General features: G+C 39.5%; 5 protein-coding genes, 1 long non-coding RNA gene and 1 pseudogene across 6 annotated transcripts; 3 read left to right on the top strand and 4 right to left on the bottom strand.

Annotated features, from left to right (window-relative positions):
• The first annotated feature begins 2,941 nt into the window (after nt 1–2,941).
• On the top strand, nt 2,942–7,425 carry LOC122649526 (cation/H(+) antiporter 20-like). The gene is made up of 3 exons (XM_043842711.1): nt 2,942–3,206; nt 3,289–4,320; nt 6,061–7,425. The coding sequence occupies exons 1-3, from the start codon at nt 3,027–3,029 to the stop codon at nt 7,423–7,425; spliced, it is 2,577 nt and encodes an 858-aa protein (XP_043698646.1). The 5' UTR covers nt 2,942–3,026.
• Nucleotides 7,426–11,006: 3,581 nt separating this feature from the next.
• On the bottom strand, nt 11,007–11,881 carry LOC122649524 (annotated as a pseudogene).
• A 13,143-nt stretch (nt 11,882–25,024) lies between these two features.
• Nucleotides 25,025–55,061, bottom strand: LOC122652232 (ADP-ribosylation factor GTPase-activating protein AGD7-like). The gene is made up of 3 exons (XM_043845918.1): nt 54,122–55,061; nt 35,028–35,105; nt 25,025–25,794 (listed from the first exon to the last, which is right to left on the bottom strand). Exons 1-3 carry the CDS (start codon nt 54,902–54,904, stop codon nt 25,294–25,296), a joined length of 1,362 nt encoding a protein of 453 aa, XP_043701853.1. The 5' UTR covers nt 54,905–55,061; the 3' UTR covers nt 25,025–25,293.
• LOC122652233 lies at nt 35,146–46,056 on the top strand. Its single transcript, XR_006331571.1, has 3 exons — nt 35,146–35,217; nt 44,264–44,265; nt 45,997–46,056. It is a non-coding gene; the product is annotated as an uncharacterized LOC122652233 (long non-coding RNA).
• Nucleotides 55,062–57,021: 1,960 nt separating the features above from the next.
• On the bottom strand, nt 57,022–97,508 carry LOC122649521 (E3 ubiquitin-protein ligase SHPRH-like). The gene is made up of 8 exons (XM_043842706.1): nt 97,477–97,508; nt 95,980–96,805; nt 95,153–95,362; nt 93,184–93,245; nt 91,573–92,077; nt 83,240–83,440; nt 57,649–57,912; nt 57,022–57,064 (listed from the first exon to the last, which is right to left on the bottom strand). Exons 2-8 carry the CDS (start codon nt 96,801–96,803, stop codon nt 57,022–57,024), a joined length of 2,109 nt encoding a protein of 702 aa, XP_043698641.1. The 5' UTR covers nt 96,804–96,805; nt 97,477–97,508.
• An 11,140-nt stretch (nt 97,509–108,648) lies between these two features.
• On the top strand, nt 108,649–116,717 carry LOC122649611 (probable RNA-binding protein EIF1AD). Its single transcript, XM_043842838.1, has 4 exons — nt 108,649–108,851; nt 111,406–111,481; nt 113,385–113,511; nt 116,353–116,717. The coding sequence occupies exons 1-4, from the start codon at nt 108,738–108,740 to the stop codon at nt 116,534–116,536; spliced, it is 501 nt and encodes a 166-aa protein (XP_043698773.1). The 5' UTR covers nt 108,649–108,737; the 3' UTR covers nt 116,537–116,717.
• A 3,141-nt stretch (nt 116,718–119,858) lies between these two features.
• Nucleotides 119,859–122,717, bottom strand: LOC122649513 (putative disease resistance RPP13-like protein 1). The gene has a single exon (XM_043842697.1). The coding sequence runs from the start codon at nt 122,715–122,717 to the stop codon at nt 119,859–119,861; it is 2,859 nt and encodes a 952-aa protein (XP_043698632.1).
• Between the last annotated feature and the right edge of the window lie 17,327 nt (nt 122,718–140,044).

The raw sequence follows: 140,044 nt of genomic DNA, 5'->3' as shown, positions 1-140,044 counted from the left end.
CTGATCTTGCATTTTCCGTGTTACTTGCTTTTGGGTTTAAGTATGATTTTAAGTAGGTGGAATGCAAATAGCCCACCAATATTCCAAAAAAAAAAAAAAAAAAGGTTCCACTAATAATTAATAAGTAGCATTTCCTTCGAAAGCAGCATTTGTCCAAATTTTTTTATTATTTTTATTAAAAAATAATAAAATTGTGACTAAATGTGGGAGGAAACAAAATGAAAAAAATGTGCCAACCTATGTTACAAAGCAAACGTGAGATGAAACTAGTACAGAAATAGAAGTCTTTCGGATTGGTTTTTGACTCATTCCTCTTAAATTAACTTTGCACTTTACAATGAATCCACTTTTGTGGGTTTGTATTTTAAAAATTTCCGGGTGTAACCAAGGAAGGTTATGGAAATTTTTTTTTTTTTTTTTGGGTGAATAGGTTATGGACTTTTCGAAGTTAAGTTAGATATTTGAATTAAGAAAAACCAAAAAAAACATATTTTATTATTTCTTGATTTAGTATTTATTAGGAATTGCATCGCATGATCCGCACTAGAGAGAATTTTAATCCAAAAAGTACAAGAAAAAGAGTCCGTTTAATCACTTTTCAAAGTTTATCAAATTTAATCACTTTTCAAACATGTTTATGTGTTCACATGGCAAAATGACACATTTATCCCTATGTTTAGTTACAACTCGAATATAAATTAGGGGCAATATGTTTGTAAAACCCCAAATGCCTAGAATATAGGATCGAGCTTCTCTCGAGAGAGTCCAACGCCCATGGGGCATCCAAAGGTTGGGCTGTGCCACACACATCCTAATGGTCCAATCTTGAAATCAGTCAAGATCAATCTGGATCTTAATTCCAGGTTTTTGAACATTGAGGCCATGCAAGTGTGGTCTTTGTACTCCAAATAGAGAAATTGTTTTTTGAACCATTGAAATTCCACTAATACCCTCAAGGTAGGGATTTGAAAATCAAATTGAATCGATCGATTCGAGCTGATTGATTAATCCAAATGAGACCAATCCCAACTGAATTGACAGTGTTAAGTATCTACAAACCAATCAACTGAGACTGATCTAGATCCCAATTGGAGGAAGATTCTCTTAACAATCAACAAAGCATACCGATAAATGATATCATATATTGCAGGACAACAAGATCATTTCATGTGAAGCAAAAGGATGGAAAATTATCACCTCCAGTTTGCTGACCGGCCCAGTTCCCCAGTTCCTCTAATAGGGGGATGGTGGACCCCACCCGGGCAGGGTGTTTGGGCATGGGTAAAGAGGTCATTTCAGCCCCCTTTTGTTAGAGGAACTGGGGAACTGGGCCGGTCAGCAAACTAGAGGTGATAAAGATCCGCAAAAGGATAGACACAAGGTCCAAACATTACCCTGTCCCGAGGGCTTAAAGAAAATTTTCAGGAAACGTGTCAGCAATCCAACACTCCGACCTACCGTCCGTCCACTTGACCGGAGTGCGTAATAAAGATGCCGGTGACCTCCTTATTTTTATAAACTCCTTTGACTTTATTTTTTTTCGGTTTTTTTTTCCTAATAAATAATTCTCTTTATCTGTCCAACACGTGTCTCATTATTTCCACTTTAGATGAAAAGGTGCGGTGGAAAAAAAGAGGATCCAGATCCTCTACGGTGCGCTGCTTGAAACGGTCTGACGGCACAGACTGAGCTGCACGTGTAAAAACCGCCTTATCCCTACCCAAATGCCTTGTCCGAGCGGGGTAAGGCGGTCATTGTGCGCACGGCCCAATCTGAACCGCACATGCCGCTATGGGTAGCTGCGCCGTAGACGATCTGAATTGGAAGAAAGAATCTAAATCATTAGCATTGACTCTGAATAAAAAGAAGTCCATCCCCTGGTGGTGATGCAGTGGCACACCATCATATATATCCTCCTCCCCCAGATGTAACCCACATTGTATCTTGAGGAGAATGCCCTTTTTGACACCAGTATGAACAGATTCGATCCTCTCTTTGTCGAGCGCCCGACAGACGAGGCAGTCTTAGGGGTGTCAATAAAGCCGGCTGGCCCGAACCCGCCCGAACCCGCCCGAGCGGCCGGCCCGACACGATTTTTTGACCCGAGGGCGGGTTTGGGTTTAGTTATAGTCCGACCCTGGCGGTCGGGTCGGGTCGGGTTTAGATCCTCAGGCCTGCCCGCCCGACCCGACCCCTCGTATTAATTATAGGTATATAATATTACATATATATATATATATATATATATATATATATATATATTATACTTAATATAAGTATTTTCTTGACAAAAAAAAAAGAAGAGAATTGTACATAGATAACTACTAGCTTTGTCATCATCATGAAGTGGGAACCATAAAAAGAGTAGATCATCTACTATTTTGATCGGACCATAAAAAGAGTCACCATGATTGTTATTTAGTTGTAGCCCTATAAGCTTCCGGGCCTATTAAGGGGACATCGTTACAATTGTAGAGAGAGAGTTTATACACACGCCATTTTTTTCAACATATTTATTAGCTGTCCCATAGGTTGAGATCCTATGTTACAAAAACATGTTCTAATGAGACACGTGGACGGTGCCATAAATCGGACCAACCGAGCCCGCCGACCCACCGGGTGGTCGGGTCGGGTCGTGGTCGGGTTAAGGCCTCTAGGGTCGGGTCGGGTTTAGGCAGGCCCGCCCAACCCGACCCATTGACACCCCTAAGTGCTGCCCGGACACGGTGCTGCACAAAATGACCACCTTAACCCTATTCGGGTAAGGCATTTGGGCAGGGATAAGGCAGACATTACGTGCAATACCGTGTCTGGGCAACTCAGCAATAGAAGATCCAAATTGGGTATGAACACGTGCATCCTGTGTTTCCTTCTTTTTCACTGTCACGATATCTCTCCCAATTAGACCAGGACACCACCTTCCTCCTTCATCTCCTCCACCTTCACCTTTAAAAGCACCACCTCCACCACCACCCACCCACCCATCACAGCTTAGAGAATTTCTCATTCTCTTGAAACTAACAACCATGACGTTCAATTTGACCTCTGTGAAAACCTCATCAAATGGAGTATGGCAAGGCGATAATCCTCTCGACTACGCCTTCCCACTCCTCATCATCCAAATCACTCTGGTTCTCGTCGTTGGCCGCTCCTTAGCTTTCCTCTTCAAACCTCTCCGACAACCCAACGTCATTGCAGAGATTGTCGTATGTTCTCCTCACCCATCTCTCTCTCTCTCTCTCTCTGTAGTGTATTCAATTTATTTGATAAAATCTTTGTGTGTTGCAGGGAGGAATCTTGTTGGGACCGTCAGCTCTTGGTCGGAACAAAACTTACCTACATAGAATCTTTCCTTCATGGAGTACACCTATACTTGAATCCGTAGCAAGCATCGGACTTTTATTTTTTCTATTCCTCGTTGGTCTCGAGCTTGATTTAAAATCAATACGAAGAAGTGGGAGAAGAGCTTTCGGAATCGCCGCCGCCGGAATCACCTTACCATTCATATCCGGTATTGGAGTTGCTTATATTCTTCGTACAACCGTCCAAGGAGCGAAAGAAGCTGGTTACCCTCAATTCCTTGTCTTCATGGGTGTGTCTCTGTCCATCACTGCCTTCCCTGTTCTAGCCCGCATTTTAGCCGAACTTAAACTTCTCACCACCCAAGTGGGAGAGACTGCCATGGCTGCGGCGGCGTTTAATGACTTGGCGGCCTGGGTTTTATTAGCTTTGGCCGTGGCTCTGGCAGGGAACGGAAGTAGTGGTGAAGCACATAAGAGGAGTCCAGTGGTGTGTGTTTGGGTGCTCTTGTCTGGGGTTGCCTTTGTGGTGTTCATGTTGATGGTGATCCGACCGGTGATGACGTGGGTAGGTAGGCGGTGTTCGCCGGAGATAGATGCCGGCGACGAAGTGTATATTTTCTTGACATTAGGAGGTGTTCTTGTGTGTGGGTTCATGACGGATCTGATAGGGATACACTCTATATTTGGGGCGTTTGTGTTTGGGTTGACGATACCTAAAGAAGGTGAGTTTGCGAGGAGGTTAATAGAGAGGATAGAGGATTTCGTGTCGGGGCTTTTGCTTCCGCTCTACTTTGCTTCCAGTGGGCTTAAGACTGACGTGACGAAGATGCATGGAGCAGAGGCTTGGGGTTTACTGGTTCTCGTCATTGCCACTGCTTGTGCTGGGAAGATTCTGGGTACCTTCTTTGCTGCCATGATCAATAGGATACCAGCTAGGGAATCGTTGACGCTTGGTGTGCTTATGAACACTAAAGGCTTGGTGGAGCTTATTGTTCTTAATATTGGCAAGGAGAAGAAGGTTAGTACACTATTCATTCTCTCCAAATCTTGTTTGTTTTTTTGTGCAATGCCATGTTTATGTTGCTCCCACGTAGAGGGAGAAATTGGAAAGCTCTCAAATGTTCTTTTTGTAGAAAGAGAGATAATTGAGATATTAGGCATCCTTTCTTCTTAACGAGTAAGAGGATCCAGTCCAACAAAAACAGGGGTGTCTGGGTCATCTTTTAGGCAAGCTGCACCTATGAAATGACCAAGACCCCCTGTTTCGGTTGGGTTAGATCCTCCGACTTCCACCACGGGTTCCCGCCGTGATTGGAGGAGAGCAAAGTCCACCAAATCCTATTTACCGAATTCAGATCTTAACCAAATAATTATCACCTCCAATACCCGGACACCTCCAATTCCTCTAATAGAGGGAATGGACCCCACCTTGGGTAGTGTTTTTGGATAAGGGTAGGACGATAATTTCTATCCCATGTGAGGAATTGAAGAGAGCAGCGAATTGGAGGGGATAACAATTCGATCTTAATCACTAGAGTCAATCACCCACCATCCATAGGTGTGATCCCATATCTCAGATCACATCTCATAGATGATAGGAGATCGACTTTGTGGTTCAATGTCATTGGAGAGGATCCGGACTCAATCTCTTTCTCCCTTAATCTCATTATTTTTTTTGTTAACTGTTTTTATTATTTTTTTTCTCAGTCGTATCATTCATTTCGTTCGTGAAGTCAATTTAAAACAAAACACCTCTCTCTCTCTCTCTCTCTCTCTCTCTCTCTCTCTCTCTCTGTGATATCTCTGTAACCCATTAAGAAAACAGGAAGATCTGAGTTCAGAATGGCAGTTCCCTGAAACTTCTGGATTGTTTGTTCCACTTTTTTCAACTTTTCCTTGGACGAAATACTATGAAGCTCCTGTTTTTTGGTTGTCTAACTTATCGTGTAATCTCTGTAAAGTCTCTGACTTCATCATAGCCTCCTCATGGTTCTTTTCTGAATCTCCAGTTTTGTTTGCTTGCGTTTGCCGACTTGCAGTTTCGTGGATTTTGGGACCCACCTTCCCCTGCAGCTTTCACTTCTGTTCTCACAACTATTTTTTTTTATCTTTATAATAAAATCTAAAAAGATATTTATGAACCCAAAGGGAAAATAAATTATTCCATTTTCTTGGTTGCGAGCCTTGTAGTAAGAACATTCCTGTTATAAGTGTAACAATAAAAATTTTTCCCTACATTTGGGGATGGGTTGGATTATTAACAATATGTAAGGATAAGAAAAAATTTTCAAAATAATTTGAAAGTGACTTGTCATTATTAAAAATTATATATTTTTGAAATAGAAGTGGATTTAATGTGAGTGGCCAGGAGGATCATGGATGGTACTTGTACAAGAACATGATCTGATCTCTATCCTTTCTTGTTTTTTTTTTTTACCACTAACCTTGATTACAACAACAACTTCCCTTTTATGAAAGTTTTTTGTCTCCTTTTTTTTGTAACAAACTTACCCTAATAGAATAAAGATTCTTTAACCTGCTCAGCCAATGGAAGAGAATATATTATTTCACTTCTTGGACAAGAGATTATTCATTGGTTTCAAGATGTATTCTAGACTCAGAATCTATTTCAATAATGTATACCACATAGAGTCTCTTATTTGTGTTTAATTTAATTTATTTGTTTATTAATTATAATTGTTGAGTATCTTAATTCCTAATCCAATTAACCCTTTTTTCCAAAATTTTCATTTCTCAGGTTCTCAACGACGAGATATTTGCAATCCTAGTACTAATGGCACTCTTCACCACATTCGTGACGACTCCAATTGTGATAGCTCTCTACAAACCAGCTCGCGAAGCTATACTCCCAACCCAACGCAAGCTTCAACGCGAATCCCCTTCCAACCCCAAAGACGAGCTACGCATCCTTGCTTGCGTCCATGGCCCTGGCAACGTTCCATCACTCATCAACCTCATCGAGTCGACTCGTGGCAACAACAAATCCCCACTCAAGCTTTATATCATGCACCTGGTGGAACTCACCGAACGCACCTCCTCAATCATTATGGCTCAACGCGCCCTCAGGAATGGCTTCCCTTTCATCGATCGCCTCCACAAAGGAGACTCTCATGACGGCGGCATCACCGTGGCCTTCGAGGCTTACGGTCAACTCGGCCGTGTCCTAGTCCGGACCGTGACGGCCATATCTGCATTACATACCATGCATGAGGATGTCTGCCACGTGGTGGAAGAGAAGAAGGTGAGTATGGTGATCCTTCCTTTCCACAAGCATGGGAGAGGTGATGGTTCTTGTGAGATGGACAATGTGGGCCATAGCTGGAGGATGGTCAACCAGAGAATCCTCAAGGAGTCTCCCTGCTCTGTGGCTGTGCTGGTGGATCGTGGCCTTGGTGGTGGTGCTGGGCCCAAGCGGAATACACCTTCAGCCAGTGCCACCGTGGCACAAGGGATCTGCATCGTTTTCTTTGGTGGCCCCGACGATCGTGAGGCCTTGGAGTTGGGAGGAAGAATGGCGGAGCATCCAGGGGTGAGGGTCACAGTGATCCGATTCATGGAAGAGCAAGGGGCGCCGCCGCCCAACGGAAACATTATTATGCTGCAGCCGACTCCGGAAAAGTGCTCGGAGAAGAACTACAGCTTCTCGACCGCCGTGATGGATAGAGAGTCGGAAAAGGAGTTGGATGAAATGGCTGTGGCGGAGTTCCGGAGGAGGTGGGAAGGGATGGCGGAGTACACAGAGAAGATGGCGAGCAATAATAATAATATAGTGGAAGGGGTGGTGGCGATCGGGAGGAGTGGACAGTACGAATTGATCGTAGTAGGGAAGGGTAGGTTTCCGTCGACGATGGTGGCGGATCTGGCGGAGAGATCGGCGGAGCACCCGGAGTTGGGTCCAATCGGTGATGTGCTGGCGTCGTCGAGTCATGGGGTGGTGTCGTCGGTGCTGGTTATACAGCAACACGACGTGGTCCACGCCAACGAAACTCCTGTCTGCAAGATCGTCGACGGTGGTGATTACGTCACAAACACAGCCAATTCCTCCACTACTGCTAATGCTAACGGCGGCGCAAACATCATCACTGCGGTGGATTCTGTGTGAAGTGGAAGATTGCACCCATGAAGCTGGCTGTTTATCCCTTCTTCATTCATCAACAGATGAGAAATTAAAATAGAGGAGAAGAACGTATATAGAATTATAGATACGTACTATATAGTCTATGGTACCGTATGTATGTATATAGCGTGTTTCGCTACTTTTGTATGTATAGAGAGTTTTCGGTTTCCCTCCGGCGTGAACTCATCTTTTCTTCTCTCCAAAGTCCATTATTCTCTTCTTCATCGATCTTTAATCACTAGTAGGAATAGTTCAAATCAGATCCTCTACGGTTCGCTGCCCGTAAGGGCATGTGTGGCTCAGGCAAAGTGTCGCGTTGAATGTTCGCCTTATCCCTGTTCGAGTAAGGCGTTCTCTGCCCGGCCCAATTCCCAGTCTCTCTAACAAGGGAAGTGGACCCCACCCGGACAGAGTGTTCCAAAAGGGGTAGGATGGTCATTGTGCCCTCCATGTTAGGGGATTGGGGAAGAAAGCAATTCCATTATATAGATTAGGAAGGTTGTTTTGGCTTCTAATTAAACGTTAATTTATCGAGTATCATATTGAGTGGGCAAATCCAAACCCATAATAGAAAGATGATATATAGCATGCATTTACGGCATTTCACATTCATCAACCTCTCCCTCCTCTTTCTTTGTTTGTGTGCTAGGATTAGGGGTGTCAACCGGTCGGGTTCGGTCAGTCTCGGTCGGGCCTAGACGGGCCTCATCAATTTTATAGGCTGCACCGTGTCCGACCGTTTAGGTGTTCGGGCTTGCATTGGGCGGACATGCTACTGTTTAATTTTGGTCGGTCGGTGTTCGGTCTTTAATCGGGACAGCCTTATTCAAGGTAAACGGGTCTTAAATGGGCCTCGATCGGGCTAATGGCCTATTTAACTCTAAACGGACACTAAACGGTGTGAAAAGTAATATCAGTCCCATTTCCCATGTCCACAAATTATAACGTCCCATGTCCCATGTCCTATTTTAAAAAAAAAAAGATAACAAAATATAAAAGTAATGTAGGAAAGTCTCATGTCCCATTTCCTATGTCCCATGTCCACAAACTATAACGTCAAAAGTAACAAAATATAAACCATGTGGTGTAGCATATGATGGATCACAGATATAGGCAGTGTAGCATTTAGAACCATGTGGGAGAGAGTCAGAGAGATGAAGATAAAAACTAAAAAGTGAAAGAACTAGAATACTAGATGACAAAACGATCTAATAGAATAATAGATTTTTTATAAAAATTAACAGAGTCATGATTAGTTTATTACCTTTCCCGTTCTTTCTTCTTCTTCTTCTTCTTCTTCTTCTTTTCTCCTTTTGCCGTGTGACTCTGTGAGATTCCAAGACTGAAATTTTGACTTTGCAAGACTGAATAGAAAAAAGGAAAAAAGAAGTGCAATTTTGCCGTGTGACTGTGTGAGACTCAAAGACTGAAATTTTGATTTTGTGAGATTGAATAGAAAAAAAAAAAAAGAGGTGGAATTTGGAAGGTTAGTTAGGGTTAATGGTTTTTTTTTTGGTAAATAATTAGGGTTAATGGTTAGTCATTTAGGAGGGTTAGGTTACCTGGGTTGTTACTTGTTAGGGAGTTGGAAGTTGGAACGTGTTTACATTTGGGAATTTTCTCTGGGGTTGGGGGTAGAATAGGTAATAATAATCGGGCTTAGGGGGTCGGGTTTAAACGGGGCAAAGGGGGTCGGGCTCGGTCGGGCCTTTAAACGGGCGGGTCGGTCGGGCACCCGACGGTGTTACTTCTAGCACCGAGAACGACCGTTTATAAACGGGTCGGGCTGAAGCCCGACACGTTTATTAATCGGGTCAGGCCGGTTCGGTCTTTAAACGGCCGGGTGGGGTCGGGTCTGCCGGTGCGGGCCTGGCATTGACACCCCTAGCTAGGATCCGGATCCTCTACAGCGTGCTGCTCGTAGCGGTCTGTGCAGTGCAGATTGAGCTGCGCACGCAAAGACCTCCTTACCCCTGTCCAAACGCCTTGCCTGAGCGGGGGTAAGGCGGTCATTGCACGCGTGGCCCAGTCTATGCAACATAGGCTGCTACAGGCAGCTGCGCCATAGACAATCTGCATTGATATATATACTCACCAGTTCAATTGTATATATGGCGAGTCATGTATTTTGTAATTTTCTTTGTATTCTTAACAATACAAAACTATTAAAAAAAAAATTTTGGTGTTCATAACTTTTCTTTTTCGAAATTTCAACAGTCCAGTCCTAATTTTGGGGTGTATCTACCATTCAGCTTATAGTAAATTTTATGTGATTTTATCTTTACTTTATTAATTTAACTATAAGCAAAGTGTTCCCACATTGCTAGCATAAGAAGGAATCTATATGTTACCATCAATTAGTGGTCTGAAAAAGGTATCAATCCCTGTGGATCTCATATTTTTAAATTAGATTAAAAAAAATAATATATGTGTGGAGTCTTCACTTTTTTTGTGAGAAGGCATGAAAAAAAAACTGCACACAGGCAATGTGCGGATCTTTTCCCCTTAATTAATTATTTTATTCCAATGTTTTTTCTTTAGTTAGACTTTAGTTCTATGGAAATATATTGATCTAATTGAAACCTTCTTTCATTTCCTTTTGTAACTTTATCAAAGCGAACTTAATTATGGATATGATTTTGTGTACTGGTTATATTCTTACCAGATGCTCGTAAATAATTTATAAAATGTAACTTGTAGGTCTTCATCTTGAAGCATGTCACATTTTACTTATATTCATTGTTGATCACATGTTTTTTTTTTTTTTTCCTTCTTCTTTTTTGATGTGCTAGTGGTACATATAATATTGTATTTTCTCGCAATAGTATTTATACGTTTTATTCGATTTTTATCATAATTAGTCCCACATATGTTGTGGTTATTCATTAATTATTATTTATACCTTCTTATAATATGTCTTGTAAATTCTTATAAAAATGGTTGTAATATTATTTATACATGCACTTTTTGTACATATATTTGTAAGGGCAAAGGTTCTTTGAACCTTTGGAATACCCTACACCTACTCATATGAGATAAAAATAAATAAATAAAGGGTTTTTTATAATTACCACCCTAAAATCTTTACTATCTATTATTACCCTCCCAAAAATTTTCAAACAACTGTTACCCCCCTCTGATGCATATTAACCACTAACTGACCCCCACCGTTACATTTTCATTACAGTGGGGGTTAGTCGTGACAGTGTGCCGTTGTCACGAATTTTTTAAGACCAAAATGCCCTTTTAGGGTGGTAATTGTAAAAAAAAAAAAAAAAAAAAAAACCATCACCGATTCACCGTCCTTCTCCTTCTTCTTCTTCCTCCTCTGCAATCCCAAACAGAGAGGTTAAAAGGGCATCTCTCTCCTCTACTCTTCTCTCTTCCCTCATCCTCCTCTGTTCCATTTCACTTCATTTCAAGTTTCAAACCTTCATAGTCTTTACTGATAAAACTAATCAAAATCGAGTCCAAAAACAAAATTGCTTAAAAAGGCATCTCTAATATATCCATTTCCAAATCAATGGCGACAGGGTGAGACGAACTATAGCAAGAAGGAGCCTTTGTCACTCTTGCTCTAACAACCTCCTCTCTTGAGCCCTCCTCTCCATTTTCTCCCTCCATTGTATCTCCATCCTCTGCTGCTGATTAAAGAACTCTTGCAACATCTCCTGAATGCTCCCACCATTAATCCTCACTGATCTCTCCGAGGTCCTCGGCTGCTGCGGATGCTTCTCCTTATAGCTTTCCTCTTTCGGCGGTTTCCACTCCTCGTAAGTCGCTCTTCTTCGCTTTCATCTTCATCCTCTTCATCGTCCTCTGAGAAATCATTAGAAGATCGATCTCCCCCACTCAGCTTCTTCACCTTCTTCTTCGCCTGCACATTCCCAACCTCTGATTCCAATAACAATCTCTGCATATTCTTCTCCCTTTCAACGAAAACCGCATGTAGCTCCTCAAAGAACGGACATTGCCGTCCATTGTCTGGATCAGATGTCTCTTTCCCCTACATAAAAAATTAACCCAAAAAAATAAAAGGCAGTTTTTTTCAACCCAAAAAATCAATCCCAAAAAAAAGGTGGCAAATTTCGATCTGTGTTTTTCAAGAAATGATCAGATTTGGAATCACCTTGTATCGATTAACGAGATTCTTCCACTTGCACTTGCACTGATTAGGGCTTCTTCTGTAGCATCTCTTCTTCATCTTTACTGCAACGCTCTCCCACAGCGTCTTGTTTCGCTGTAATGCTGAAATCCCTCTCTAATTCGGCTCGATCGCGATAAAATCTTTCGTCTCTTGATGGCTCCATTGAGGAATTCTATCGTCCTTCTTGAGTGAAACGCTCGTCGATTGCATCTCGCTGGTGGATGGTTGCACTTGCAGCGGCAAAGATGAGATCATGTTCAGTCGACCTAAGCCTTCGTTCTCTCCGCTTCCCATCATCTTCTTTCTCTCTCTCAGGTTTGGGGTTGCAGAGGAGGAAGGAGGAGGAGGAGAAGGACGGTGATGGGTTTTTTTTTTTTTTTTTTTTTTTTTTTACAATTACCACCCCAAAGGGTATTTTGGTCCTAGAAAATTCGTGACAATGGCACACTGTCACAACTAACCCCCCACCGTTACGGAAATGTAACGATGGGGGTTAGTCGTGACAGTGTGCCATTGTCACGAATTTTCTAAGACCAAAATGCCCTTTTGGGGTGGTAATTGTAAAAAAAAAAAAAAAAAAAAAAAAAAAACCCATCACCGTCCTTCTCCTCCTTCTTCCTCCTCTGCAACCCCAAACCTGAGAGAGAGAAAGAAGATGATATTGTAACGGTGGGGGTCAGTTAGTGGTTAGTACTCATCAGAGGGAGGTAACAGTTATTTGAAAGTTTTTGGAAGGGGTAATAATAGATAATAAAAATTTTGGGATGGTAATAGTAAAAAACCCATAAATAAATAAAAAGTAGGTTAGAAGATACCCTTTTAAAATAGCTGGACTAGGGTGAATCGCCCTCTTTTTTCAGTTTCATTTTGAAAATTTTCTAGGACTCAATTATTTTATTTTATTTTATATTTTTGGTAAAATAGGACTCAAAGTTAGCTACATGCAATGAAGGGCATGGTATTATATTGATGAAGTTTGGATCCAACTAACTTGCACATGAGAAATATTGCCACCTATACTAAAAGTAATATGGTTGTTCACCCAAAAGACACAGTATATCTATTTTTTATTTTTATTGTTCCTAGTTTTATTCTAATTTACATAAATTAAAACATTCAAATGATAATTGCATACAAAAGAGTTCACTCTATTAGATTTCTTGTAGGCTTAATAAAATTATCTTGTGTATTGGTGTGGGTCTATGGGTATAAATCCGATTTGGGACCATTTTAAGGTTAATGGGGATATTCTAGTCCTTTCGGAATAGCCCCTATTTGTTGAATGGATGAACTGACTTCCTCAACGCAAACGTGTTCAATAATAAACACATGTGATTAAATGACTCATCTTACAAAACTTATAGCATTAATTTGCCTTATGCATGTTAGAAAGCTTACCAATGGCATAACTTTTCAAAGCAAACATACAATTCAAATATAATATTGCTTACCCTTGCAAATTAAAAGTTATTACTGTTTTACAGTTTAAATTTTTACTTTTTCGGTATTGATTTATTTACTCACCTATCAATTACACAAGTAACTGAACCGATTTGATTATATTTTAAAAATTGTCTAGACTCATTGAGTTTATAGAGATTCTGGTAAAAAACACCAAATCTTATTTGATTCGGACGATTCATGACCAAGTCTTATTATAATATTTATTTATTTCAATATATTTGTAAGGGCAATGGTTCTCTGAGTTGTTGGGATACCCTACAGCTCCTCATAAAGAATTCTTGTGAAGGGCGCAGAGTACACTAGAGGTTCAAAGATACTTTTCCCCATTTGTAATATGAGACGAAAATATATTAAAAAACGGCCAGATGATCCCCTTAAAAAAATAGCTCAACGATGGCAAATCCCCCTTTTTTTTTATTTTTGAAAATTTGTTTGGACTCAAAGTTAGCTACATGCATGGCATTTCTGTTAGGGTTAGGGTTTTAAGCACAAGGTTGCTTAAAGCATTACACCCTGAGTATCTAGTTTTGGAATACCCAGACTGCTGCCTCCAGCTAGTATATATATAGAAAAACTAGGGTTTATGTCAGATGGGCTAATTACTAGATTGCCCCTCACAGCCTGGGCATTAATACAAGTAGGATTATATGAGAACATATAAATGGATATTACATAAATACCCTTACAATCTCCTCCTATGTTCTACATATATCCATTACACATGTATAGGAACCATTGTTCAATCAGAATTGAATCAATATAAATTGAATATCAATAATCCAATAAATCAAATAAGAAATAAGTAGACTTCAAGAAATAAAACTAGGGTTTTAGATCAAAACTAAACCCAACAATAAATCCAAGTTCCACATGCAAGTGGCTAAACCAAAAGAAATAATCAAAAGAAAAAGTCCTTGCAATCCATGTGACTTTACTCATCAAGTAAGTCATCCTCATCGAGATCCGATTCAACCGTTCTCCTCCATCTTCGCCATTCTCTGTAATTTGTCAAATATGAATTTCATAAGATATTATGAATTCAATCATTTGCACAATAGTATCTAGTTCAACAATAAGAACTTAGTACATTTCATATATGGTTGAAGGTAAATCAAAAACAATAAGCATCATCATCAAGTTTCTTTACAAGAACTCGATCCTATATAGTCTCTATCATAAGGACCATACCATGTTTCCATTTGGAATATCGTATTCGTCATATCAGTCATAGATTTATGTTGTATCATCAAATTTGGAATGGTACACCATACTATGAAAGACATGTCATCAAATTTGGAATGACATAAAGACTAGCACAATATCATTGAAACATATCAGACATTTTTCATATTCCTTTGTGGAATAACAAAGTAAGGAGACTTCACATGAAAATTTGCTACACCATCAAGTTTGGAATGGTTTCACAAACCCCCATACTTAGTAACCTAACTAAGTTATCTCGAAACATGTAAATCTGTCCCGAATGCTTACAAGGCTAGATGAGATTCGAATAATTCAAAATAATATTGGGTTAGGTTAAGACTGACTAAATGGTCTTTAACCCCATCTCCCCGTAGTTTTGAATGTTCGATCTTTGTTCAATCCCTTTGTAAGGGCATCGCCGTATTATCCTTCGATCTCACATCAATCAAAGTGATAATCCCTTGTTCTGTTCTATAATTCAAGCATGGCCTGTTTCAGCCTGATGTGTCTCCTCTTACCATTAAAGAGTGAGTTATTCACAATCGTCTTTGTTGCTTGATTATCACAGGAATATAGATATAGAGTTTAACTTAAAACTCCTCAATGGAATATCCATGATCGGATCCTTTATCCACTCGCTTCATCTCCCGAGAGCTAGAGCATAAAGTTTCGATTCCATAGATGACAGAGCAATACTAGTCTGTCTTTTGGATTTCCATGCTACAATGCTCCTCCTAGTGTAAATACATAACCACTTGGTGGATCTGCTGTCTCCCAAATCTGAGCACCAAGATGCATCGAATATCCTTCCAAAGTTGGAGGATGTCCATTATAACATAAAGCATAACCTTGAGTACCCTTAAGGTATCTCATCAGCCTCGATAGGGCATTCCAATGCTCTTTTCCAGGATTACTAGTGAAACGACTCAAGCATGCCTACCGTAAAGGCTATGTCCGCCTAGTGCAACTCATTGCATACATGAGACTACCAATCGGTTTAGAATAATCTAACGATTCACGGTGTCACCTGTGTTAGGTTTCAACCGTTTATTGTAGTCATAGGGTGTCTCAATCGATTTACAATCACTCGTATCTCCAACTAGAAAGTAGCTTCTCAATGTAATGAGTCCGATTAAGGGTGATCCCTTGCTCACTGAAGCTTACTCTCATTCCAAGAATGGTGTCTACCACACCAAGATCTTTCATGTTGAATTCTTTGGACAAGGTTTCTTTAATGTCACTCACTACAAAGAGATCGAACCTAGAATCAACATGTCGTCTACATACAAGCAAATAATCGCAACCTTGTTTGACTCGGACAAAAAATAAAGGCACTTATCCGAGTTCTTGGTTTGAAAACCAAAGCTCTTCTTGTCTTGTCAAACTTCTCATGCCACAATTTAGGTGCTTGTTTAAGACCATAGAGAGATTTGTTTAATTTACAAACTCTTTTTCGAACCTTCCATGACAAACCCTTCAGGTTGGTTCATGTAGATTTCTTCTTAGGTCTCCATTAAGGAAAGCCGTTTTACATCCATTTGATGCACAACATAGTGCTCAATAGATGCTATGGCAAGAAGAATCCTTATTGTTGCCAAATGGCGGACCGGGAGTAGATGTCAAAATAATCTATCCCTCTCACTGTTTATAGCCCTTAGCTACTAATCGTGCTTTATACCTGGCTATAGACCCATCCGGATTAAGTTTCTTCTTCAGTACCCACTTACACCCTATTGTCTTGGCCCCTCTAGGCGATCAACAAGGTGCCAGGTCTCATTCTGCATTAAAGAGCTCATTTCCTCATCAATGGCTTCTTTCCATAACAGGAGTCCCTAGATCTCATCGCTTCCTTATAGGTGGATGGATCAGCCTCTAAATGGTAGGTCACAAAATCCTCACCAAAATTCTTGGGTACTCGATCTCTAGTAGATACTCTTCTAGATTCGATTCAAGGAGCATTGTGGGAGTAGTGTCGAAATAATTGGTTCGATTCCAAAGGTGATTCTGTAACCACTTCTCAAACCAGGCAAGGTCGAGGCCTTTATCTCTAAGGAATTTATCCTCAAAGAATATAGCATCCCTAGATTCTATCACCACATTGGTTGATAGATCCAAAAACCGGTCTGCGACAGTCTTACGCACAACCAAGATATACACAAGTGTTTGTTCTAGTTCCCACCTTAGGTCTCCTAGGGTCTTGTATCCTAACATAAGCTACACATCCCAAACCTTAAGAGTGTCATATCTACGGGATGATTATGTCATAGTTCATAAGGTGTAGAAGTCGGTTTTGAATGTGGTAGTCTATTTAGAATGTGATTTGCAATCAACATCGCTTCTCCCCAATAGCAAGAGGGCATACCATGTCAATAACATGGAGTTTAACATCTCTCGTTAACGTCCCGTTCTTTCTTTCACTATGCCATTTGATTGAGGTGAGTAAGGAGCGATAGTTTCAAGGATTATGCTGCAGAGGCACGAGAATTCCTTGAACTCTGTCAATTTGTATTCTCCTCCCCTATCACTTCTAAATCTTTTAATTTTCAAGTTCAACTGATTTTCTACCCTATTCTTGAAAATTTTAAATTTTTCAAAAGCTTCATCTTTAGATTTTAACAGAGGTATAAATGACAATATCTAGAAAAATCGTCTATAAATGTTATCAAATACTTCCGACCTCCTCTAGTTGTGTAGCTTTTAAAGTCACAAATGTCGAATGTATAAGTTCAAGAAGTTGAGTGCTCCTAGAAACCGGTCCGAACGATTTTCTAGTTATTTTAGTTTGAGCACACACTTCACATCGTTAAATCTAATTGAAGTGTCTAATGGTAAATTATGAGTTTTAGCTAGTTTGAGCATTTTCCTATAGTTCACATGTCCTAACCTACAATGTAGTATTTTGGGATCAAGTAAATTATGGTTAACCTGGTTTATTGTCTCATTAGCTAAACTCAACCTAAACATACCATTCAAATTATAAGCACATCCAAAATAAAAGGAGTTAACGAGACAATGTTACTCTACCACTACTAAAAGTAATAGACATGCCAAGATCAAACAAAATTCCAATGGAAATTAAATTCTTTTCAAAACCAGAAAGATTTTAACATTTTTCAAAGTTAATATTTTACCCGATGATAGAACCAGGTTCGCTCCCTTGTTGAGCCACTTCCACGACGTCTCCATTTGCAACAGGTCCTCGCTACTTGAACAACATCGGTGAGCGGTCCTTGCTATTGCAAACATGACAAGTCGCTCCAGAGTCTAACCACCAATCAAGATGTCTTGGCCAACCCCTTACCCTTGCCAATCATGGCAACAAAGTTAGTAGGCTCGATCTTGTCCACCAAAGATGTGAACTTCCTTCGTGGTGTGTCGTTGTTCCTTTCTTAGGACCCCTACACTCGGATGCATAGTGACCCCACTTTCCACAGTTGCGACACTTGCCCCTCTTTTTAAAATTAGTCTTTTTGGCCTCCAACTGTTGGGGTTCTTTCTTAGGTGGCTTGGACTACCTAGGATATTTCTTGGGTTGTGAAACCAAATTGGCAGATGCCGTTGTTGTTTCACCATCTCCAAGTTATTCCCGCTCTGTTCTCATCTTCGATTCTAATGAACCGTTTGAGATCATCCAGCCCCACTTGTGTTTTCTTCTGTGCATCTCGGTTTTAAAGGAATGCCGGGTAGAGGGTAACTTAAAGATAATTGCACCCACTAAGAATGCATCAACAACGGGGATGTTTTCTTGGTTCAATTTTGTTCTCAAGTTCTCAAAGTCTATTACTTGTGGAAGTATCTCCTTATCTTCTTGAAACTTGAAGTCCATAAACTTGTCAACCAAGTGAGTTTTTGATAGGTCCTCCTCCTTTTTGAATTGGGCTTCTAGGTTTTCCCAAATCTCTTTTGCGTCTCATATTTACTATAGGTCTCTGCCGACCTCTCGACAGTGCGTTCAATAGGTAGTCTTTGCAAAAGTCTTCGTCACTTATCCATTGGGCTTGATTAGGTCCGTACAATCGAAAAAAAGTATTTACTACGATGTAGAAAATATTAAGGTACTTCATCCAAACGAGTCTTCCTTTTCCAAGAACCGAACTCGAGAGCCACTAAAACTTTCCAATTTGATCATCTCAATTGGAACAGTGTTTCTCCATATTAAGTGATTTGTTTATATGCCCAAACAAAAGTTCAAATAAAAAAATAAATGCTCAAGGAACAGTCACACAGAGATGGAGAACCCGGATTTAGATGACGGAGAAAAAGATCGCGGAGTTGCGGTGGTGTCGACGCTCACAACGTGCACACTAATGTTGGTCGACACAAGTGTTGATCATCGATGATGCCGTACGGTTATAATAACCGAAGCAAAAAGCTGTACTCTCCCTTTGTACGATTGTGATAACCGAAGTCAAAGAATTGCACTTTCCCTTCTTGGCTCCTTTTTTTTTTTTTGGTAACAATCGAGTGCTTTGTGAAAAGCATTCGGAAACATTCATCCAAAGTCTCCTTGTCCCTTTCTCCTTTCCTTTTTTTTTTTTTTTTTTTTTAATAATTAATCAAATCAAGGAGAGAAGTGGACTGTGAATGAAATTAATGAACTTTGAATAATGACAAAACTCTTTCGAGAGCAATCAATGCTTTCCCACCTTTTGGTTTTTTTTTTTTTTATTAAAATAAAATCAATCGATCAAAAGTTTTGAGAATACAAAACTCTTATTACCTTCTCGCAGTCCGATTTTCAAAGCACAGGCTAAGAAAACACAAATCGATCAAACCCGCATGATCAAATGCACGATCATAACAATGAATCTGAGACCAAATCGATCATCTGTCACTTGTGAATGATAAATCAAAGCCGAAGTCGATCACGCAAATCGATCAACAAACCAAAAGTGAGATGTACTAACGTTGATCTCTCAAAATAAAAACGATCAATCACCAAAGCCAAATGTTGATCCGAAATCCAAAGTCGATCTAGATCATAGAGAAATAAAAATCATAATGCTTTAAGATTGTTAGGGCTAGGGTTTTAAGCACAAGGTTGCTTAAAGCATTACACCCTGAGTATCTAGTTTTGGAATACCCAGACTGCTGCCTCCAGCTAGTATATATATAGAAAAACTAGGGTTTAGGTCAGATGGGCTAATTACTAGATTGCCCCTCACAGCCTGGGCATTAATACAAGTAGGATTATATGAGAACATATAAATGGATATTACATAAATACCCTTACAATTTCATATTGATAAAGTTTGGGTCCACCTAACTTGCACATGACAGATATATATTGTCACCATGTTGAAAAACAATATGATCCTTCATCCATAATATATATAATATATCAAATTCTTGTTGTCTGAGGGAGTCATCCCACTTACTTTGTCAAATAATCACATTCTTTGTCGGATCGAAATAGATTAGGGCAAAGGCACTCACATCAACTACCTAGCCTACTGTGATATATAGTGTTAGTTGGTCTTTCAAAGATGTAAAATATTGATTCTCACACAATAATAAAAATGCAATGAAGATGAAGAGAAGGTAATCACTCTTAAAATAAATAAATGAAGGTGGAGACTTTCCTCTAAAATAGTATTAGTTGGTCTTTCAAAGATGCAAAAGATTGATTCTCACAAAGCAATAATAAAAATGCAATGAAGATGAAGAGAAAGTAATTACACTTAAAAAAAAAAAAAAAAGGTGAAGATGAGGACAAGAGGAGTCCATTTTAAAAATTAAAAATAAAGGAAAAATAATGACATGAGTGCTAAAATAAATGTCCTCTCACATAGTGTCTCTCCTATCTCATCATATATATTTTGAACACTATAATGTATACCCCTTGAAAGAGATCTCTCTCTCTCTCTCACTCATATTTGTTTTTGGTAACAACTCTCTCTCTCTCTCTCATTTACAAGGCTTACATATAGATTCCTTTCCCTAAAAATAAAATAAACTTAAAATGAAGGAAAAAGTAACCTTCCTTCTCTTTCTAAGTGGCTGGTTATGATTGGTTGCACAACCATTAATTTAAGATCACCGGTAAGTCCACTAAACAATTTCTTACCAAAAAAAAGAAGTTCACTAAACAATTCCTAGGTATCTTTATATTGTGTTTTTTTTTTTTTTTTTTTGGTGAAAAGAGAATTCATTGAAGGATTGAATGTGTACAGTCTAAGGCTTTAGATTTACAAAGATCATGAAATCATGGAGTGAAATTTGGCCAAACTGTCACACACATAATAGATAGGGCCTTCCTAGCCAGGGCATCTGACACACCATTCATAGCCCGTGGAATACATTGAAAAGAAATAGAACCAAAAGAAGAGGATAGTCTCCTAATATTTGAAATTACAACAGATATTTCACAAGGTGGAATTCGGTTCTGGTCATGGATATAACTGATCACCTCCTTGCAATCCGATTCCACTTGAAGTCGAGTGAAACTAGCAGCCACAGCTTCTACAAGAACACTTCGAATTGTAATAGCTTCACCTTGAATCGCCGATCTAAAGTGAAGAGGAGATGAAATTGCCTTCACCTGATAACCCCTAGGATCTGTGAAAATGAAACCTACACCACCTTTTGAAGTTCTTTTTTCTAGTGCTGCATCACAATTAATTTTATAGTAACCAACCAGAGGAGCTGTCCAATTGGGAACATCAGGTGCACTAGGCACAGAAGATACTCGAGTACTAGAAGGTGCAGATGCTAATATATAGCCTCCAGTAGATGCAGCATGGAACTCAAGAAAGGCTCACTCAGCCACTGTGATCACCTCTTGCGGGGTCCAATTTTTTGTGTTGAATACATAATTGTTCCTTGCTCTCCAACGATACCAACATAAGAAAAAAGCATGAGATAGTGATTCACGTGCGATTTTCAGATGTCTTTATATTGCATCGTATAGAACAAATGTCATGTATTAATACAAAGACTTTATTTCTAAATTATGTTAGAGATTTACTATTAATAAATGGGAAAGGTCAATTCAATTATTCAACGTCATCCCTAAGGATATGGAGAGACGGTTCGTGGTGTGGCAACTCAATAAAGAAATCCAGGGTGGTCTCCAGATTTAAGAATTAAGACCAGTCCAAGAACCTTCCCTTCAATTAATACTAATGATAATGATGTAACTAATTAAAAAAATATAGTAATTAAAAACTGAAAAACTCAACTACATCCCTTAGATTATTGTAGAGGAAATAGTTGGAAAATCAGGTTTTCTGGCTCGACTTGTCTTTGAAAATCTAATGATTCAGCTTGGTCAAACCTAGTTAAGGTGAGCTAGTTTGTTTATTTATTTATTTAATTTTTTTTTTAAGATACAATAAATATATATAAATTAATAAAAATATAAAAATACAAAAAAAAATCAGAAAAAAAAAGAGAAAATCACATATCAATGAATTTTGAGCTTATACCATTGCAAACATGTTCAATAATATAAGCACATGGGATTAAATGACTCATTTTACACATAACTTGCCTCTTCCAAGTTAGAAAGCTTGCCAATGTCATAGTTATACCTATTCAAAGCAAATATATAATTCATATACAAAATTGTCTGCCCTTGCAAGTTAAATTTTATTTACTGTTTTACGGGTTAAATGTTTACTGTTATATTTATTGATTTATTTACTCACTTGTCAAACTCAGTTATGCAAGTAACTAAACCGAATTGATTGTATTTTAAAAATTGGCTAGACTCACCAAGTTTATAGTGACTCGGGTAAAAAGACCAACTCTTATTATTTTTTACCACGACCAAGTGCATATGATTCTAGACCATGTTTACCAAAATTTTGACTCTCACCCAAGTCAAAATCTGGTTGTCCAATTATGAGAGAAAGTTTCACCAATCATGATGTGATGATTGGATTCCAGGTTTATCATTAATTCTCATCCTCTATTGTTAATGGTCTAAAATACCCTTCTTCAATCAAGTTATAGGGTCTGATAGAGTGGATGAAAAAATACTCTTCACCATGGGCGGAGAGAAACTAGGTCCAGAAGTATATATAAAGAAACATTTTACTATCTAAAAGTGACTATTCTCCTTAATGATAGTGGATTTTCTCTTAAAAAATATGAAGAAGAAAAAATCCCCAATAAAATCTCTTCAATAGACACACACCTAGTTTTGTCACATGAAAGAGTGACATTATAAATATGACCATTTAATACCTAGGGAATGGCCTGAATATGACAAGTCAAATTTAACCTTAAATTCAATCATTTACCCTACCACCTAACATCATTTCCGCCCATGTATGTCCATGCAGTTCTCAACTATAGTCCTGTGCAACTTCTTGTTAATCCCAAAATTTTCAACTTTGGATATAATGCAGCAATGGTTGCATCACAAATATTGATTATTCCAATTATTGATTGGTCTATTATTCGCAAAAGGTCTGGTGCATGAAGGGCCTCAATTTGCTACATTCCGACTGTTATGAGTTTGAGTTGATTCTTTGTTTACCCGCTTCACAAACTCAAGTTAGTCTAAAGTTTGACATAAGAACAGGGGACCTTGGGGTTTTTTTTTGGCTTTACCATATGAGAGATCTGTGATCATCACTGTAATCTCTTCATTACTTTCACCCCTTATTAAGCAAGATTTAAAATAAAAAAAAAATATTTTCCACTATTCCAAGTCACATCCAAACATTGAAACCCATGAGTAAAAAACACTCTCTCTTCATCTTGGGCGAAGAAAAACTCGATTCAAAAATATTTGGAAAAATTTCACGAATACCCCTATAAATATCTAATATATCACGGACATGTCAAATTTTGGCAAAATATCACAGACACCCCCTACTTTATGATTTTACTTCAACTTAGTCCACTCTGCAGTGACTGTTAACTCTTTTTAAATGGCAAAATTACCCTTACCACAGTGTAAACTCCCCATAATGCCCTTAAGGTAAAATCCCAAATATGGACCATTTCACTTGGACCAAACCGATCAAACCAAAACAAAAAACAAAACAAAACCCTATTTTCCCATTTTCAAAAGCAAGAGATCCTCCATCGTGAATCTGGGCTGCTATCAACACTCCCTTTGCCAAGGCCATACGGAGAGGGAGATGTACCACAGTGGCGACCGGAACGGCGGTGGCGATTGGACCAGGAGGAGGAGGGTCAAAGAATGTAGGGAAAGAGATGAGATTCAGAGGGAAACGGAAGAGACCGTGGGGGGAGATTTGCAACGGAGATCAAAATCCCATGGAAGAAGACAAGTGTGTGGTTGGGGGTTTTCCCCCCACTTTTTATTCTTTTCCATATTATGTATTGATTATTGTATAAGCTTTGCGATCTGGAGGTAGGTGGTGGTGGTTTGGGGGGAGGATTGGATCTAGATTGGAGTTGTGGTCTGCTGAACTGTTGTATCTTACCCATCTTTTTTATTGTACAAAAGAACATAGAAAATTCTAATTCAATGAATGAGAAAGAGAAATTGCAATCTCTACTTGGCATCTTCACCCTCCCCCTCTCTCACTCTTTCTTCTCTTGTATATTATTGTTTGTAAAATTCTGATGCAACGACTTGAGAAGAACAACGATGAATAATTTTCTTTTCTGGTTTTGGTAAGGGAGATTTGAGTGTCTTTTTGTGATGGGTTCAGATTCCTTGCTCGAGCTGCTATTTTTTCATCTGTAGGAAACAAGAACAGAAGACCAGAGTCATAAATAGCTTTTCAGGATTGTGCAAGGTAAACTGGAGGGCACCATTAACAAACGATTTGAGCCAAAACCCAGAACCAGATGCCTGAGAAGAAGAAGAGGTTTCTCGCCTTAGGTTTGGCAGAACGATTTCCTTTCTCTTGAACGGCAAGTGAGAAGAAGAGGGTTTTGTTTTTGAAACCGAGCTGACCTTGGTCGGTTTGTTTAACTAATGGGGTTATGGGGTTAAAATAGACATTTTAACTTTAGGTGTTAACTGTGGGAAGGTTGATATTTTGCCAAAGTTTAGCGTGATATATTGTGTCCGTGAAATTTTCTCAAAATATTTTAGTTAGACAACATTTTATTATTATTTTTTTCCACTTCTCGTTGGAATGAGAAGAAAACTGTGCGGTGGGGGGGGGGGGGGCTTCATCTCTCTCTGCCACAGTTGGCATGTATTGTGATTTCATAAACAGCACAAAGTGAATATGGAGAATTCTAGGGAGGGTTCAACATGTACGCCTTTCAGGCCTTCACCAAACAACTGGTCCAAGTCAAAGTCCCGCTCAACTCCACAATGAACAGGATTGTAAGGGCTGTTTCACTTGGGATGATATGCCCATACCCAACAAAATATTACTAGTAGAACATTTGCTCACAAAGTGCTGGGAGCAACAAAACATGTTGCTGTAGTACCACAACCTACTCACTATGGTACAAGGAGGGATTCAAGAATTGGAATCTGCCAATTTGTATCGGCTGATACACATGCCAATTCTCAGGTTTAGGGTACATTTTAGCCGATTCTGTCCGATTCCTAACCAACCCAACCCAATTCCAATCCGATCCAGATTGATATCGGCCTCAACCGATCCAGATCCATATTCCACTCTTGAGTAAATGACAACACTAGAACCCAAAGGCCCTCCATGGGTGGTGGGGAGGCTGTACAGATGGCAATGCCACAAAGGGGTCATTGGCACAAAATCAGAGGTTTGCTCATCTCTCTCTCTCCCTCTCTCCCTCTCTCCCTCCCCAATTTTCTTTTTGCCCTTTTTCAGGTGGAAAATTGATCTGAAACAGGTCAAAGAGAATAAACAACAGGCACACATATATTTGCTTAGGTTTTGGATCAAATCACTAAACATTGAACAAGTATCTAGAATTAGAGTTTTAGAAAAACCTTAAACAACAAATGTTTCCCAGGCAGCAAAATGTAGATATTTATATTGGGAAGTAACCCCAATGTGAAAAGCCAGTTTTTAGCTAAATTAAACACACAAACCTTTACTTCTCCCCCATCAAGGAAATTTTTTTTAAAAAAAAATGTAGAACACAACTGCAATAACAATTAACAACTAGACTTACAGGAAACCACCCTGTGTCCATGTTGCATCAGATTTTCCATTGTGACCCAGGCTGCTCTTATTGGATGAACTATGGTAGAAATTTTCATAACCATCATCTTTAGGATCATCCCACCCTGCCCAGCTATCCCCATTCTGGGATGCTGATCCCTTCCCAAATTCTTCCTTTTGATTGTCTTTACTGTCCCATTCATCCCAAGAGGTAGAACTGACAGAACTAAACTGCCTACCAGATGAAGAGTGCCCACCTTCAGAAGAGTTCCACCCTTTGCTCTCATGCCCGAAATCCTGATAGTACCCATTTCTCTCACTCTCATTCCGTTGCCAGTTATCAGCCTCCCCGCTCGAGCCTTCTTTTGTGTATTCCTCAACCTTTTGGGAAGCCATTGCCATGACACCTCTCATAATCCCCCAAGTCTTTTGCCCTAACTCGGTTGTTTTTGTCGTCACTACATTAACTGTCTCATTTACCTTGGAATCATAACCACCATCTCTCACCTGTAAAAAGGGTGTAGTTCAAATACAAAATAATTCATAGGGTAGTTGATCATTGAAAACAGGTTCTGATCATATAACAAAATCTTCAAAAGTACATATAATTATTGACGCAAAGACAAATTCATGTATCTCGGCACTAACTCTGCTCACAATAAAACAACATAGGAATTTTTTAATCATGATGTATTTTGCAACCAAAACTCAAAAGCAAGTGAAAGGGTGAAACCAAGTGTCAACAAAAACCAAACCAAGGGCACAAAATATCAAACATAAAATGTTCAAGCCATATATAGAAAGCATAAAATGATTTCAGGACATGATTACAAGGCAAACTTGATATGAAAACATCCAAGCGCTCCTTGACATCAGGTAACTTGAGCAAATAGAGACCAAGCATCTAATCTTCACAATATCCAAGAGGTCTAAAATTAAAGTGAGATTCATACACTGTAAATACAAGACCAACATAGTAAAGACTAACAAACCCAGAACCTGGAACCAGTACCTGCAAATAGAAGAGAGAGAGAGAGAACAAACGTGAGAGAGGATGTGCTGAACATGATAGGATCAGTCTACCGATTGTGGGCTGCCTATGATGATTTTTCATTAGCAAATAGCAAATAAGGAGTAACCTTGTACAAAAGGTAGACTTGACAAGGAAACTAAATGTATCCTAACAAGGAAACTAAGACTAACAACTAACTAACAATTAAACACAAGACCAAACAGTAACACTAACACACGCCACGATAGGGACACTCCCCCTATTGTGGTTAATGACAAACAAACCCTGCGGATATCTTAACAAACACCAGAGACATTATCAGTTCTTTTATGAATGCCTAGTCTATTATTTACCATTTTGGCTGATGTTCTGAGTAAGCTTTTTGAAAGAGCCTCATCTCGAGGAGTGGTAGAGGCACAAAATATTGGAAGAGAGCATGTGGAGGTGGCATGTGCGCTAAGAGTTGGACAAAATCAATACATTGTCCAGAAACCTGGATAACAGTAATGAAATCCAAGTTCAGAACTGAATGTTTAGAACACCAAGGCAAACAACTCGTACTTGGCCTGAATGGATTATCGAAGATCTGCCCCTGTTACTCATCTTCATGAGAACAAGAGAAATAGGAGAAGGAAATCAAAAGCAGAAACAAAAAGAGACACAGAAGAGAACAAGAGAAAGAGAGAGATTATCTAGGCAAAACCTAGGTTATCACATGATCAACTCGCTGCTCTCCAATCCAAAAAGGGCGTACAAACTGCGGGGTCTGGGGAGGTTCATAATGTACACAGCCTTACCCCTGCTTTCGTAAAGAGGCTGTTTCCAGACTTGAACCCGTGACCACTTGGTCAAATGAAGCAACCTTACCGTTGCACCAAGGCCCGTCCTCTGCTCTCCAATCCAAACTTAATTCAATCTAAAAAATGTTTCCATGTTTGGAATACAACCCTACATATCAGAAACTGCGAGAACCCATTTTAATTGACTTACACATTAAAATAACCAATTTACCCTTATGCTAACTAAAGACTGGAATAACTGACCGGGTACCACTGTGTTGAATTATGTACACTAGAATACCATGGGGGTATTCTGGTCTTTGGGGGTTTGTTTTTATGTGTAGCCGACCAAGGTTCAAGAACTCGTCTCGAGTACAGGTTTTGACCTGGCCAAAAAGCGAGTTGGGCCGAGATCTCGGCGAGTTGGGGTAATTTTTATTTTTTGAACTCGATGGCTGGTTTCGGTGGGTTTTAGACCTAGTTTGGTCATGAAAGTTGGTATACAGCCTATTTTGGGCCATTTTAACACAATGGCACTATCAGATTTTGAAAAATAATTGAAGTACAGATAGGAGTTTAACTTAGTGGGAAACTAGCACAGACACTTATTTATGCCTAATATCATTTAAGTAAATGTTTTTATATTTCATTTACTTAAGATATTATTCATAAATAAGCAAATACCCCCTATTTGAATCCAATAAAAATAGTTAAAAATCAAATTCCAAAATGATAAAAAGTCAACCCCAGTTCAAGAACAAAAACTGGATTTTCGACAGTAGGTGCAATTTTCAACTTTCTAATACTAGGGTTTTTCTCAAATCTAAAAATTCCATAAATCTTAATATGGTAAAACATTGCTAGAAACCAAAAGTGCGGTATAATATTCATTTGTTTTGATGTCCAAAAAAAATGAGATTTTGACAGCATTCATGCACACCAACTTAAGTTTGGCCTGTACATAACTCCTTCAAAAAGCTTCTATCCAAACTAGGAGGAAGAGTTCTATTCAGATAAGATTCTATTCAGACAAGATTCTAAACATAGCGAAACCCTTAGATTTTAAAAAATCACACCCAAAATGGTAGTTTGACTTCGGACGCTAGGTTGGTAATCTATGTTGTATATATACATTGATGACTGATATGGCCTATTCCACACAATCTTTAGTATTAGAACACATATAATTTAAGTAAAATCACTAAGCATTAGGAATGAAAAGACCAAATTATAAACCATTTCATAAATCATAGATCATTGTTTGTTACAAAGAGTCAAATATTTCAGAGTCAGCAATACAAGCAACATGTCACCCCTATGCCCATCTTAGAGTCCTAGACTCCTTGTATTGAAACAAGTGTTGGGATGGATCAAATCCACTAGCAAGTTGCCGCTACCGAACCAAGTTAGCCTCCAACTACATCACATAAGTTGGCCATGTCATAGTATGGCAGAAGAATCACTTGAAGTCATCCACAGAAGACATATAAATGGAATCATCAACATATTGGACGTATCTTAACCTATGGTATGGATCTTTAAACTGTGCAAAAATCAAGCAAGAGCTACTACTACTGTATGTGCATGTGGAACTGGAACCGGCATGTATGGCTAGGGGGCCAAGACCCCAAGATGTCGCCCACAAAACCTGACCCAAAGGGTGACTGACCCTCATACTCATAAACAAAGGGTAAATGATGAAGAGTTAACCTACCCAAACTGACCATACCTAGTACAGTGACTATAGGCAAAACCGGTGCTCTTAGTGCCATATCCATACGATGGTGCATGCAACTACTCCCCATACATACCATTCTACTCCATACTCATGCCTTCGAGAGTGTCAGTCAAGCTCCTGACACTAATGTCCATGGACTCCATGCTATCCTCCTCGGGTGGTGGTATTGATCGGCGATGCAAACCTTTCGAGTACCCTGAACATGTGGGGGCACGTGCATTGTGGACCTCGTCCTACGTGGCATGAGTAAACTGATTCTCACTTGTGAAGTGCACCGGCTCCTGCTCCAACTGGCACTAGCACCTCTCGCACATCCCCCATCACCATCATCATCCCTAAGGGCCTCAAGCCAACAATCCTCACTACCAAACATGGACCTTAGGCCAACCATCTTCTCCTAAAAGCTCCACAATGCAATTTAGTTAGTGGCAAATCAAATAATGTCAAGCCTCACCATATCACCTTTGCAATTCTCCCTCAATAAAAAAGAGCATCCCAGTGCACAAGGCTCCTGCCATTGTAGGGTCTGGGAGGGGCAAATGTATGCAGCCTTACCCCCTGTTTCACAAGAGAGGTTGATTCCAAGTTTTGAACTTGCATTGCAATAGTGCAACTTTAACTGTTGCGCCAAGACTACACTTCTCCCTCAATAACTGTAACAAAAAAAAATCCATGGTAACAGACAAATGTAGTCACCTGTCTGGCCCACTGGACTACAACGCTAATAGTGATCTCTTCCCCATATCCTTAAGCATGAGGTCAATGCAATTGGCTGCATGTGGTGTCCAAATGAGGTGTATCCTGCTGCTGCACTGGTTCATCAATCTCTTCCCTCCCTTCTTAAAGTTTCTTTCGTTGTCCATTACCCCTTAGACAATGTTCTGGGGCCCTACCTCCTCCATAACTTCCTTCAACAACTTGTCTATATACATTGCATCCTTTTTGTCCTTGGATGCATCCACTGACTTTAGGAAGACAAGTCTTCCCATCACATTAGACCACAAAGTTGATGGTGGACTGTCTAGTAGGTCCAATCCAACCATCACACATCATAGTAACTTCATAGGTCTCCCCGCTTTTAATGTGTTGATGTACTCATCTAGTTCCTTTAATGTGTCAAAGACTTGAACGACATGGTCGATTGTGGATTCTTACATCCACCATTTTCTAAAGGAATAATCAAGCTCTTGGCTCGACATAGTTTGTTCTGTTCCATCAGTTAATAATTCGGCAGATACTGATGCAGACAATCTTTGCCCAAGAAAGGGGTTGTGAACTGAGATTGTCATGGACCTAATATTCGTTTGTGGGATTTAATTGTATGCTTTTGCCATTTCATATTGTGGTTGGGGAATGGCCTTTTCCCTATTAGGGGGTGTACCACTCACTGTATTCTTTTCTATAACCAATAATATCAGCTATTAATTATAAAAAGAATACAACTCTACCTTGACAAAAGCAAACTTTAAAAACCGAACTTGGAACTTCTTGATGAACCCAAAAATAAACCAGACAACTTAATACATTGGGTTCGCTTATGAGCCCACCCCAATTAATACACGGCTCAACAATTGAAAAGAATGGCAGAACTGTAAATATTTAGAGTTGCAAGGGGAATGGTAGGGTCGTTAATAACCAAATAGAGGAGGGTCACTTGATGGCTAAGGTAAAGACACGAGGGGAATTAGTATTTATTATATAGGGATAAACTTGGAAGTGAATAACAAGAAAGGGCAAGAGGTAATAAAAGTGAGAAGGAGGGGTATTTTGGAAAGTGAGGAAATGAAGTTAGAACTAGCATATCGTGGGGGAGGGGAAGTTATCTTCTAAAAAGAGAAAAAGGATAAGACAAAATTAATTATGACTAAAGGACAAAATAGAGTTAAAAGAGAACAGGAGGCTATTGAAGGAAAATAAAATGATAAAGTAGAGTAACAAAATCATGGGGAAGGAGACTATCGGCTTCAACCTCTAAACTCAAACCAGAAGCGGAAATATTAGATGGGTTTCGATGCTGAAAGTCAACCAAATCGAGTTGGATACTTGGATGAATTCGACATTCAAGAGGTAGGTTGCTGGTTTATTAATCTAATGGATCCAGTGCACTACCGAAGATTTCAGCAATCTGAAAATCTAAGAAAGAACCTGCAATAAGGGTTTAATGTCAAGAACAAATCAGAAAGATGAGGGGGGGAAAAGAAGGAAAGTGGAGTTGGTTCAGCCAAGTGGGTGGCTGACAGTAAACGCCAAACAGAATACGAGAGAGAGAAAAGGTGGGAGGGAGGATCGCACAATCCTCATAGGCTTCAACCAAAAAACCAATTTCATTTCATCATTCAACTCTACTCCCAAGATGGGAATTACAAGCATGTATAAAGAGACATAAAAGACTCCTAAAATTAAAAAGTAACTTTTAACTAGGAAACTGGAAAATAAATCTAATCTCCTACGTAACCTACCGAATTAAAAGTTAACATGATTATCCCAATAAAAGAACTAACTTTATAAAATCCTACTAGACTCAAAAAAATCAATTGGACCTGGTTCATCTCTGTCTGGATTCCCAAACAGGTTCGGACCGATCCATGGAAGCACTCTTGCATCAGTTTCCCTTCCCCCACCCCCCAGCCCCCCAAGACCAAAAGCGAAAAGGGGGAAAAAAAGGAAACAGAAAAGATAATGGGGTCTAATCCAACTTAGAATCCGACCCAATTTCATGCAAATCACAAATTTAACCTTTCAGCGCCAATAGAAATAAAATCAAGAACATTAATCAATAAATGTGGGCTCTGACTTAGCCAACCCACAAAAACATTAATGCCTCCCAACTAAGAAAACATGTGGATGCATTACATGGGCCCCACTGATGCACTTCCTTGGACCAAGCCAAACTTGTTTGAGAGCCCTGACCAACAACCGGGTCCAAAGTTAGTTCTGGTTCGGTAGGATATTAGTAATTTATTTATTTATTTACATCTATATTGTAATCTTTTATATTACTTTGAGTAGGCTAGGTAGTGGTAGAGTTCCCTGCCATTTTAATCTTAAGAGTTTGATTCCATTCCATTTTAATCTTAAGAGGTTGATTCCATTATAGCCCCCATCATGGGAGTAGATTGAAAAGAATACATTGAGTTGTTTTTGGTTGAAGCCTGCGTGGCTGCTTGTGCAATCTCCCTCTCCTTTCTATCTCTCTCTCTTTTATTCCCTCTTTACCCCCCTCTCCCTACAATTTGTTTTATTTCTTTTGAGTTTCTGAACTTCCTCAGACTATTACATCGTAACTAGGTAGATTTAGGGAGACTCAATATCTCTATTTCCTTCCTATTTCTTCTCCAAATTGTGGACTTGGGACTCCTTATCCAAGGCGAAGCTAGCCCTAGATTTTGGGTTGCTGGAACCATTCTGGATGATCATCTGAAATCCCATCGTGACCTGCAAATATCGTTCTTTCCAAACTTCAGAAACTGGTTTAATTAAATGCTCATCGGTTGGGAGTTCTTCTAGCTTGGGTTTGATAGGGTTAACAAGTACGAACCTGTTCTTAAATTCCTGTGAGATTTGGAGTCTTGATTGTGAGACTGGATCGAGTATATGGAATTCCACTGTTGCTGGTTGTGTTATGAGGTTGAAGACAACTCCCCTATCAACTTATTTAAACCACTTATTTCCCAATTGCCGTATATACCCTTTAGTTTCTAATTTATTCCACTCCTTTACTTCTTATTTATAATTCCAAAATTACCCCACATCTAATCATTTAATTCCAATTGAGTCCATTATTCCATGTCTCCTCTCTTATGGTCTTGAATTTCAAATTAATTACAAAATTAGCCATTGTTCTTTGTAATTGGATTTTTTCTCCTGGGCGGACCCGTAGTGACCCGGTTTAGGATTTCCAAACACCGGAATTACCATCACCCACGGCTTAGAAAGACATCCCACATGGACCCCACACTATCTATGAAATGCCAAATGAGGATCTGACTTTGAAAACCATTGCTCTATACCAAATTTGTAAAACTTTAAAGGCTGGAATCGATTCCTACCAGTTGCACTACTACTGTCCAAAACTGAAAGATCAGATTCACACCCATCAAAAGAAAAGATGGCTGAACCCTACGATACCTGTATAAGTAATACTGCCAGACATGTCATACCACAGGAAGTAGAATGTGTTTAATCTCCAAAACCATACCATTCTTTTTCCCTAGAAATTTCTTGGATAGCCTGAATTCTTATTTGGAGACAAACAACATAACTGTTACATGTCTATTTCTTTTTAACCTTGCACACTGTAGATTTTTGTAATAATACAGAACTAGGTAATGTAGTCCTAGATAGGTAGGAGACCTACTAGGAGCCAGATAACAGGATCAATAGCAAAAAGGGTTGCTGGTTCGAATGGACAGCACTAGGTTTTAGGTTAATTCTAGGGTTTTGGATGGGAATTTGGGAATGGGTCTTATATAGGTTTAATATGCAGGTCTAGGGGGTTATTATGGGATAAAAATAATTGGATTTGGTTAAGTTCGAAAATCTGCAGAATTAGGGTTAGGGTTTCGGGTTTTAGGTTTAAGGATCTAGGCTGAAAACTAGGGTTTAGATGGTCAGATGGGACTCAAATTGGGATCGAGTGTAGGAGGGAGAGGGAGGGATGTTTGCTGGAAGTTTGACACAGATCTGATGGTTGGAAGGTGAATGCTTGGGGATCAAGCTAAAATTCGAAGGAATAGTTGCAGGTTTAATGGAGGGAATGGAAGGCTGGCTGTAGTGATATAATTGGGTCGATGGGAAAGGACGGATTAGGTTAGAGGATGAAGAGGGGAAGGATATATGCAGGAAACTAAAATTACTTACTGGTTTGATCTCCTTCAAAGGCAGCAGTAGCAGCTTGAAGAAACTCGATTGAAGAAGAAGAAGAACCTCCCGGTACTGGACAGACGCAAAGAGTCATGAGAGTCCACTCACCCTTCACCTTGAGATCCACAAGGCAACACTCAACAGAGCAGGGCAGCAGCAATGGCAGCAAACAAAAGCTTTTCATTAATCAAATTCGTGTTCAAGGATTTGCCCCCTTACAACCTTATATAAAAGACTCAAAAATAGACTTCTACTCTAAAAAAGAAAGGCCTAACCCTATCCCTAACCTATTAGGTAACTTAAACTGACTAGGAAACTAAAATACTAAAGGAAATAGACTCAAAACATGGCTGGACTTATAGAGTCCTAATCCAACCCAACTTATATCATATGACCACTTAAGTTGTCACATGACCACTTAACCAAGTCACATGATCACTTAAATTGAACCAATTGGATGCAACCAATTTGAACCGGTTCAATTAAAAAACATAAAAATAAACTAAGTATTGGGCTAATCCCGTATGCAACCTATATACCCCTAGTTTAGGCTCATTAAAGTGGCCTATTACATAGAAAACCCTTGGGATCAAAAGCCTAACATTTATATATTCCAATCCTAGACTTATTCCTAATAAAAGAAGCCCAGTTTGGTGATAATTCTGCATCACTAGGCTTCTTAATGCCATGTTTTTTAATACATAGCACGTATACCAACATCGTTATGTTTCTATTTACGTCTGCATAATAAATATATCTACAAATTGTACATAATTGTTTTGTAAATATGTCAACATGCTTATAGCCCATTAGCATGTACACATTGGCCAAATTCTTGCATCCAAAGATTTAAAAATCGAATAAATCCAACTCCTAGACACATAGCTACAACCTATAGCAGCAATAAGTCTTCTATACTCAATGGTGGATAGAAACAAACAAAAACATGCGAGGATGGCAGCTAATCGTTTTCCTAAATTAATTGCAACTTTCTCCAACCAAAACCAATCAAACTTGTACAGAACTAAACAACAGGTGCTCACCTAGACACCAGTGACAAGTATGTAATAAGGATGGACTTTTTAACAACCTTGGAAAAGCTATAATCATAAATGATCATCACTAGCTTCTTTACTGCATTACAGATTGAATATAGGGTCAATGTTGAAGCTCAGACTGGACCAAGACCCAGGATAGAGGTTCATGCAATTTCAGAGACATCAATTATTCTTTTCGGCATAGTCACTAACTACATAGTTAGAAGGCATTTAAGGGTGCAGTGATTCTGGAGAAAAATAATATGACCTACCAAAGTGACAACGAAAAATGAAATGAAAAAGTCAAAAACCTTCGAAGTGAGCTCTTTTGTGCCAGCTTGAACCACATTAGCAGCAGATGCCGCAACCAGGGATAGCCTACCAAGACCCTACGACCAAAAAAAAAAAGACAAGAAATAAACTACAGAAAAATAGTTATTAAAGGAAACATTCAAACAAATCCTAGTGGACTAAAAGCCAATGTACCAAAGCAGTAAACATGTAGAAGGAAATAGAAAGATAATCATCATCTATGACAAACACTGCAGTTCCTGCAAGAAGTATCAAACCCTATTCCTGAAAACAAAGAGCAATGTGACATTAATTATCAAATCAACAAACTCAAGCATAAGTAAGTATGGATCCTTATAGGCGTCACTACGCCTAGTGAAGTGGATTGCTTCACTATGACTTATTTGCCCATACTTTTTATTCAAGTTGTCCAATATATTGACATGTTAATATTGGAATTTCAGAAACCCTCCCCGCAATCTAACACCATGAAACTAATCATCTTCTTCGTCTCCAGCAATATTGAAATTACAGAATTACCTATATACTGACAATTCAAGCAGATCAAGTACGTTCTGCCATGAGTCCCCATGGCCCCAAAAACAAGAGAGAGAAGAGAGGAGGGTTTATGCAGATCCACCCATCTGGCTTGATCTTCTCCCTTCCAGCTCATACCTCATAACCCAGTAGTCCACCTTCCTCTTCTCAGTTGATGTATCCGTGGGGAACTGAAAATGGTATGCCTGATGTAGACAGAGAGAAAGAAATTAAACTGATCCTTAAATAGAAGGGAAAATCAATTTGGGTTCTCTTTAATGGAGATTTCAAGACGTGGGTTTAATGGGTGTGGCTCTGTTGAAGGAATTCTGAAGGGGGTTTTAACTTTTAATGGGTTTGGTCCCACACAAGAGATCATGACAAATACAATCCTCTCCTTCCCCCACCTCTCTACTGTTGTCCCTCAATTTCTGTGTCCCTGTCCCAAACTCGCTACCAATGCTTGTTTCCTGCTAGGATATGCTGCTGGTTCTTTCTTCTCCAATTCTCCTTCATCCTCTTCTTCGTTCTCCTCTTCCTATTGCTCCTGCAAATTGAAATCGGACTGCATTTACGGGTACCAGTAGTTGTAAAAGTGAAACAACGAAAAAAAACCCCAAAGTAGTTCAACTTTACAATGTTGAATTGGATATGGATTAGAAATTCGAGATCAATATTGTCGCATCTACTGCCTCCCTCTTCTTCCTGATCCACTGGTTGGGGTAATTTCTTGTCCGTCACTTTCTCCCAGATTCCTATCGTGCTGCTTCTTAAAAAATATCTTGATTTCCTTCGCTAGCTAGCACAGAGCGTCTCTTCTACAGGGGCACATGGTTTTTCAAAGACTGCACCAGGTTCCCTCACTGCAAATGAAGATTCTGATTCGCTTCATGGGTGTTCCTGCAGGGAATAGATCTCTTCCCCCCACTCGAGCATTTCTTTGTTAGCTCATCTATAAAGCCATTCATCAATGTTCATTGTAAAATTTTTACCGGCAGCAGTTGATCGACATATTTGAGTTCCCAATCAAGCTCATCTTATCCCCTTTCATGCTTGCTTAGGATGTTTCCGATTTCGCTTCTCATGGAATAACTGAAATCTTGACCCAAAAAGGGAGTTTCGAAGGTAGCCAGGGAGGGGGTTGTTGCAGGAGTCGAAGCAGGGGGAGGGAAGGAGGGGGAGATAGAGAAAGAGAGAGGGAACCAGTGTAGGGTTTGATACCGTTTATTTGATTGTGAAATTACTATTCTAATCTTCAATATGTTGACTAACATGAATGAAATCATGGGCAAAAACGTTATACTGAAGCAATCGACTCCACTCTTCATAGTCCTGTGAAAGATTACCCAATAAATATTCATTCAGACATCATCTTCATCAGCCGTAGAAGCATGTTACAATCTTTAACAAGCACGTTAAATGCCTGGCTTGTTTTATCCCAACAGAACCTACAGAGAATGAATGAGGAAGTTCAACATATGTAACAGAAGAAATGTTGGATTTAACGTTCTTAGTTTTTCCTAATATCTCTCTCCAAATTCGACAAGTTAGAACAAATTATTGCACTACAACTAGCAAATGGAAATAGATTATTTATCTTTCAGTTTTACAACTTGGTATCAGAGGTCAATGAGTGTAATTTGCTAATGTAATACACATGTACAATGAGTTCATCAACTTATAAGAAAACACTCGAGGCTCTCTTTGGTATCATTTCTATTTGGGAAATTTATGTCTACCACCCTGTGTTTTCAAACAATTACGTCTACCACCCCTGGGATTTCCTCTATTTCATAAAGCTCCCCTGCATTTTGAAAGATTCCTACAAACATACCCCTACCATTAGATGAGAACAGTTAAGTGATGATGTCATTGCCCAAATATTAACTAAATACCCATAATACCCTTAATGAAGGTGCTTTTACATATTTACTCCCATTTGTTTGAAACACCATCGTCTCAAAAGGGAAAGCCGAACACTGAGCTCGCCATCCCCATCGCCGAACACAGAGATCTTCTCTCTCTCTCTCTCTCTCTCTCTCTCTCCCCGTCTTTGTGGTGTGTTGTAGAGGAGATTGAAGGAGAGACGGTAAAGAACGATCTCTACATAACGGTGCCCACATATTTACCATGGCTGTTTGGACGAATATATCAGACCAAAGGGGGATTTCATAAAATGGGAATGAATTATTTCAGAGTAGTTGAGATTCGAGACCTTTGCACATGCTTTTGCTACAAACGGGAAAGGTTTATCCATCCTGAATTAATCCATTATGTATTCAGATTTTTTCCTCAAAAGTTTACTTACAATTAAATACTCAAAGGTTTGATTTATCACACCACAGTCCCTGAAATGGTTGGTTCAGGTTTAGGGTTAGGTTTTTGGCATTTGAATCGATGATTAGCATTAGAGTTTGATAAAGTATCTGAAATTGGATTTCATATACGAACTAACCTTTCGATCTCCAACCTCTTGCGTTCTAATTTCTACTGCACACGTTCCATAATTACCAATTCGTCATTTTCTTGTTTCTCTTCATTTGCTTCTCCCACCACCAACCCCTCAGATTCAAATCCTTTCATTGACGATTACCTGGTCGAAGCCTTCTGTTGTATGCTCTGGTTGTTGTTGTTTTTGTTGTCATTGTCGTTGTGGTTTCTAGATTTGGATGATTTTTGAACTGAAGATTGAGAGTAAGGTCCAGAGTTGGAGTTGATCTCCAACAATCACTGTATTTATAAGGAAGGGATGGACAGAACAAAGAAGAAAGGAGAAGAGAAAAAATAGAAGAAGAGAGGAAGTCCTTAGAGATCCCTGCAACGTCCGCCAGAGCAGCAGGTGGTAGTTGGCACAATAATGAAAGGTCGTTGTAACAAGGGAAGGGTGGGGTGGGTTTATTAATATATAAGAAAGGGCAAAATTGTCATTCCCTTCCAAAACTAACAGAGTTAGTACTTGGGGGTATGGGCGTAATTTTTTGAAATCCTAGGGGTGGTAGACATAAATTTCCCTTTCTAGTTTTGTTTTTCTGACACAAAAATGTTTTTTCTGGTGTTTGGTATCATTTATGGACCCTAATTCTATTTAAACAACAACAACAAACTCAGCCTTATCCCAACATAATGGGGTCGGCTACATGGATCCAAACAAAATAAAGTAGGGGAACTGAGGCCAAACACAAAAGGGGAATGAAGAGATGGGAAAAGGAGGATGGGAAATGAGATGAGGAATGAAAAATGGAAAACAAAAGGCAGAATGAAACTTAGAGAAAAGAGGCACAATAATGCAAGAGTCGACCTTGGACCAAGGAAACCAGTGAGAGATCGATTGCAGCAGGATCGATACAATGAAAAGAACAAATTAAAACTCCAACTCTTTTTTTTTTTATTGCTACCTTTTGTTACATATGAAGAACATAAAAAGGATAAGAAGAAGAAAGGCATATAGAGATGATAGAAGAGAAGGGGGGTAGGGGAATGGCTCTCTCAGCCTGGGTTTCTCACCCACAGCTATCCCAGCTGTTGAAACATGGAAATTCTCCCATAATCGATGGCAAGCTTGGCCACAAATTCTATTCTCCAATTCTGTTTCTATTGCAAGAGGGGCTGCCCATTTAATGGAATAGGTCAGCTTACAAATTTAGAAACTTAAGAAATAGTAACTTCTAAAAGAAATAGCAACTACTAAAAATAGAAACCTAATGAAAATAGAAACTAGGCTTTATAGTTCAAGTCAACATGCAAGGAACAAAATGAGAAACTAGTAAATATAGTAACTACTAAAAAGAAAGAAACAAAATTAGAAACTAATAGATACCTAGACTTAAATAACTAAGAAACTATTACCAAAAAAAAAATGGTGGATTGTATCTGCTTGAAGATGGTTCTCCTCCTCCACCAACACCACCATCTCCACTTCATCAAAATTCATTAGTCTCTTCTAAACTTCAACAATGGCATAATCGATTAGGTCACCTTCCTTTAGGAACTTTATCCTATTTATTTTCAGCATTAGTTAAGCACTGTAATAAGCATGAATTTTTTTGTGACGCTTGTGTTCTGGTCAAATAGACTCGTTCAACTTATTCTATTTCTAATAAAAGAAGTATTTCTACTTTTGATATGGTTCATACTGATGTGTGGGGTCCTTGTCGGAAACCTTCTCTTTCTGGCCATCGTTGGTTTGTTTCTTTTATTGATTGTCACTCTAGGAGTACATGGGTGTATTTGATGCATAATGAAAGTGATGTTTTCATGTTTTCAGCATTTTCACAAGTTGGTTCAGACCCAATTCAATGTCACACTCAAAATTTTGAGGAGTGACAATGGCAAAGAGTATATGGAAGGTCAGTTCAAAAAATACCTTGCTGCCCATGGGATACTTCACGTCTTCACCAGACCAGTTGTGTTGATACACCTGCACATAATGGAGTGGCTGAAAGAAAAAATCGTCACCTCTTAGAGGTTGCCCGGGCTCTTAGGTTTGCTCGTAATGTTCCCCCCCCCCCAATATTGAGAGGGGGGGATGTTGTTCTTACTGCAGCTTACCTAATTAATAGGATGCCTACCCGAGTTCTTGATTCGCATACCCGTGCTGACCTTTTACATGGATCCTCCGCATTTGTAATTCCCCCAAAAGTTTTTGGCTGTATTTGTTATGTTCAGGATACTCGGTCCCCTGGTAAACTTGAGCCTCGTGGTCTTCGCTGCATTTTCTTGGGTTATTCTCCCTCCCAGAAGGGTTATAAACCCCCACCCGTCGTACGATAGTGAGTATGGATGTTATCTTTCATGAAACCCTTTCCTATTATCCCACTACACCTCTTCAGGGGGAGAATTCCAGCGAAGATGTATTGCCTCTTGGGGCCCCTCTTGAGGCTCCGGTGTATAACCAGACTTATAACCAGCCTGAACCTACTCCTCTTGTTCCTCACATACCATCTACCAGAGAGGATCCCACACAGGGGGAGACCTTGGATACTGGTAATGATGTTGTTCCTGTTCAGGGGGAGCTCACTCCAGTTCAAAAAACCATTGGAGAATTTCTGAGGAGAATAATGACTCCAATCTCAAAACATATTGGAGAGGATGTTCCAAATACAAGCAGCTTCCATCCACTGCAGCACCAGTACCCATTCAGTTGCCGACTCTGGATCTGAATCATCCTCCCACTCAAGGTAAAATTCTTCCCCCAAGTTACCTATTGCTCTTCGCAAAGGTACTAGGACTTTTACTCAGCATCCTATATCTCATGTTGTCTCACATAATTCCCCCTCTCCACCCTTTCGTGCTTTTGTTTCTTCTCTTTCTTCTGTTCGTATTCCCCAAAATTGGCAGGAAGCTCTTACAAATGGAGAGTAGAAGGCAGCAATGATGGAAGAAATGAGAGCCTTGCAAAAAAAATGATACATGGGATCTTGTGGTTCTTCCTCCAGGGAAAAGACCAGGTAGATGTAAATGGGTGTTTGTGGTGAAACATAAGGTTGATGGCACTGTGGATCGATATAAGGCACGATTGGTGACAAAGGGGTTCACTCAGACATATGGGATTGACTACCGAGAGACCTTTGCACCTGTTGCTAAACTAACCACTATCAGAGTGCTACTATCTTGTGCAATAAATCAGGGGTGGAATTTACAACAGTTGGATGTGAAGAATGCCTTCCTCCATGGAGAGCTTGAAGAGGAAGGTATATATGGACATTCCACCTGGGTTCTCATGTAACAAAACCAGCGGCAAGGTTTGTAAGTTGAATCGTGTTTTATATGGGCTAAAGCAATCACCTCATGCTTGGTTTGGAAGATTTGATAAGGCTATGGTTTCTGTGGGATATAAGCAAAGTAATGCCGACCATACTCTATTTATAAAAAGGAATGGTGAGAAAATAACCATTCTCATAGTCTAAGTTGATGATATTGTGGTGACTGGGAATGATGATGATGAGACCAATAAATTAAAGACTTTCCTTGGCTGTGAGTTTGAAATAAAGGATCTGGGAAAGCTAAAGTACTTTCTAGCGATAGAGGTTGCTCACTCTTCAAAGGGCGTCTTTCTTTCTCAAAGGAAGTATATCCTAAATCTATTATCTGAGACTGGGTTGTTAGGGTGTCACCCTTCGGATACACCTACGAAGTCTACTACAACACTCAAGGAAAAAGAGGATGAACCGCTTGACAAAGGTCGCTACCAGCGGCTGGTAGGAAAACTTATTTACCTCTTTCATACACGGCCAAACATAGCCATTGTCGTGAGTTTGGTAAGTCAGTTCATGCATGATCCTTATTCCTCTCATATGGATGTTGTTCTTCGTATTCTCCGGTATTTGAAGTCAGCGCCGGGAAAAGGAATTCTTTTAACTCCTCATGGCCATCTACGAGTTAAAGTGTATACTGATGCTGATTGGGCTGGATCTTCTTTTAGAAAGTCCATATCTAGTTATTGCTCCTTTGTAGGCGGAAATCTTATCACTTGGCGTAGCAAAAAACAAAACGTAGTGGCAAGGTCTAGAGCTAAAGCAGAGTTTCGTGCTATGGCACAAGGCATTTGTGAGCTATTATGGCTTAGAATTTTATTACAAGATCTTGGTGTTCCTACCCGTCTCCCTATGATGTTGTATTGTGACAACAAGGCTGCCATTAGCATTACTCACAATCCGGTTCAATATGATCGTACCAAGCATGTGGAGGTTGATAGACACTTTATCAAAGAGAAGCTGGAAGAAGGACTGATATGTGTTCCTTTTGTGAAGTTTGTTGATCAATTGGTTGATGTGTTCACTAAAGGGCTAAGTGGGAAAGTCTTTCATCCTCTTTTTAGTCAAGTTGGGCATGTTTGATATTTATGCTCCAACTTGAGGGGGAGTGTTAAAATATTGTATTAAGTGAACCGTGGGGGTATTTTTGTCTTTTTTGTTTTTTTCTACTATAACCGACTCTAATTAAATAGAGTCGGCTATGTGGGAGCAATTCTGTAATTTCTCTCTCCCTTCTTCTATTATAAATAAAGGGGCTTGGATGTTCATTAACACATCCAAGCATTGAGCTCTAATTCTCTCCTGTTAACAAGTATGTTATATAATTATATAAAATAAAAAGGAAGGCTTTTGTTATATATATATATATATATATTATAACACTATTATAAAGTAGGAATAATATAATACAACAACAACTCATCCTTATCCCAAATTAATAGGGTCGGCTACATGGATCCAAGCAAACAAAGTAGGTAAAACTGAGGTCTAGACAAAATAGGGGAATGCAGAGATGGGAAATGAGATGAGAAGTGAAAAATGGAAAGTGACAGATGAACAATAGAAAACAAAAAGAAAAGTGATAGATAAAAGTAAGAGGAAAGAGGCACAGCCCAGAAAGTCAGGAGAATCTGATGTAGATCCCACGACTGACCAGAAAAAGAAGAACCAAGGCCCATCGAACCATCTCCAGATGGACCAGATTGAGCCAGCCCAACAGATCTTCTAGAAGGGCCAAGAAAAAGAGGCCCAAACACTGTTAACGTGAACAATGTCACAAGCCACATTTGCCTTGTGAAGGGATATTTTTTAGAAGATTTTGTGGGCCCATCAAGTGGAGAAAGATTTTATCCTAATGCTGCCATAGTTTAGGTTCTATTTTCAGTTTTAGAAAGTATATTAGGTAGCTTCTAATTTCAGTTTGTTTCTATTTTAGTGACCTTCTTTGTTTTGTTCTAGAAGGCTGGATTATAAAGCCTTAGTAGCTTCTAATTTTTAGTACCTTCTATTTTAGTCAGGATTTAGTAGTTTCGATTTTCCTACTTTCTACTTTAGATTAGTTTCTATTTTATTGTAAGCTTGCCTAAGCTATTAATAGACATCACATTATAATGAAGGAACAGATTTGAGAATAGAATTTTCAGCCTATTAGCCATCAAATTATGGCAGATCCTCCTCGTTTCAACAGCTGAGATAGCTGTGGGTGAGAGACCCAGGCTGAGAGAGCCATCCCCCCTACCCCCTTCTTCTATCTTCTCTTTTCTCCTCTTTTATTACCCTGCCTGAGCTCCTTTAGTGCTGCTACCACTGATCTGTGACTGCAACAATTGCTGCTGCTTTCCCTTAGATCAACACAGGTGCTGAGAAGATCAATTGAAGACTGCTACTATTCTTCAGCATATACAGAACTATTGCTGTTGCTGCTGCACCCATTCGAGTGAGGCTGCTGTTGTTCCTGAGACTTGATTCCTGCTACAACATCAAGCCTGTGAACCTCCACTCTTCTAAACCTGCAGAGCTTTGGAACATCATCTCACACCATCATTCCCTCCATTCAATCCCCACTTCTACCTCATTCCATTGGCTGGAATTCTCCAAGAACACAAACCTTCTATTTTCATCCCACCTCCATAGCTTCACTTCCCTCAATCAGAGCTTCACCAAAATTGCAGCAAAGCCTCCCTTCAATAGGCTCTACACTCGATCCTACTTGGAGTCCAAGGGCAGTGCTGATTTTGCAATTTTTCTCCAAACCTTCTAATTTGGGGTTATCTTCATATCTCAACTTCTAGCCATCGGAATTGGCTAATAGTTGGAGTGCAGACCCTCTCCAACCTCATCTCCACTCTATATGAGTTTGGAGACTTTTTACAAGCTGGTTTGGCTTAATTTCCTAAACCTCCTAATTCTGCCTTTGTTTCTAATTTGATGTTCTGCCGCAACCTATCATCGATCCTACGGTAGAGTGGTTCTTAGCTGAACCTCTTCTACATTAGAATCTCAACTAAATGGGGCCTGCTACATGGATCCTTGCCCTCCAATAGGCTCTATCCGAGGTCATACAAGGTACAAGACCTATACTATGCATATCCTTCCTCACAACTTCTCCTATGGTCATTTTCGGCTTGCCCCATCTCTTTTCGCTACTTCAATCGAGATAATATCACTCCTCCTTACTGGGGCGTCTCTAGGCCTCCATTGAACATGACCATACCACCTCAAACAACCCTCTCTGAGCTTGTAATTGATCGGAGCAACTCCCAAGTCAGCTCTAATACGATCATTCCTTACTTTATCCTTCCTTGTTTTCCGCACATCCATCTTAACATCCTCATCTCTAATACATATACATAATATAGTATGGGGAAGAAAATCGTTGGAGGGGGAATCCCGTCACCTAGGAGTGTCAACCTGTCGGGCTCGGTCAGGCCTAACCAGGCTCCACCAATCTCAAGCCCTACACTGTGACCGACCGTTTAGCTATCGGGCCAGGCCTGGCCGGGCTCTGTTGGCCTCAGGCTATAATCAAGCTACTAGAATCGGGCCTTAACCGGGCTGTGGGCATGTTTACCACTAAACGGACCTTAACCGGGCTCTAAACGGTGCAGCCACAGATTCATCGAAATGCTTTTATTTTTCATGCAGATTTGTTTGCTTAACGAAGCAAGGAAACAAAACTATATTAATCTAAAATATTTTAGAACAGCAGCTTACAGAATCAAACAATCTTCAACATGATTCAAGTGATCTACTGATCTGAAACTCAATTGCTATACCCTTGGTATTTAGTAAAAAAAAAATACATTAGAGTAATTAATGTAATAACAAACCTTTCTTATAAAGTGAGATTTGTCAAAATGGACAGTCATTGTGAGATGGAGGGAGTTTTTTTTTTTCTTCCTAAGAACTTCTCATTGAAATGATTTATCTACATCTTCTCCGATTGGTATTTTTGAGATGGTTTTTCTTCGTGTAAGACCCGATTGCTATACCCCTTTCCTTTTGAAATTGTTGATCTGGATTTGATGATGTGTCATGTGATGGGGTTGGAACTAAATATTCAACAGCAGCAGCAATTGTTCTTATGCATCTGCAATAGCTCTTCCATATGACTGCAATATCAATGGTGAATTGCATCTCATCTCTATTTACATCGATTACTGAATATCAAGGGACAGCACACGTACTTCACGTGAATCCTATCCTATCCTAACTGATTCTCATTCATTTTGGGGTTTCAGATGACTTGAATGTTTAGATTTATGGTGTAAAGGCAGAAATCAAATGGTAATTACAAACTATAGAGTGCATATTCAGAACCACACGTTTAAAGGGCCAGGTAGGTCGGGCTGTAACCGAGCGGGCTAGGTCGGGTCTGGAATCAGTCAGTCTGGTCAGGCGCCCGACGGGCTAGGACCCCACACTGAGACCGCCTGATTATTAAACGTGTTGGGCTTAACCAAGCAAGCTCGGTCGGTCCTGCCGGTCCAGGCATGGAATTAACACCCCTACCTCACCCACCAATTAAAATTATTTACACATAGGTAGTTACCAAACGGTTTTCATTCTATACTCTATCATAGTATTATATCTAATGGTTACCAAATGGATTCCATAAATGATTTTTTTTTACATAGGCCAGAAAAAAAAAACATAAATGAAACTAAAGAGAGCCTCAACTAAGCCAAATAATTCATAGGCCATTATATCTCTCATTTATTCATAAATACACCAGACGTTTGGAAAACAATCAGTGGTTCATATTCACTGCTAAACTTCCATGTTAATATCCACCAAACACGAGATTTGTCAGAACCCTTATCCAGTTTAATTCATGCTAATAACCCTTACCCAGTTTAATTCTTCCTAACTTTTATTTTCATAATATTTGCAATTTAATTTTCCCTTTTTATCCAGGACACAATCAAATGTATACTTATTGAAATGTAACTCCATGTTACACAAGAGAGAGAGAGAGAGAGAGAGAGAGAGAGAGAGAGAGAGATTGATTTTGTGTTAAGCAACTAACAGTCAAAAGTACCACTAAATTTGACTAGACTCGAGTCCTATTACAAACCAAAAAGTTAAGCCCCAAAAGCAAAAATATCCTGTGGGGCCCAAATAAGAGGAACCAAAAATAAACAAGATCAAAACCCAAATGCCCCAGATAACTTAATGTAGAAAACCTAGGACCTGTAACCAGTAACTTGAGAGAGAAGAAAAGATGAGGAAGAGGAGAGAACTGTTAAACTTATCAGTCTGCCTCATAATGCTTGTATTTATAATCTCAAATTACAATAGAAAGGGGAACTCCTAATCAGATTAGGAATTCCTAATCATGATAGGATTCCAAGTTACAATAGGAAAAGAACTAGAACTAACAACTCAAACTGAAACTAAGACTAACAACTCACAGTAGAATTAGGACTTGACATAATTAGAAACTAGGATTCCAACTAGGACTAGGAAAATAGAAGATACAAATATCAACCAAATCACTGTTCACGTGAACAGTGTCACATGAACAGTACTTCAACACTCCCCTTCAAGCTGGATTATACAAATAAGAAAAGAAAGAAGATCCAGCTTGAACTAAAAGGAAAAAAAAGAACTCCATAATAATGCAAACACTCCCCCTCAAGTTGGCGCATACAAGGTATCAATGCCCAACTTGAACAAAATGAGAAGAAACTAAGTTGCAGCAGAATCCAGCTTGACAGATGAATGTAGCTCCCAAATAAACCTTCAAGAACTTGAAATAATTGATCTTCAAAACCTGGACAGACATGATCAACAAACCGGGACTAGAATTTCTTCCAAAAAAAGGCAGCTTTTAACGATCTTCAATAGCTAACCAGTGATGAATCTCAGATTGTCATATTGACATAAAATTTTGAAGTTAAATAACTAGAGCAACAAGTAGCGGAAACGAGCTAAATTAGGCAGAGGAAAAACACCGTATCCCAACTGAAAGTCCTCAAATAGGCAACAACCAAATATCTTCAATACCCTTCAATGCTTCAATCTCCCCCTTACGGCAAACTCAACCCAATAACGAAGGATACCCAATGGCAATGGTGGAGAAAACTGATCTTCTATGTTTTGCACCAATGTTCCTGCAAGTTTTGCGTTCTGCAATGTCTGCAGGTGTATTGTACATAATCCCCCCCTCACGTGTAGTAGTACACGTGGACAAATAACGGAGATTATGTCAGAGATAGTGCAAAAGTATAAACTTCCAGAATTCTCCAAAGGTGCTATGGGTATGAAAAAAGGAAGGAATGGCAAAATTGTAATTTACTAGAAGTTTCCAAAGGCGTTACGGGTAAATACCAAAGGTATGGGATATGAAGGGAATTAGAATTATTGAAAGAGAACGGTGTTGAAAAAAAAGGATGGCATGGCTGTAAGTTGGTGGAAATTCACTTTTAAATATAATCCAAGCCAAAGGGCAAACTGGTAATAAACCAGAATTTTCAAGGGTCAATTGGGTAGATAAATAGGGGAATGGCAGAATTGTAATTTAAATGAAATCCATACATATATATATATATATGCATAAGCAAGGCCAAATTTAAGCGAGGAGTGGCAATCTGGTAATAAACCAGAATTTGCAAGGGGTCAATTTGGTAGTTAAAGAGGCAATGGAACATGATGGAAAAGAATTTAATTCCCTAGTAAAAAGGATAAACTAGGAATGGAATGTAAAAAATGGATTAAAGATAATAAGAGATAAAGATAAGGGTATTATTGGAACTCAAAATCTAAGGTTTTAAGAAACCAACTTACTAAGGTTGTCTTCAACCTTACGACAAAGAAGCCAGGGAAAGCTCGGCAGCTGAAACAAGGGGAGAAGAGGAATCAGCAGAAGTGGCAACTCCTCATGGTTCATGATCTCCTAGAACTAGCAGCACCATCTCCAACCTCAAGCCAAAAAACCACCCGAAAAAACGATGGCAGCACACCATAGAAACCCAATCTCACGATAGATCTGCAACTCCATTGACCAAACCTTTGAATCAAGAAGGAACATCTTCACAAACCAGTAACAGGGTAATCGATTCAGCAAACCCTAGTAGCAACTCTACACCAACAAGTTGCTACTGAATAATCAACATCAGCAGCAAATCGATTCAACCAGCAAAGAGAACCTGTTGACAGTCACGCCACCAGCAGGAAACCCCTATACCCCCCCCCCCATTGACTTAAGAGAAAAGGGGAAACAAAGAGGCGGAAACCAAAGGACCCCATTGATGAAGGTTGTCTTCAAACTTCGAACCAGCAGCCAACGGATCTGGTTCAGATATGGTAGATCGAAATGGATCGAGATGCAGCAGGTCTTCAAGTAACCTGGAATTTCAGCAAAGAAGGCCGTAGGCAGAACAGATCTTCAAAAAACAAGAGAAAGCCGTGTTGAGTCAAATAAATCTTCGGCAGTAGAACAGACACTGCTGCCAGAAAACCTCTGAACCTTAGGGCAGCAGCAGAAAATCATTACAGCCAAGGATCCTCTTCAACCTTGCAATTCCAGCATACAATGACTGCGGAAAATTAAAAAAAAATCGATAAAGATTAAATGAGCAGGAAACCCTAGTTCTTCTTTTCTTTTTATGAACTAGGGTTTCTCCATAAATTGGAGAACTTTGAAACGACTCTCAAAACTGCAAACTAGAAAAGAATCAATCATTGGTTACAACAGCTCAGATACCATGTAGAAAACCTAGAGCCTGTAACCAGTAACTTGAGAGAGAAGAAAAGATGAGGAAGAGGAGAGAACTGTTAAACTTATCAGTCTCCCTCATAATGCTTGTATTTATAATCTCAAATTACAATAGAAAGGGGAACTCCTTATCAGATTAGGAATTCCTAATCATGATAGGATTCCAAGTTACAATAGGAAAAGAACTAGAACTAACAACTCAAACTGAAACTAAAACTAACAACTCACAGTAGAATTAGGACTTGACATAATTAGAAACTAGGACTCCAACTAGGACTAGGAAAATAGAAGATACACATATCAACCAAATCACTGTTCACGTGAATAGTATCACATGAACAGTACTTCAACACTCCCCCTCAAGTTGGATTATACAAATAAGTAAAGAAAGAAGATCCAGCTTGAACTAAAAGGAAAAAAAAGACCTCCATAATAATGCAAACACTTGACTTTCCACCACAGTTGTATTTTCTTCAATTCTACGTAAGGCCGAGGAATACATCCATGCGATCCCAACCATAATCAAATCCTATCCATGGTTCCTGCTCTGCCTCAAATAGCAAGTCTAGCTGCATTTATGCACATTGGTACTCTACCGCAAGAAAGACGACATCAATCATCTTCCATTCTGATTACCAGAATTCTAATTGGCGTCCAATTCATCCACTCACAATTTCATCCTTACGTGTCTGATAGAAAGTTTGTTTTACTAGGCAAACAAAAACAACAACAACAAACTCAGCCTTATCCCAACTTAACGAGGTTGGCTACATGGATCCAAACAAAACAAAGTAGGGAAAATTGCGGTCTAAACAAGAACAAAAGGAATGAAGAGATGAGAAAAGAGGTATAGGGAATGAGATGAGAAACGAAAAATGGAAAATGACACATGAAAGATAGAGAATAAATAGAAACATAAAAGATGAAAAATGAAAGTAAGAGGAAAAAGGCACAGCCCAACAAGTCAGGATAATCTCAGCTAAATGGGGTCTGCTACATGGATCCTTGCCCTCCAATAGGCCCTATCCGAGGTCATACTTGGAACAAGACCTAAACTATGCATGCCCTTCCTCACAACTTCTCCTATGGTCATTTTAGGCCTGCCCCTAGTTCTTTTAGCTCCTTTAATCGGAATCATATCACTCTTCCTTATTGGGGCGTCCTAGGCCTCCATTGAATATGACCATACCACCTTAAAAGACTCTCATAACTTGTCATTGATTGGGGCAACTCCAAAGTCAGCTCTAATACGTTCATTACGTACTTTGTCTTTCCTAGTTTTTCCGCACATCCATCTTAACATTCTCATCTCTGCTACACATAGCTTCCCAATATGACACTTCTTAATTGCCCAACATTCTGCCCATACAACATAGCCAGACGTACAATAATCCTATAGAACTGCTTTAAAGGAATACGTCGGTAACATAGCACTCCAGACGCACCTCTCCACTTCATCCAACAACAACAACAACAACCATAACCTTATTCCAACTAAATGGGTGTAGCCGACCCTAAGAGGTTGTGACAGTAATAAAAAGAGTAAAAGGAAGTGAAAAGATAAAATAAAGTTACTAAAGGAAAAAGTCTAAGCAGTAGTCAAAGCAACACCCCATGAACATCCCCCTACAAGGGGTCGGCTACACGGGTCCTTGTCCTCCAAACAACTCTATCAGTGGTCATACTAGGGTCGAGCCCTGCTAACTGCATATCCTTTCTTACCACTTCTTCAATAGTCATTTTAAGCCTGCCCCTACCTCTTTTAGCTCCTTCAAACTGAATCTGGTCACTCCTCCTTACTAGTGCATCCATGAGTCTCCGTTGGACATGATCATACCACCTCCAGCGGTTCTCACGAAGCTTATCATAGATTGATGCAACTCCCAATTCGGTTCTAATATAATCATTCCTTATTTTATCCCTCCTGGTCTTGCCACACATCCTCATCTCCGCTACACTCATCTTATCTATATTACTCTTCTTAGCGGCCCAACATTCCGCCCCATATATCATCGCTGGTCTTATTACTGTCCTGTAGAATTTCCCCTTAAGCTTAATAGGCATGTGTTTATCACATAAAACTCCTGATGCACCTCTCCACTTCATCCATCCTACTTAAATTCTATGGGAAACATCATCCTCTATATCACCCTCTTTGTTAATGGTTGACCCCAGGTATCTAAAGTATTCACTTGGCGGTATCTCTTGCTCCTCAAGTTTCACCACTCCATCACTTCTCCTGGTTTGACTGAAGTTACACCATATATTTTGTCTTTATTCCGCTTAACTTAAAACCTCTTGATTCCAAGCATGATCTCCATAACTCTAGTTTCGTGTTAATCCCTTCCACTGTCTCGTCTATCAAAACAATATCATCAGCGAAAAGCATACACCAACGGACCTCCTCTTGGATATGCCTGGTTAAATCATCCATGATGACTGCAAACAACCAACTTCATCCATCCCACTTTAATTCTTTGTGAAACACCATCCTCTATGTCACCTTCTTTATTTATGATTGACCATAGATATCTAAAATGGTCGTTTTGCGGGATCTCTCTTTCCTCCAATCGCACCATGTCAGTATCCATCATAGTGTGACTAAAATTACACATCATTTATTTCATCTTCGTTCTACTACTCTTAAAGCCTCTTGCTTCCAAGGTTGATCTCCATAGCTCTAACTTAGCGCTTATCCCTTCTTTTGTCTCATCCACTAAAACGATATCATCGGCGAAGAGCATACACCACGGGACCTCATCTTAAATGTTCTTGGTTAGGTCCTCCATGATAAGCGCAAAAAAGATAAGGGTTTAAGGTTGATCCCTGATGTAACCCAATCGTAATTGGGAATTCCTTGCCCTGACTTCCCACAAATCTCACACTAATCATCACACCCTCATACATATCTTTAATTACATCCACATATTCACTCGACACCCCTTTCTTTGCTAAAACATGCCGGATTAAATCTCTAAGGACTCGGTCAAGGCTTTTTCCAGGTCAATAAAGACCATATGGAGGTCCTTCTTGCTATCTCTATATCTTTCTATTAGCCTCCTCAATAAGTAGATAGCTTCTGTCATGGATCTACCTAATATAAAGCCAAATTGGTTCACCGAGATATGAGTCTCTCTTCTCAAACGGGCTTCAATAACCTTCTCCCAAAGTTTCATAGTGCGACTCATTAGCTTTATGCTTCTATAGTTATTGCAGCTTTGGATATCTCCTTTATTTTTATAGATCGGGACTACAATGCTTCTCCACCATTCATCTGGCATCTTCCTTGTGTCCATAATCCTGTTGAACAAATTGGTTAGCCAATAGACCCCACAACTTCCTAGAATTTTCCACACTTCTATTGGGATCTCATATGGGCCTGGTATCTTGCCTGCTTTCATCTTTCTTAAGGCTTCTTTAACTTCCACCACGCAATCCTCTCTTACATATCTATGACGTGTGGTGTCTTGATGAGTAATGTAATCGTCCGGATCATTATTACTCACCCTTTCTCCTTTTAGTAGGCTACAAATATATTCTTCACATTGTCCTCATCTTTTACCAACAGTCTTCCATCATCACCCTTAATACCTCACTTGATCGAAGTCTCTACTCTTCCTTTCACTCATCTGAGCTATCTTATATATAACTTTTTTTCTTCTTTTATGTTTAAGTTGATATACAGAGCCTCATATTTCTTTGCCCTAGCCATCCCCACAATCTTCCTGGCTTCATTTCTAGCATCAATATATCTCTTTTTATCCTCTATTCCTCTGTTTTATTAGTCCTTTGCCATGTCTTAAAACAATCTTTCTTGATCTTGATGGCTGTTTAAACCTCCTCGTCCCACCACAAAGTCTCCCTCAGGGCCTGACGACTACCCTTCGCTTCCCCTAGCACAACTTTGGCAACCGTCTTAATACAAGTCATCATCTCATTCCAAATCGCATTGGTGTCTCCCCCTCAAAGTCCCACTTTCCTTGTTTGACCACGTTATCAGTAAATGTCCTTAGGGACTCCCCTTTTAATCTTCATCACCTTATCTTAAGGTACATAAGTTCCCTCCTTTTACGCTTTTGTGCCCTAAGGCATAAATCCATGACCAACAGTGTATGTTGGGTGGTTAAGTTCTCCGAAGGGATAACCTTACAGTCCTTACACACCAATTTGTATGCCCTTCTTGTTAGGAAGAAATCTATTTGGTTGGTATGGTTCCCACTTTTATAGGTAACTAAATGCTCCTCTCTTTTTTCAAAGAGAGTGTTCACAATGGGAAGATCATACGCTACTGCATCATCTAGAATTAAGGTCCCCTCCCCATTCCTCTCTCCAATCCCTTAATTGTCATGAACACCTTCATATCCTCTACAATCTCTCCCAACATGTCCGTTCAGGTCACCTCCAATAATAATCGATTCATCCTGGCCAAAATCCTGCATTAAATCATCTATATGTTCCCAAAACTGACGCTTATTAATTTCATCCAATCCTACTTGGGGTGCATAAGCGCAAACAATATTAATAACCTCTTTCTCTAAAACCAGTTTGATGGATATAATCTTGTCTCCCAGTCTTTTGACCTCTATTACATCATTCTTTAGATCTTTGTCCACAATTATGCCCACTTCGCTTCTATTGCTATGTTCTCCCGGATAACAGAGTTTGAAGTCATCCAACACATTAGCTATGTTTTACTAGGCAATACCTGAAAAGGACTCACACTAGTATTTGACATTCAAAGGGAATGCGGTAACTCACAGAGCTGAATATAAAATACATGGAATCGTTGCTATACTGCTTCATCTGTATCAATCTTATTTTCAACCTCTTAAAGCTAGCAATCAACAGCCAGAAACAACTTTGCCCCAACAGGCACCAGCTCGCTCAACAGCAGACAATTACATTTTCAAAAGCTTTTTTTTTTTTTCAAAAGCATTCAAGAACCCAAAATACAAAATAACAAATAAAAAATAAAAGAACATACATTAAATTCCCCGCCATAGGGAATGAGATCAACCTGTTTTTAAGATACAGATGAAACCAAAAAAAAACTTCTTTAACGGCAGACGAGCAAGAGCAGGACATGGGAAAAAGAAAATCTTACCTGAGAAACAACAGATAGAACATCCCCTTCTGAATTACTCCTACTTGGTGGAGGCGTCGATCCAAAACCTACGTACTTCCCCCCTTGCGAAGGTGGAATCCCTTCAGGGCGAGATTCGTTCTCCGTCTTCTTCCTCTCGAAAAAGCTCTCTTTGTTCGCAGCCGATGCCTCCAACTGTGACCTTGTGTAAATATCCTGAGACGACCTCGATCTCGCTGGCATTCCACCACCTCTCCCACCCCTAAAATCCCCAACGCTTTGATTCCGCCTCATATCCGAGCTAAACCCATCATCATTCTCCCAACTATCCCAACCTCCCATGCTCCCAGAATTAGCATCCCTGCCTCCAACACCTCCACTCTGCGGCAACGGTGGCTTCTTCTTCCCGATCCCCACCGCTTCTTTAACCACCGGGGGATTCCGCCATGGGCGACCTTCAGCAAGAGCCTGAATTCTGTCTCGATATATACTGGCAGCCTGTGTGTTATACTTAGTGACGATATCGGTCTCCTTTTGGATCCCGTATTGGGCGAGAAACGAATTGAGTTGCTCATTACCACCGGCCTCCATCTTCTTCAGCTGGATCTCGGACCAGGAGTCCATGGTCACCGATCGGACGAAGCTGATGTGAACGCCGAGGCCACGGTGCTTGCCGGAACATTCAAGACACATGAAGATGCCATAAGATACCGATGCCCACTGAGGGTTCTTCTGAGAGCAGTCGACGCAGATCTTGTTGCCTGACTGCGCTTGCATATCTCGGAGACGTCGAGAGGCAGCCATTGATGACCGATCCAATCGATCTGGATCGGATTCGAAGAACAACAAATCGAGGATCTACGGATGAATCAAATATCTAACATGAAAACAACGGGATATCGAAAAGGCATTACAGATAAATATATGGGTAAAATTCTCTCTCCACTTCTGTGTTTATCTGTTTATCTGTTTATCGAAGTATTAATCTCTCGATAGAAGAAAGAGGGGGAGAGAGAGAGAGAGAAGCCCTTCTTTCTCGGAAGGCCTCCAAATTGCAGATCGCACCCATATCAATGGAAATTGACGCTTTTTCTGTTCGGAAAATAATTATATTGACTATAAATTCCGAATATATCCCCGGTGATATTTTTTTTCGTGATGATTAATTTGATTCCATAGAGAATTAAAATCATAATTTGGTGGTATTTTCGGAAAATAATTTTTACATCTTTAAGGGATTAGCGGGATTCATTCTCGAGTGACTTCCTCGTCACTACTCGTCGGTGGATTTTTTTATTTTTTATTTTTTTTCTTGGCTCCGGCTTTTTCAACACTGAACCTTTTTTGAAAACCATCGAATCTACAAATAGCAATTGCAATGTACAACTCGTAAAGATATTAGAACATACAACTCCTTCAGCTAAATGCATACTATACTACTTCCCATTTCCAATTCCTATACATGATACATTGTAATACACTTTCTACCCCAAAAAAATAAAAAATACATTGTAATACACAGTTGGGGTGACCTTGAAGTTGTGTTTGGTTGGATAGAAATGGATTAATAAAGAACATATATATATTAATCTTGAAAAGAAAAAAAAAAAATGCATAAAAAACTAAAGAGAGATAGAGAGAAGAGGGGGGAATTGAGAGAGGGGTTCCCCATTGTTTAATGGCTCGCAAGCTTTTCGTCAAATTTGTGAGTGATCCACGCAAGGCAACAAAAGAAAGGATGTGATCAAAAAAAAGTTAAGAGAGTGCTCAAATTTGCGAAGGGCCTTTCGGATTTTTCGCTCTAACTCGTCAGATTTTTTAGTTCATGTTTGTGTCCGGCTAGGGCTTGTGTATTTTATGTTCTATTTTGCGAATTTAAGGCAAAGAAGGAACATAATCAATGACAAGAGGAGGGCTAACTTCCTCCAACTGTTGGGTTTATATTTCGTTGAAAATTGATTTCTTGCTTATGAGGGTTTCATGAAGGTTGTCTTGGGTGAGAATTCTACGATGTTTATGTCTCAGAAAAAGGCATGGTCAGGTTTGTTGCTCATGCCGCACAAAAATACTAGCGGGTCGATTACAAATCCTATAAATGGTAAGTGTAGCAAATGGTAGTGTTGCGAAGGGGAATGTTGTTGCTTTCCTAGAGGGGCCACCGCCACTAGTTGGATTGATGAGTGATAATGGTCGAAAGTAGGGGTGTCAATTGATCTGGTTCTGGGCTATCGGTTCGGATCCTTGGTGGTTCCAACTCTAAGGTATCAAGACCACAACTAGACCAATAAGCTTACTGGAGACCCATGACCGTTAACTAATGAGTGGTCCGGTTCCGGTTCCTAATCAATTATAAACATTATTGAGCCCAAAACAAGGACAATGAGAGTTTCTTAGGAAAACAGGAGCTTCATCATACATAGATATAGTCGTGTAAAGCCCAAAATAAAGGCATTGAGGCATATATATAAATAAGGAGACAGTTTAAGAATTAATGATTTCCATTTCAAACTCAATTCATATACAGATGACTTAAAGAACAATAAAAGAGCATCACTTAAAAGTCTCAAGCAATGTAATACTATTAATAGGTTAGGGTTTAATGCCTTTTAGGGTTTAAAATTTATAATTTTCCATTTGATTTGTTAACATGTCATCTGTTTCCAACTGTTCTGGTGCTACCGGGTCCTTAATGGGCTATCGGTTATGGAGCCGTTGGGAGACTCGGACCAAAACCAGCCCAGACCAATAGTATATCACTAAGACCAGATCCGTGCCAATAAGCTATTGGGTGGTCCGTTTCCGATTCAGTCCGTTCAGATTTTGGTCCTAAATTGACACCCCTAGAGGCCTAGACAAAAGGCATTGGATGACCACTTTGCCAGTGGTAAAGGCATGGAGGTCTGTTGACGGTTTCTTTTTCTTCATCTCTTCTCAGAACTCTCTTTATCCCATCTCCTTGCCTCTCTCTGATCGTAAATTTTCATGTTGAATAAAGCAATTTTCTTACCAAAAGATTGAGAAATGTTTAGGGTCGGCATGAGAAAATTGCTATGCTTTTTAGATAAATTTAAAATTTGGAAGAAGATTCTTCCATCAATCCGGTGAACACCAAACGCCAAGGATAATTGGGAAGGAAGGAAAACCTTACAGAGTGTATGTATACGGTTTTCTTTTATTTCCTATCTAACCAAACACAACCTAAATGTGTGAATTTAGAACCAAAATGGTTTGTTGAATCAAATGGAACCGTTTAAAACTTTAAAGTTTAAACATGATTCGGTAAAATAAAATAATAGTTTGTTTTCAGTTTTTAGTTTTTTTTTTTATAGAAAAAAAGGTATATATTTATACAATTTACGTTACAGGTACAATTCCAATTTATAGTGATCCCCTCCCTTTGCCCCAGGAATTAAATGTGATGCACAATCAAAAGTGCATCCATCCACACTAATCTAGCACTCTCCTTCACAGCAGTTGAAAGCCACCTTGCTAGTTATTAGTTTTAGGGGAAAATTAGTAATTAGGGAAAAGGAAGCAACACTAAAAACCTCCGTACCTCATATGGGTCTCTTACAACTTCAACCCACCACCTATGGACATCAAAAGGACTTGCTCTAAGAAATCGCAGAAGTCCATATAAATCATCGAATCTTCGCTGTATTGGTGTTCCAGTAATACACCAGACATGCTTAGCATGCAATCGCAATGCCATTTCTGTTGCAGCAGCAGCATTACTTTCCACCATTTGAGCTTCATCCAAACAAATCCTCCACCAGAGTATTCTAGTGAGCAAAGTTGGAATGACCGGATACCTATAAAACAAAATGGGCAATCTTTAAGGTTACACAATTTATATTAAACATGAAGGAAAGTCTGCTTCAAAGAACTCAATATCTGCGGGAGGCCCACAGAGTGTCTAATACGATAAACAATGAAAGCAAGACATTTACACGCTTAACATCATTCACAGTGATTCCGTGATTGGACTACAAATTATATCAGAATTATCCTGTGTTCGTTTATTCCCTTGGAAGATGTGTAAGAACGGAAAGCCTGAAAGGTGAGGGAAATAAAAAGTGAGTGAAGGATATCCTTCACAATGTTTTTTTTTGGGTGAATAAAAAAATTCATTACCAAAAAGGAAAGAAAGAAAAACAACCCTCAAATAGGAGGGAGAAGAACCAAAAAAAAAAAAAAAAAAAGCCTAAGACTCAAACAAGGGAGTCCGAGGCTCGAAGAGAAATGGAGGAAAGACCCTAGGATACAACAATAAGCCTATTCCTTGGGGTGTCAATACAAATAAAGGGAACAGCCGAACTAAGTTTGGCTTTAATTTCAAAAGAAATGGAATCCCAAATCTGTTGATGAGATCAAGATTTGGTGGTCCATTTCCGGATATTGCGTTCCATCCAAATATGATTGATGACTGCACAAAAAACCAACTTTCCAACCACGTCACAGAGGGTAGAGCTGCCAAAAGTCATATCAACCCAAATTTCCTTCACAATGTTGTTTGGTTGCACATGGAGAGAACTTTCCGTGTCTTTCTTTTGTAGTTTCTCCCACTCTTCAGTTGGAATCTTTTGGCTTTCTTAAAGGATGACTTTTCCTTTCCCTGAAAAGAAGCCCAAACATACGTTCTAAAATTTTTGGGAATGGCTTCCCTGTCGCAATTTTCCAGAGAAAGCAACCAAATACAGCATTAAGAAAATCTGTTTCAAAGAACTCAATATCTGCAGGAGGCCCACTGAGTGTTTTATTAAGACTAAAGGCAAGACTTCTCAACATCAATAACAGAATAACAGTTTGGTTATCGGAAAATAAGGCTTCAATGATTGGACTAGGAAACAGCTGGACTCCACTTATCATCAAGAATTTGTGACATGATGGATTGAAGCATTTGAGACTTTCTAGAAGCAAATTTTCCTTGGCAGTCCTAATTGGATCAAGATTACTTTTTTTTTTTTTTTTTTTTATAGGTAAGATTACTTATTTGATTGCTCTGTACTCTAATCTTGAAGGCACTTTACAAAAGAAATCCCAACATTTACGAAGATTATTTTGACAAAAGCTAATACAATCCACAGTGAAGATTAGAGCCAGTTTTGATGTTACATGGGTTGGGCTCATCAGTTTTGTCGTTCTATTCATAGCCAATAGGCCCAAAATAGGTTTAAATATGTGCGATTAATGGGGGGGGGGGGGGTTATACAAATTTTTCTTTTACTTTTTTAATTTTAGGTGTCTTAAGTGAGGCCCAGAAGTAATTGATTTTAGATAAGGTTGGGTTCTGATAAGGTTCTTAAAAGGGTCCCAGTTGGTAGATAAGGTACAAGTATTAAAGAATGACAAATTAGATTCTTACTTGAGTTAGGAAATTAGCTTGTCCATCTAGATGCAGCTTGGACACAAAATTTTCAGTGGAATAAAATTTAGATTTTCTTTGAAGAGGTTTTGCTCTGTGACATCTAGAACCAGCAGTGACTTGATTTGGTGGCTACGGCAGCTACTCTCATTGTTTCTCTTTTCTAGTCCATTTTTTCTGTTCTCTTTCCTCTGGCTTTTGAAATCTGAAATTGTTATTTCTGATATTCAATTGCTTCTGAACTTCAATTTACAATTGACACAGGGTCAATGTACTGGCCCAATAAGGGTTTGAAAATTGTCAAGAACCCTAGGGTTTTGAACTGCAGTACCAAAAAGCAGAAGAATATCCCTGAAGGGGAAGAATAAGGGAAACATCCCCAACAAAATAAAAATTTCTCCAATAAAAATCTTATTACAACCTGCAATAAGATGATATATATGAGACCTGGCACACTTCCTTCCCCTCCTCTTTTGCCTCTTTTGACCTTCCAGGCATCTCCAACCACTCCCCCATCTCCGTTTTTGTCCTCCCTGTTCGAGATTGGGAAAATTATGACTTGTGTCTAATGTGACACAGGCCCTCTTTATTATAATATGGAGGAGAACATTCTGGAATGAATACAAGACCAAATTACCCCTATAAAACAATAAGACAATTCTACTCTTGTACCCATTCACAACACTCCCCCCCCCCCTCTCAAGTTGGAGCATAGATATCACACATGCCCAACTTGGAAACGATAGAATGAAAAATCCTACTACTAAGTCCCTTAGTAAATACATCAGCCAACTGATCATAAGGGACAAAGGGAGCACAAATGAGACCAGACTTCAGCTTCTCCTTGATGAAGTGACGGCCAATCTCCACATGTTTAGTCCTATCATGCTGAACTGGATTATGGATAATGCTGATGGCGGATTGACTATCGCAGTAGAGCATTATAGGAAGAGTAACAGGGACAGCCAGATCAAGCAGAAGCCCACGGATCCATAAAAACTCACAAATGCCATGTGCCATAGCACAAAATTTTGCTTCAGCACTTGAACAAGCCACAACAGCCTGCTTTTTACGTCTCTAAGTAGCCAGATTACCACCCACAAAGGTGCCATAACCTGTGGTAGACTGACAATCATCAGGAGCGCCAGCCCAATCAGCATCAGTAAAAGCCTCAACTCTAAGATGACGATGCAGAAAGAAAAGGATACCACAGCCTGGAGCAGACTTCAAGCAACGGAGAATACGATGAACTGCTTCCATAAGTGTGCAATATGGATCGTGCATATACTGACTGACTAAGCTGACCGCATAAGCATGTTAGGACAAGTATGAGCAAGGTAAATCAACCGGCCAACCAAGCGCTCATAACTTCCCTTATCCACAGGCTCCCCTTCTTTGCACAGGATATGAACATTTGCACCGATAGGAATGTCAGCCGGTTTGCAGCCCAAAAGTCCTGTCTCAGACAGAAGGTCAAGAGTGTACTTCCTTTGAGACAAGAAGACACATCGAGTAGATCTAGCCCCCTCAATGCCAAGTGTGGAAATCCTTCAATGTGGCTTATGAACAATGTGCCCACAGCCTCTTTATTTATAACTAAATGAGGAACATTCCAGAATGGATGCAAATGACAATAATACCCCTAGGACAGAATTACCCTTGTACCCATTACATTACAACACTCCCCCTCAAGTTGGTGCATATATATCAACCATGCCCAACTTGCTAACTACAGAAGAAAAAGACTTAGAACAAAGACTTTTAGTAAGAACATCAACCAGTTGATCACTAGACTGAACCAATGGGACACACACAACTCCTTTCTCCAGCTTCTCTTTATTGAAGTGCCTATCAACCTCCACATGCTTGGTACGGTCATGTTGAACAGGGTTTTGTGCCATACTAATGGCAGATTTACTGTCACAGTAGAGATGTAGGGGTAGAGTTATTGGAAGGTGTAAATCCTATAGAAGGCCTTGTAACCACAGTAACTCACAAACTCCATGTGCCATGCCTCGGAATTCAGCTTCAGCACTTGATCAAGCAACAACAGACTGCTTTTTGCTCCGCCAAGTGACTAAGTTACCTCCAACAAAAGTGCAATATCCTGAAGTAGATCTCCTATCATCAAGGCAACCAACCCAGTCAACATCTATGTATGCTTCAACTCGAGTATGGCCATGAGGAGAGTATAAAATTCCCTTTCTAGGAGAAAACTTCAAGTATCTCAAAATTCTGTAGGCAGCTTCCAAATGAGAAGAATGAGGGTCATGGATATATTGACTGACCAAGCTCACAGCAAAGGCTATATCAGGCCAGGTATGTGATAAGTATATCAAGCGCCCAACAAGTCTCTGGTAGCTGCCTTTATCAACAGGATCTCCGTCCTTGCTCTTCAAATGAGTATTAGGCTCCAGAGGTATGTCTGCAGGTTTACATCCTAACATTCCAGTTTCACTGAGCAGATCAAGGGTATATTTTCGTTGGGACAAAGAGATGCCACGAGCTGAATGGGCAACCTCAATTCCCAAGAAATATCTGAGTTTCCCTAGACCCTTCACTTCAAATTCAGTGCCCAAGTACTTCTTCAACTTCTTTATTTCTCAATGTCACTTCCTGTAATCACAATGTCGTCGACAGAGACAATTAGCATTGTGATATGCTGCCCTGATCTCTTGATAAATAATGTGTGATCAGCATTACTCTGCTTGTAGCCATTTGACACCATAGCTTTATGAAATCTCCCAAATCAGGCTCTTGGAGACTGCTTCAACCCATACAAAGCTTTCTTCAGATGACATACCTTTCCTAGTCTTTGAAGTGGCCTTTCCTAGTATTTAAAGTGGCAAATCCTGAAGGAATTTCTAGGTAAACTTCTTCCTCAAGATCACCATGGAGGAAGGCATTCTTTACATCAAGTTGTTGAAGTTTCCAACCCTTATTAACAGCACAGGAGATAATTACTCTGACGGTGTTCATCTTCGCAACAGGGGCGAATGTTTCCTGGTAATCAATGCCATGGGTTTGGGTAAAGCCCTTTGCAACTAATCTGGCCTTATATCTTTCAACAGACCCATCTGCTTTTTGTTTGATGGCGGAGACCCATTTACAGCTGACTGGTTTCTTTCCAGGAGGAAGAGTTGTCAACTCCCAAGTTTTAATTTTCTCCAGAGCACTCATCTCTTCATTCATTGCTTCTTTCTACTTCTGTTCGGCAATAGCCTCCTACCAAGAGTTAGGAATAGAAACAAAGGATAAAGAGGTAACAAAGGCTTGAAAGGAAGGGGAAAGGGAGTCATAAGACACAAAATTAGAAATAGGATGTTGAGTGCACCTCCTTTTAGGCTTCCTAATAGCGATAGGCAAATCAAGACTAGGATCATAGGCAGGCTTACCAGGAGAGGAACTCGAAGGAGATTGAGGAGAACTTGGAGCCGGAAGTACAAGTGGAGATGGTTCAGTGGTGGTAGTCTTTCTGTGCCAAGTTCCTCTAGCAAACGTCTCATCATAGTAGGGATATTTTCTTCTAGTCTCCCCCTGGACAATAGGCTGCTCAACAACTCCTTGTATCAGGGACTGGTCTTGTTCCTGTCCGGTGATCCCATCTTGAATCTCTATTTCTGTCGATGGTTCTTCCATAATAGAAATCTCAACTTCCAATGGCTCAATGAGAGGAGACACCTCTTCACTCCGAGGCTCCCCCTGAAGAGGTGTAGTAGGTGAAAAATAAGCCTCAGACTCACGAAACACAACATCCATAGAGATTAACAATTGCCGTGTCGGAGGATGGTAACATTTGTAGCCCTTTTGAGTGGCAGAGTATCCCAAGAACACACACCGAAGACCCCGAGGATCAAGGTTCCCAATATGGTGGTGATTACGGGCAAACACAACACACCCAAACACCTTTGGAGGGGATAACAAAGGAGGAACTCCCCAACAGAACCTCTAGAGGGCACCAAGCATCTAAGACCCGAGAAGGCAGCCGCCGATTAATAAGATATGAGGCAGCAAGCACAGCATCCCCCCAAAATCGTGCAGGGACATACATGGTGAACATAAGGGAGCAAGCAACCTCCAAAAGATGTCTATTTTTTCGTTCGGCAACACCATTCTGGGCTGGCGTGTCGACACAGGAGGTCTGGTACATAATCCCGTGTGAGTCAAAGTACGTGCAAAACCAGTTGTCCATGTACTCCTTCCAATTGTCAGTACGCACAATCTTCACACGAGCATCGAATTGAGTCTGAACCATCTTATGGAATAACTGGAAACAACCAAAGACATCACTCTTCTGATTCATCAAGTAGACCCTGGTAGTCCGGCTAAAGCAATCAATAAAAGCAACGAACCAACAAAACTCAGAAGTGGACACACACCGGGCAAGGCCCCACACATCTGAATGAATCAAAGTAAAAGGAACTAAACTTCTATTATCAGAAACAGGATAAACAGCTCTAGTTTGTTTAGTAAAAATGCAAGCATCACAACTAATATTATTCGGATTACATCTCTTAATCAAAGACGGAAATAAAGTAGATAAAACTCCAAGGGAAGGATGGCCAAGACACCTGTGCCATGTAAGAAGCTCAGTAAGGGCAGAATCTGAGGTGTCAGTAGGAGAACCAGGAGACGCCAAAACAGAATTTGCAGACGAACAGCCGTCAAGCACATAGAGACCACCAACCACCTTACCACTACCAATCATACGACCCGTGTCCAAGTCTTAAAATAAGCAGTGAGAAGGAAAAAAGGTGACTTTGCAGTGCAAATCTTTAGTAAGACTACTAAATACTAATAGACGAGTGATTAGTAGAAAATTTGGGAACATGCAAGACAGAGGAAATACGCATAGACGGCAAACACTGTACGGTTCCCTTCCCGAAGATAGGGGAGGGAGAACCATCAGCAACATGAACTTTGGAATTAACAGGTAAAGGAGAATAATTCAAAAAATGAGAAGGAGAACCTGTCATGTGATCAGTTGCGCCAGAGTCAATTACCCATGAGGTGGAATCAACAGAGGAGCAACTACCACAAAAAGAAATACCTAAACCAGAATTTTCAGGCAAGGAAATGGCAGAGGCAGCCGTGGAAGAGGCAGAAGTCTCTAGCCTGGACATCAAAATACGGAGGTGCTACATCTCATCACTGAAAAGAGGGCCGGTCAGGTCAGAAAAATGATCATCAGAGACAGCCTGATTAGCCCGGAAAGGACGACCCGAACCATGTCCCTGGGTATTTGCAGGGCAGCCGTGAAGCTTCCAACAGCGGTCCTTTGGGTGTTGTTCCCGACCACAATAATCACATTTGACAGGAGGTCAATCAGTGTCTGTACGATCAGCCCCAGTACTATGGGCAGATTTTCCACAGGTATGAGATTGAGAACCAGAGAGAAGAGCAGATCGTTCCTGTGTAGCAGGCTGCATCATAGCAGTCTGGCGATCATCCTCAGCAGCAACAAGAGCATACGCCTATTCAAGGGAGGGAAGAGGATCATGATGGAGGATGGCAGCCCGGATCTAGTCAAACTCAATATTGAGTCCAGCAAGAAAATCAAACACACGTAAGTCCTCTTCCCATTTCTGAAACCTAGTAGCATCCGTCTCACTGGTAACAGTATAAGTCCAAAAAAAATCCAATTGTTGCCACATGGTACACAAATTGGAGTAATACTGGGAAAGGGACAGCTCCAGTTGTTTGGTCCAAAGAATTTTTTGGCAAAGCTCATACCGAGCAGCAACATTGCCAACTTTAGAGTAAGTATCCTTGGCTGTCTTCCAAATTTTCGCAGCCGTGTCAAGAAGATAATGCCCGGCTATTTCTTGTTCCATAGAATTGACAAGGTAGGCCATGACAAGAAAATTGGAAGTCACCCACTTGTCAAGCGCAGAACGAGCATCAAAGGGTTTGGCAACCGCGCCCGTGATATAGCCAGAAAGATCACGGGAACCGATTGCAAAGAGGCAGGAGCAAGACCACAACAAATAATTGCTTCCATTCAGTTTAATGGAGCTAGTCTGGAACGGAAGGAAATCACGCTGATTCGTGCCTTCGTGGCCAGAGGTGCCTATGGAAATGTCTGAATCTCCTGGCATGGTGGCTGGTTAAAGAGAAGAAATTACCGGGAAGATTGAAAAAAAATCTGCCAAATGGTCTGAAGTCATCAAGAGCCCAAAAAGCCCCTTGGTAGGAGTCAACTCACCACCAGGGATGGAGAAGGGAGTCGGGGAACAAGAAAAAAGGAGAAACTCTTCCGCAAAAAATAAAGGGGAAGGCGAAAAAATTGGAGAAGGGGGGTGGCGGTAAAAGGGGCTGGCGGAAGTGGTAGTGGTGGCCGAAGGTGTGGGGAGGCGAGAAAGGGGCTGACGGAAGTGATGGGAGGAGGCAGAAGAGAGGCTGCCGGTGGGGGGTGGTGGCGGAAGTGTATGGTGGGGCTAGGGTTCGATCGCAAGAGAGGAGGAGAAAAAAATTTGAGAAAAAGTTATCTCCAGGATTTTCGAATTGATTCCTGCTCTGATGCCATGTGGAAATCCTTGAATGTGGCTTATGAACAATGTGTCCTCAGCCTCTTTATTTATAACTAGATGAGGAACATTCCAGAATGGATACAAATGACAATAATACCCCTAGGACAGAATTACCCTTGTACCTATTACATTACAACACCAAGAAAATAACGAAGCTGTCTCAAGTCTTTAATTTCAAATTCAGTACCCAAGTAGCCCTTAAGGCAAGTAATCTCATCAATATCATCATCGGTGACAACAATATCATCAACGTAAATAATCAAAACAACAATCTTACCAGTAGATCGTTTGATGAACAATGTGTGGTCAGCATTGCTTTGACTGTAACCAACAGACATCATAGCCCTATGAAACCTCCCAAACCAAGCCTGAGGTGACTACTTCAATCCATATAAGGCACGTTTCAGTTTGCACACCTTTCCCTGAGTCTTAGGAGAATCAAAACCTTGTGGGACATCCATGTATACCTCTTCTTCAATTTCGCTATGAAGAAAGGCATTTTTTACATCTAGTTGTTGTAGTTCCCATCCCATATTAATAGCTATGGATAAAAGAACACAGATAGTATTTAACTTAGCTACTGGAGCAAAGACCTCTTGATAATCTATCCCATATACCTGTGTAAAACCCTTGGCAACAAGTCTCGCCTTATACCGGTCAACCGTACCATCAACCTTGTGCTTCACTATAAAGACCCACAACCAACAGTCTTCTTATAAGGAGGAAGACTAACAAGACCACATATCATTTTTGTTCAAAGTCTGCATCTCTTCCACCATAGCTGCCTTCCATGTGCCTCCTTAAAAGCATCCAGTCAATTCTTGGGAATAGAAACAAATGAAAGGGAAGACACAAAAGTGAAGTAAGAGGAGAAAGAGAATCATAAGAGACAAACTGAGCAATGGGGTAAAGTGCAAGACCGAGTACCTTTGCGGACAACAATAGGTGGCATCAGAGGCGACTCATCTTCCAGAGAAATAGAAGGCTTTCCCCCTGAAGAGGAGGCGTAGAGAAGTAGGCCACAGATTGATGAAAGAGCACATCCATTGTCACAAACCAAAGATGAGTAGGAAGATGGTAGCACTTGAAGCCCTTCTAGGGAGCAGAGTATCCCAAAAAAAAAAATGCAACAGAGGCCACGTGGATCAAGTTTCCGATGGGGATGATGATTACAAGTATAGCACACGCAGCCAAAAACCTTAGTAAGTATGGGAAATGCAGAAGAACCTTGTAGAACATCAAGAGGAGAACAAAAATCAAGCACACAATTAGGCATGCGATTGATGAGGAAAATGCCTCTTTCATTATCGAACATAAGAGAGTAAAAAACCTCTAAAAGATGCCGATTCTTTCTTTCTGCAACTCCATTCTAAGCAGGTGTGTCCACACAATTGGTTTGATGTAGGATGCCATGAGCAGCAAGGTATGACTGAAAATAGCCCTCCATGTATTCACGGCCATTGTCACTGCGAAGCACCTTAATCGTGGCAGTGAACTGGGTCTGAACCAAACGATGGAAGTGTTGAAAGCAAGAAAAAACTTCGCCCTTGGTCCACATCAAATAAATCCTAATAGTTCTAGAGTGACAATCAATAAATGAGACAAACCAACGGAAGCCAGTAATAGAAGTACAACGGGAAGGACCCCAAATATCAAAGTGAATTAATGAAAAGGAAGTGGCACTTTTATCACTGGAGCTAGAAAAAAACTGATCGAGTTTGTTTGGCCAAAACACAAGCCTTACAGAAAAAATCATTCGATTTACAACCAAAATTAATCCTAAAGAAAAAGTGGTGGAACTGCTACTCTGCTATTTTCGTTATTCTAGCTTTCAACTTTGATACCATCTTCTGTTTTAGTCTAAGCCTGGCATCTGGATTTGAGAAGCACACTGAGATGCAGCATCAGTTCGCAAGAAAAGGAGAAGAATCAGCAGTTCTTGTTTGGACCAATTTTCTGGTTCAATTCTGGCCCTGTGGTTCAAGATTGGTTCAGTTCAGGTTCTCCTTGAAACCAGAAATAGTGGGAACCAGTTTGGGTCCTATTTTCTTATTTTACATGTTGCTTTAAGGCTGGAATGGTAACTATAAATTCCAGTAATTATTTGAGTCGGTTTACTCATTTCAGTTAATCTCCTTATTTAAGTTAGTTTCCTTTCATAAATGAGATATAACTAAGTTTTCACAACCACAAACACATGAAAACCCACTCTAACCATGGCATATTTGTCAATACATCATCTAGGTGGCAAGACAGGCCTCGAGGCACAGAGTAACGGGTAACCAGAGTACAAAACACCTTATGTTTCAAGGAACCCAAACCTAACAACCTAGTCTTGGGCCCTCCATGTGTTATACATATTGAGCATTGTCATTTATACTCTAAGAAGTTTCTATAAAATTATTGTTACACCCCCTCCCAAATGTTTTACAATTTGACCTTGTTGGGCATTTGGAACAGTTGTGTGTTGTCATTGTTGGCAACAGGGTGATGGTTAAGGTCTTGGGATGTGTTGGAAGTGTTATAGATTAACTGGGAAGGTTTTCGACTGATTCCGGATGCTTTCAGGATGATTCGGCACGTGTTTGGTGTGTTTTGGTGCCCAGGGGTGTTTTCATAATTTTCCATGGCATTGGTATGGTTGATGGTGTGTTTGGAAAGCCTAAGGGCATTTTGGTAATTTTGCAGGGTCAATATGTGATGGTGATAGCCTAGTTGTGCATTATTTGAAATGATGGTAATATATATGTTAGAGAGGTTTTGGTGTTTATAAGGTTGTAGGGCCCACTAGGGGCTTAAGTGGCTTGATGACATGGCATTGAGATGGCAAGTGTCGAGGTATGAGGTGGCAAAGTCGAAGCCACATGGTCATAAGGGCAAGCCCAGCTGGGCAGCATAGCAGTGGATGGATGGCCACAGGCCCCATACGCATGGGCGTCAAAAGGGCCACAAGGCTATGGTGCATGGGTGGCAAAGGCCACCATGGGCTAGCAGATGGGCAGCATGGCTGTGTGTCAAGGGAGAAGCATGGCCAGCATGGCCCTGTGTCAAGGCAAAAGCTCGGGCGACATGGCTCTGTGCGCAGGCAAAGAGCCATGGCCCCCACACATGCGGCCTGGCCATGCAGGGCATGCGCATGAGGCTTTCATGCCTTAGTCAATTTTTTAACAAATTTGAAAGTCGGCAGGGCTTAATAGATGATGCAAAAAGGAGGAGGGAGCTGCGGGAAATTATGAAAACTTCAGTTGATGCCAGATGAAGGGCTTGAAATGAGCCACGTCAGTGGTTATTCCCATTGCATGGCACGCATTAATGGAGTTCTACTACGATCCAGGCACTTGTCTTCCCATTGATCGGTGTATTGATGCCTAAATAAGCAGTGTATTACCGAGAAAAGTGCAGGCTCAAGATCACGTTCTATGGAATCTGTTTAGGCGCTCAAAAGCATGTTCGTAGGCCACACCGCACATTAACTTGGGCTCAGTAAAGTAGGGTGCCTCGGTGCAGCACTCGTGCACCTTAGAGCTTTTTTTATGCCAAAAGATGTCCTATGGTTCTCCGAAATATAGTGTTGAGTATGTGATTCTGATCCAAAGAATGAGCATCGTTCCCATCCATTCCAATAATCTGAGTGGCTCAGCGGATTTCAAGCTGTACGAAGCACCAACACTCGAAACGTGTATTTCCTTTTGCAGTCATGACGATCCACACTTTACCAGCGCGTGCTTTCTGGACGCTTTTTAGGATACCGCTCCTTTGGCTCTCATTGGTCCTTGCTTTTCAAAGTCTGACAATATCAGACTGTCATGTCGATAGTCGATCCGACAGCCTTTAATGCGCCACACCATCTTATGCGGATCTAATGACTCTCAAAAGGCATGATCCTATACACCCTTGTTGTCCTTATGCCACTCTGGTACGCACGTATGCGTACACTCGCACCTAAGATTCCATTTGGAATTTTTCTTGGCCAAACTTGAACTCCAATATCTCAGTCGTCCGATCTTGGGACGTGCCACCCAAGGTTTTAAGTCTCTTAATGTATCTGCAGATACTAACCGATACGTATCTTATTTTTAGGGTACCGATACTATACGGCACAATACAATACCTAAAAAAAGTGTCAACTGTATAGGGTCGATACGTGATCCAGTATGGTTGATACTGATCGATACACTAAATAAATCTCTTATAAACTATATTTTACATATTACTTATTTAGAGTGTTTTATGCTTCAAAATTGTATTTCGAATGTATCCTAAACATTTCCATGTGAATCTTGCGTCTCTTCGATACGATACGATACGTCTCTTAAAATCACCCTTCCGATACGAATAATACGATACCCAATTCCGATACTTAAACCTTAGTGCCACCTATCAAAATTCTAAGAAAAATACCCTCTACACCCTAGCAACATTAGAATACACTGGCAATGCTCAAAAATTGAAAGAAGAAGGTGAAAAGGGGTTGGTGAGTGTGTGTGCGTGTGTGAGCATCAAAGGCCATTGATTATTTCAACTACCATAAGAGAGAATTTTCGAAGATACGTTGAACTGAAAATGTTAATGGTTGTGCTCCATTGAAGAAGAACTCAAGATCATCAGTTGAGAGTGTGAGTGCGAGTTTGAAAGCATGTGAAGTGCTTGTGCCATTCAAGAGGAGTTCTTCAAGTGGCTAGTCCACTTTGGTAACTTCTAAACCTTTCTCTTACATTGTTGGTAGCTAGCATATTTTAGGTTGAAATGTATTAGCTACATGTTGTGAATTACTGGGATTGTATTTTTACCTTGATTTTGCAAATTGTAAGCCTAATTGAGTTGATGCTCAATAGGTGTTTGTTAAAAGTCCTTGTAAATACTAGATAGTAGGTGCTATTGTAAGGAGGGTTGGAGCCCTTGACAATGTTGGGGCATTGTCAGAAGCAGGAGTGGATGCTCCTAAACTATAGTAGCAGACTAGCAATTAAATTGCTGAGTGTCAGGTAATACACGAAGCCCAGGGCTAGGCATTACCCATTTACCCTGTGGCTGTAGGCATACTACCGAACCACGTATGTTGTGCTTGTATTGTTCATTTGTGTAATTGGAGAGTTGTGGTTTTTGCAGGATGGGCATCCAAACCTTGGTAGGCTTAAACTCTCTTGGTTGAAGGCGAGGGTGCATGTGACCTGTAGCTGGTAATTAAGGAGTGCTTCGGCCGGTGGTGTTAACCTGATAACAGTAGTACAATGACATCAGTGACAGTGTAGTGATAGTTGTGTGTGTGCGTTGAGAGTACAGTTGAGGGAAGATTTTTATAGAACACTGATTCACCCCCCTCTCAGTGTCAACTTGGGAACATGAAGTGGTATCAGAGCCACTAGTTCCCCAAGGAGTTCAGTTTTATCGCTTCGGGTTATTGACATAGAGACAGTCAGTATGGCTTCACAGGACAGTCATAGCATGCATGGGAGAATTCCATACTTTGATGGCACCTGTTACAATTCTTGGAGGATAAAGATGGAAGCATATTTGAAATCACTAGGGTATGGTGTATGACTTGCAGTGAAGAATGGCTACACTCTACCTACCACAGATATGATTGTTGAGTCAGAGATGAAGTTAGAAAATTATACTAAGGCATTGAATGCTCTCCACAATTCCTTACCTATCAATGAGTTTGCAAGGGTTACAAGTTGTGCAACATCTAAAGAGATTTGGGACAAGCTATAGAGTATACATAAAGGAGATGAACGGATAAAAGAGGCAAAGCTACAACGTTATAAGGCTCAGTTTGAAGGCTTGAGACTGACTAAAGAGGTGACAATTGATGGATTTATGAAAAGGGTGAATGAAATTGTCAACTCCATTAGAGGCCTAGGTGAGCAGATTACAGATGCAGTTGTAGTGAAGAAAATACTTCGGTCCGTACCTAAGATGTACAATGCTAAGGTGTATTCTACAGAGGAGTCTGAAAACTTGAATGAATTGAGGCTTGATGACTTGCATGGGATCTTGATAGCCTATGAGATGAGGATGGTTAAGCCAAAGATCACAAGTAAAGAAGCAACTTTCAAGTCTATGAGCAAGATGAAGAGTTTGAAAATAACTGAAGAAAATGATTCTGAAGACTCAGTTGATGAGTTGATCGCCTATCTTGCCAGGAAGTTCAAGAAGGGGAATGGCAAGTACAAGAGAAAACTTCCCTTAAAATGTTTCAACTGCGGTGTAATAGGACATTTTGCCTAAAAATGTCCCAAGAAAGGCAAAATCAACCATTCTGATGATAAAGAAGAAGAATTTGTTCCAAGGAAGAAAAACTACTTCAAGAAAAAGATATTGATGACAAAGAATGATAGTAGTACTTTTGAAGAAGAAACTAAAGATGAGCAGTATGAGACATTGTTTATGGTTTATGGAATCAACACCTTCCACAAGAGTAATGAAAAATCTGATGAGGAAGATGAAGAGGAAGGTCAATATGACCTTGAGGCTGAGCTATGGTCAGCACTGATAGAACTCAAAATAGAGAGAATAACAAGAAGTTGCAAGACAAGCTTGTTGAGTCACAAGAAGAGATCAGTCAGTTCAAGTCTACCATAGAAGAATTAATCAAAATAAATGATGACATGAGTCTCAACCTCACTTCAAAAATTGAGGAGTGTGCTATATTGGAAGATCAACTATTGTCTCTAAGAGCTGAAATGGAAAAGGCTTACAAGATGGATTGCCTTGCAGCTATTACTTCATCTCCACTAGTTTCTATGTTGAGCTCAAAGGGAAAGGGAGTTAGCATTCAAGTGGAAAAGGAGGAGGATCATTCCACTAACAACCTTGAAGATAATGTCTTGGATGAAACCTTGAGTCACCAAAGACCCTCAAAACAAGACTGGACTTGGTTATGAGAAAGGCAGCACATCTGTGAAAACAAAAGGAAAGGGAACTGTAAGCAACCCTGTGAGATTTGTTAAGGACAAACCGAAGAGCTCAAGAACTGAGAAGTCTACTAAGAAGAAGATTGATAGTGACGGTTACACTACAGATGGTTAGCAAAGATATAGGGGATATACAGGTAACACTTGGCAGAGACAGAACTACTTCTGTGGATATTATTATGGTTGTAATAGTTATGGTAACAGGTTGGCAGAGTGTAGAAGACAAGTTAAGCCCATGACTTTTGTTAGTAGAAAAAGATTTGCTCCTTTAGCACAAGAAACTGTTGAGTGCAACAGATGCTATAGATTGGGTCATGCTGCTAAGAATTACAACACATTGTTTCCTTCAAATGCAAGCAAATGGAAGGTTTGCAAGATATCTCTAACAAGAGCATCAACAAAAAAGAAGAGTTGATGGTAAGAAGAAAGGAGGAAAACCAAAGCCAAAGCCAAAGCCTTTTAGTGTAGCAGAAAAAGCAATTTGGGTAGAAAAAAGGAGGAGAGATAACAACATATCTCTAGTGGTGCAAACAACTTTTAAAGCATATAATAGGCCATCTCCTTGGATTTTGGATAGCAGAAGCTCCTCACACATGACAAGTGACAAGGCAAGATTTCTAAGTCTTGAACAGGTTGACAATGGGTCAGTGAGATTTGGCAACAATGATGGTGCAAGAATTGAAGGAAAGGGCTCAGTCAACTTAAATCAAGGCAAAATCAATTCAGATAATGTTTTGTATCTGAGTGGACTCAAACACAACCTTCTAAGTGTTAGTCAAATTTGTGATTGTGGAAATGAGGTTTTGATCACGAAGGAAGGTTGTGTAATCAAGAAAGCAACTAGTAGAAAGACAGTGGCAAGAGGTACAAGAATAGCTGGAAACTTGTATGTTTTAAATGAAGATCTTGAAAACAGTTGCATGATGAGTCAAGAAGATGAAAACTGCCTATGGCATCGAAGACTTGAGCAATTAAACTTAACAGTTTGGCCAAAGTTAGTACAAGAGCGGTTAGATATCTACCAAGAATCATGTGTGCAGTTCATGTCAAAAAGGTAAGCAGACAAAGGCTACCTACAAGCCCAAGAAGTACCATTCAAGAAAATCTTTGGACTTAATTCACACAGATTTATGTGTTGCTATAAGAATCCAAGTTATTAGAGGTGAGAGGTACTTCATTCTTTTCATTGATGAGTACTCAAGGATGACATGGGTTACATTTCTCAAGGACAAAACTGAAACTCTGGACAGTTTTAAAGTGTTCAAGAAAAGGGTTGAGAATGAAACTGAAAGAATTATTAAATGTTTAAGGTTAGATCAAGGTAAGAACTGTACCACGAATGTAAGTTCTACCTTTTGCAATAAGAATAGAATAAGAATCCAGCATTCTGCAGCCAAAACCCCTCAACAAAATGGGGTAGTAAAGAGAAAGAATAGAACCATTCAAGAAATGGCTAGATCTATGCTAGTTGAGGGCATTGTAGCAAAAAGAATTTGGAGAGAAGCAGTGTTTACCTCTATTTACATTAAAAACAGGCGTTCTTTGAGGCCTCATGAAAACAAAACTCCATATGAACTAAGGTTTGGGAGGAGAGCTACAATTAAGTATTTCAAAGTGTTTGGTTCCAAATGCTACATCAAAAGGATGGATGACAACCTAGAAAATTTTGATGACAGGGCAGATGAAGGAATTTTTTTTGGGTTACTCTTCAAAAAGTAAGGCGTACAAGTGTTACAACAAAAGGCTATGCAAGATGGTTGAAAGCTCAAATGTGAAAGTAGATGAGACTCTACCAATATCAAAACCAATGCAGTCAGAACCAATTTTGAAGAGATTATTGATGTTGATGAAACAGTTGAGGAAAAGGCAGAAAAGGAAGCAGATACAGAATCAGAGGCTCAAGAAACAGAGATTCATAAGGATGGTAGACCAAAAGATAACGAATGACTGAAAATACATCTCTCACACCAAATTATTAGAGGTCTTGATGAAGGAATGAAAACTAGAAGGATAACGAGAATTGCATCATTTTCTTTGCTATCACAGGTCGAACCCAAAAATGTTCAAGAGGCATAGAAAGATGACCATTGGGTAAAAGCTATGAATGAAGAGCTGGACCAAATTGAAAAGAACAACACATGGGAATTGGTTCCTAGGCCAGCTGGGGAAAATGTGATAGGCAATTAGGCATAAAGGTCTTCAGAAACAAGTTGAATGAAGACGGAAAGGTTGTGAGAAACAAAACCAGATTGGTTTGCAAAGGCTATGCCCAGGTAGAAGGGATAGACTTTGATGAGACATTTGCACCTGTTGCAAGGTTGGAGATGATCAGAATGTCTTTAGCATTTGCAGTGTACAGGGGTTTTAAAGTGTATCAAATGGATGTCAAATCAGCATTTCTGAATGGCAACCTTGAAGAAGAGGTCTACATTGAACAACTAGATGGATTTCAGCCTGGAGATGATCCAAACATGGTTTGTAAATTAAAAAAGGCTCTATGTGGTTTGAAACAGTCTCCAAGGGCATGGTAATCTAGGTTAGATACATAACTAGATCAGTTGGGACTGAGGAAAGGCAAGGTTGACAGTAACTAATATGTAATGACAGAGGACATTTCAAACTCCTTTTTCATCCTCTCTGCAAACTGTTGGGGGAATTATCTTACTTTTTGGGTTTGCAAGTGAGTCAAAGGAAAAAGGGCATCTTCATCTCCCAAACAAAATATGTCAAGGAGATGTTGAGGAAATTTATGATGGAGGATAGCAAACCAATAGGAACTCCCATGGTTGTTGGTTGTAAACTGGGTTTAAATGATGAGTTAGCTTTGGTGGATCAAACAAAGTATAGGCCATTTGTTGTATTTGAGAGCATTAGTCCAGTCCCAAGGAGACAAACTTGTTGGCAGTTAAGAGGATTTTTAGGTACATTAGAGGCACAATGGAGTATGGGTTATGGTACCCAAAAATTGAAAATTTCACTCTTACAGCATTTTCATATGCAGATTGGACTGGTAGTATAGATGACAAGAAGAGCACCAGTGGTGGTACATTCTTTTTGGGAAAGAGTTTGGTGGACTGGCATAGTAAGAAGCACGAATCTGTATCACTTTCTAGTTTCTACATCTGAGGCTAAGTACATCGCAGCAGCAACTAGTTGTACACAAGTATTGTGGATGAAACAACAAATTTCTGATTTTGGAATTCACAGTGATGAGCTAGTGACTATTATGTGTGACAATATGAGTGTCATCAACATTTCCAAGAATCCTGTGAAACACTCAAGAACCAAGCACATTGATATACGATATCACTTTTTGAAAGAGAAGATCACAACCAATGCATTGAGATTGGATTTTGTGCCTAAACTGACCAAGTGGCCGACATTTTCACCATATCACTCCCAAAGAACAACTTTGAAAGGCTCTGTGACAAACTTGGGATGGTTAAATACAAGCCACCTTAGGTGGTATTGATGTAGGGGAAGTAGGTGTGTGTACATAGAACACCAACTCTCCAGAGGATAGGAAGATGCGGTGGGAACTCCTATGGTTGAGTCTATGCAGGGGGAGCAGCCTCACCCTTTGTATTTGTTGTCAAAGGGAGAGAAGAGAAGAGATGGTGGTGAAATGTTGCCAACAATTCCAAAGGGGGAGCTTGTTGGGCATTTGGTATAGTTGGGTGTTGTCATTGTTGGCAACAATGTGATGGTCGAGGTGTTGGGATATGTTGGAAGTGTTAGAGATGAGCTGGGAAGGTTTTCTACTGATTCCGGATGCTTTCGGGATGATTCGGCACGTGTTCGGTGTGTTTTGGTTCCCAGGGACGTTTTCATAATTTTTCATGGCATTGGTATGGTTGATGATGTGTTTGGAAAGCACAAGGGAGTTTTGGTAATTTTGCATGGGTAATTTTGCATGGGTCAATATGTGGTGGTAATGGCCTAGTTGTTGTGAATTATTTGAAATGATGGTAATATGTTTGTTGGAGAGGTTTTGGTGTTTATAAGGTTGTTGGGCCCATCAAGGGCTTACATGGCTTGATGACATGGCATTGAGATGGCAAGTATCGAGGTATGAGGTGGCAAAGTCGAAGACATATGGTCACACGGGCAAAGCAGCATAGCAGTGGATGGATGGCCACAGGCCCCATACAAATGGGCGTCAAAAGGGCCACAAGGCCATGCTGCATGGGCGGCACAGACCACCATGGGCTAGCAGATGGGCAGCATCTCCCTGTGTCAAGGCAGAAGCTTGGGTAGCATCGCCCTGTGTCAAGGCAGAAGCTTGGGCGGCAAGGCCCCCACGCGCATGGCCTGGCCATATTGGGCATGCGCACAAGGCTTTCATGCCTTAGTCAATATTTGAGTGTTCTTCTCGTTGAGCATTCTGTAGTTAATTGAATGCATTATGCCTCGGGGGCTAATGCAAAATAAATATGAAAGTCGAAAGGACTTAAATGATGATGCAAAAAGGCGGAGGGAGTTGTGGGAAATTATGAAAAGTTCAGTTGATTCCAGATAGAGGGCTTGAAATGAACCACATCAGTGGTTATTCCCATTGAATAGCACGCATTAATGGAGTTCCGCTACGATCCAGGTTCTTGTCTTCCCATTGGTCGGTGTATTGATGCCTCAATAAGAAGTGTACAACAACAACAACAAACTCAGCCTTATCCCAACTTAATGGGGTCGGCAACATGGATCCAAACAAAACCAATTATGGAAAACTGAGTTCCAACCAAAAAAGGAAAGAAAAGATGGGAAAAGAGGGATCAGGAAAGAGAAGAGAAATGAAAAATAGAAAATGCCAAATGAGAGATGGAAATAAATTAGGAAAAAGACAGATGAAGGATGGTAAGAGGAAACAGGCACAACCCAACACGACAGGAGAATCTCAGCTATATGGGGTCTGTCACGTGGATCCTTGCCCTCCAATAGGCTTCATAGTTGGCACGGTGCCAAGGCGGTGGAGGGCTGTCTAAGCGCTTAGGCAACAAGTCGCCCACCTAGGCATTGCCAAGGCGCCTAAGGCTACGCTAGTATTTTTTTAATATATCTATTATATCTAGTATAGCAATGATATAATTATTTTACATTGCTTATCAAGAATCAACACTTAAAGCTATATCAAAATACAATAATCAATACTTTAAGCAACATCATGAGAAAAAATCAACACTTTAAGCAACATCAAGAGACAAGAATCAACATTTATATTTTGCAAAAATGAGAAACACAACAAAAATTGAACAAAATATAAGATATAAAGTATATTCATAAAAAAGAACAAAGCTATAAAATAAAATTACCAGATTAACAAGAATAAGCAAATAGTAATAAACTAATAATATTACCATTACCAAATATACAACATTGCAATAAGTAGTGTATTTTATAGAATAGAATAGGAATCTGTTACTGCTTACACCAGTAACATATAAGAAATAAACTTGACTGTCTCAGAAACAAGGCTTAACATATAAGACAAGGATAAACATGTAAGAATAGATCAAAAAAAAACAGACAAGGCTAAAGTTGATCTGTAGCAGTTTCAGAATTCAGATAGAGCAGCAACAGAAATAATAATAATAATAATAATAATACCGTGAGGAGCAGAGGAGGAAGGGGATGTGAGGCTGTGAGCAGCGTCTTCAGCAGCAGCAACAGAAAAAAAAAAATTACCGTGAGGAGTAGAGGAGTGAGGCTGTGAGCAGCGACTTCAGCAGTAGCAACAGGAAGAAAAAAAAAACTTACCGCGAGTAGCAGAGGAAGAAGGGGGGAAAAATGAGTAGGAGTGAGTCAGTGACCGTCAAGTGAGTCTCAGACTCTCAGCCACATTGAGAGATGAAGAAAAAGAAGAAGAGAAGAGGAGAAAAAAAAAACACGCACACAGTCACACACACACACATACCATGAGTTGAGCTTGAGCCGGGGGAGGAAGTCCGAAAATTGAGCTTGAGCCGAGGAGTGAGGCTGTGGGCAGCGACTTCAGCAGCAAAAAACATACCATGAGTAGCAGAGGAAAAAGGGGGGAAATTGAGTGGAAGTGAATCGAGTGACTGTCAAGTGAGTCTCTGACTCTCAGCCACAGTGAGAGATGAGGAAGAAGAAGAGAAGAGAAGAGAAGAGAAGAAGAAGAAAAAAACCACACACACATACATACCATCAGTTGAGCTTGAGCCGGAGGAGGAAGAGTTGTTTCACCTTTCACGACTCACGAGTAGTTACACTGCCGGACGGAGGATTCCAAAACCCTAGCTTGACAGGTCATGGAAGAGTTGAAGCGTTGAATAATTTGTTTCATGATTTGCTCTTGAGCCCATTAGGTTGTTTCACGATTTGTATTTTTTTTTTTCCCCACTTAAAGAGTTGATCCCATGCATCTCACACACTTAAAAACCATGCACAGAATCAAACAGGAATGTTAGAATAAGAATAAACCAAAAAACTAAGTAGCTATTTCTTTTTTTTTTTTAAAAAAACAAAACAGAAATAAGGCAGACAACTTGCTCAATAAGTCGTCCTAGGCACCCAAGGCAATGCCCATTGGATGCCTTGAAGACCAAGACGTGCGCATTTTGAAGTAAACATAAAACGTCACATGACCAGCCTTCAAAATACCACCGCCTGGACAACTAGTCGTCGCCTAGGTGACGCCTTGACAACTATGATAGGCTCTATCCAAGGTCATACTTGGTACAAAACCTAGATTCTGCATATCCTTCCTCACCACTTCTCCTATGGTCATTTTAGGTCTTCCCCTAGCTCTTTTAGCTTCTTCAATCGTAATCATATCACTCCTCCTTCTAAGGGCATCCATAGGCCTCCATTGAATATGACTATACCACCTTAAACAACTCTCCCGGAGTTTGTCATTGATCGGGGCGACTCCCAAGTCAGCTCGAATACGTTCATTCTGTACTTTATCCTACCTTGTTTTTCCACACATCCATCTTAACATCCTCATTTGGGCTACATAGCTTATCGATATGACACTTCTTAACTACCCAACATTTTGCCCCATACATTATAGTCGGTCGCACAATAGTCCTGTAAAACTCTTCTTTAAGCTTTAAAGGAATACGTCGGTCACACAGCACTCCGGACACACCTCTCTACTTCATCCATCACACTTTAATTCTCAGCGAAACATCATCCTCTATATCACCTTCTTTACTTATGCTTGACCCCAGCAAATAGTCACTTTGTGGTAACTCTCTTTCCACAATTCGCACCATATCAGTATCCATCATAGTGTGACTATAATTACACATCATATACTTCGTCTTTGTTCCACTAATCTTAAAGCCTCTTGTTTCCAAGGTTGACCTCCAAAATTCCAACTTAGAGTCAACCCCTTCTTTTGTCTCATCCACCAAAACGATATCATCAGCGAAGAGCATACACCACGGGAACCTCGTCTTGAATGTTCTTAGTTAGATCGTCCATTATAAGCGCAAATAGATAAGGGCTAAGGCTGATCCCTGGTGCAACCCAATCGTAATTGGGAATTCTTTGCCTTGACCTTCCACAGATTTCACACTAGTCACCACACCCTCATACATGTCTTTAATTAGATCCACATATTTACTCAAAACCTCTCTCCCCACTACAACATGCCTGATTAAATCTCTAGGGACTCGGTCATAGGCTTTTACCAAGTCAATAAAGACAATTTGGAGATCCTTCCTACTATCTCTATATCTTTCCATGAGCCTCCTCAATAAGTAGATGGCTTCTATCGTGGATCTACCTGGCATAAAGCCAAATTGGTTCCCCAAGATCTGAGTCTCTCTTCTCAAACGGGCTTCAATAACCTTCTCCCAAAGTTTCATAGTATGACAAATAAGCTTTATGCTTCTATAATTATTGTAGCTTTGAATATCACCTTTGTTTTTGTAGATAGGAACTACAACACTTCTCCTCCAATCATCTGACATCTTCCTTGTGTTTATAATCCTGTTAAACAGCTTGGTAGCCAATAAACCCCACAACCTCCTAGGGTTTTCCACACTTCTATTGGAAACTCATCTAGACCTGGTGTCTTGCCTGCTTTCATCTTTCTTAAGGCTTCTTTAACTTCCGCCACACTTCTTTAACTTCTACTCGACATAACTTCATTTAGTAGGTCACAAATAAACTCATCCCATCTCTTCACAATGTCCTCATGCCTCAATAAGAAGTGTATTACTATTACCGAGAAAAGTGCAAGCTCGAGATTTTGTTCTATGGAATCTATTTGGGCACTCAAAAGCGTGTTCGTAGGCAACACATTGACTAGGGCTCAGCAAAGTAAGGTGCCTCGGTGCAGCACACGTGCACCGTAGCGCTTTTCAGATGCCAAAAGATGTCCTACGGTTTGCCGAAATATAGTGCAGTCCAAAATTCCGATCCAAAGGCTGTGCACCAGCACTCAAAACGTGTATTTGCTTTTGCAGTTGTTACAAACTGCACTTCACTAACGAGTACTTTAACATTTCACGTATTTTCCACACGCTCTTTAGGATACCGCTCCTCTGGCTCTCATTGGTCCACGCTTTTCAAAGTCTGACAACGTCAGATTGTCATGTCAGTAGTCGATCCGACAACCTTTAATGCGTCACGCCATCTTATGCGGATCTAACAGCTCTCAAAAGGCATGATCCTCTACACCCTTGGTGTCCCTATACCACCGTGACGCACACGTACACCTACACTCGCACCTAAGATTTCATTTGGAATTTTTCTATTGGCTGAACTTTGAACTTAAATTATCTCAGCCATCCAATCTCCGATTGGGACGTTAGCATCAAAGGCCATAGATTCTTTCAACTACCTTGTAAGTGTTTTTGAAGATACATTGAAGTGAAAATGTTAATGGTTATGCTCTATTGAAGAAGAACTCAAGATCATTAGTTGGGAGTGTGAGTGGGAATTTGAAGGTGTGTAAAGTGTTTGTGCCATTCAAGAGGAGTTCTTCAAGTGGCTAGTCCACTTTGGTAACTTCTAAACCATTCCCTTACATTGTTGGTAACTAGCATAGGTGATTTCAAGTTGAAATGTATTAACTACATGTTGTGAGTTACTAGGATTTGGTTTTTACCTTGCTTTTGCAAATTGTAAGCCTAATTGAGTTGATGCTCAATAAGTGTTTGTTAAAAGTCCTAATAGATAGTGGATGCTATTGTAAAGAGGGTTGGAGCCCTTGACAATGTTAGGGCGTTGTAAGAAGTAGGAGTCGGTGCTCCTGAACTTTAGTAGCAGTTAAATTGTTGAGTGTTGGGTAATACACGAAGCCCAGGGTTGGGCATTACCCCGTGGATATAGGCACACTGCCGAACCACGGATATCATGCTTGTATTGCCAATTTGTGTATTTCGATGGGCATGCAACCCTTGGTAGGCCTGACCTCTCTTGGTTGAAGGCAAGGGTGCATGCGAACTGTAGCCGATAATTACGGAGTGCTCCGGCCGGTGGTGTGTTAATTGATAACAGCAGTATAGTGACAGTGTAGTGATAGTTGAGTGTGTGGTTTGAAAGTACAGTTGAGGGAAGTTTTTATTGAACACTGATTTCTCTCCCCCCCCCCCCCTTCTCTCTCAGTGTCAGCCTAGGAATACCAGACCATGATAACGCATATATTGGCATGCCTTGGCATCATGACAACTCTGTAGTCTGAACCACAGTTAAAGAGTTAATCTTAAAAGTATACAAAAATGTTGAATTATTTATCCACCCGTGTCTCCCTTTGGATAGTCCGCCGTGTTAGAGCTCCTGTTTGATATACATATTGTTTCCTCCCTTTCCTATAAGGTCGGCCTTTTAGTGGAAGCAGTTCCAACATGGTATCAGAGCAAGCAAGGGTCACGGTGTCCAGTCCCCCTGGGAGCGGATAGGTGTTGAATTATTTATCCACCCGTTTCCCCCTTTAGATAATCCGCCGTGTTAGAGCTCTTGTTTGATATACATATTGTTTTCCCCCTTTCCTACAAGGTCGGCCTTTTAGAGGAAGCGGTTCCAACAAAAAATAACACCGCATCAAGGCAAGCAACTGAGAAAGTATCATGAAAATGTAAAACGGTTTGGATGATCCTTCAAAAAAGCAAATAACCAAAGGGGTATAACAAGCAACAATGACTCTGCTATCATGTGACTGAATCTGGATTTTCTTCAATTATAAACACCATAAGCATTATTTTGTTGAAGCAATGCCTCAAAGTTTGGTTATATTGTTATAAAATCAATTAATAATTATCTGTTTCTGAACAAAAGACTGCAAAAATTTGGATTCAACGAAATGTAAGCCCAGCAGCCACATTGAAAACATCATTGAAGAGAGTTTTGAACTAACCTTTTCTGGAATCTCATGGTGCGACAATCACCTTCGTGCCTATCAGAATCATGTGAGAGGTCTTCTTTCAAGCTATCATATGTTGTTAGCACAATGTCAGCATTGATCAGCTCACTGATATCCATCAAGGACCCTGTCGAAAGGGAAGCGTTTCTCACTCCTTCATAAACACAAGTTTTGAGAGAACCTGCTTTTGTATGACTAGAACGGAAAAAACAAATTTATAATAAATATGTTAGGCCTATTCAAAAGAATCAGATAAAGCAAAAATATATAATAGTGGATACGTTAAGCAGAAAACCTATAAACCAAAGAGTGCTGCCTTGCTTTAGAAAACCACTTAAAATTTGTTGTTCCTACCATGCGAAAGAGAATCAAAATCAAGCAAAAGAAGCACAATAGAGCTTAGTTGTAAATACCATTTTGTGTTGGGCTGAAAACCCCAAAATGTTTCATTTTGGTGGCCAAAATGAAATAGCTGATTCAATGAATGTTTTCATTTTTGTGCATTGGTTATTTTGGTCTCAAAAAAAAATTAGATTACTTGTTGATCCAATCCCAGATTTACAAGTTCTACATAATAATATATATTATCCTTTTTTTTTAAAGAATAAAAAAAAAAAGAAACTTTCTATCATTTATGAATTTCATGTCTTAGTGATTCCAGCCGAAACACATACCAACTATGGACTAAGGAATCTTTTGCATTCAAACTCAATCATAATGTTTGATTTCTAAAATTGTTTTGTTAAAAGTGAGATTTAGGGCACATTTCAAAACTCATGTTTTGTGCCAATCTTCAAGATCAAGAGCCGAACTCTCTTCACTGAATCCCAAGCTTTTTATGAGCAAAGTTCCATCAATCACTGGTATTAAAGAAGGTAGCCGAGAGCAACCTAAAATGAAAATGATGAGTTGATTCATCAGTTAAAATGTCTTCTTGTTAAAGTTGATCTCTTATACTTGACACATTATCTCTTAAATGTAGTGTATTCATATTAAAATGCTATCTTTAGTTTTTATTATATCATATAAAAATTTCGCAGAATATTTCGCCGAAACAACCTTAAGTACCGTGTTGTAAATGGGTACAAAGGTAAATTGTCTTATTGTCTTATAGGGGTAATATGGTCTTGTATTCATTCTAGAATATTCTCCTCCATATTATAATTAAAGAGGGATGTGTCACATTTGACACAAGTCATATTTTTCCCAATCTTGAACATGGTATCTGTCAACAATGAGAGAAAAAAGAAAGAGAGGAGAAAATCGAGAGAGAACTGATGTGCAGGTCGGGAGTTGCACAATATGCGTAATCTTCCACTAAACTTCAATATATATTAACTAAGGGCAAAACAGGGAAATCAAAATAAAAAAACAAATTACATAGACGACTAAACTACCCTCTCACATGTCTCGGTATTAGCACCATACCGAGACTTACATGAATCTCGATAACACTCCCCCTCAAGCTGGAGCATAGATTTTAATCATGCCCAGCTTATTACAAATATAATACACTCTTGCACTCCCCAAAGACTTTGTAAACACATCTGCAAGTTGCTCTCCTATACGAACATGACAAGGAGAAATCAGCCCTTGTTGCAGCTTCTCTCGAACAAAATGACAGTCAACCTCAATGTGTTTCGTTCTTTCATGAAACACTGTTGGTGGGGTGTATCCTTTCCAGTGGCATTGTCGGTTAGGTCATTTGTCTTTGTCTAGATTAAAACTTTTGTTTCCTCAGTTTAAGTCCTTAGATAGGTTAGAGTGTGAGGGTTGCGAGTTGGGAAAGCATCATCGTGCTTCTTTTCCCTCTCAACCCGTGGCCCGTAGTCCATCTTTATTTTTTTTAGTTCATTCAAATATTTGGGGTCCTTGTCGTGCAAGTAATATGAATGGTTTTCGATATTTTGCCACTTTTGTCGATGATCATTCTCATCTTACCTGGTTGTACCTCTTGAAGGATCGTTCCGAGTTTTTATCTGTATTTCAAAATTTGTATAATGAAATAAAGGCTCAATTTAGTATTCCTATTAAAGTCTTTCGTTCTAATAATGCTTTGGCATATGTTCAAAATGAAATTTCTTCTTTTTGTACTATTCATGGGATGATTCATCTGACTAGTTGTTCCTGTACTCCGCAACAAAATGGAATGGCGGAATAGATAACTAGACATTTACTTGAAGTAGCCTGTGCCATTATGTTACATATGCATGTTCCCAAACAATTTTGGTGTGATGCAGTCCTCACTGCATGTTTCTTGATTAATCATATGCCATCTTCTGTGCTTGCCAATAAATCTCTATTTTCTATTTTGTTCCCTGGATTATCGACATTCAATTTACCTCCTCGGGCTTTTGGCTGTGTGTGTATGCCATCCTCTGTGCTTGCCGATAAGTCTCCATTTTCTATTTTGTTTCTTGGATTATCAACATTCAATTTACATTCCCCAGGTGATAAGTTTGTTAGAGCTATGTAATAAGGGTAGTTTGGGTACTAGTCTAGTATCTTATTTTTTTGGGTTGTACTTTTCTTGTTTTACCTTATATCTCCTTAGGGAGGTGGTGGTTGTAATTACTATTTTCATATTAGGGAATCAAATAGGGGAGAGGAAATAACTCTCTCCATTATTCGGTTGCCATCTCTTTCTCTCTTCTTCTCTTCTCTCCTTCTCTTCTCACTTCCTATCTTCTCCTCTTATCTCTTGGATTAATCTTACACCATTTCCAACTTGGTAACAGAGCACTCTCTGATTCTGGTTTTAGAGTCGTTCTACACCTAGCTTCCTTGTATCCTTCTTTGGAACCCTAAAAAACGTAGAGGGTTCCAATAGGAGGTTATATCATGTAAAGAAATACACAAAAGTAATATAATGAAGTTCTCTCATCATCAAAAAGGTCCTACACAAGAAGTTTGAGAAGTTTGAAGACCATTCAAAGAAGACATTGTCCTGTTTGCAGCTCAAATCAAAGAAAGACAGCGCAGATTACTGTTCCATGAACAGTAACCCCGAGAACTGAAAATGCTCTTCTTCTTCCTCATCAGAGCTTTTTTGGAGTTGGTACCTGGCCCATTGAAGTCGTCTTGGGGCCCCCTCTCAAACCCCCCAAAAGCTTGGTTGCAAAGGAAGAAAGCCCAAGGTCTGCAACTCCTTTTTTTGGTTGCTGTTACAGTAAATCCGCCAGCTTTCTCTTCAATCTTTGGTTTCTGTCTCATCAGGCCATCATTTGCAACATGGCTAGGCTCATTTGAATCGCCCAAGGAGTGGGAATCTTTGGTTTGTGATCTTGATTCTTGAAGTTGGGAGTTGAAGGTGCACTAGTCCTTTCTATCGGCTTCCCTCAGTACCACCAATTTTGCCTTTTTTGATATTTTTGGTCTGAAATGATGGTGTAGCTGTGCTTAGTTCTTGGTGGTTGGTTCATGAAGTTATATGGAGATTGTTTGTTGGTTTGAGATGAAGTTCCATTGCACACAGCATGGTTAAATGGCTCCTCTTTATTTTTTTTTCACTAGTTTATCACCCTGCAGAATTTTTTGTACTCCTTGGAAAGAAGAATTTGGGTAGAGATTCTGCCCACTTTGTTTGCCTCTCATGTCAGAGGTCAGAAGAAGAGGCTGAGGGCTTCTTGGTGTTAATGAGGAAAGTGGTTTAAGCTTCTCCAGTTGTGGTGTTGAATTTCTTTGAGCTGTTTGCCCTGTTTGGCTGTTGGACTGTGTTCTTTTTGGGTTGAGAATATACTCCCCATTTGACCTTGGGTATTACTCCCATCTTATAAGTGTGTCCTTTGGAGGAGTGAATCGACAAAGGTTGTTTGGAGAAGTCTTCCCTGATAAGAACTGTCTCTGTTTGGGTAGAGTGTGTACTCCCCATTGGATTTGAGTATCATTTCGTTTTTTTGTGTATTCCTACATTACGTCAGCTCTTGGAGGAAGACACCAGGGTCCATTGTGGGAAGTCTGGACACACAAGAGAGAGATGTTGGATACTTTATGGCTGTCCCCCTGGTATACACAACAGCAAGAGAGAGGGAGCTAGAGCATTCACCTTGATGGTTGAGGTTGCACCTATGGGATCTCCATATGGACTACAGACAGACACCACATCCCTCACTCAGGATGATATTGCAGCATTTCGCAAGCTTTTGTCATATCTGGATAGTCCTACTTCTACACCTGCAGTGCCAGATTCTTTAGCTCCCACTTTACAGGCCTCTACATCTGGCCCTTCCACTACCTCTACGTGGGTCATTGACTCCGGAGCCACTGACCATATGACCGGCATATCTCAGTGTTATGACTCCTACTCTATCTGTTCTGGTAAGGAAAAGGTTAAAGTTGTTGATGGTTTCCTTTCCTTTATTTCTGGTAAAGGTAGTATTCGTGTCACATCTTCTATCTCCCTTTACTCTGTTCTTCATGTTCCTCAATTTCATACTAGGCTAAAGAAATCGTTGTATGGGCTGAAACAGTCGCCAAGGGCGTGGTTTGGCCGATTTACAGATGTTATGTTGAAGTTTGGACTGACTCGATCTGAGAGCGACCATTCGGTGTTTTTCCGGCATTCTGATGCAGGGAGGATATTTTTGGTAGTTTATGTAGATGACATTGTTATCACAGGAGATGATTCTTCAGGTATTAAGAGCTTGAAGACACATTTGGGACAGCAATTTCAGACTAAGGATCTAGGACGTCTGAAATATTTCTTGGGTATTGAGGTAGCTCAATCACGGAAAGGGATTTCGCTCTTACAACGAAAGTATGTTCTTGACTTGCTTTCAAAGACAGGGTTACTGGGATCTAAACCTTTGGATACCCTATGGATCCTAATTTGAAACTGATGGCAAATGATGGTGATATTCTTGATGATCCAGAGAAGTATCGGAGGCTGGTAGGGAAACTCAACTATTTGACTGTGACTAGACCTGACATCTCCTTTCCTGTCAGTGTACTGAGTCAGTTTATGTCCTCTCCTCAGATGTCTCATTGGGATGCAGTTATAAGGATTTTACGCTATATCAAGAAAGCTCCGGGCCGTGGTCTTCTATATTCTGATCATGGTCATGGGAGGACTGAAGGCTTTAGTGATGCTGAATGGGCAGGATCTCCAGTTGATCGAAGATCCATTTCAGGTTATTGTGTGTTTGTTGGAGGAAATCTTGTTTCATGGAAGAGCAAGAAATAGACCGTTGTAGCTCGGTCCAGAATAGAGTCGGAGTATCGTGCTATGGCACATAGCACTAGTGAGCTGATGTGGATCAAACAATTGATGGCAGAGCTTGGGTTTGGTGATGATTCTCCTATGTTATTATGGTGTGATAATTAGGCTGCCATTCATATTTCTACCAATCCTGTGTTTCATGAGAGAACGAAACACATTGAGATTGACTGTCATTTTGTTCGTGAAAAGCTGCAACAAGGGATTATCTCTCCTCGTCATGTTCGAACTGGAGAGCAACTTGCTGATTTGTTCACAAAGTCTTTGGGGAGTGTGAGAGTAGATTATATTTGTAACAAGTTGGGCATGATTAACATATATGCTCCAGCTTGAGGGGGAGTGTTAGAAGTTGTCGATGTAAAGGGGAGGGAATCGTGAATTAGCGCTAGCACTAATTCACAATTCCCTCTTAGGGGTATTTTGGTCTTTTGGTTTTCACCCTATTGAAACATATTAATATTGAATGTTTTGGGGGCAGTCAATTAACGGTTGTGACTCCCACCTTGCGCAACAGCTCTTCTTCCTCTTCCTCTCTTCTTCTTCTTCTTCCTTCTTTCTACATCTCTTCATAATTATTTCAAGATTCAAGGAAGGTGACATCTTTGGAGAGAAGACACCGACGAGAAGAAGCGTGATAGCACTTGTAGCCTTTGGAAGTAGAAGAATACCCAAGAAAGAGACACTTGAGGGCTTTGGGATCAAGTTTAGTGCGATTGGGTTTGTTAACATGCACATAACAAACACATCCAAAGACTTTTGAGAGGAATAGAGAAAGCAAAAACTTGTGGAGATACGGTTTCTAAGGGAGATTTGGAACCAAGTAGTTTGGTAGGCATGCGATTTATGAGAACGAAAGCAGTGAGAAGAGTTGACTTGCTCGTGAAGGTGTATATGGAGCAACCTCCAGGGTATGTTGCTCAGAGGGAGAATGGTTGACGTGTGTGCAGGTTACATAAGGCAATTTATGGATTGAATTAGTCTCCTCGGGCTTGGTTCGAGAATTTTTGTGCTACTGTGACCAAGTGTTTTTCTCAGTGTTATTCGGATCATTCAATGTTTGTTCGTTGACAAGGAGAGAAGTTAGTTGTCTTAGTGGTCTACGTGGATGAAATCAATATCTGGTAATGATAAGGTAGGTATTGATGAGGTAAAAGGATACTTACATCAGCATTTTCAGACCAAGGACTTAGGTCAACTCCACTATTTCGTTTGGATTGAAGTTATCATAAGCAAAAAGGGAATCAGCCTATCTCAAAGGAAATACATCCTGGATCCTTTATCTGACACAGGTATGCTTGCCTCAAAGCCAGTGGATATTCTTATGGACCCTCATCAAAAATTTGGAGTTAATGATGGTGAACTTCTCACGGATGTGCGTTCTTACAGAAGCTTAATTAGGAAATTAATATATCTGACCCTCATAAGACCAAACATATCCTTTGTTGTCGAAGTCCTCAATCAGTCCATACAGTCTCCTCATAAACCACATTGGAATGCTTCAATTCAAATCCTTCGGTACTTGAAGGGTGCTCCTGGTAAATGGCTTATTTATCGTCCCAATAGGCATATGTAGTTAGTGGTGCTCACTGCTCTCTGATGTAGATTGAGCAGGATTGGCTAGTGATCATCATTCCACTATAGGATATTGTACCTTTGTTGGGGGTAACCTGGTTAGATGGCATAGTAAGAAACAGACTACCATTGCCAAGTCCAATGCTGAGGCAGAATACAAAGCCATGGTTCATACTACTGCTGAACTGATGTGGTTCAGTCTTTACTTCTTGAGATGGGTTTTCCTATGCCAACACCTATGAAGATGTATTTTGACAACCAAGCAATTGTCTACATTGCTGCTAATAATCCTGTCTTACGAGAGGACCAAGCATATTGAAGTGGATTGTCACTTTGTTCGGAATGCAATTTTGAAGAAGCTAATTGAGACTCCCTTTGTTCCTTCGTCAGAGCAGCTTGCAGACATGTTCACAAAGTCTTTGTTTGCTCCTAGTTTTCGTTATTGTTGTAACAAGCTGAGCATGGGTGATATACATGCTCCAGCTTGAGGGGGAGTGTTAAGTTCTAGGGGTATTTTAGTCTATTTCATTCTCTTAGGTTATTTTCGGTTCTATTACTGGGATTAGTATAGTGTCGTGGGTACAAGGGTATCGTTGTCTTTGTATCCTATTTTATTCTAGTGCTGAAGTGTTATAAATATAAGAGGAGAGTCTGCGGCAAGTAATTAACTCTCTTGCCGCAGGCTGTCCCCCCTTCTTGGATAGCTTGTATTCTCTCTTCTCTTCTTCTTTCTCCTTTCTCCTTTCTCTCTGATCTGATTACAGGGTCCTGGTATTGTAACAGTATATATTGGTGGTTACTAATTCTGAGCCTAAGTTTCTACTTTTGTGTACTGCTGATGAGAAGCATCTAGCCATTGGAATGAACTGATTTTCGCATATGATGATCTGCTTATGGAGTGATGAATCTGTTCCTGTTCTGGTGTTATTCTGCCTGTTGGGTTGGAATATGAAAATTTCCTTAGGAATGCCTTGATTCCATCAATCCCCCTCCCCCAACCAACCACTAAAGACTCAAAACACAAACACAAAAACCAGCAGCCAAGAACTCCTTTGCTCTTTAACAACCCATCGTGGTGTATCACCTACAGTATAGCATGGAGATCCCTTGTTCAAGAAGCTCCTGTATCATCCTCACCCACCCCCCGGGCTTAAGCAACACCATTGCAGACCTTGCTAAACACTACAGTTTTCACGAACTAGGCGATTCTAGGGGTTGGAGGAGGGAAATAAAGCAAGGCGACATCAACAAGACACCTAGGCAGCAACTCCTTGACAACTATAAACACACACAAATTTTACCAACAAATTGAAGAATATGAGTGCACACACACATATTCACTGATTCAGAGAGTGCATATGCATGTGCGCATGCATAAATTCATGTATCTATACAATATGTACTCTAAATATTGTTAGAAAATTTATAACTGTTTCTTAATAACAGGATACACAATAATTCACAGCATCACAATTGTCTGTTTCCAAATATGTAATCATAGCAGGATTAACAATGGTGGTAGCAAAAGTAAACGACATACCAAATGATCTCAGCATGCCATTGGGGCAATATAGGAGCTGGACAAACAATAAGAGTGGCAGCAGTACTAATAGGAGAATTGGCAGCTTGGATCAAGTCCAAGCATGTCTGGCAAATGTGATCCCCACCCGTGGTAACTACATTGGAAGTACCTTTCCTTTTCAAATGATTTTTTACTTCTGGAGATTGATTCTTTTTACAGACTTTCCCACTGGAAATTTTGAGGGAATCTACTTTTTTTCCGGCAGGTGAATAACCAACACAATTGGCATGTTGCCAAGCATCACAAACATCACATTGAACCCATAATCCTTTATATTTAGCACTTTCACTCACAGCCCCACATACACACTCGACACGTTCTCTTTTCAACCTTTTCAAATTATTTCTCTGTTCTCCAGTAACTTGCATTTCATTCTCTAAGACAACTCCACCTTCAGATGAAGACTTGCGATGAGCAAAGATGCAGGCAAGTAGTTCAACAGTTTTACCCAAGCCCATCTCATCTGCATTGTCATTGAGAAAGAATGGTTTAGTGACATCAGATTAGAACATCTCTAACTCTTGGTTTTTGGCAGAGAAATTCTCCCGAAATCTTTCTACTTTCTATTGCTGCGATGGGAGGATGAAGGAATTTATTAATCAAAAGGAAAAAGTAGCAGATGGTGTAATAATGTTTCAAAGTCTAGATATATTATAAACTACGCATTAAATTAGAAAAGTCAAAGCCCTAACAAGTGTGTTGTTATCATGAGAAATTTAAGGACCACAATCTGTGCAAAACATCTAGGCTCAGCTTGATAATTTTTCGAAAAACAGTTTTTCTGTTTTTCAAAATATAAAAACGTTCTTCACATAGATGAGATGTTTGATCACTCCTTGTGTTGAAACACAGTTATGAAAAGGTTTTTTATCAATGTTTAGAAAAGATAATTTTTCAACACAAGGTTTGGCCTGTTTTTCAACCCCCACCCCACCCCAGATAAAAGGTTTGAAACACAGTTTTTCTCTTTTGGTCTAAGTAAATTTGCACATATGGAAAGAAGAAGGTAATTTTGTTATTTCAATTTAAAACATAAAATCACCCGAACCCTACACTATAACTCTCTCTCTCTCTCTCTCACTCCTCCCTAAATTCGCTTTCTGTGACACACAAGTACACATGTTTTGCCTCTATAATATTATATTGAGTTGCATCACCTTTAAATCAATTTTTTGTCCTTCTTTTTTACATTTTGTATATTTTTATAGATTTTGAAGGGTTAATAGGTGCATGTATCCCAATGCAATATGATCTCTCTCATCCTCTCCCTCCCAGACTTTGGGCCATGTGCTGAGCGAGACCACATGGATTCAACCCTTGTTCTGGGCTGGGTCTGGATTCTCAAAACTTAGAATAGGTATCCAATTTTCAGTGGTTTTTTAATCACAATTTACAACAAAACCCAAAAAACAACTGAAAACAGTTTTTTTGTTTGCGATAAAGAAGAAAAAAAATGCTATTAAATGGAGCATTAACTTTTCATTAGTAACTATTAGAGTCACTGAAAACCTCAATAAGCACTGTATGACACCCCCAAAATATTTGTGATAGTTAAGCAACAGGGCTTACCAGCAAGAATCCCACCAGGAACATATGTTGTCAAGGATTCAGGTTGTAACGAGATATTTCCACTGGAATTGAATAGAACCAATGTTAATACAACCGAAAAGCTAAATACCATCTCCTGAGAAACCCAATTGCTTATTGAAAATAAAGAACATGTTCCTTCCATCATTAATTCGAGCTTTCTAACAAAATGTTAGCAAATAAAGAGCATGGGATGAATCAAAGTCATTTTAATGACAAAAATGGAACAAAGAAATCCATAACAATATCAAAGCAAGAATCCAAGAGTCTCCAGATAGCCTGGACACAGACACAAGTGGCTACTGTAAAAACAAACACAAGTTATGCTTTGCAAGCTTAATTGACAAGTTATGCTTGACATGTATTTCAATATCTTCAAAGTAGGTATTGCCAAGTTTCTTCTCAAAATTCGAAAGGTGTCCTCATATTGGGACTCGTTGATGCTTAGATTGTGGAAGAATACTTACTAAAAAAGTCTATTATTATTGGTCTGGATGGGTTCAGGTTATTATTGGAATGTTATTGGTCCAACTGTGGATAGTTTCATACCTGGCTATACTAACCAGAAATACCACCAACCAGTATTTCACACTCTCTAGTTCTCTTACTCTCTCTATCCTCTGTAAAGTGTCTAAAACCAGATTGAAGCACTTCTGGTTATTCATATGCTGCTGTGTGCCTGTGTCAAAGAAAGCCTGCAACAAAACATCTAGGAAAAAATCCTTGAGCCAACCCACTAAACAACCTGAACCCACCCAAAGCAGATCCTCTATGGTCTGCATAGCAAAAACCACTGTACACATACCACTGGGAAATAAAGCAATAAGAAAGGAGTTATGGTAACTAAAAATGAAGAAAAATTACAGTGTTTTGGTAAAAGCAACCTCTATATGATTAGCACAACAGTGGATTTCAATGTGTGCATGCCATAAGAGGATCAAACTCCTTCCACCTCATGCGGATATAAGTTGGGCTTCTTCTTTCAATCTTTCCTTCTTTCTAGGCAGTAACCAGGTAACTGTAGTCCGCATTAACATAACTCTATCCTATGAGAAAGGAAATGATTAATATAGACCGAAACAGCAAAGCTTCATTCATTCGCGGCTGGATTTATTTTCATTATTAATTGGAAACAACATAAAGTTTCATGAATATAAAGGAGAAAATTAAATGAACTGCATCAAGAAAGCCATACAAAAACATAGAAATAGTGCAATAAGCATGTCTGGGGGTAGGTCCTCAGATATATAAGAGTGACTGCCACACAAACCAAAATCTCAAGGGCATATGCCTTCAATTTCCTTGGACTTGCGACCTACTCCCCCCAGTCCCTGACCAAATACATCTCAACCTTGCCTCTGTTCTTATCCCTAAAAGCTCTTCAATTCCTAGCATTCCAGATAACCCAGCAAATAGAAAAGAAGGGGGTTAAATGCCAAATCACATTAGCTTTGGGAGAAAATTGGGTAAATATATGTTTCAGAAACAGAGAGAGATTTGGAAGCTCACTGAACACCTTTTATGCAATATAGTTGAAAGTGACATCCTTAACTCAATTAGATTATTTCCAGCGAAAAGGATGGAGTACTCCATTGACAAGCATAGGGACATGCCTCAAGATTTTGAACATATACATTCCAATTAAAAGAAGAGAAGCAAAAACAATCATGTTAGGTAATGATTTACAAAAGTTTATCTTTTAGTTTTGATTTAATTTAATTTCCCTTTCAACCAGATGGGCCACATTGTCTACTGATGCCAATGAAATTGGAAAATGACTATAAGAAGTCTGACAGTACTTGTTTATCATGCGATGCACTTCACTAAAATAAACTACTTGCATCTAGTTCATATCCTTTCACAGATCATGTCATAAGATGTCAGAAGTAGAATAACTTTCCAGCAATCAAAAACCCAGCTAATCACTCAAAAGAACTGGTGAAAAGAATACCTGAATGGATTGTAGAACATTTTCATATGTGTGTCAAGGAAATCCAAAGATACAGAGAGAGGACCGCAAAAGTTATTATTCTGATCTCTTCTGCACATACTTTCTGATGCTCTTTTCTCCCTTTGAACCATCCAATAAGCTGCACGGCGCTGGTATGGTCTCAGTTCAGGAAGCAAGTCAGGAAGCTCATCTTCCAGCATTGGCTCTTCTCTGAGAGCAAGAAATACCATTGATAAAGCAAACGGTCATTACTGTTCTGAACCGGGATTTTACGTCAAGTGAGAAAAATAACAATATAGTAATATTAATAATAATAACGAAAACAACAATAAAAATAACAATATCAGTAATGATTTTCCTTGTTGACTTGTATATCAGTCACATGGCTGTTGGTTGGCACTTGAACTTTCTAAACACCTTGTCCATGTCATCTTCTACTCATACGTGTCAAGTTTAAGCCCATTCAGACTCCACAATGAGTCAAAGTCAAAGGGTAGAATATTTGTTAAGAAGTCCCAAATTTCTTACTATTGGAAACCCCCCCCCCCCCCCTCTTCCCAAGTACAATCAAAAGAGCTCAATACATGGTCCACCATATCATCAAGATGGACAATTAAATTTGCAATTTGGCAATCCAAAGGATACCCCAGTTGGAGAGACCAAACCAGCTCTCCACATGGCAGAAATAGCTGCCTGACAAGGAAACTTCCCCATATGCTGGACAAACAATTTTCATTTATAATGATAACAATAAGAACAACCATAGCAACAACATAAATATTAATAATTTATTAATAAAAAGAAGAGGAAACTACCCAATAACTCACTTGGATCGTTTAATGGCTTCATAGAACCCAGCGGCATCAAACCTAGCGCCTTCCATTGAAACAGGGCTACTGCTGCCTGCCTCCATAAGTGAATCAACTTCCATGACGTCCAAGTTACTAATGCCATACGGCCCATACCTAGCCTCCTGGGTTGTAACTTCTGGTCGCAGCCAAGCAATAGCACTCATCATACTCTTCTTCCATGGTTGTCTAGTTGTCTCCAAAAGAGACTCACAAGCATCAAAAGCACTCTTGAGCATCTCCACCCTCAACCTAAGAGATGGAACAACCTCTGAAACTCTCAATTCAGGAACTAGCCTCAGTGTCAGAATTTTCTGACTAACCAAATGAACAAGACCAGAAATACCCTCGTCAGGTCCATCAAAACTACCAGATAACATTACACACGCTCTTTCCTTCTCCTCCACCATAGATGTTTCAACCAACTCCAAAGAGATATTATTGGCGCTAATCAAAGGCCAATGACCTAACTTAAGACGACCACCAAACTCCTCTACATTTCGCAGCATGAATCGAAGAGAGAAATTCGAATTGCAAAAATCCTCCATGAATCTGTGAATAGAAAAACCTTCTCCAAATCTTATATCCTTAAGCACGATTTCTGCAATATCAAGATGTTCTTCCAAAGTCCAATACCCCCGGTCAATTTCAACGAAAAATGGTTTACTTGATTCACTAATCTCCTCTTTACTGCTACCATTTTGGGGTTCAGAACTAGCTATGTCATCTGGCTTCCTTTCGATGTTAGAGCTCTCCAATACTCCTCCAGATTGCTGTGGTCGGGCTTGCTTTTTTCTACCCATCACTACATTAAACTGATTCAACATGAAAATAAAGTCAATGAAAAGGGGAACACAATTGTTATTTGAATTTCAGGAATCTGAATATGAAAGCAAAATACAAAATATAATTAATAGTGATTGACTCTCCACGAACAAACTTATTATTAATTTTCACTTTTTTTTTTTAACGAAAAAGCTTGAGATCAGTGGAATAACTAAGTTTCGTTGAAAGTTAAGAATCTAGATGATAACTTCCTCAACTGAGAAGGAGCTGAGGATGTGGGGGAGGGAAGGAGGAAAACAGATGGAGAGTAATGCACATAATACCCAATTTCATTTAAATTGTAAATCGATAAATTAACGATAATGTGTGTAAGCTAAGATTTTAAGAAATTCAGTGGAGATGTAAACATTAATCCACTAATAAATAACAGAAAATTCAGCAAAAAAATACAAGCACATCTGCTGAACTCGGGGGAGGTATGGGAAAGAGAAGGAGAAGAAAAGGGCGAGAAGCAAAGCTCGTAACTAATACACTATCAAATAAAGTCACTCTGATTCCCAGCAGGAAGGGCAAGAGAAATATGGAAATTTATCACCGAATACAGAGAAAGATAGAGGAAATTTAAGAACTAGCAAATGCGACGAACTAATTGAGATAATCAATGGCAATATAAACGTTCCGTACACTAACCTGTGAGTGAAAATTGAGATTGTGTTTGCAGAAATACAATCAGAGCTCGGCGAGAGGGAGAGATGTGAATTTGAAGGTCATCTTCTCTTCAATTCATTTATACGAGCTACGAGGAGAATTGAGGTTTTAGGCGTTTGGGTAACGTACTAACAGCGGTTCTTCTTATCGAGGTTTTAGGTGTTGGGTAACGTACTAACGGCGTTGCGTAACGGACTATTTCTATCAAAGAAAAACAGAGTAACGGACTAACGGCGGTTCTTCTCGGTTATTCGCATCCGATGAAACCGTTCGAACCAGAAAGCCATGATTTTGGCCCAAACCTAGACCATCGAAAATTTCGCCAACCGGGGTCAGGCCTAGAACGTCTCATACTTCATGGGTACATTTGGGTGTCAACCGGTCAGGCCCCTTTTTTCTCCTTGCAATATTGCATGGGCCATGCAAGATGCATGGTTCATTCTCACGTGGAGCTTGAGGTCTCATGAGGAGGAGGGTGTTATATGAGTCAGCATGCGATGGGGTAGGAGTTATTCTTAATTGTTATCATATGTAAGAGTTATACGAAGTGTTATCACATGTACTTGGAAATTGATATCATCCCCAACAATTTTTTGTTGGTAGAAAGAGAAAATCTTATAACGATTAGAGAAGAGAAATATCATCCCCAACAATTTTTTGTTAAGAGATGAGGTAGACTCCCTCCATTGAGTTATCTCATTATATATCTTCATCTTCTTATTCCTTAGTTCACAATAAGGAAACGTAACCAATCCAAATACGTTCCAACTTGGTATCAGTAGGTAGAGAGACGCGCTTGAAGACGACATAAGTTCGCTTAACGAAGGGCAGAAGCAAATCCTTTCCAAGCTCAATAAGATCTTTGAAAGATTCAGCACTTCATCCCCTCCCAGTCAAAATGAAGTTGGTGAGAGCTCCAGAACTTCGACACCGCCGCATGATGTGCAACCTCCGGACAACAACCCAATTCAACGTTCTACCACTTCACAAAATACATTCACCCACAAGTTGGTGAAGTTGGATTTCTCGCGTTACAAAGGAGAAGATCGAAGATATTGCTACTTGGTGAAGTTGGATTTTTCCCGCGTTACAATAGAGAAGAAGATACTGCTACTTGAACAGTTTTTCAAGTTTCACCAGACACCGATTGAGGAAAGAGTGGCTCTAGCTTTTTTCCACCTGGAAGGAGACGCGTAGATGTTGTTCAAGATCATTAAAGCAAGATCAAGAAACACTAGACTGGCACACCTTCTACGATGGATTGCATTCTTGATTCGGACCGACCCTGACCCCTTTCAAGATTTCTTTGGGGAACTCGCCAAGCTACAGCAACTTCGTACAGTTCAAAATTATCAATCTTGTTTGAAAAGCTTCTCTTCGAGGTGGGGCCTCTTCCATCACACTGACAGGTGAATTATTTCATTAGTGGATTAAAAGACCAAATCAAGGCTGATGTCTTTACTAGTCGTCTCACTACTCTTTCTGTTGCCATTGAGTTTATCTAGGTTGTATGAAGCACGTAATGTCAGCCACCATCGAGCAACTCTACTGAACAAAGGAAGGAAACCGCAACACATGAACAAGGAAATATGGGGGGTGGATCTTCTCTTCTCATCAAAAGAATGAGCAACTCTGAGATGCAGGAACAAACGGCTAAAGGGTTGTGCTATAATTATAACGAGAAATTCGTTCCAAGCCACCGGTGCAAGAAGTTGTTTCTAATCAAGGGCTACGAAGAATAAGTAGATGATCTCCTGAACATGAACTAGAGAGGGAGACGGTCATTACAACTCCAGAGATTATGTGGGTTAGAAGGAGCATCAATATTCAAACCACGGTGACGGTTTTGATTGGTTCGGGTAGCATGCACAACTTCGTGAGTAACAAAGTAACAAAAAATTGGGATTACAACCCGTGGGTAAAAAGAAGTTTGACATGATGGTGGCTTCTAGAGATAAGGTCACGAGTTTGGGAAAATGCCCAGGAGTGACGGTCCATTTACAAGGAATTACCATTAATGTGGACTTCTTCTTGCTAACACTCGGTGACTATGAGATAGTGTTGGGGGCCCATTGGTTGCATACACTTGGTCCAATCACGTGAGATTTCAACAATCACTATGGAGTTTACCATTGATATCAAGAAGGTGGTCTTAAGAAGGATAAATAATCAAGCAGATAAGTTCGCGAAGGATCCTGACCGTGATGCACACAAGAGCCAACAACTCAACAAGGAGTCCCACTACTCTCTCTCTCTCTATCTCTCTCTCTCTGAGCTGAGCTGAGCTGATTCCTCAAAAAGATAAGGTACACACTTCTAATCGATTACAACCTCTTCTAGCCAATTTTTAGGAAATTTTTATAGCACCGTAGGGATTACCGCCAACTAGGATGCATGACCACCAAATTCCCTTGAAAGGGGGAGTTCTCCTATATGAGGGAAAACTTATCGTTATCCACACTACCAAAAGCACAGATTGAATGGTTGGTGACTTCTAGAATTATCCATCCCAGCAACAACCCTTATTCCTCTCCAGTGATCATGGTCAATTAGCATGATGGTACGTGGTAGATGTGCGTAGATTATGGTGCACTCAACGAAATGATGATCAAGGACAAGTTCCCACTTTTATGCATTACTTCATACTTCATTTGGCTGGCTCGAAACCAAACAATCTTCCAAGTTCAATGTCTGAATTTACCAGAATACTCAATCATATCAGGCGATGAGAATGTGATCTTAAGCTCTTACTTTTCTCTGACGAGCCTGCAATAGCCATGGACAGTTTGACTCCATTGGAATTCTATCAAAATTTGCAAACTAAAGGCAAAATAATCATAATCTTAGATGGCAGTTACGACTAATCATCCAAACATGGAGCTTGTGCATCTACCTTAATTATTGACAATAAAATTATTTCTGCTTACATGAACTTTGTTGAAGCAGAATCAACAGAAGAAACAGAAACCAGAGGTGTCTTGTAAGGAATCACAAGTGCAATTTCTATGGGAAGACAAGGATTAGCGGTGGAAATTTGGACGGACTCACAAAACATGGTGGACTATCTCCAACACAGACAACCTCGGCTTTGGGAGATTTTTGGAATTATCTTTGATATTACATCCATATTTAAAGACTTCAATTCGATTTGTATCCTTAAAGTAGATAGAACTACCACCTCATTACCTCATCATTTAGCAAACTATGCCCGCACAACATCCTCCTCAGGGGATTATGTTACTTATATTTACAACTTGTATTCGTCTTAGCTATTTTAAAAAAAAAAAAAAAAAAAAAAAACCCTTATCTTTGCCCCTTGTGCGCGAAACCAATTTGTTGCCTCTTATCTGATGTGAACCCAAGTTTGATAACCCCAAATTATGGTCATTATGGGTCCACAATTGACAAATAAATTAATTTCAAATGAGCAAAGGTGATTTTATAAATATTGTGAACAATTGAAAATATTTTTGGAAGATAAAACAAACCCAACATTAAATATCCTACTAGACCCAAGAACCAATTGAATCAATTCATCTCCATCTGGTTCCCGAATAGGTTTGGGTCGGTTCATGGCCGGGAGTGCTCCAGCATCATTATTGGGGCACTTCCCTAAGCCATTTACTTAGAGAACCCTCTATCAAATTTGTTTTTTTAGAAGGTAGGGGGGTTAACAAGTTAATTATTCGGTTCCAATATGGAATTAAGTTTACTAGATTGAAATAGCGAAAAATGTTCTCAAATCCAGGTTGGTTTTAAAGGAGTCAATTTATAATCGGAATCGAAACCCACCGTTTAAAATCGAACCAAATAAAGTGTAACCCATATAAACCGAGCCCAAATCAAACCTAAACCATAGTAAACCCTACAATCATTTCTCTTTGTTGAGTTTGTGTGAAATTAGTTACTATAAGTTTCTTTTTTTTTTTTGTTGGTAGACTATAGGTTTCTTTGTTAAGTTATGTAAAAAGGGCTCAAAGGTACCAAAATTGGACATTGTAGCTGTAGGAGTATATCTACATGGGGTTGAAATTTTCTTCTTCACTTTATTTGTTTCCGCAGGTTATTCCACTTGAATTGCATTTGAATCAAACTACCGAGACTATATAAAAACCGACTAGAACCGAAGAGTAAACCCTTGAATTTTTATCCTATGCTGTAACTGCACAGTGTTGTATTGCATCGTACAACAGCTGTAGAGGCCATGTGCACTATGTGGGACCCGTTGTGCCACATGGTCTCTGCAGAATAGCACCGTGCTGTAACGGGAGAGAATAACGATTCATAAGCCCCCTGATCCGGATAGATTTCGATTATGAACATTATTCGAGTTTACTTTTGTGCATATTGTATCCTGACCCAAACTGAAATCAAACCAAAAACGGAACTGAATCGATTGACACCATAGGCTCTGTATGGTAACGTTCTTTTTAAGCGTTTTTGATCAGTGTTTTTTGGTTTTTTTGGAATAGAAACACGCTAAAAATTGTATGGCAAGTCTAGTTCGATTTTTTGTTTTTTGAAACGACCGGGCACTTGGCACACTTTTCTCACTTGGTAGAAACACTTCTATCAATTTTCGGAGAAACAGCAGTCCGACTTTAAGTTAACGGGGGTAATATTGGAATTCGGCAGAAAAACATAACATTTGGTGTAAACCTAAAATCGCAAAACACTCTCATTCTCACCTCTTCTGTGCAAGAACGACGACCATCGCCCTCACCCTCTCCGTCTTCTCAACTCGCCCTCGCCCTCGCCCTCGCCCTCGCCCTCTCCATCTTCTCTCTCGCGCACGACCCTTGCTGCACTTTGAGCATGACCTCTGCTGCACTTCGAGACTCTGCTCCTCATCCCAAGGTATGAATTAGAAGGGTTAATTTGTTTATGTTTTATTTCAACTCCATTGAGTTGTACGAGCAGAAAGCATATGCTGTTACAGATTCTAATCGAACTCTGTTATGGGAGTGTGAAGTTCAACCAGAAAAGTGGTGTATTGTTTCTGATGAATTGTTTGTTAGAGAAGTTTATCCATCTTGCAAATCTGATGAGATTGTAATAGAAACAGTAGGGGCATCTTCAGGAAATAATGCAACAGCTCTGTCATCAATTGAACCACTAGATACCAGGTAAAACAAAGTGTAGAATGATCATTTATTCTTAGTATTTCACAATTTATCGTGATGTTGTTGTGTCAGCTGCCATACCCTTGAACCAATGTGTATATTTGTTGACAATTCTGGGAAGCAGAAACAGAGCTTTTTAATTCTGATTCATTTGAAAATTACAAAATTGGAGAGTTTGACAATGAAAAATCATTCTTCTTTAAGGTGATGGATTTATAGAAAGGAGGCCCTTCTTATATATATATATATTTTTTGTCATCATGTGAGTTAAGGTGTTGGTGCAAAATGGCTTCCCATTTGCTGCTTAGTGCAGCTGTCCTTGTTTGGTGCACTGGTCACATGATATTTTGGTGTTGAGAGCCAGCTGGAAGGTGATTCGGGCCTTTTCATTGATCTTTGTTTACTGGCCTTACCAATTATGTTTCTCAGCCATGCTCTGCTGTAAGAATTTCTAATAAAAAAGAGAGAAATGTTTTTATTGCTCTCCAGTTTATCTTATCTTTCTCTAGTTCTTCTATATCGTTTTACTATTCTTCCCTAAGCTTTTGTAATAGGACCAGGTTTTGCATTATTTTTTATGGAATGTCTGTTTCAGTGATCCTTGAAACTGGGACAAATGCCTGAGTTTTTAAGAGAAAATTGAAAGACTACTTCTTCCAAATATTCCAGAGTTATACACCTCCATTTCATGAGTTAGTCATATCTTGTTAGCTGCTTGTTGCAAAAATTATAAGTACAAAAGCCATGGTGTAGGTGGCAATTACATAATTTTTGGTAAACAGCAAAAATGATTCTGTTAAGTGCGATCCATACAGATTTCGGTTTCTTCAAAATTTCAGAAATGTTTTATTTTTCGGGGTTACCATACAGCGTTTCAGGACCCAGAAACGCTAAAAAAAACACAGAAACACATAAAAGTATACCGGACCCAAAAACACTAAAAAAAAACAGAAGCGTTACCATACAAAGCCATAGTCTACAGAGGTGTTTTGGTAATTGGGAACCTCAAATTGGTAATTTGGTAATAGATGTATGTGTGAAGAAGGGCTTCTTCTCTTGCTGTTAAAGCTCTGTGCCTCTTTCTCCACCTGACTTTGAATTGGCAACTAGAGAAGCATCTTGGCCAAAATGACAGCAGCTGAAGAAGCTTGCCATCGCTGCTGCTAGAGGGACAAACGGAAATCAAGACCATCGGCATAATGGTAAGGCCATCCACCTTCTCTCTCAGGTGTACAATTAATTAGAAAAAGGCGTGTGAAGTGTGAATTAATGTTATGATTATAGTCTTAGTTGAAATCAGCCAAACAACTGTGGGATTCTGTGCCGAACGCCACCTTAAAGTGCACGATCGAAAGCTCCTCGATCCAACAGCTCATAACTACTTCACTTTGATGAAGGATTTAAGATGTTGCAGGTGAAGGGAGACAATAGCTGATGGAACGTCTCTGACAAGTCAATAAAAAGCTATTGTTAAGAATCTCCTTAGTAGAAAAGTAAGTTTGTAAGTTTATTTCGGCGATTTTTCACTGGTTCATGAGATATCTCTTCCTCTGAAACGAGAACTCTACAACTTGGTCTGACCGTGGCTTTCCGATTCCCATAATCATCTTAAAGTTTTTAAGGGTTGTCACTAATGAATGATTTTATAGGAAATCAATAGTAATCTCATACTTCCAGGTGTTAAGACACACACACTCACACAACCTAGTGTAAAACCGTAAACCCTATACTCTAGAGAGGCTCTTCTTCCACTTCGTGTATCGAGGGTTGAGAAAAGAGAAAAGAAGAATCGGAGGTCGCTGCTCACAGTGAAAGGTTTGCACTTTGCACTACCACCGATAAGGTTTGCTGTCGATTTATTATTGGTCGCTGCTCACAGAGTCACACTCGCAACTTGCTGGTAGATCTCTCATCTCTCTCCTTTTTTAGCCTAGGGTTTAGAGTTTTCGATTTTCCCTTCCCTTCTTTTCCACTAAGTCATCTTCGCATACCTTCCCCTGTAATCAATCTCATGAAGAAAGCTATTTAATATAAGGCCAGATTACAAGTAACCTAACCCCAATATTATCAACAATGTAATAAAACCCAGGTAGTAAACAAACCCCTTGACCGCAGGCCAGGGTAGGCTTAATAACCCAAAATAGAAGGTGTAACGAAATTTTTATTCAGCCAGTTGATGGAACTTAAACTTAGGTCGAGTGTAGGTGTAGGTAGGGTGGATTAGCCCTCCAAATTAGAGCTAATTCTGATAGCCTGATGCGAAGATATTCACAGGTCACAGAATTAGAAGGTAGAAATTGAAATTAGAAGGTAATAGGTTTCAGACAAACCAGCCAATGGATTTATGCCAAACTGATAGAGAAGGGAGATATAGGTGATGGAACTACAACCTCCAAATATCAGTTACAATCAATGTTCAGGTGCTCCAGTAAGTTGACTCAAGTTGCAGCAATAACTTGAAGGAACAGAGAGCCGTGGGTGCTGATCTTGGGATTTCTGATTCTCCAATATACAGGTCTCAGATCTGGTCCTCCTGTGGATCGAGTGGAGATCTAGAATAGAGGAATGGAATCCCAAAGCAGCAGCTCAATAGGAGCTCTGATTGTAGAGATCAGCCAAGTTGAATCAGCAATACAGAATTAGAAACTAAGTCTGCCGCAGGTGTGTCTAGTCTCACAAACCAGCAGCCAAACCCCCAATGGTTGTAGGTCTATATGTAGGTCTTCAAAGGTGTTCAACAGATTCAGATCTCAGCCACGGTTACTTGGTTGTTGATCAAGGAAAGAAAATAGAACAAGAAGAAAAGAGATAGGATGGAAGTAGGGGGGTGGGGATAGATGGCTATCACAGCCTGGGCATCTCACCCTTCTCAGCCTCTCTCAGGACAATAACATGCTCAAAGTAATATCTATTCTTCATTCAAATCGTGGGGAGACCTCTAAGGGCCATTACATTATAAAGACTCAAGGGTTGAACCTAAAATAGAAAGTCTTCTATAAGAGCTGGGACTTGAATTACAAGTAATTGAACTTTGCTAAACAACAAAATTAAAAAGCAACTAAAATAGAAACTCTAACTTAGCTTGGACTAACAAAATAGAAACCAAACAAAAAAAGGAAACAAAAATCTAGAAAAATCCTGCTTGCTGTCTAGGCAGAATATCCTCCTTGATTTGGGTTTGAGGAACCCAAAAACCCCAAGCCGGTAGTAGGCTGGCCCAGCTATGCTGGTTGGCTCTGTGACCCTGTTGTCTGGTCCACTGATTGATGTGATGGACCAGGCCTGTGACTCTTTCGGCTGGTGTAATGCTTGCCAAAGAATCAATCTACGTCACTATTTCTTTTTGTAAGAACAAATACCAAGCAAAATACGAACAGAAACAAAAACAGAGCAAGATGACACTGAGATTTAACGTGGTTCACACACCAAGACGATGTGCTATGTCCACGGGCGAAGCTGAAGATGTTTTACTTTGTAATGTAAGAAAGTTTCAATGTGGAGATCTCTCAAAACACCCAAAACAGCGCTGTTGTTCTCTTCTGAAAACCCTAACACGAAAACCCCAAATTCGACTTCCATTACATTAAGACGGGTAAAGAATATAAATACTCCTCCTATTGGCCCAAAATATGTCGGAGCGGGTCAGTCTTCAAAACGGGTACAATAATTCAAGACACAAATAACACTCTTTATCTGATCAAGGACAAGTTTGATGGAGGAAGAGGGAAGGGGTGGAAGGATAAAGAAATTTCAGCCAGGTTAGAAAAATCTGTTTCAAATGTATGTAACCAACACAAACTAGCATAGGGGAACAGATAAAGTTTTAAGGATGGAACTGAAGGTGATGTAGATCAAAGCATGAAGAAGACCAAAGAGAAAAAAAAGTTACTGTTCATGCGAAGAGTACCTTGTGGCGTTGATCACGTGACACTGTTCACATGAACAGTGATTTGGGGCTGATATGGACTGCTGGCTTAGAGGAGTTGATTTAGGTGTTATTTTTATTATTAGACACTTATTTAGTTTCCTATATGAGTTGTAATCCTAATTGGGAATCCTAGTTCTGTTAGGAATCCTAGTTAGAGTCTAGTTTCTATTTTATAGGTTTTATTAATTAGTTTCTAACTTAGATTAGGATTGGGTTGCTTTATTATAAATACAAGTATGTGGCTGAACATAAAAGAGACAGATTGAAGAAAAAGAGTTATCAATGAAGCTGTGAGATGCCGCAATGGTGAGATACCATGGGTGAGAAGCCCTGGGTGAGAGGATGATGAGCTGATATAGCCTGGCTGAGATAGCTGATCCTACCCCCCCCTTCTATATTCCTTTCTTCTTCTTTCCTATACTTTGATGTTCTTCCTTCACATGTAAACAGAAAATTGATGCAAAATAAGAAGGATCGATGAACTGGTTGAGAACCGGCAAGTTATAAGCTACTAGATGAGGGCCTTTTAGTTTGATGATGAAGATGGGGATTGATGGTGGTGGTTGATGATGATGCTAATAGATGAGGGCCTTTTAGTCTATAGGACTGTTGTTCGACTGGCCATGATGTATGGGGCAGAATGTTGGGCCGTTAAGAAGTGTCATATTGATAAGCTTTGTGTAGCAGAGATGAGGATGTTAAGATGGATGTGTGGAAAAACAATGAAGGATAAAGTACGGAATGAACATTTTAGATCGGAATTGGTAGTAGCCCCGATCGATGACAAACTACGAGAGAGTCGTTTAAGGTGGTATGGTCATATTCAACGGAGGCCTAGTGATGCCCCAGTTAGGAGGAGTGATATGATTCCGATTGAAGGAGCTAAAAGAGCTTGGGGCAGACCTAAAATGACCATAGGAAAAGTGGTGAGGAAGGACATGCATATGCTAGTGCTTGTTCCAAGTATGACCTCGGACAGAGCCTACTGGAGGTCAAGGATCCATGTCGCTGACCCTATTTAGCTAAGATTCTCCTGACGGGTTGGGCTATGCCTCTTTACTCTTACTATCTTTCATCTGTTATTTTTCTATTTATTTCCCATCTTTTTTTTTTCTTTTTAGGTTAAAACTATGTTTTCCATATTGTCTTTTGTTTGGATCCTTGTAGCCGACCCCATTAAGTTGAGATAAGGTTAAGTTTGTTGTTGTTGTAGATAGTTTTGGCTGCTAGAGTCCACTAGAGCCCCACCAAGGAGGTCCACCTTGGATATGATTGCTGAATCTACAGCCCACCTGAGATCTACAGGAGATAGTCTTTCAAAGAATGATTTTTTTTTGAGTTAAAATTCTGGTGTTCCAGAGAACAGCCCATGGTTTCATTACATAGAGGGGAGGCATTAGAAGCCCTTGGGATACATCAACTTACATTAAATAGACTTTTGGATTTTCAACGCCTAGAAACTAAAACCAAGACATAGATACCATCCCCAAGACATAGGGAACTACAACCAAGAAAGTGACTTAAAAATCTCAAAGGCTCTTAATGACTAATAACTAATAACTAATACCCAGGAGCATGAACAACCTCATAATTCCACCTAGAAAACTGAAAAAACACATAGTAAGAGTAAATACTAGTCTAGGAAAGTGAAAAGGCAGAACCATTGGGTTTAATTTACCAAGGCTAGCATAGATGTCGACCTATGGGTTGGGTTTTTTTTTTTTTAAATTTGTAGGTATTATTCTGACTAGAATCATATTTGGCAAAATGAGGTTTTTTTTTTTTTTTGGGTGATTTGACTTTGTTCTCATTTAGACTGTTTCCCTCCCCCCTTTTAAGGTGGAATAGTTTCCCTTCTTGTCTTGAGAATCTCTCCTCTTTTTCTTTGGGTATCATTTACGGTAATTATTAATTTGCTGTAAGAATCACTTGTAATAATGAAAGTAGCACTTCCCAAAAACTCTAGAAAATTAGAAGTTACACAGATTGTGGTCATTGCAGATTTTTGACCTACATAGAGGTTCCAGCATAATGATGATAATTATAATTTGATTATTGTCATTTATTTGCACATTCAGTGCTGTTCTGTGTTAGAAGTGTGTCATATTCCACTCTTGTAGTTAATAACTATTTCACCTCCAGTTCTAGAGTTTGATGTGTGTATTCTGGAGTCGTAGAAATCAACTGATATCATGAAAAGAGGTCGGAAGAATCTGAAGAGAGCATCCAAAGAAGAAATTCCAACCCTGCTCAAAGACCAAAGCATAATGCAAGTTGTATCTCTTCGTGGTTCAAATCTTATTGAGGTGGCTTCTGTTCATAAGCTGTTCATTCATTGTCTTGTTTTTCATTTCTTCTTTCTTTGATTTGCTTTCGGTGTGTCTTTTGGATTTTATGTAATTTTCTCTTGTGCTCAATTTCTTCCCTCCACTTTTGGGCAGCTAGAAAAGTATAAATCCTGTTGAATTGTTCTTTGTTCGAAAGGTCTTTATTGTAATGGTTCACAGGTTTTGTTCAACCAAAGGTAAACCCGTCTGTGTGTTTGCATGTCTTGGTTGTTGGTCAAAATTTAAAGAAGAAATGACTGGACCCTGTTTACAAATTATACATGGTCAATTATTCATGAAAAATGTAGAGGATGTAAGAGAGTCTATGTGCAGCACACTTTATTGCTATGCCATATAAGTTCTCAAAGCTAATGCAGAACCAATATATATTAATGCAATTGCAGTAGTCCCCCTATAGTCTAATATCATACAAAATTTAGGCCTATGAAATGAACAATAATGAGAACTCCACAATTAACATGGTAATTCGTAGAGCTGGTAGTTTCATGGAGCCACCTATCAACAGCCAAACAGCTTTAAAATATATATCAGATCTTCCAAACAAAGAGACAATGATGAGCAAGTGGGCCACTGCTTATAAGCGCTCTTGCGTGTGAAACTTGAACATCACCTGCCTTCTCTATTGAAAATGGTTGAGTGCCAGTATCTTTTTGAGATGTGCTGTCTATTGGAAGAAACCTTTTATGGATCATTAATACCTCAAATAAACTTCATGAGGAAGCCTCTGGTATCTCCTTTGGGTTAAGAGGAGAAGATATACTTTCACTAAGAAAAGACGTCTTGGATCAGCTTTCAGTAGTCAGTGTTTGTGCTTGAGAGGGGCCATAATAGTTTAGTGAAATCTTTCGAAAGGCTCAAGATGGTATGTACCTCCCAATCATTTATGTGCTTCCTGAGCTCCAGCTCCAAACAGCCGAAGGTTTAATCTCATCTTCATATTTGCATGTCTGAAGTGTGAGTCCATGCTATAGGCTGGCCAGCTTAAGGGGATTCTGCCTTTGTCCGAGAGTTACTGGACCAAATGCCTCCCAAATTTCACATGGTCTCCTTTGCCATTCTTAAATTTATTTTGCTGCCTGAATACAGGATTCTGAGGATTCCTGTCCGTGCAATGAATCTGTGAATTGGAAATTACCTTCAAACTCTCCAAACCACCATTTAGCATCCATATATGCTTTTGATAGCCCTTTGCCTCATCGGTCTGGCTTTTTTACCCCCTTCCTCTGTAAACTTTTGTTTGTGCCCACTCATTTGATTGATAATAATTTGCATCCTGCTTTAGCCTAAGTGTTCTGTTTTATGATGCAGTCTTCAAACTTTCAAAGTCTATAATAAAAGTGGTCTTGTGCCATGCAGGGAATTGTTGTGGCAGATATGGACCAACCAAATCATGGGAGCCCTTTTTGATTAGCCACATGTACAGATGACTTATCAATTTCGGCCTGTGGCCCACCTTATATTTGCACTTTTTCTCTATAAATATGAGCCATTCAATATTCTGGATTTTGTCAGATAAACATGTGGAAAGTGGTTAGCTTTGCCATGTGGAACAGCATTAAAAGGTTGAAACTGGACAACTTGTCACACAGAAAGTAGGCATTGTGAGGAACACACCAGCATGTTTTGGGCTGCCTGCTTAGCTGCATTTTGAAAATTGTTTGCGAACATTAATTCTTTGCAGTTTTGTCTTGATAGCAAACCTGAAAGTTTTAACATGTAAAAATTAAGATAGCTTTTTAGCTTCCCGCAACTGTTGTTTATTTGAAAGGGTTTTTGCCAACCTCACATAAACATCTTTGAGGCCACCTCATGGAACTGACTGAAGACATCAAATGGGATTCTGGGAATCGGAAACCTTGTAAAAACATTTTTTTTTTGGAGGTGGGGTGGGGTGGAGGAAAGAGATAAATAAGATAACTATTTCAAGGATACCTTGTTAATGTTATATCTATTTGTGATTTCTTCATTTTCACCTTGGGGTCTCATATATGTGAAAATTGAATCCTGTTAATGTTTAGTACCCCAAAAGAGAGTATCTGGTGTAAAACCAATTGTCATTTTGTTTAGGTGATTTTCTTCATAATTTTTTTTTTCCATGCAATTTTATATCTGCCAGAATAACCAAGTTGTGGTTTTTGGGTATCTCTTGAAGTATGCTGCATTTGTGTAAGCTTCTTTGAAAATGCTTGATTCAATCTTCTACTTGCATTCATCAAGTAGGGTCCATTTTCCCTGGTTGTTTTGGATGAATTAGGCACTTGGGAAATTAAGCTTTAATAATGTCTTTGAAGACCTGAAAGGATCCACGTAGCCAACCCCATTTAGTTGGGATACGGCTGAGTTGTTGTTGTTGTTATTCTAATGCCTTTGAAAACCATGGATTTGTCTTTGTAAGAAAAACACAGGTTATGTTTTTGGTGAATTTAGTTTTTGTGCTTTTATAATATAAACTTTAATATCTAATTTATTTGTGTTTTTCGTTGATCTAATTTTGATATTTCTGTCTCCAAAGGTAATGGATGCAGAAGGGCAGAAATCACTGGCGTTATTTCCAGCTAAATTTCAAAAGAGTATGTGGATTAGACGAGGTTTGTGCTATACCAAGCATATTGACTTTGGATTTTGATTCAATAAGTGGTTTCTCGTTCGAGTGCTCTTTCTTTATGTTAGATATCTTGTTTTTGCCTTCATTTCTCACCTTGTATTGGCGTACTCTATGACCCCAATACAAATATTAATATCCCTTTATGAGTGGCTTCTATTAACATGCTTTCAAAACTAAGCTTTCATGGTCCACTCCCCCACCCCTTTCCCATAAGGCCCTGTTTGTTTGACGGATGAAAAGGGTGGGAAACTTGTAAGGGTGGGTCCCACATGTTGTGGGTTGGGTTGAAAGGAAATGAAAGGAAAGGAAATAATGGAATATGCATTTTGGTGGGATTTGGTGGGAGAGAGAGAGGAAATGGACATGGGGTGGGATTCCATGGGAGAAAAAGGAAATGGGAAAAGGAGAGAGATAGACTCTAGATTAACTTTTTCATGAATAGTGCCAAAGTCCTACCAAATTGGTAGGACTTTGAAAGTGAATGGGGTGGGAAAAAGAGGGGTGTCACCTCAACAGACAAGAATAAATGCATTTATTCATTTAATGAGGTTGTTTGGAAGTTTCCCACCCTATCTAACCAAAAAATCACATTTGTGGTAGTTTGTGGGAAACAAGTACAAGTTTCCCACCCTTTTTGACCTTTTTGCACTTTTCTCCGTCAAACAAACATGGTCTAAGTAATTTTTTTCGATGGGGTGGATATTCTGGTGTTATGAATCTAAGATCCCCACTCAAGGCAATTCGTCCCAGTACACAGTTAATTTGACCTTTCTTGTGGCCTCCCCTTGGAGACACAAGTTATGATAGCTGGTGCCTACGAGTCAAATATCAATTTCATTCTTGATTTCGTCATGGCCAAACTGAAATATTTCAATGACTTCAACTGAAATCACTAAATTTTATACCAGCCGAACTCAACAAAATAACAGAAATGTCTTAATTTATCCTTGTAGATACTGAAATATTTGGTGGTTTTGTCCAAAGTTTGTTGACAGTTTCATTCCATTGGTGGCTCAATGTTAAAGAGTATCTGATTGGTAAATCGTTGGGTCGCTGCCAACATTTTTACTTCTGATAAATCAAGGATTTTATTGATAGAAGCTTTTTATATGTCACATGGCCCATGGAGAACCATACTAATGTGTACTAGTCAATATACAAGAAAAGACTTCAGTTTCTATGTGTATCGGAGATGGAGATTATGCTCAATTCTTTACCTGACAAAGCCTAAATATGTTGCCTTCACTAGCCTTTTAGCGACTGGAAAGCTGGCTCAGGATGATATTCAAATGGCCTATAGTTCATGTGCAACCATGTGCTACAAAGAATGGCACATGAGAGTCTTCCATCGTTTTCTCCTTCAGTTCAAATGCTAGCTCTTAGTTTCATAAAAGGTTTGATGGTCACTCAGCATCACCAACACAGACAGGTTCCTAATGATCCTGTATATAGATCAAATTTCTAGGGATAGTGGCTTACCTTGTGTGGAACTATCTCCATGTCTTGTTAACACTTAACAAAAGGGCAGGCATTGAGAAGGCAGTACTGCAGGTAATGATTAATTAGATGGTCCAAGGGTAGAATGCTATTCTTTGTTGCTGTAGATTTAATGTATTCTTGTCAGAAACTCTTTTTCTTTTTTCTTTCTCTTACCAAGTCGGCAGGAGAAAATAGTTTGCTTTGGCCTTCCTTACAGAACTGCAAAATAATATTTCTTGTGTGAATTTGGCATGTACTAGTTGGGGTATCTTGGACACGGGATTTGTAAATTGTTGAATTTGGCATGTGCTGGTCTGGGTATCTTGGAGACAAGATTTGTAAATTTTTTTGTTAAACAAATTTATTCTGATGCCAGTGGATAATTAAATGATACTTGATTTCTGCAGGAAGCTTTGTTGTGGTGGATGAAAGTGGGAAGGAGAAGGCCCTTGAATCGGGCAGCAAGGTGGCATGCCTGGTTTCGCAAGTGCTCTTTTATGAGCAAATTCATGCGCTTCAGAAATCTACAGAGTGGTTTGTTTTCTTATCCCGATGTTCCATGCTCCACTAATTCAAAAGGCATCACTTATAATAAGTAGTATATAATCAAATGAGCATTACAGTAGTATATAATCAAAAGGCATCCCGATGTATTCTTCCCCTGTGTTCTCTCTACTGACTCTTAGAACCATAACTTGCAAAGAAGAGAGATGAAGATACTGACTGGGCTGAGATTTGTAGCTTCTGGCTCTTGTCTTGCACTAAAGAACTCAGGCTATTAGAGGTAAAATCATAGAATCAATTTGAGTCAATTAAGCAACGGTCAAAAAGGTCGATTCATTTACTTTAATTCCCATAAAACTCAACTGAATTCTTGAAAACTTAGTGGTGCCTCAAAACCTTCAAACTTCAGAGGTAATTTGCGTAGTCTTGATGACTTATTATGTTCATCTCAAAGCCTTTGAACTCTAGAGGTAATTTGCCTAGTCTTACCTAGTCTTGATGACTTATTGTGTTTATAATTCTTATTGAGTTGAATTCATGATCGTTGCTTCATTATTGAACTTTGTAACAAATGTGGCCCTATTTTCTGTATCAGCCTTTATAAGACCCTGTTGAAAAGTGTACCACGATAGGGGGAGTGTCCCTATTGTGGTTGAGTCGATTGTGGTTTATGTCTTTAATTGTTAGGAGTCAGTTTCCTAGTCTAAGTTAATTATCTATTTTAGACTAGGTTAAGTTTCCTTTTTCCTTTTATGGGTGTAATGGTTTTATTATAAATAAGATACTTGAGGGAGGAAGCAAAGTAACACAAACGGCTCCTCCTGTTACAGCCGCTCTTCTTCTCTTCTCTAAAGTTACTGGCTACAGGTCCTAGGTTTTCTACATGGTATCTGAGCTAGGCAACCAGTGAATGATTCTCTCCAAGATTGCTGATTTGAGAGTTGTTTCAAGGTTCTCCGATTTATGGAGAAACCCTAGTTCATAGAAAGAAAAGAAGAACTAGGGTTTCCTGCTCGTTCTGGAAAATTTTCTGCAGTAATGTTGCTTTTTTTTATTTATTATTATTTCATTGAAGGCTGCTGATTGTTGTAGCTCCCTATTTGAAACGATCCTTTGTTCTCGATTTCTTCTTGTGGCTGGTTCTTGGAATTAGGGCCTCTTTGGTATGACTTTTCATTTTCATTATGGCCTATTTATATAAAGTCATTAATAAAAATCATTTTTGATAAACATGAATAACTGTTTGGTAGCTACTAGACATAAAAGAATATAGAATGAAGAGATTCTCCCTTCACCCATCTTCTTCCCCAAAATCAAGAGAGAGGGATCAGCTACTCACCGACAGAACCCATTTTCTGTCTCTGCAACTCACTTCACACTCTCTCTGTCTCGGTCTCACTCGCCTTCCTGCACTCATGGTCATGCCTACACTTCTCTGCAAATCTCTTCTTCTCTTCCTCTTATCGTTCTTGAGTCTTCCTCTGGAATCCCTTTCAGATTCAACTGACAACATCATCAAAACCTTCATCTTTCGTGTTGATGAGCAGTCCAAATACATCTTTCGTGTATTAGAAATCATAGATTATAGAAACATGTGGAAAGATTATTGAATATCTGAGTTATTCAAGCGTACGAAACTGTAGAAGAAGACAAAAACCTCAGATCTCCCTCCTCCTTGAATCTCCATTGGGTAAACATCTCCAAGGTTCTCTCTTCCTCACGGTTCGTTTGTCAGAAAAAAAAAAACTTTGTAAAGTCCCCGTGGTGAACCCAGTAGGGAAAACTGAACAATGAATCTGGCGAAGGAGAATTTTAAGATTGGCCTGGCAATAATGGTGGATTGATTCATTTATATAAAAAAAAAAAAGAAAAGAAAAGAAATGGTGGATTGGTGATGATGATGTCATTGGGAACGTGAATTTTTCCTTCAAATTTACAGACTTACTATTCGTATCTTATTCAACTTTAATAAGGTGAAGGTCTCCAGCTTGAGGGGGGAGTGTTGAGAAGTATACCACGATAGGGGGAGGGTCCCTATTGTGGTTTCCTTTATTGTTTTTGTCTTTAATTGTTAGGAGTTAGGAGTCAGTTTCCTAGTCTAAATTAATTACCTATTTTAGACTAGGTTTAGTTTCCTTTTTCCTTTTATGGTTGTGATGGTTTTATTATAAATAAGATACTTGAGGGAGGAAGCAAAGTAACGCAAACGGCTCCTCCCGTTGGAGCCACTCTTCTTCTCTTCTCTAAAGTTACTGGTTACAGGTCCTAGGTTTTCTACAGACCCCTTGAGTTTTAGTTATTATGTAGTTTGAATCAGGATATAATGAATGAAGGCCTTAGGTTTGGTTGGAGGTTTATGTTGGTCATGGTACTTGGACGCCTTTTAACCAAATCAACCAAAGTGAATCTTGAATAGATCCAAATGTTTGCCAAAGGTTCTATGACTTCTAAGTTCTAACACTATGACCACTATTGTTTCTGTTGCATTTTTTTTCAGTAAATATATTTTCCATTGCATCTTTACCTTTAATATGTTAAATCGACATGGTAGCTTTCTGCTACAAGGATTAATATTGCTTAAAGTAATATTTGATCTATAATCCATCGATGTGATGGTCCCATATATCTCTTTGTGATCATAAATATCCTACTTTACACACTGGTTAGAGTATTGCTTTCATACGGTTGGAGTCATTGGTTCAATTTAATAGTAGTTTGTTGAGTTATTGTCATCAACTTGGCTTCATGAACTTGCTGAACTCACGGGTATTAGTCTGTAGAGATAGCTTTACAGAATCCTATACTGTTAGTGTTATTAAAGTCTTTTCTCAACCACTCATTCCTTGAGTTCGCTTTTAATGCTTGATGCAGGCCAGAAATTTTCAGAACAGCAGTCACGAATGATTCAAGTTGCAATATAGAACCACCCACCTCCAAGGAGGAATTGAATTCAAGTGACAGTGATGGTCTTGCCCCACTGGAGGGTAATCTGAACAGAACCAGACCCATTGAGTTGTATTCAGATTCAGAGTCGAATTCAGATGCAGATTCTTAAACCATATGATGGATCTCCGAAGCCTCGACCACTTCTCATGGAAATTAAAATCATTTTTAGTGGAAATTGGAAGGAGAGTCGGGTTATTTATATCAGATGGATCTTCATGTTTTAAGGCAGAAGGATTTTCTTAGTTTTAGATAAAGAAGTATCCTAACATTTTAGGTGCCATGAATATTTTAAGATATATGTACCCTTCCTTGTATTTTTGTCATTCATAAAATATTATTATTATTTTTTTAACTGGATCTTCAAATCTTTATACTATCAAGGGGATACATATGACCAGTAATAAGAGTAATATCATGAGGCCTATCGTTAGTAATGGATTTAGGTATCGGTACCATATCGGTCCAATGAGCATCCTGCCCAATGAGTGCCCAATTAGGCATCCGATGGTTGGGCTGTGCTACACACATCCTGATGGCGGGCCATTGATGGCACATCCCAGCCGTCGGATGCCTCAGTGGTTCGATATGAATTGATTGGAATCGGTAACAGCGGTGACCGATAAATGTTGGCACTGATACTGTGAACTAAAAACCTTGATCATTACACTAAATCGTGTTTCTATTTACAAAACTAAATTATCCACCTCGAATTTATGTGTTAACGAAATTATTGAATTTTAAGGTTAGGTTTTTATAAAAATACACAAACCTGGAAGAGAAAATCGATCGAAACCACCGAGTTAACTTGGTTTTGCAGGTTTTTGAGACGAGTTGAGGGGGGATTTTATAAAATCCCTGGATTCGACCGGGTTTCGATGGTTTCGATTGGTTTCAACCATATTTTGATAGTTTCGATACATATGTCCATCGAAACTAGGGGAAACTTGGCTCGAAACTAAGACAAACATGTATTGATGCTAGAAATTGCCAGAAACCAGGACAGACACTTAGTTATGTCTAATATCATTTAAGTAAATGTTATTGTATTTGTATTTTATTTACTTAAGATATTATTCATAAATAAGCAAATACCTCCTATTTGAATCCAATAAAATTAGTTACTCCAGTTCAAAAATAAAAATTGGATTTTTGACAGTAGATGCAATTTTTAACTTTCTAATGCTGGAGTTTTTCTTAAAACTAAAAATTCCATAAATCTTAATATGGTAAAACATTGTTAAAAACAAAAAATATAATAAAATATTCATTTGTTTTGATGTCCAAAAAAATATTTTCATTCAAAGCGATTTTGACAGCATTCGCGCACACCAAATTAAGTTTGGCCGGTACATAACTCCTTTAATATAAATCAAATTTAAGTAATCTTGGACTTGTTGGAAAGCTGTCAAAACAAAGTTTTCTAACAAATCCAATATTGCTTAAATCTCATTTATATTGAAGGAGTTATGTTCCGGTCAAACCTTATTCGATACCATGTCCAAGAACAATATACGGTATCAAACTTGGATCAAAACTATAAGTAATATTTTTAGTATTCTCTATGTGAAACTAATGTATAGATTGAGTTTAAAATGTCAAAAATAGACCGCACAACAAGAATCAAGGCAAAAAAAAAAAAAAAAAAAAACAACTTATGAGTTGAAACCAAGGTTCGAGTTAGCTTGGAGAAAGTCCCAAGTTTCGATTGAGGTATGCTCGAAACTAAGACGAACTCGGTTTCTGGCTAGTCGAAACCCTAGCTTTAGAACCTTGGATTTCCCTTTATCTTCCTTTTTTTTTTTGATATTTACCCCTAATCATTCCACCCGGGCATCTCTATCCCACCACAAAATGGTTGCCTAAGAGTAAAATGGTTGCAGACACCTTTCATGGTAGGAGCCACTACCAAAAAAAAAAGGGTACCTTTAACATATACTTGCAACAGAAAATATTTGTAACAAAATAGATGTAGACTATAATTCAAGCACCATTGGATTGGAATAATTTCATCTTGATGATTAGTAAAGTAAGATAATAACATACAAGCTGAAGGCTCATTAACGAGGGCAAAATATCTCTGGGCAGGCACGTCTAGACACTTTTCTAGCATGTGAATCACTAAATTTGTTGTGGAAGATTGATTTGGTGATTATTGAAAGGTCTAGATTAGTCACGTGTGAAAAATTCAAATCCAATTCAGTCATTTACTCTCTCTTGTAATGAGATACCCTCTCGCATGTGTCCATGCACTCACTTGTTGGAATAGAGGGCCTTGGGATCTATCAATCCACAAAATTTCCACCCTATCCAACTGTCACATGGTAAAAAAACATGTGTGCACCAAAACGATATATGTTTCTATCCTATTGATCCTTGAAATCAAAGCAATTGGAAGGCAAGGTGTTTTAGTCAACTACAAGTGAGAAAACCTTGTCAACCAAGAAGAAATAACAATATCTTGTGCTCTTACTTGCCTGATTCCAAGGCAAACACAGCAAATCCGTGAGAAGGCTCCACCACTAAATGGTTACAAAACATAAAAGAGACAAGAAGATTGAGATAATACCAAATGAATGTCTTGAACAAGTATAGGTATTCCAATCAGCCTTCTAAGTTTGGAAACTAGAAGTTGCCAGAATCACTTCAAAGAACAAGAGAAAGAGAGAGAGAGTGAGAGAGAGAACCATGTGTAATGCTATTGAATGCAGAATCTCAACTACATATCTTGACTGCAAGCCCCTCCTGAAAAAAACAGAAAGAAAAAAAAGGGGGTTATGAACAAATAGCCATGAGCATTTGATGACTCTCATGAGTCATATTTGAAGGAACTCGTCTAACTTCAATCCAACAATTTTTGCTGGGGGGAAATGGTAGAATGGACAAGGCTCCACAGTCAAAACTATGGTAACCACTTGCATATCCATGTAAAGGTTATAAGATCAGTAAATATTTGCCATCATTGCAGAACACTTGTGACCTTGACATGGAGATCAGACAGAATGTACTTTATCAATACTCATTAACAAAAATTCCAAAACAATGGGTTTTTGTTGGACTTATGTCCTTTAGTATGGACTCTCAATCTATTCCATCACAAAGGTTTCACCAATTGTAGGGCCAAGGCCCTATATATATAGGCCTGGCCTGGCTCGGCTCTTAAAGACAGCCTAAGAGCCAAAAGAGGATGTTTCTGTTTCACATTTAAAGGATCAACATCCACCATTGAAGAGACCTACACAAGAGATTAGCTTTATACCAAAAAAGATTATTTTCAGAGTTTAATCTTTTGCATATGCAATCACATGATGCAGGAGGCTTAATGTTATCTGCATTGTATATGTAGACATTCTTCATTTCCATTGACATTTAATAGTAATCAAAATATTTGGCAGGGTAGGTTAAAATTACCCGCATTTTGGCGGGGTTGGGCATCACCAATCTCTAGTCACAATAACATTTGTGGGGAGATCCTTGGGGCTGTAGTTAATTTTACAACATGGACCAAATTCCAGATGTTTGAGTGAAGACAGGTTTCTCAACCCCTTGAGTAGTGATTTACAATCATAGATTGAAAGGCGGTTCATATTTGGAGGTAGAGTCTCAGTTTCATCCAAATACTGCACCAACCCTTCCATCTCATACCCAAGATAAAGATCTTTGAGAGAGGTGAGTTTGCTTAGTCCTTCATGTGGCAACAACCTGAGCTTTGGACAGTCATTGATACTCATTTCACATAGTCTCGGACTTGATAGAAGTGGCTGTGGTAGCATCCTCAGTTTGTGACAGTTATCAATGGTTAGCCTTCTGAGGTTGGGGAATTCAGTTTCCTCCCCTCTAGAGCTACTAGACCATTCCTCCAACTCAAGCATGTGTTTTATGCATCGAAATTCCAATAGGGGTAGCTCCCCAACTGGTGGGAGGACTTGGCATTTCCAGCAGGAGGAGAATGTCAGAGAGACTAGCTTGTTATAGCTTGGCAAGTCTATCATCAACCATCTTGGAAATGTTAAACCATAGAAATTGTGGATATGTAGACTCTTCAGCTCAATGTGAGGTTGTAAACCTGCAAGAACTTTGACATCTCTATCACCACTGCCATCCCACATCAACTCCAACTCATCAATTTTTGGCTTATTCATCAAATCAGCATTCCTAGCATCCAGAGGATCAATGACATTCTGTAGTGAGCAGATCGAAAGGGCACCCTCAAGCTGCCACAGCTCCTTCAGCTCTCTTATCCCACAACCATCATCTTTTGATACAGGAAACTTTGACAATGTCTTGAGACTACTTAATCTCCCAATTCCTTGTGGCATGGATGATAAGTAACGGCACCAAGAAATGTCTAGATGCTGGAGACTGCATAGGTACTTCATGCCACTAGGCAATTCACGAATTCCAGAATGACGGAGTATCAGTGACTGTAGGTTGTAAAGATCACACAATGACTCAGGTAATTGTTGAATGCGAGCATAAGAGAGGTTAATATAGTGTAGGTATTTCAGATTACCAATATCATTGGGAAGCATCCAAATACCATACAAGTGTAAGACACGTAAATATCTGAGTCCCCCAAAAGATTCAGGAAAATTATACCTTCCCAAACAATAACACCGATTTAGGTTTATCAATGTGTGTAACCTCTTGTGATCATGATCAGTTTTGTCCTTAAACATGTATTTCACACAACACATGGACAAATAACGGGTCTCTTTGGAGCTACAACATGATTTCTCACATTCAAATCTACCATAAACCTCTCCTGACACTGTTTGTGCTAAACAATGTACAAGGTCATGCATTACAAATCTATCCTTGTTTTCATTATCACGCTGAAAGAAAGACCTATGCAGCAAATCATCAAAATATTGACCCCCTTTGTCTTTCATTCTTGTGTTCGATCTAACAAATCTTTCAGCCATCCACAATTGTATGAGATGTTGCTTATCGAATTTATAATCTTTAGGAAAAACAGAGCAATAAACAAAACACTGCTTCAAATGTGTGGGAAGAAAATAATAGCTTAAACTTAGAGCAGCTGGCAAATTGCTGTCTTCTAAGTCCCAAATGCAACTATTCAAGACTAATTGCCATTGGTTTAAATCTGAGCTAGAGCGTAAAAGGCCTGCGACCATACTTGCTGCCAAGGGCAATCCTTTGCACTTCCTCACAATATTCCTACCCACTGCTTCCAGGCTGGGAGAAACAAAGCCACAATCTATAGATATGCGCCTTTCCATTATTAACCAACACTCTTCATCAGATAAAACCTGTAGATCATGGGTATACATGGGGTGCATCATTAAAGAAACTTTTCTACTTTGAGTTGTTACTATTATTCTACTTCCTTCCCCTGCCGCCATGAATGCAACTCTAAGAGCTTCCCAATCATTATCCTTTTCAGTCCAAACATCATCTAGGACGATTAATAATCGCTTCCCCCTTATCTCATCTCTCAACTCACATTGAAGTGGTTCTAGGTTGCTCAAGTTGGGATTTCTCCAAGTCAATGACTCTAGAATTGCAGAGATCAATCTCACAGCATTAAAATTAGTAGAAACACAAACCCAAGCTCTTCTTTCAAAATGTTTCTCTACATCGGAATCATTATAGACAAGCTGGGCTAGGGTTGTCTTCCCCAAACCTCCTAATCCAACAATGGCAATAACAGAAGAAACATGTTTTTGATTTTCATGTGGATGTGACAACAACTTCTTTTTTATTTCATTTACATCTTCCTTTCTCCCTAAAATGAAAGACTCATCAACAATAGAACCACTCTTTGGTCTAGTATCTATTATTTCATCATTTACACCATGAGTTCGACAAATTTTTGACCATCTGCAATACTGAACTTCAAGTTTCTTCTCAATCTCCACTAGTTTCTTTATGAGTTCATCATTTATAAGAGGTACGATTTCTTCTTTTCGTAAAATCCCATTTATATTTAAGTTGAAGTGAAAGAAACGTACCTCTTTGAATTTTCCAACTACATATCTTTCATCTTTTTCCTTACGAGCTTCAGAGATGAACTCATCCAATATGTCCTCAGCTCGGTAAGCAACATCTCTAAGATTTCTGAGGCAGTGTTTCACCAAGTGATTCTTTGTTTGAGCTTGCTTTGCAAAATTGAGCAATCCTTGAATATTCTCAAGAACATCTGAGAGTGTATGTAGCTCGCTTGCCACACACCATACCAATCCAAAATCCCTTAATGCTTGTGAGGATAATTTCTCAACCAAGATTGCTACAAGACGGGATACAATTATGTCATCCCTACTTCTTTCCATAACTAGCTTCTTCTCCCTGTATGAAACCAAGCAGATTTTTTCTTCACAAGAAATGAGAGATAGTATGTAGTACTCTTCTAAAGATACACATAAAAACCATAAAATAGGCAAATTAAAAAGATTTTGGGGAGTTTCCTGTGCTTTCACTTCGCAATTATTGTACCATACTTTGCAATTATTATTAAAATAGGCAAATTAAAAAGATTTTAGGGAGTTTCCTGTGTTTTTACTTTGCTATTATTGTACCATGCTACAATTATAATTGTAGCATAAAATAGGCAAATTAAAAAGATTTTAAGGAGTTTCCTGTGCTTTCAGTTGTCACTTCACAATTATTGTACCATACTTTGCAATTATTGTGTTGTAGCATAAAAATAGGCAAATTAAAAAAAATTTAATTTGGCACAAGGACAGGACAACAACTTCTTCTACCAACTGCTGTTGTTGGTGGCCCCCTGATATTGCACTCAAGATCTTATCTATTCCTATCCCCATTTTTCCATCCCAGAACAAGGTCATATGGGCGGCTACATCTAATGGTTGTTTCACAGTGGCATCGACTTATAGTATTGCGATCAAGAGCTTTGACCATTATTCTTCATCTGATTGGCTGAAGACTTGGCACCTTCCTATGACTCCTAAAGTTCAACATCTTATATGAAAGATTCTTCAACAGAAACTTCCTTTATTAGAAATTCTTATTAATAGAGGAATGAATCTAAATCCTATTTGTTTCTTGTGCTAGACTCGAAATCAATCAGCCAATCATCTTTTCTTAGATTGCCCTATCATTCAACATTTATGGCGGCAAACAGGGCTCTATCATCAATTCACCGATCAAAGCTTTATCGCCATTATTCTCTTCTTCATCAAAAACTTGAATCGTAATGTCAGGGATAACATCATTATGCTTGTGTATTTTTGCAACATCATATCGCACATCTGGACGGGCTATTGGGACCTTATATTCAGGAATCAATTCTTCAAGCTTGAGATCATCATTGGGAGAGCCATAAATGGAGTCAGAGACCATATCCCACTTCTGCAGAACAAGGTTCATTGGACTCAGAGACTTGTCAAGTGGATGCCCCCTCCCATTCTCTATGTTAAGTTCACGTAGATGGCGCAAGCAAAGGTAATCCGGGTAGAGCCGATATTGGTGGTGTTTGTCGCGGTTTGGAAGCCTCTTTTATTTGCTGTTTTGCGATTGGTATTGGCTGGAATTTTGCATTTGTTGCTGAAGCTCTTGCTATTCGCAAAGCTATCTTGATGGCCATTTCCTTGAATATCCAGAATTTGATTATAGAGAGCGACAATCTTATGGCGATCAACATCCTCAATAATGTATCTCAAACTACGCCTTGGAAAGTCACTCCAATTCTTGCAGACTACTCACAGCTCGTGACGCATTTTGAGGATATTCACTTCAAGCACATCCTTCCGGAGGCCAACTCAGTGGCGGACTGCCTGGCTTCTTTTGGGGCCTCTGTGCAAGATGACTTTGTTTGGTTTCAAACCCCACCCCATTGTTTAAATCTACTTTTGTATTCGGACTCAGTTGGAACTTTGTTCCAACACTAATAAATTTTATTTACCCCAAAAGAAAAAAAAACTGCTGTTGTTATACACTTGTTAATCAACACGTGGCATAGAAGTCACCGGTAACCTTTTCTATCAATTCCTTTTTCTTCTTCTCTTTTTTTTTTTTGGGTAAATTATAGATCACCCCTTGTTTTCAGTTGAAATTCAGATCACCCCCTGATTTTTAAAAAAACTCAAATGTCCCCCTCTACAGTAACGGTGTTAGTCTCTTGTTAGTTATTGGTGTGAAATGACTATTTTACCCTTGTACTAAAAAATTGAAATTAAATTTACAATACTACCCTTCCTTCATCTTCAACATCGGTCAAGGATAGCTTAAGGATTTAAATCTATTTAACTGGCTGACATCATCACTTAACAACATAAAACTAACATTAGGGATTAATTTGTCATTTTGGGGTCTAAACTAGCGGTGATTTAAGTTTTTTCAAAAAACCAGGGGTGATCTGAGTTTCAATTGAAAACTAGGGGATGATCTGTAATTTACCCTTTTCTTTTTTATTCTTTTCTCTTATTTCTTTTTTCAACCCTTCGGCTCTTTCAATTTTTTATTTCCCACCCATTCTCCTTCTCTCATCGTCTTCGTTGTTCTTCTACTTCTGGAACAGCGGAATGAGAAAGCTGAAAGGGGGTAGGTTGGAGATGGAGCTAGCGAGATGGTGGGCAGGAGTAGGGGTGGAGTTCACGTTACTGCAATGGAGCCATGGAGCGGGACAAGGAAGACTCAATAGACGACATGCTCTCGTCGCTGCAATCCTTCACCAGCGTCCAAGCACAACAAGAATTCTCCGGTAGCGTGCTCCGTCATGGCTTCACTACAAAAAAAAAAGTTTGTAACTACGGTTTTTTTCCGCAGTAAAAAAATTCAATAATCCGCAGTGATAACCTATAGCTACGGATTACTTAATGGAGGCTTTGTGTTCCAGATGTGTAGCAGCGTAGCAGGGTGGACGGGGAGTAGCAGAGGCGGGTGCAGGTGTGGTTTTGGGAGTGGGGTGGGACGGAAGGAAAACAGGGGTGGGGCTAGCGGGAAGGAGGAGTGGAGGCTTTAAGTTGTAGGGGCGCAGACTTCGAGTTGCAGGGGATGGAGTGAAGGGGGCAGAGGGCAAGTCGGAGAGGGAGCTAGCGGAAGAGAGGGCGGGAGAAGAGGTGGAGAATGGGTTTTTGTATCGTCACAATTCATTGTAGCAAATGGATTCCGAGACAAACTGTGAAAGAGTTTCTTCGATCAAGACGAAGAAGAAGAAACACTAATTAAAAAACTTAATTTCATAGTCCAAAAGGATATCATCTGGTTCTATTGTGTGCTAGATGAGCATTGCGAACAAGGTCATATTGGGATTTAAGATTAATCCTCCAACTCCTCTCTCTAAATACGATTTTGTGTATCTTCCTATAGATTTCTAGTATTTTTCTTCTCTTTCTATCCTAAAGTTCCTTTCTTTTATTTATTTTTTAAATATTTGTCTTAAGCGAGTGATGGTTGATGAATTTTTCTGTGTCTTATTCGTCTTCTTTCAGATCCAATCTGAATAAGGGTTATGCATTCGTAAACTTCACAATTGCTGCTGGAGCTTTTCGGTTCTTTAGAGCGTATGACAATCACAAATGAGATCTTTTGTTGGAGATGTTTGTTGTTTGGCTTGGGGATGTTCGGCTGCATCAAGAAGATTCAAGAAAAGGTTTTCTTGAGCAACACTTGAGGCTCTCGTTGATGATTTTATTATGCATTAAGGTTTAGATTACTTGTTATTCATGAGATGCGAAAGAAAACTCGAATCGATCTCTTTTCGCCGCGCATTCAGGTTGTTTTTACTCTGATTCTTATGGGATAACAGAAGTGATTGGTGTAACAAAATTTGTATTACACCATTGATATTTTTGATTGGTTTCCCATGGTCTACAATGGAGATGATCACTTCGAGACCATCAAATAAAACCGCTTTACTATCTCATAGTGCATACGGTGCTTTGTGTACTTACTTACTGGTCATCTGTCTCTGCATGAGTATTACATCGACTGCTTACCTCCAGCACCTGACGCATCATGGACTACTGGGAAGCGGGATAAAGAAATCAGCTGTACTGCCTTGCCGCGGGATAGTCCTTTTGCTGGGCAGGCTCCCCATTTGGCGGATTCACACCTTCAACCTACAGCTGGTGTGGATAAAGTGTCTCGTTCGCACTGAGCTTTTACAAACCCATGAAACACTGCACTGCTTTGGGCCCAAGAAGCGAAGGGAATGAGCTCGGCTGCTTCTCCTCCACACTTCTTTTACTCCATGCCCGTTCCTTTTACTCCATGCCCGTTCCGCATGCGTTTCACGCGCCATTGCCGCTTTGCTCTCCTCTTATTCTTCATTGGACGGTTCGGATGATTACCTAACATACCCGTGATGAAGGAATCCTTCATGCACCATAGGTCCAATTTGAAAATCCAAACATCCTCCATGTTCCACCCTGCCCAACAGAAAAAAGAAGAAAAGACTACAGTGCAACTGGGTGGTTTAGTGGTTGTCTCATACTCCCAGTGTTGCACTATAACCCAAGTTCCAGAGAGTACAGTTTGGTCCTTAAAACTAAGGTATACGCATGAAGCATTTGTATATCGTGTCTGTCTGTCTTGTGCAATTTTGTTCCAAGTCCAAGGAGTTCTCTCTGTTGTATTCTCTTTCTGGCCTATTGTTTGGGGTCGAAACTATCCCCCCCCCCCCCCCCTCTGAATAGATTCTTTACATGGATCGTTAAGCATTATTTTATTGGTTATTCTAGTCTTTCTGATAGAGCACTAGAGAATATTTCTTAAGGAATCCTTTATAAATCCATTAATATGTTGGCCAGTTTTGTTCAGGTTGTGATATATGGACCATGCTTTAGTACTTACATAACCTTCTCTGATGACCAACAATCCTATCAACAAGATTCCTCTTTATAAAGTGGGAAATAGTCAATTTCTATTGCTCTCGAGAAAAATACAAAGGATGATTTACAGTAAATTAAAAACGAAAAAACGCACCAGATGCAAACAATCAATAGAAGCAGTATTGTCTCCAAGTGTAGCAGCTAACACCCATGTCCATTTATCAGTTCATTAGGGGAAGAATAACCCATCAGCTGATGGAGTGGTGAACTAGATAGTCTTGGAGTCGCTTCTCCTTCCAAGGATGGACTTTCCACTTTGACTACATTCGAGGATGCACTGGTTGATTCAGATGCTTCAATGTAAGTCTTACAATTGTTTCTACATTGTTTGAAGTTTGACTTGTTCTCCCCCTGTACTTTTTCTTCAGAATAGTTGCTTGAAGGCAGTTCCTTGTCATCTGCATTACCTTGAAGGATTGGAAATGAAAGATCACCACCCTTCGTGGAACAACTCTTGCACATTGAGGGTTCACAATCTTTAGAATAGGAAACTGGCTCCCCTAGCGGACTGTCATTGACATGAGATATCTCATTTGGTGGAGGCTCCACTGGGTTTGGGTTATAAGGAATGATATGGGTTCTGTTTTGAAGTGAAAATTTAAGTACCTGTGAACAGGCACTGCACTGTAGCTGGTGTATCCTTTTCTGTGAGAGAAAATCTTTGGGTAGCTGCAACAGTGAACAACAACTATGGCAGATAACAAAAGGGGCTCCACCTGCCATGGGTTGGCAATGTCGCTTAATGGGCTGACGTTTATCTCGATAGTACTTTTTCTGCAAATCATGGTCCATAAACCCCTGGTCCTGGTAGTGCATCTGGCATCCTCGTGGTGAGAAACATGAATCGATATGCTTCTGATGAGTAGCAGAACTGGAACCCTTGTAGCACTTGTGAGCAGAATGGCCTTTAAATGGTCCATTGTTACGGCAACTGCTGGAGGGTGGAAACCGGGTCTGACATTGCCAGTCTACTCGGCAACAATGATAGCAGCAATAACCTGCATGGTTTCTACAATTTGCACCCTGTCCTGAGAAAGGCATATGTGAAGATTCACATTTTTGGCACCCAATTTGTCTTGGACAGTATGGTGCATGAGGATGCCTATGATAGTTTGCATCATAACAGTGTGGAACTTTGGAGTCAAGTTGTTTATAACTGTAACACAGTGGTTGCTGCTTTACCTGCTGAGTGCTTCTGGGAGAAAACCTTCCATTTGCCATTCCTCTCTCTTTGTATGATCTACTAAGTTGATCTCTCAATTCATCCAACTTTCTTAGTAGTTCCATTTGTTCAAAGTAGTCAACTTCGTTGGAAGAAGATGTGCTCCTTCTGCGTGAAAACTCTTCATGCTTACAGTTTGAAGGGCTACCATTCTCATAAACAGTGGGGAAACCCCTTTGGAATGACTCCCTAGACCAAAATCCATCTCTTTCTGATCTCATCCAATTCTTTCTTGGATGGAGACCATCAGAGTCTAGTGAACCCACTTGCCCCTGTGTTTGGATTCTGGATCCTTTCCACTTCAGATCATCCATGACAGACAGACCATGCTTCTCGCTTGATGACATTGACAGTAACTTTCTCCCTTGATGTCGCACTTCTGGACAGTTTCCTATCTTCTTATTCTTCAGCCCATCCTCCCTTCTTGGTTTATCCTTGTTAGAAGGAAACTCTGCCCCCACTTGGCGTTTGAACAACGATCTTTTAGGTAGGTGTGAAGGCTGCTCAGGGACCTGGTCATCCCTTTCATCAAAAGAGGAAACACTACCATCATAAGCATGAGAGCTTCTGGCTGTTGGAGATTTTGAAATACCACCAGGTGTACCATTGAGACCCTCTGAAATGTTGCCATTGTCGGTAGTTCCTGAAGCCTCAACTGACTCTGCTGACCTTGTATTGTCAGACTCATGGTGAGAAGTCTCCTGAGAGTGCTGCAACTGTTTATTCAAAGGTGTGAAATTCATTTCCCCCCTAGAAGACAGTTGGCTGTCAGGACTTTGACTTGCATCATGTTCATCCATTTGTGTACTCCTTCCATCTTCTGATGACTTTTCTTCCCTTTCATGACAACTAAAATCACCTGAAGAGACTGCTTTTAAGAAACTTCTACTTTCAGATTGCTTGACGGTACAATCTCCAGATTCAATTTGCGCTTTCCCATTATCAATACCCAATGAATCACCCGAAGAAACTCCATTCAAGAAGTTCCTACTTCCAGATGACTCCATACTACAATCTGTAAATTCAATTTGCTCCTTTGCATCAAGATCTGATGAACTTTCTGAATCACCTGAAGAAACTTCATTTAAGAAGTTCCTACTTTCAGATGGCTCAATACTACAATCTGTGGATTCAATTTGCTCCTTTGCATTCAGATCTGATGAACATTCTGAATCACCAGAAGAAACTTCAACTTGGTCTTTCACATTCAGATCTGATGAACATTCTTTTTTGTCACAGTAGTTTTCTGTTTGAACTGAATCCGTTGATTTAACATCTTCAGAATCATGCTCCGGTTGGTCCTCCAATTGCTCTATCACATTCAGATCTGACAAACATTCTGATTCACCCAAAGAAACTCCATTTAAGTTCCCATTTCCAGATGGCTGAATACTGCAATCTGCAGTTTCAGTTCGCTCTTTCGTATTCAGATTCGATGAACACTCTTTCATGTCACAATGGTTTTCCATTTGACCTGAGCTGGTTAATTTTGCATATTCAGAATCTTGTTCCAATTGGTTCTTTTGAGAAGTACTCTTTTCAAGTGATCCAGAGGTTACGCTTTGTCTATTTTTGCGATTTTTGGCTGCATGCAACAACAAATTGAATGACCAATGTGTCAGGAACATCTAGTGTGAAGTATTTGTGGATCAATTCTACTCTAAAACCTATCCAGAAAGTACTATATATTAAAAGAATTTTACCCTCAAGGACAGCACCACATCCACCACACTTATATACTGGAAGTTCGAGCGATTCAAGGAGAAGTGTTCGACATTTGGGACATCGAACTATTCGGATTTGAGCAGTTGCTATACTGGTCATTTTCCTCAAGATATCAGATGGAAAACACTTCAAAATTCTGTCACAACAAAGAACTCTCATCATGTCCTGAAATAATCCAATATATTAAGCTGCCACTATATAAATCTCACATTATTATTGCAAATTGTCCTTAAAAGAATCTCACCAACATAGATCATTAACGAAGAAACTATAAACATACAGGAATTCTATAGCAGCAATGTCTGGATCATACCAGGAAGAAAATCCCAGGGAAAAGATCCTGGCAATCTTATATCATTATTAGGTATTTCAGAGCCATAACAGTGTTCAAACTGCTCTGTGTTTCCAAATAAAAGGGAAATGACAAATAAAAACAAATTGACATACACAAACTTCAAAATTTCCTTTGACAGAATAAGAAGGAAAGGCCAGAACAAAGGTTTGCAATAGCAGCTACAGTAACAAAAAATTGAAACTTAGCAATATTGAGGAAAGAAAGCACATGACTATGAATAAAGCATTGAAGATGACAATTTAATTTGAGAATAACTTCAACAGGAAACAGATTGGTTAAGCTTGAATTTAAAAAGGGGTGGGAAAAAAAAAAGAACAAAAAGCAAAATGAAAGAACCTAGGAGGTTTATACTGGAAAAATAAGTGAGACAGAATACTTAGGAACAATATATCAGAGTTAAACCACACAAACAGATACTCAAAATTGTTTCAATTCTTGAACAATAAAAACATTTTTATTCAAATTAACAGGCATTAAACAAAAAATTAAGATATGTCTCCCAGAAGGAGGAGCAGAAGGATCTCAAGACAAATGGAGTATAAAAAATTAAATTCCAAGTTTGAGTTTATAGAAGATGAATACATGAACCATTAACTCAATACAGTTGGAAACCTTAGAAATCCAACAAATAAATGAACCACTAACACAAAAACTATAATGAGTTCAGATTCAGTTAAGAATACAAACACAAAAGCTACAAATAAACTGAAAGGATTCAGTAAACCCAAAGTGGAAGAAAACAAAAACTGCAGTACCCCTAATCAAATTTTCTTGTCTTGGAAATACTTAAAGACATATTCAACAAGATCCATAACTCATTAACATAAAAGGAGAAAAATCAAAGACAGAGAAGCCGAATATGATGGAAGCAAGTACAAAAGATGAAATTCTTAGCTCTATGAATATATATAATTATATATCTACACACTTTGTAATATAAAAAACCAGAAATCTCTTACAACAAAGCCACGAGCCTCCGAAGAAACAGAGACAAGAGAACAATCCAGGAATGACAGCTTCACAGATTCTTTTCCTTGCCGAAAAGCTTATTATCTCTCCTCTCTCTCTCTCTCTCTCTCTCTCTCTCTCTCTCTATGTTTCGTGTTCCAAACGCTTGCCCGGTGGACTCGTTACTACAAGAAAGCTTCTTCTTCTTCTTCTTCTCTCTCTCTCTCTTCTCTTGAGACTTCAAAGCTCATAATCGAAAGTGCTCCGAAGTCCAAAGTAAGAAGAGAAGAAGTGAAGTCAGAGACGCCTACGAGTATTTTCTACGACTGGATGACGTGTCAAGGTAGAGGAACACGACCCTTTGAATTGGTTATGGCTTCAGAGCTAACTGTTAAAGTCAAAGTCAAAGTCAATGTCAATGTCAATGTCGGACTAGAATAGGAATCTGAGTTCAATCTGAGCCGACCAAAGAGAATAACACCACTACAGTAGACAAAGAAAAGTAACCTCGTTGCATTGCGTCATTGCATAATTGCATTTGGCGCTCACAACTAAGTAGTGTGGGATCCATTTATCAAAATTGTACTCAAAACTCAATTATTTACTAAAGAGAGAGGTTTCACGTATGATTCCGTGACGATAATCGTCATTTTGCTTCCATAAATACCCTGTGGGTTTGCTCGACTGGTTTAGGATGATGTGTTTCAGTCACGGGGTCTCAGGTTCAAGTTCTTACTAATGAAACCGCCTGTTACACGGGGTGGAGGCCAAGAGGCTTCGTGTAATCGAGGTTTTTCCTTTATTCTTGAAAATCGTAATAATTTAAATTTTAATCATTAATTTCAGATTAATGGTCCATCTTTTGCATACACATAATACATCAAGACATTTTTCATTCAGATTATGTTTGTTTGACAAGAAATTAATATAGTAAAAAAGGAAAAAGTATCAAAAAATTAGTAATAATAATAAAAAGAGATTTTTTTTTTGCAAAATCTTATTATCTTAGAAAAAATGTTGTGAAAAAAGATGATTTCAAATTTAAAATAAGAATATTTAAAACAAAAATCATCAAAAGAAGAAAAAGAGAGAATATTTTTACTTTTCTTTTTTTTTCTTCTTCTTTTGAATACTATTTGAAACTTCCACCTCGACCACTTACCGAATTAGTGGGAATTTCAAGTTTCCCAGCATATGCTGTGAAGTTTCCATCGACAAAGTTATGGCTTACTTTGACTTCAATTCAAGATTTGAAAAAAGGTAAGTGGTCCTTCGTGGGTGGAGCCCACTGCCCACGCAGAGATTTTATCTTAGGTCCCTTCAAAAGGATTACAATCACTGTTTTAAAAATCGGGAATCGGTTTTGTTAATCGGCGGATTTAGATTGCAATCGTCAGACACCGATTCCGATTTTGACCGATCCTAATCATTGCTTGTTAAATCAGAATCGGATTGGTCGAATCAGACCTGAATCGGCCAATTCCTAGTAATTTCCTTTGTAATTCATCTTGAATTGGACTGATTCCTGAACCGATTAGATTTTCAGCATACAATAACTTAAATTCCCGATTCCTTACCTAATTTAGACAGATTCGGATCCAATTCCTCTCTGGCCGATTCCGAGTTTTAAAACCTTGATTACAAGCTTAAAAGTGCCACACTGAACATTGCTCCAATTGAAGAAATGACTTGGGTTAGTATTATGCAACAACTACCAATTGTACATGGTCGAAACTACCTTTCCCTAATTCAATTCCTTGGTCACATGTTGTCCTTTAAGAAGTTCTCTCTTCACCGTGGGTGAAGGGAAACTTTGTATCCTACCCCCAAAAGAACAAAAAAATGGGAAACTTTGTTTTTATTGGTTTTCTAAAGAATTCAATTTTTTCATTTGAGGTTGTTACATTTATCAACTAGGTGACCAACACTTCACAAAGAAGAGGTCATGAGTTCAACTCTCCTTGGGGTCCAAGTCAAAAAATAAAATAAAACTGGATGGGTCTTTTGCAGAAAATTATCCCCTCCAATTCCTTAAAGCAGGGTAGTGCTGCAATGCTAGGTGGAGATGCCAATACGTGGTAGCTCAGACACATGGCAGTGCTTAGATATCTGAGATGTCATGTGTCGGCATCTCCACCTAGCACTGCCGCCCTGCCGCTCTTTAAGAATTGGAGAGGATAATAATCCCATATTTTGCACACAAAGATATGTTGTTGATTTTTTTGGTAAAGCTGTTAATATGTTGTTCCGTTATAAATGTATGTTTTAAATTAGAGTTTCAAAATGCTTCTGTTTTTTAAATTGGTTTCTCGTGTTTTCCTCTACATGGTTGCTTTTGTTGAAAGTTGCCTCTTTGTGTGAGAACTTTAGTTACACATTGGAAGTGGAAGAAGATGATGGGAGATTAATATATAAAAATGAGAACTGCAAGGGTAGGATTCCTTAGAAGAGAGGTATCTTCTTATAAAAAATAGGCTAAAGGGTTTTTCTTCCTCATAAAAAATAGGCGTTTTTAGCACTTTTTATGATCATTTTGAGTGCTCGTATCTCTCTCTTTTGGTTTTCGCTCTATTTACTATTGTTGATACTTTCTTTTTCATTTTCTGTTGGTTAACCATAGATTGAAAGTGCCTCAATGTAACCCAATAAGTGAGTGCAATAACTACTGGAGGGCCTAGGGGGTTGTTTCACCTTGGGGATTGATTTACAAGAACCTTCTTGCACCATAGAGGGTTAATACAATCCTAAGAATAGTGATTGGTGGCATGATTCACCCCATTATGACGAGAATGGAGAATCCCTTGCCAATTACTATTAGTTTGGGTGTCCTAGATGGACATGGAGGGAATTATTGAATTCGTACAATAAGAGGTAGAGTGATAATAATGCCTAAGTCCTGATTCATTAGGATGGAGGAACATTCTCCTTATCAGTAGTATGTTGTGAGTAAAAAATTTGTCCAAAGTTGCAAAAATTACGAAAGGAGAATTGACCATTATAGCGATATTATTTTGTAATTTAAAAACTATGTTCCACAGCCTCACAATGTCTGGGTGTCGAATTTGTTAACACTTTGCTATAAATGGTACTGTTGAGATGTGTTACCCGATATTATAAGGGTATTTTTGGTTTTTTATTTATGCTTTATTTATGTACTTTTGAACAAGGGTAGAATTGTAATTTGGGCTGTGATACTGTTCACGTGAACAGTGTTTCCCTTTGTAATTTCTTTTATTATTATTATTATAAATAAAGAGCTTGACTGATCTCATTGATCATTCAAGCCATTCACGAAATTCCTGTTTTGTTAACATGGCATCAGAGCCAAATACACTCTGATCTAGGTTTTCAAAACCCACCTCCCTCCCTTCGATTTTTTTCTCCTTCCCTCCATCGAGCTTCTTCCCTTCTTCTTTCTTCCTTTCTTTTGGTTCTTCTTCTCCCATTAGGGCAGCACTACTGAGGTTATCGTAATAATCTAGCTGCTGCCCCAATATACCTCCTTTTTTATGCCTCTTTTTTTTTATCGAGTGGAGCTGAAGCACTGTCTGCAATTTGAAGATTCCTATTTTTTTTTGGAGATCAGGCCTCTACAACTGTTTTGGCTGCATCTTCTATTGTGGGATCTTTATTTGATATTGTTCTCAGCCCCTATTCACTTCATCAGATTGGTTGAAGACCCCAGCCCCTTATCGATCTCTCTTCTTAGGGTTTTTTTTCAAAACCCTGACATTAATCGATCTTGGGGTTGGGCTACTGGTTCCTGCTGCATCTGATTGGCACCCTTCCTGCCTTGATTCGACATCATTCCCAGCCTACATATCTGAGATTTTTTGCTCCAATTCAGCCCTTTTCTATTGGGGGTCGATTCCAAAATTTTTTTGGATATTGTTTGGCTGTTTGCTGCTTCATTGAAGATTGGTTACCTGCTGCAATGACTGGTTCATATTCTTCTTCGGCCTTTTCTGGCAATGATGGCCTACCCCGGACTGATTTTCTTTCCCTTGCTGCCCCAATCAAACTTGATGGCTCTAACTACCTGAAGTGGTCTCGGTCTACCTATTTGACAGTAGCTGGCCGTGGCCTCACTGGCCATCTTCTTGGGACAACAATTAAACTAGCGGAAGAGGGTTCTCAGCTCAACAAGTGGTTATCGAATGATGCGATGGTGATGTCCTACTTGATCCATTCTATGCAAGGGGATATCTCAGACAATTTTCTTCTACTAGACACTGCCCATATTATCTGGAATGGTGCCAAAGAGACTTATGATCGCACGGGGAATGATACACAGGTCTATGAGATTAGAAAGAAGGCTAATGCCACTATCCAACAGGAGCTCTCTGTCTCCAAATACTATGTTGCCCTCAAGAACATGTGGCAAGCAATTGGATCATTACTCGACTATCGCCCTCTCTCGATCGGCTACCTATCGCAAACACGTTGACAAAATACGTGTCTATGATTTTTTGGCTGGACTAAATATGGAGTTTATCCTATTCGGGTGCAAGTACTTGGGCAGTCCCCTTTTCCATCCTTAGAGCAGGCATTTGCCTTGGTTCATAATGAGGAATCTCTTCGGGCTGCTATGCTGCATTCCTCTATTGTTGATTGCTCCGCCTTGCAAGTTGCTTCCAGTACTCCTTCTCTTACCACTACTGATGGTGGTACTGCTGTCCCTAAAGATCTTGTCAAGTGTGAACATTGCGATAGGCTCTATCATACTAAGGCTCATTGCTGAAAGCTCCATGGGAAGCCTACTGATTTTGAGGAAAAGAAAGCCTGTGGGAAGTTTAAGCCCAAGGCTCATATGGCTGATTCTCTTACTACTGCTGTTGTTGCCCCTTCATCTGACATTTGGCGTACTCAGGATGAGCTCTTAGCTTTCCGTCGCATGCTACAGGCCTCTTCCGCTACCTCCACTACTGCATCTACACCTGCTGCCCCTCCTGGTTCTATTTTTGCCTTAGGTACTCCAGTCAGTAGTTTGTGTGCATCGGTTGTATCCAGTCCTTGGATTATAGATTCCGGTGCCATTGACCACATGACTGGCTCCTCCCATGTATTTCATCTTTATTCTCCATCTTCTGGCAAAGACAGTGTTCGAGTAGTTAATGGTTCCCTTTCTCCTATTAATGGGAAGGGTTCCATACGCTGCTCACCTACCCTTCATTAAAATCTGTTTTGCATGTTCCGTCCTTTTCTACCAACCTTCTCTCTATTAGTAGTCTAACTAGAGATCTGAACTACAAACTGACTTTTTTTCCTTCTCATTGTGTCATATAGGATCTGGAGACAGGGCGCACGATTGGGGGTGGTAAGATGCAGGGTAGTCTCTATTTACTTGACCCGGGTCAGCCTTCTACTTTGCATTCGGCTTCCTCAACAGCTCATCATTTACAGTCCACCTTGTCCCCTGACCTTCATCTCTGGCATTGCCGACTTGGTCATCCATCCCTTAGTACTTTGTCTCTTTTGTTTCCGAGCTTGATTAAGCATTGTAATAGGAATGAGTTTTTATGTGAGACTTGTATTTTGGCCAAACAGACTCGTTCCAGTTATTCTTCCTTAAATAAAAGAAGTGAGCTTTCTTTTGCTTTGGTTCATTCTGATGTATGGGGCCCTACTTGTTGTACTTCCCTTTCTGGTCATCGATGGTTTGTCTCGTTTATTGATTGTTATACTCGTGCCACTTGGGTGTACATGATGAGCCATAAAAGTGAGGTCTTCCGTTGTTTTCAGTTATTTCATCGTATGGTTCAGACCCAATTCAATGCCATTGATGAGCACATTTATGTGTGAAATATTAGGGCATAAAACATACATTTTACCACATTGGACAGAGTTACTCGCTGCTTTCTTGTGCTTTTTAGGTTTTAGGTGATTTCTTGTGAAACTGGAGGAGATGATGCTAAGAAAATATTTTTAAGCAGTTTAGAGGTGTTAATGGCTTGGATGCGTAGCCCATCGAGTTAGCTTCGCAGCGGTTTAAACGGCACATGATTCCGAGTTGAAACGAAGAAGTTACGGCCGTTTCCGTAACGAAGCGTGAAAATGGTCTGTAGGGGTTTATTTGCAATTATTGACAGTTGGAGACAAAGTGAAGCGAAAGTTCGGATTCTAGGGGCCTTAACGTAATAATCAGAAGTTATATTTCCTGTACCCGAAAGATTCCATTTGGAGGGCTCTGGACAGTCCAACTTCAACTTGAGATATCTTGGGCTCCCGAACTCCAAATTGGACGAAATTTGGGTCTATTTTGGGTGATTTTTCGCAAGGAACACAATGGTGAGGCCTATATAAACACCCCATGCTCCATGTTTCCTGAAGGACAGAATGGGTATTTTATTTATTCTTGAAGGAATCCTAGTCATCACCCTTACTCTCTCTCTCCTCCAACTTCTCAAGGGCACTTCTGAAATTCTACTTGGGATAGATTTATTTTAAAAGATATTCTCTCACCTATGGAAAGTTGAAAAGTCAAAGCATCTTTGATTTTATTGCTTGGAGAAGATATCTACAAAGAAAAGGAAGCACTTGTTATAATTGGAAGTTTACTTTTATAGAAATAGAAGTTCTATGTAAACAATTTACTTTTCTTCTTCTTTCTATTTTTTTCCTTTTTTCTTAGGATTCAAGGCATTGTAAAAGAGGAAGGAGAAGAGAATATTCTCTTTTCTTAGGGAATATTTCTCCTACACTTCCCTCTTCCCTCTTCTCTTTTCTTCCCCCTATAAATACCCCTTGCCCTTTGGGTTGTAGGAAGTTAGTTTTTTTAGTTCAGTTTTTAGTTAGTTTCTAGTTCAATTTTAATTCAGTTTTTAGTGTAATTTTTAGTTCATTCACTTAGTAAAATTTCTTTTCTTCTTCTCCTTCTAAGTTGTGATTTTTGGCTTTTCTAAGTTCCAGTTTGCTTTTTGATTTTCATTTAATGGTTGTAATAGGTTTAGTTTATGCTTTAATTTCAATTTAAGTCTTCAATTGGGTTGTAATTTCTTAATTCTAGTTTCGGTTTTAAGCCTTCTAGTCTAAGTTCTTAAGTTGATGACAAGACTTGAAGATTTAGAAGAGAAGGCCATGGTAAGTTTATGCAAATATTCATGCTTTTCAATTACATTCATGCAAGCACATCCAGGTTTTACTATCTAAACTCTCAATCTCATTCTCCCTCTCCTCTATCTCTCTCTATCTTCTTCTTCTTCTCTCTCTATTTCTTTTATTTTTTTTTATATGGTTGTGGTATGTGGATACACTTTTATTCCCTTATTTCTTTTTATGTGATTATGAAGTGTGGCTGCGTTTTTGTTATTCCTTCCAATTTACGATAGTGTGATATGTTAGATGCTCATGTGTTAGGATGCCAACTTAATCCCTTAATTTTGGTAGATGCTTATGAGTTAGGATGCATGAATTTTCATTAGTTTCATTAGTTTAATTTAACACTTTAATTTGGTTCACTTTGCATTACTTTTAAGTTAGTTAAATAGAGTGGCGTATATCTCCTCGTGTTCGACCCGTAGCTACGATTGACCCGTACGCTTGCGGTATAATTTTTAAACTCAAACAAGTTTTTGCATTTTACGCAGTGATAATGGCAGAGAGTACATGGAGGGTCAGTTCCAACTTTATTTGGCTGCACATGGTATTGTCCATCAGACCAGCTGTGTTGACACACTTGCCCAGAATAGGGTTGCTGAAAGGAAAAATAGACATCTCCTTGAGGTAGCCCAGGCCATTATGTTTGCACGGCAGGCTCCTTCTCACTACTGGGGTGATGCCATTCTTACCGCTGCTTATCTCATCAACCGTGTGCCTACCCATGTCCTTGATGGTCGTTCCCCCGTTGATCTCCTCCAGGGTTCTTCCTCCTTTGTTGTTCCCCCCAAAGTTTTTGGTTGTGTTGGCTATGTCCACAATCATCATCCTCATGGGAAATTTGATCCACGAAGCATTCGGTGTATTTTTTTGGGCTATTCTACGACCCAGAAAGGATACAAGTGTTACCATCCACCTTCTCGTCGTACTTTTGTCTCCATGGATATTGTGTTCCATGAGTCCTTATCATATTATTCCCAGACACCTCTTCAGGGGGAGCAGGATCAGGGTTTTGAAGATGTGTCTACTATTCTTTCCGCTTCTATTCAGGGGGAGCCCTCTATAACTTCAGCTCCTATAGTGGCTCCTATTCAGGGGGAGCGTAGACCAGTCAGTCAAATCCCTGTTGATAAGGTATATACCCGGGAGCGCACAGGACAAGTTGAGACTACCACCACCACCATACCACCTCCACAATCGTCTGCATTTGATCTAGATCCAGACCCTACTACATCATCTGGTAAGGATCCTTCCCTTGACTTACCTATTGCTGTTCGTAAAGGCGTTAGGTCATGCACCCAACACCCCATCTCCAATGTTGTTTCCTATGATGCTTTATCTCCTTCCTATCGTGCATTTGTTTCTTCTCTTCCCTCTGTTTCTATTCCTCAGAAATGGCAGGAGGCAATTGCAGATCCAAAGTGGAAAGCAACCATGATGGAAGAAATGACGGTCTTA

Source organism: Telopea speciosissima, chromosome 2, assembly GCF_018873765.1.
Source record: "Telopea speciosissima isolate NSW1024214 ecotype Mountain lineage chromosome 2, Tspe_v1, whole genome shotgun sequence".
Lineage (NCBI taxonomy): Eukaryota > Viridiplantae > Streptophyta > Magnoliopsida > Proteales > Proteaceae > Telopea > Telopea speciosissima.
This window is presented reverse-complemented; position numbering and strand designations above follow the sequence as displayed.

Bases quoted from the DNA above. Each gene is read 5' to 3' on its own strand.
- LOC122649526 (XM_043842711.1), top strand. From the start codon at position 3,027: ATGACGTTCAATTTGACCTCTGTGAAAACCTCATCAAATGGAGTATGG. The intron at 3,207-3,288 runs GTATGTTCTCCT...TGTGTGTTGCAG, and splicing joins ACGTCATTGCAGAGATTGTC to GGAGGAATCTTGTTGGGACC. The intron at 4,321-6,060 runs GTTAGTACACTA...TTCATTTCTCAG, and splicing joins ATATTGGCAAGGAGAAGAAG to GTTCTCAACGACGAGATATT.
- LOC122652232 (XM_043845918.1), bottom strand. From the start codon at position 54,904: ATGGCTGCCTCTCGACGTCTCCGAGATATGCAAGCGCAGTCAGGCAAC. The intron at 35,106-54,121 runs GTAAGATTTTCT...TTTTGGTCGTAG, and splicing joins TTCTATCTGTTGTTTCTCAG to GGTCTTGGTAGGCTATCCCT. The intron at 25,795-35,027 runs GTTTTTGACTTT...CCCTTTTTACAG, and splicing joins CAAAAGAGCTCACTTCGAAG to GTGAGAGATGGTGGTTATGA.
- LOC122649521 (XM_043842706.1), bottom strand. From the start codon at position 96,803: ATGGGTAGAAAAAAGCAAGCCCGACCACAGCAATCTGGAGGAGTATTG. The intron at 95,363-95,979 runs GTGAGTTATTGG...TCTTGCTCTCAG, and splicing joins GAAGCCATTAAACGATCCAA to AGAAGAGCCAATGCTGGAAG. The intron at 92,078-93,183 runs GTAAGCCCTGTT...ATGACAATGCAG, and splicing joins TCCTGGTGGGATTCTTGCTG to ATGAGATGGGCTTGGGTAAA.
- LOC122649611 (XM_043842838.1), top strand. From the start codon at position 108,738: ATGAAAAGAGGTCGGAAGAATCTGAAGAGAGCATCCAAAGAAGAAATT. The intron at 108,852-111,405 runs GTGGCTTCTGTT...CTGTCTCCAAAG, and splicing joins GTGGTTCAAATCTTATTGAG to GTAATGGATGCAGAAGGGCA. The intron at 113,512-116,352 runs GTTTGTTTTCTT...TGCTTGATGCAG, and splicing joins CTTCAGAAATCTACAGAGTG to GCCAGAAATTTTCAGAACAG.
- LOC122649513 (XM_043842697.1), bottom strand. From the start codon at position 122,717: ATGGAAAGAAGTAGGGATGACATAATTGTATCCCGTCTTGTAGCAATC.